The 143794-nt window shown below is 44.9% G+C and overlaps 5 protein-coding genes across 14 annotated transcripts; 2 read left to right on the top strand and 3 right to left on the bottom strand.

Moving 5' to 3' along the window:
• Positions 1-693: 693 nt before the first annotated feature.
• On the bottom strand, positions 694-11692 carry ZNF300 (zinc finger protein 300). 7 transcript variants are annotated; one of them, XM_030329125.2, is made up of 6 exons: positions 11487-11692; positions 10654-10780; positions 9948-10065; positions 4748-4874; positions 4380-4502; positions 694-3244 (listed from the first exon to the last, which is right to left on the bottom strand). In XM_030329125.2, the coding sequence occupies exons 3-6, from the start codon at positions 9960-9962 to the stop codon at positions 1695-1697; spliced, it is 1815 nt and encodes a 604-aa protein (XP_030184985.1). In that variant the 5' UTR covers positions 9963-10065; positions 10654-10780; positions 11487-11692; the 3' UTR covers positions 694-1694. The 7 variants fall into 7 exon arrangements, with proteins under 7 accessions (XP_030184985.1, XP_030185021.1, XP_030185027.1 ...); XM_030329161.1 differs by lacking the exon at positions 10654-10780 and adding an exon at positions 7129-7239; XM_030329167.1 differs by lacking the exon at positions 10654-10780 and adding an exon at positions 7169-7239.
• A 13429-nt stretch (positions 11693-25121) lies between these two features.
• On the bottom strand, positions 25122-58099 carry LOC115523258 (zinc finger protein 300-like). Of its 4 annotated transcripts, none has more exons than XM_030329074.2 (6): positions 57817-58099; positions 45260-45387; positions 44557-44653; positions 43202-43328; positions 42848-42943; positions 25122-27189 (listed from the first exon to the last, which is right to left on the bottom strand). In XM_030329074.2, the coding sequence occupies exons 3-6, from the start codon at positions 44644-44646 to the stop codon at positions 25646-25648; spliced, it is 1857 nt and encodes a 618-aa protein (XP_030184934.1). In that variant the 5' UTR covers positions 44647-44653; positions 45260-45387; positions 57817-58099; the 3' UTR covers positions 25122-25645. The 4 variants fall into 4 exon arrangements, with proteins under 4 accessions (XP_030184934.1, XP_030184925.1, XP_030184943.1 ...); XM_030329065.2 differs by lacking the exon at positions 57817-58099 and adding an exon at positions 46094-46664; XM_030329083.2 differs by lacking the exon at positions 57817-58099 and adding an exon at positions 46569-46664.
• Positions 58054-66065, top strand: LOC115521759 (zinc finger protein 182-like). Its single transcript, XM_030327230.1, has 5 exons — positions 58054-58290; positions 60301-60345; positions 61077-61203; positions 61495-61590; positions 65020-66065. Exons 1-5 carry the CDS (start codon positions 58054-58056, stop codon positions 65946-65948), a joined length of 1434 nt encoding a protein of 477 aa, XP_030183090.1. The 3' UTR covers positions 65949-66065.
• A 21676-nt stretch (positions 66066-87741) lies between these two features.
• Positions 87742-96199, top strand: GPX3 (glutathione peroxidase 3). Its single transcript, XM_030329052.1, has 5 exons — positions 87742-87894; positions 92487-92640; positions 94133-94250; positions 94705-94804; positions 95219-96199. The coding sequence occupies exons 1-5, from the start codon at positions 87808-87810 to the stop codon at positions 95438-95440; spliced, it is 681 nt and encodes a 226-aa protein (XP_030184912.1). The 5' UTR covers positions 87742-87807; the 3' UTR covers positions 95441-96199.
• Positions 96200-96835: 636 nt separating this feature from the next.
• Positions 96836-143279, bottom strand: TNIP1 (TNFAIP3 interacting protein 1). Its single transcript, XM_030329040.1, is given in 18 exon segments — positions 96836-97620; positions 99340-99430; positions 100514-100705; positions 101045-101110; positions 101599-101724; positions 102819-102950; positions 105502-105630; positions 108116-108187; positions 108190-108249; positions 108414-108479; positions 110642-110731; positions 114831-114951; positions 116575-116666; positions 120447-120638; positions 124562-124647; positions 125917-126051; positions 127207-127378; positions 143135-143279. Coding segments are annotated over 17 exon segments (1821 nt in total). The 5' UTR covers positions 127343-127378; positions 143135-143279; the 3' UTR covers positions 96836-97585.
• Between the last annotated feature and the right edge of the window lie 515 nt (positions 143280-143794).

Raw genomic sequence — 143794 nt, 5'->3', positions numbered from 1 at the left:
ATATAGAACACACTCTTCATTAAATTTCTATGTATTCCCGATATGTTCCTTTTTTTTCTTATCCTTTTAAAAATTTTATTTATTTATTTATTTATTTATTTATTTATCCTTCTCACGCCTTTGTAAGACATCAGTTGGGATGTCTTCCACGAGAAAACATCAGAGCAGCTCAACCCAAAACATGTACTCCTAAGCATTCTTTCCCTGGTATGAATTGTCAATTACATCTGATGACAGTGTTCTCAGCTCACTGCTCATAATGAGACCAAGAATTTGCGTGCACGGACTAGGAATTTCCCACATCCATGTTAGGCATCCCCTGAAGAGGTTCTCACCCAGGGGGTTCCCATCTTTTCACAACAGACAGTTCAGCCACTGAGGAAGAGGATCTGGTGGGCAGGAAATGTGAAAGAATCAAGTGGAAACTATATAAAGAACTATGTGAACATAAGTTTACAGACATTCTCCTTTGTGCCAGGAATGCTCTTCTGCAGAAACCTCTAGCAAGGTCCTCATCTAAAGCTGCTCATGCAGGAATAGACAACCAAAGCAAAGAGAGGACATATTTTAGAAATATTAAGTTCTTAAGCCTGTGAAGAGTTTTTCTCTACAAGTGTTCTTTGTTCCCAGAGAAAACAGTTGGGGCTGCAGGGCAGGAATCAGAAAATAACTGAAGAGACATTAGACGTGATCTTTATGTGTAATCACCAGTTTATAAATGTATGTAAAAAACAACAAATGCATAATAAAATGTCACTTGAACATACCAAGAATCAAGGCCACTAGGGTCAAAAACAGTAAAATGAACAGTCCTGGGAATGGGTTATCAAAAGCAGAGTGTCTGAAATACAAGTTTAGATGTAGCTTTTACATATTAGTCTTAGCATCCAACTGCATGGAAATGAAAGACAAAAAGAATAATAAATGAAAATGTACTCTTCACTATACTTTTTTTTTTTTTACTGATAGGAAATGTTCAGATGGGTGAAGCAGGCTTGCTTGAAGTTACACAATCTGCGAGTAGCTGAGCCAGTATTAGAACACAAGACCATCTGGTTCAGTACCAAAGCATTTCCACAACACCAAACTCCCAGTGAGGGAGAATAAATGGGTGATCTGGTCAAGTAGCACCAATTTCAAGATCCAGGATCCTTCCAGAGAGACAGGTCAACTTATATGATTGAGACGGGAAAACGTATAAACATCATCTGATCCACCTATCTTTCCATCTTTGTACAAGAATTTTACATGTATCTTTAGGGGTCATGCTAAGCCCCTCCTTATAATGTAGTTTCTAGGAATTTATTTATTTATTTATGTATGTATGTATGTATGTATGTATGTATTTATTTATTTATTTAACTCAAGCTTTCTTCATGTCCTTTACAGGGAATTACTGTATGGCCAAAATGATGCCAAGCTAATATTAGCTATTTCACAATGTCTGGTTATTATTAATGTGGTATAATATAGAATATGTAACTTGACAACATTCTATATACATAACTTTAAAAGTTTTACACACCATGTTGAAAATGTTCTTCATTTATGATTATTTTCCATCATCTTTGCTGAGTTGGGTATCACCACACTACAGACATCTATAAAGATGTCTCATAAATATCAAATCAATCAGGTTCCTAGTATTTATTAAGGCTTGAGCTAATACTGAAGGCTTTTCTGCGTTCAGTTCATTATGATTTTACTACTGTATGAATTCTCTGATGTACAGTGAGTTGTGACTTCTGGATGAAGGCTTTCCCACAGATAGCACATTGATAGGGTCTTTCCCCAGTATGAATTCTCTGATGTAAAACAAGGTCTGACTTCTGGGAAAACGCCTTTCCACATTCAGCACATATGTAAGGTTTTTCTCCTGTATGAATTCGCTGATGCCCTGGGAGGTGAGACTTCTGAGAGAAGGCTTTCCCACATTCACTGCATATATAAGGTTTTTCTCCTGTGTGAATTCTCTGATGTCCAATGAGATGTGATTTCTGACAGAAGGCTTTTCCACATTCACTGCATTTATAGGGCTTTTCTCCAGTATGTGTTCTCTGATGTATGATGAGCTGTGACTTCCGGGAGAAGGTCTTCCCACATTCAGTACATTCATAAGGTTTCTCCCCAGTATGAATTAACTGATGTGTAATGAGTTCCGTCTTCCTGCTGAAGGCTTCCTCACATTGAGCACATTTGTAGGGTTTCTCCCCAGTGTGAATTCTTTTATGTATAATGAGGTGGGACTTCTCACAGAAGGCTTTCCCACATTCAGTACATTCATATGGTTTCTCTCCAGTATGAGCTCTATGATGTATGATCAGCTGTGACTTCTGGGAGAAGGCCTTCCCACACTCTCTACATTCATAAGGTTTCTCTCCAGTGTGAATTCTTTGATGTATAATGAGGGGTGATTTCTGGGAGAAGGCTTTCCCACACTCACTACATTCATATGGCTTTTCCCCAGTGTGAACTCTCTGATGTATAATGAGGGAAGATTTCTGAGAGAAGGCTTTTCCACATTCAGAACATTCGTAAGGTTTCTCCCCAGTATGAGTTCTCTGATGTACGATGAGATGAAACTTCTCACTGAAGGCTTTCCCACATGCACCACAATCATATGGTTTCTTTCCAGTATGAATTCGTTGATGTACAATAAGCTGTGACTTCTTGGCAAAGGCTTTTCCACATGTAACACACACACAGGTTTTCTCCTTAGTTTCAACATTCTGATATTGCATAAGGGATTGTTTACTACTAAAAATGTTCCCACACTGATTGTTATTACAGGGCATTACTCCATTGTGAATTTTCTCAAGATTAGAATCAGATGCACCATAGCTAGATGATTTTCCACATCCCAAACTCTCATCAGGGTTTTTTCTTGAATTACTCTTATTACAACTACGTAGATCAGCATTATATTTCAAGTTCTTTTTAAATACATCATAGCTATGGGATCTTTGTCTTAAAGTATCTGGCTCTATGCACTCTTGAAATATTTTTCCAAAGGCATTATATTTATGGCCTGACTCCACAGTCACTGTTTTGTTGCTGATGACTGTTACTTGCCTGAAAAGCTTGTCTTGGTTTTCCTGACATCTCTGTAGCTGGCCATCATCTTGACAGACTTTTAAAATGGAGTACAATGAACCATCCTTTGTGACTCCTTTCAGGATATTATTACGGAAGGAAACAGACCCCAAAATACATGATTTGGGGTTGTCAAGGTTACTTTTCCTGTCTAAAAGAAAGAAAGATAAAATAAAACAATTATAAAGAATAAACAAACAAACAAAAGAACAATAAACATAATGCAGAAGAACAGAACAAATGATTAATCCAATGTAGTTGATGAACTCAGAACACAGGGACAGAGACAGGCCATCTCCTAACACAGGTCAGCATAAAGTATGATCAGATGAATGGATGGAAAAGGATATTAAAGAGAAAAATTAGACCTGAAGGAAATAGAAATGTATCTGGGTTATTATCACTCTAATTGTGGATTATTCTTCTAGAATTTTCCCATTTCTCCTGCTTTCTGAATGGAAATCCTTTTCACTTTCTGAATTCATTTATCTTATAAACCATTTGCTACATATATACTTAACTATTATCCTGTGACCATTATCCAAAGAAACAAGGTCCCTTCTGTACTCAAAATATTTTAACTCTCTTCAGTCTACTTTCCTAATTAAAAACTAACACAAACAACAGAAAAATCCAAGACCCTGCTATGGATTCAGTATCAGATTCACACCAAGAATCCAAGCTTATATTCCACTACTTCCCAAAACACCGTCTATATATACCAACAGAAACTAGCAAAGTTCTCCCAGAAAAGCCTTCATTCTCTACCTTCAAAGTTTTATTCATACACCCTCTCCCCACCACAATCTGCCTTCACCTTCCTCCTTCAGCATCACCAACACTTAGTATGTTTCAAAGCAGCTACAGCTGCACGCTCCGAAAAACACCTTCTCAAATTCTGCTGCATATTTAGACTTGCATTTTCTCCGAACTTTTAAAATGGTAACTATATTTGACAGATAATTTTGTACACAAAATTACACATGTAATTTTGTACATGTGCCTGGAGGTCTTACCATGTAAAGTACAACCTATGTTCTTGGGAGGAATTTGCCTTTCTATTGCCTTTTCATAAAAGGTGTTAAAGATATACATATATGCAGAAAGGAAGAAGATCAAGAAGAAATAGCTCCTCCTTATAAAGGTTCAGAATTATTTAATTATTTGTCAAATGCCTACTAAATTCTCAGCACAGGAACAAACAATAAGAAATCTCGATAAGGACAAAACGTCAGCCTCAGGCATCAATCAATTAAGAAAACAAAACAATCTGAGATTTCACTTCCCTTGTCTCCCATCTGCCTGATTTTCATCGGTATAGATCCAATTTGATACGTCTCTCTTGATGATCCATGGATCTTCCCCTTGTTCCAACTTAGAGATGACATCTGGTTTGGAAACTGGATATCCTATTAAGTGGAAATCACAGAGGAATTGGGATTGGGGGCACTGAAGGAAAAAAGAGAAGGTGTTGTTTCAGAAGGGCTACAATGAATCAGTCCAGTTGACTCTCAGCAAACACCATGACCTCTGTTTGGGAAGGTCTGAAGATCGTTAAGTCATCATATATCTCAGGAACCACCTAAGCACAGCACCTGATAAGGAAAGGCCCTTGGTTGGACAAGTCTGAGTGATGCAGGGAAGCCATCCTTACCCAATGAGATCACGTGGCTGAAGTTCTCCAGCATCACATCTCTATACAGGGTCCTCTGAGCAGGGTCCAGTTGCTGCCACTCCTCTTGGGTGAAATCCACAGCCACATCCTTGAATGATACCAACCCCTGTAACAGTATATTCCTGTTCAGTCTGAAGTGACCATTCTCATCATTCCTACTATAGTATATAAAACTACAACTACACCTAGTTTTGTATCATAGTATTTGGGAGAAACAGCACAAAATCTTGTCTTTACAAGAAGAGACAGATTAGGAAAACAGAAGAGGTAAATCAAAATGCCTACCTAATACAAATGGTAGTTTAATAAATCATAAGGGCAGCATTCAAATAACTGAGAGGAAAACAGATTGTTCAAAGAATAATACTGAAACAACCGGAGAGTCAACAGGAAAGGAAGAATGTTGAATCCATATGTTAAAGGTGGAATTAATTGTATGCTCTTAAAATTCATATGTTGTATGCTAACTGCTAGTTTCTCAGAATGTGACCTTGTTTGAAAACAAGGTCACTGCAGATTTAATTAGTTCTATGAGGTCATTAGGATGGACCCTAATCCAATATGACTAATATCCGTATGAAAAGGAGAAATTTGAACACAGAGACAGACACACACAGAAGAAAGATGATATGAAGAGACACGGGGAGAAGATGGTCACCTATAAGCCAAGGAGAGGGGCCTGGAAGATTGTTCTCTTACAGCCTTCAGAAGGAATCAACCCTGCTGACACTTTGAGTTTTGGCTTCTAGCCTCCAGAACTTTGAGACAATAAATTTCTGTTGTTTAATCTACCCAGTCTGTGGTCTGTTGTTAAGGTAGCCCTGGAAAACTAATACACCATATTTTATGTCTTGAGAAATGCAAAATATACATTCTAGATGAAGCAAAAAATTAAATTCTAAAAATATAGCCAAGAGCATAAAAGTAACAAAACATGGGAAGATTTTTATTAATAATTACAGAGCAGAGAAAGCTTTTGTTTTTTGGGTTTTTTTAATGTTCCTTTTTTATTTATTTTGAGAGAGTGAGAGAGACACAGAGAGAGGGAGTGAGCAGGGGAGGTGCAGAGAGAGGGGAAGAGAGAGAATCCCAAGCAGGTTCCATGCTGTCAGCACAAAGCCTGATGTGGGGCTGGAACCCACAACTGTGAGATCATGACCTGAGCCAAAACCAGGAGTTGGGCACTTAACCGACTGAGCCACCCAGGTGCCCCTAGCAGAAAAAGCCTTTTAAAATAAGAGATTAAAAAGAGAAAAAACACATATAGAGAATCACAGAATGTCAGTGTTCTTGAAGATCATAATGTAATATCCTCAATTTATAGGAAAATAATCATAGCTTCACCTCAATTAATGGTTCTCCGATATATATATAGATATATATATAGATAGATAGATATAGATATATAGATATAGATATATAGATATAGATATCTCTATATATATGCAATAACTAGTAATATAATGAAGTATACCAATTACAGTAGCAATACTGAAAAGAGACATAATGAGAAATGTACAGGAAACACTCATAAAAACATAAGATTATTGATGTGACATTAACACAAAAAAAACTTGGGTAAGTGTAGAGCCGTAAGGTATTTCTGGAGGGGAAAGGGACTATTTTAATTAGGTCACCATCATGTTCACAGTTGTCATCTACTAGAATCTGAGTGATGTTTTTCAGCTTTTCCTCCTAAATATTTCATTATTATCAAATATTGCTTTCAGAACAAAAACAGATTAAACACGGTTTCCACTATCAACACCCCCTGCTTAAAAGTATCCACTGGTTCTATCCTTTTGTATACAATCAGTCTCAATCATCTCAGTCCCACGCCAAGTCCCATATTCACACCATCAAGCTGCCAAACATTTAATTTGTCCTTAAAACAACCTTATTAACTTTCTCATTTTACATATGAGAAAACCTAGAATTACAGTAGTTCAGTAATCACTTGCCAGAGGTCAGGCACTGAAGATATGATTAACTCTCAGCTTTAAAAAGCAGGTATTCTGATTCAATAGCTCCACACTGCCTCCTTGATATTATAAACAAGGTCTTCTGTATTTTATTGTTTTAATAACACCCTTAGTCAAACTTCCAATGAAACACCCTAGATTTTCGTTTTCCTCAAATTCTCAGCCTTCCTAAAACCACTCTGCCCTCTCTACTTTTGTAAATGTTGTTTCCCATCCTTATCCTACTTCTCTCATGATCTAAAGCTCAATAATTTTTTAAGCCTATTTTCTAACTCCTTATACAGCTGGTTGCTCCCCCCTCTCTGTTTTAACAGTTCCTTGCTCCCATATCTATTATAAAATTTTTATTTGTCAATGCTGCTTTCCATGTCTGTTTACCTAATTTTTCTCTGCATTCCTCCCAGAAAAAAAACCATACCGAAATCTTCTTGAGATACTCCACAGCCAGTCAATGCATGTGACACACATTAGGTACTCAAGAAATGTTCACTAAAAAAAGGAATGAATGAAGATTACAGAAAATAAAATAAAGTTCACATTTAACTAAGAATAGTTCTGTGGATTAATCAGTTACATTCTTTTGATCTAAAGAACAGTGACATGAGAAAGAAAATAAATGTGGAATGTAGAGAAAATCCATTCTGACAGGAAGTTTAAGAGATGTAATTTTAACATTCTGATTTTGCTTTATGAATTATACTCAAATGCTTCATTATACTAAGTATGCATAAATTTTGTTAATTTTGAGAAAAATATAATGTATTATCAGTGGGAAATTGTACTCTTATCATCTACAAACAAATGTTTATGGCTTGGGTGACTGGGAGAATGGAAGAGAGAAGGTGTTAGAAGAAGAAAGGAAGAATAGATATGTGTGCAAATAATGACTTCACTTCTGGACAGTATGGAAAAAATATAAATCCCTCTTCCTAAAGGAACAGGCATACAATCAGTTAATAAGCCCCAGTAGTTGGATTTATTAAGCTAATAAAAATCCATTTTCATTCTCTAAAGCTACTCCAACAAATATAAGACTAACTAGATATGTAAAACCTTCCAGTTGCCACATTCAGAAAATTATTTTCAAATATATATAGGTATCTCAATATACCCAAAATATAATTTCAAAGTATAACTGACCTTTAAAAATTATTAGTGTGCTTTTTGGAATTGTGTCTTCTAAACTCAGTATGTATTTTACACTTAAGGCACACCTCAATTCAGGCTAACCAATTTCAAGTGCTCAGTAATCACATGTGGCTGCTCGCTCTGCACTGAACAGCACAACTCTAAAGCTACTGACATTCAAGAAAAAAAACAAAACAACCTTATCTTTTTGCAATAGAACCCCCTGTTAAGCTTTACTGTAAAATACACATGAGCACTCCTAATGCAAAAATTGATTACTATATTTGATAATAATAATGATGACAATATAATAACAATACCAACAATTAACACTTAATTTAGAACAAACCATCCCAGGTACAATTCCAGGCATGGTTTTTATTTACTTAATTCTTATAACAACCCTATGAGGTTTCTAATCCCCATTTTACAGATAAGAAAACAGTCACTGTTTGACCAGGCTGGAAAGAAATATCATGCATCCGCTAAGATAATAAAGAATTCTAGGGGCACCTGGGTGGCTCAATCGGTTGAGTGTCCAACTTTGGCTCAGGTCAAGATCTCATGGTTCATAAGTTCAAGCCCCACATCAGACTCGATGCTGTCAGTGCAGAGCCCGCTTTGTATCCTCTGTCTCCCTCTCTCTGCCCCTCCCCCGCTGTGCTCTTTCAAAAATAAATAATCATTAAAAAAAAAAAGAATTCTAGGTACTGGCATAGGAAGATATTCAAAATGTATACAAAAATCTTTACCTGGGACAATTAAAAAGCAAGTTTTGCAGCATGGAATCTTTACTGTGTAACATTATTTCTCCAAAAGAAAAACACAAGAAAGTAAGAGACACTCTTATACATTTGTACTTTCACATGTACACACTTAATTATAGTTATATTGAAAAGGTTTGGAAGATTACAAACAAATGGTTAACACTGATAGTCTTAGAAGGAGGAGAGTTAAAAGGTTTAAATTTTTATCATTGATATAGTTTGAAATTTATATACCATGTACATAGCCAATGTTGGCAGGGAGAAAAATCATTACACACTATTAAAAATGGAAGTGCATGGGGCGCCTGGGTGGCGCAGTCGGTTAAGCATCCGACTTCAGCTCAGGTCACGATCTCGCGGTCCGTGAGTTCGAGCCCCGCGTCAGGCTCTGGGCTGATGGCTCAGAGCCTGGAGCCTGCTTCATGCTGGCTCTTCATGCTGTGTCTCTCTCTGTCTCAAAAATAAATAAACATTAAAAAAAAATTAAAAAAAAAAATGGAAGTGCAGAGAAGGAACTGGCCTCAAGTTGGAAAGTGATCCTACACAATCTGAAACCACAGCAAAGGGTATGGAGTATCAGGGACCCATGCTCTACAAAGCTTTGCCAGAGAATTATAATGTAAGAACTGCCCTTTGGGAGAAAAATAGATTTTGGAAGACCATTCAAAATGCACCCATCCTGTGTTATTGCAGGTCATACGGTCTCTGTTGTACTTACCCAATGCTGCCATTGTAGCAGGAAAACAGCTACAGACAATACGTAAACAATAAAACTGTCCATAAAAATAGAGAACTGAATTTGGCCTATGGGCAATAGTTTGGTGAGCCTAGCTCTGAAGGATAAAGTTCACGGAGTCTGGCTATGACACTATAACTTCCCTCTAAAAGAGATCATTTTGTGATACAGCTACCAGAAATCTACTGTTGCACTTACCACAGGAGTGTTGCTAAGAATACTGTGTACTCCATCATCTAGACAAAGACCCAGAATGGAAATTTGTTTTAGTCTTACGTGGTAAGAAAGAATTTCTTCCCATGGGAAATTGATCTGTTTTCTCTTTAGAGGACTGTAAATCAATTAAGTGGTGACGTCTTCAAGAAAGATCAGAAAAACTGGTACATTTGTTTTTAAAAATGTTATCAGGCCAGGTTTATCTACATGTTCCCTAGAAACGCTTTCTAGGTCTTAACTTTCATTTTGGCTATCTTCTCCCTAATCCAAATTTTAGCTATCTGCACTATTCCATTTGGTTGGACAGAAAATGAAGGAAATTCTTAAAATTAAATACAAAAGCAACTCACCTGGGACTTCATCATTCTCTGCTCTCTTCTACAAGAGCAGATGTCTGAAAAAGCAAAACCGGTGCTCAGATGGGCATTTTCACAGACCAGACCGTCTGCTGCTTCCACATTCACCAATCTAGAAACAACCACTAGAATCAGCTGTATGATGACACAACCAGTGGGGATAAGGCTATTTGGTCCTTGAGAGGGTCAGGAAGCACTAGGTGAAGGAAGTCCTCTTGTGACCACACTATGAAGATACAGAACTTGGTCAGGGTGGTTTAATTGTAAAGATGTGAAGGTATATTTCACACTGACTTACTAACAGCTTATTGTTTCCCTATGAATCAGTAATTCTATTTGTAGAATATTCTTATAAGGCAATAAACATGAATGGATATGTATAAAGTAAACTGTAGATGGACTGCTCCAGCAACAAGAATGGCCATGACCAAATGGAAAACTGAGAAATGTATTCCCTTATTCCCCAGAAAGAACCAGCAGCTGAATTCCAATAATCTCCCAACAGGTCTTCTATATTTTCCCCCAACTCAGCAAACTCTCTTGCCAATCACTATTCATGGACCAAAATGTTAATTTTAAGATGTTTTCTGTTTAAACTATTATTACAGATTTTCAACAGTGCAGTCATCTACATAAAAAAATGGTGATACGTTGGAAACACTCATACAAGAGAATACACCAATGCAGGAAGGCATATTACCCCGTCAATTTTTCTCAGTCCCAGAAGGAGTCATTCAGACAAGACTGAACTGGTTCAGAGCAACTGAATGCTCCCAAGACAGGGAGGCTGTTTTACATGGGGTATTCCAGGCGTTGTCAAAACTGATCTGGAAGGAAACAATCAAGAGAAATAGTTATACTCATCTCTGGGTACCCAGCAGGTGCTCAGTAAGTGTTTCTTGAATAAAACAACATGATTTCAATTGTTAGAAAAAGGTAGGCTGAAAATCATACTTTTGATAACAATCCATCCTTTTAAATTTGTTTGGTCTTGTTTTAAAATGACCATTTTGGGGAGAGACGAGGACCAGGCTAAGGGCGCAATGGTGGACCGCGAAGGGGTCTGACCTTTAAGAACTCAATGGCTGCCTAAAACCTGTGGAAACTTTAAAGTATGTACAAGCCTTTCCCGAAAAGTAGGGCTGATCATCCCTGATCCCATTATTGCTCCCTCCAAATTTCTGAATCCTTGGGTCTAGCAATGACACACCCACAGAACTCCCCCATGACCACTACATCACTGACCACCACATGGATGGTCATTTAGTCCGCAGCCTCCTCACCAATCACTGATTCTCCAGAGTCCCATCAATCATTGACCCCAGTCAGTCCTACACGCCATTTCGGATCCCACAGACAACTCCATCACTGACACATTATTCCCCAATTACTAATCTCATACCTCACTCCAACCCTGACTCCCAAATAAACCCAACATGAATCCCACATACCTCCCCACCCGTGACTTCATAAATCTCCAATCACTGACCCTCACAGACCCCTCCCCTCCCATTATCAATCCAACAGACTCACCGCACATACCCGCCTTCTGTCTTGCGGCTCCGTTATCAGGTCTCGAAACGCCCATCACGGCTTTAACCGGGACGGCTGTCACAGCCATACTGCTGAACTCTCCCGCTTCCTGTCTGGGTGAGCAGAGCGCGGGGCTCCCGAGCCTGCGCCGAGCCGTACTGGGAGGTTTTGCCCACTCCGCATCCTCGGCGGCTTTGTTCAGGAGGCAGTATGGCCGCCCCCAGGTGCTATGTCGGAACTGGAGCCGCCATCTTGAGAATTCGGTCAGTTCCGTACACGCGGAGGAATTCGGTTCCTTCCGAGCAGGGGTTTGGGAAGTGCCACCGCCCCCTGCCCCAGGGAAGGGGGCAAGCTGACGGAGAGGAGGACTTTACGAACCAGCTAGGTGCGAGGTTTTGCAGAGAGCTTTTACAGGTTTGGGGAAGAAATTTGAGTGATACGACCCCTACTAGAAGACTGCATTTGGTGAAAGAGGAAGAATTTCGAATGTTAAAATACTCTCATGGACGGCACTCCTTAAATATGTTTGTAATGGTACAGCCTACACCGGGAGGTTCGCCTAGCTTGGAGGGGTGAGGGTAGAATGGCACAGTTCTCCGCGGAGATCCCACTGTGGGCGCGAAGTGGTGGAAGAGTTCACTGGTGGGAGGAGGAGGGGATCCACAGTAGAAATGAACTTTATACTAAAAACTGTTATAAGGGATTCTCTAGGGGAAATTAGTACTACTAATTGCTGTAAGTTGCTGAGGCTGCCTGAAGGGAAAAGGAACATTCAGAGGCAGGGAGGAGGAGGAGACGGAGGCACAAAGCGTTAACGTGGAGAAGCCGGCGAGAAGAGGGGCAGCGATCCTGCTGCTAAGGAGAGGGCTGTGTAGACAGCGGTGGGAGCCGGAAGGACCGAAAGCAGGATGCGTAGGAACAGAAGTGGGAAGCTAGGGGACACAACACGGGAGACGCGGGGGGAGATTGAGACCGAGAAAGGGGAGACTGAAAAACAAAAATGGAGAGGAAGCGGGGAGGAGGTTAGATTTCAGGAAAACATCACTTGCAAAAATAATGAACTACAAAGCACTTACCATAACCTTTAGGTACTTCAGGCTTTTATATTAAAAAAAAAAAGTGCTAATGTTTCCTGTGCTTAAATAGATATGCTTTTGAATCATCAGTTTTTGAAAGAGCCATGAGATTTTTGGCTTACGTAATTAAATGAATAGCAGTTTTACACTGAGCAGTTTTATCATGTCAAGTAAAAACAAATCGATCTAGATGAGAGATTTTATTCAGAAAGATGGTTGCAATAGGGAGAACACTTCATTCTCAGAAATCTGCAAGCATCTCAAAATCAAACCTTCCCTCCCCCCCCCCGCCCCCCCCCCCTTTTTTTTTATAGAGGGTTAAGAAGGGTTAGCAGTAACCTTCAACAGGTAGGAGTGCAAGTGGCAAAAACAGGACACAAAAATGTTTCTGGAGTTCTCAGATTCCGTGAAAAAGCTGTTAAGGGAGGATGTTATGCATATACATATTGCTTTGCTTTATGTGGTTAAACTTGGGGACCAGCCAAGTTTAGGGGCCTGTGGAAAAGAGAGGGGCCTAACTATTGATCAAGGAAGACAGTAAAATAGCAATTGCACTACTAGGTATTTATCCAAGGGACACAGGTGTGCTGTTTGGAAGGGACACATGCACCCCCATGTTTATAGCAGCACTACCAACAATAGCCGAAGTATGGACAGAGCCCAAATGTCCATTGATGGATGAATGGATAAAGATGTGGTATATATATACAATGGAGTATCACTCGGCAATCAAAAAGAATGAAATCTTGCCATTTGCGGCTATGTGGATGGAACTAGAGGGTATTATGCTAAGTGAAATTAGAGACAAATACCATATGACTTCACTTATATGAGGAATTTAAAATACAAAGCAGATGAACATAAGGGAAGGGAAGCAAAAATAATATAAAAATAGGGAGGGGGACAAAACATAAAAGATTCTTAAATATGGAGAACAAACGGGGTTGCTGGAGGGATTGTGGGAAGGGGGGTGGGCTAAATGGGTAAGGGGCATTAAGGAATCTGCTCCTGAAGTCATTGTTGCAGTATATGCTAACCTGGCTATAAATTTAAAAAGTAATTACTTAGGGGCACCTGGGTGGCTCAGTCGGTTAAGCATCTGACTCTTGGTTTTGGGTCATGTCATGATCTCACGGTTCATGGGTTCAAGCACCACATCAGGTTCTACACTGACAGTGTGGAGCCTGCTTGGAATTCTCTCTCTTCATCTCTCTCTGCTCCTCCCCTGATCTCTTTCTCTTAAAATAAATAAATAAACATTAAAAAACTTTTTTTAAAAAAAGAACAAAGTGAAAGAAATCAATCCCATAACTTCCATTCATCATTGTACTGGAAGTTCTAAATCAGTGTAAGCAAAAAGAAATAACAGATGCCCAGTTTGGAAAGGGAAAGATAAAGCAATCTTTATTTATAGATATATGATTTTCTATATAGAAAACTTGATGTATTCTGCCAACAACAACAACAACAACAACAACAACAACAACAAAAGGGCTATTCTTAGAACTAATCAGTAAGTTTAGGAAGGAAAGTTGCAGTATACTAGATCAATAAACGGTTTTATTTCCATATACTATCAACAAACGATCAGACTAAAATTTAAAATATCTACAGAATTTCTTTTAAATGTGAAAGACTTGTGGTAAGTCTGACAGAAAATGGAAACATTTATACATTGAAAACTAGAAAACAATGCAAATAGAAATGAGACTTAAATAAAAGGACTATGTCCTGTTCATGTGTCAGAGGCCTCATTATTGTAAATCTCAAACTGATTTAGAGGTTCAGTGCAATCAATTTAAATTGCAGCAAACTTTTGAGATGAAATTGACAAGATTCTTTTTTTTTTTTAAGTTTCATTTTATTTTTGCAAGACATAGAGACAGCACAAGTGGGGGAGGGGCTGAGAGAGAGGGAGACAAAGAATCCCAAGCAGGTTCCACGCTGTCAGCACGGAGCCAGATGAAGGGCTCCATCTCATAAAACCATGAGATCATGACGTGAGCTGAAACCAAGAGTCAGATGCTTAACTGAGCCACCCAGGTGACCCGAAATTGACAAGATTCTTAAAATTCATATGGAAATGTGGGGCGCCTGGGTGGCGCAGTCGGTTAAGCGTCCGACTTCAGCCAGGTCACGATCTCGCGGTCCGTGAGTTCGAGCCCCGTGTCGGGCTCTGGGCTGATGGCTCGGAGCCTGGAGCCTGTTTCCGGTTCTGTGTCTCCCTCTCTCTCTGCCCCTCCCCCATTCATGCTCTGTCTCTCTCTGTCCCAAAAATAAATAAACGAAAAAAAAAAAATTCATATGGAAATGAAAAAGTCTTAAGAATAGCCAAAAATCTTTGCAAAAAAAAATTTGTTTGAGGTCTAATACTACCTGATCTCAAGATTTATTATACACACAGCTACAATATCAAGACAATTGGTGTAAAGATAGAAAAATGGGTAAATGAAATAATAGATCAGAAATAGATACAACTGATATAATAACAACAAATTTTCAACAAAAGCATTTCAGTGGGGGAAAGAATAGTGTTTTTAACAAATAACTGGATATCTATATTTTAAATTGAACCTTAATCCATTCTTCATAACATATAAAAAAATTAACTCAAAATGGACCATAACCCTAAATATAAAATCTAAAACTATAAAACTCCTAGAAGAAAATGTAAGAGAAAACCTTTGGGACCTAGAATTAGGCAAAGAGTTCTTAGATAAGGACAATGAAAGCATGAACCCCAAAGAATAAATGAGAAATTGGACTCTGGTCTTCAAAAGACCCCACTAAGGGAATAGAAAGAGAAGCCACAGACTAGTGAGAGATGTTTTCACATCAGACATCTGTTAAACAACCAGCAGCCAAAATGTATAAAGAGTTCTAAAACCAAAATGTTAAAAACTGAGCAAAATATTTAAACAGACACTTCCCTGGTTATATTAATGGCAAAAAAGAACATACAAAGATGCCCAACATCATTAGCTATCAAGGAAATGTTAATTAAAACCACAATAGGATACTGGGGCGCCTGGGTGGCGCAGTCGGTTAAGCGCCCGACTTCAGCCAGGTCACCATCTTGCGGTCCGTGAGTTCGAGCCCCGCGTCAGGCTCTGGGCTGATGGCTCAGAGCCTGGAGCCTGTTTCCGATTCTGTGTCTCTCTCTCTCTCTGCCCCTCCCCCGTTCATGCTCTGTCTCTCTCTGTCCCAAAAAATAAATAAACGTTGAAAAAAAAATAAAAAAAAAAAAATAAAACCACAATAGGATACCACTTATGCACCTACTAAAATGACTAAAATTTAAAAACTAGTATTACCAAATGTTGGTGAGGACATAGAGAAATGAACTTTTACACACTGCTTGTAGGAATGTAAAATGGTGTAACTACTTTGGAAAATAGTTGATTTCTTTTAAACATAAACCTATAAGATCCAGCCATTCCATTTATAATTATCCAAGAGACTAAATATTAGGCACGTGGTGCATACACCATACAATATCCAGGACGCGTGCAGAGTTATACAGGAATGCTCATGCAGCTTTGTTTGTAACAAAAACTGGAAGTAACTCAAATATCTATCATAGGAAAATGAATATTCATACAATGGAATACAAATTAGCAAGAAAAAGGAAAGACCTCTTGATACATAACAAATTGGATTAAAATTCAAAACAATATGCTGAAAGGAACCAGGAAAAACAGATTTTCACTTTATTATTCCATTTATTTCAAACTGTAGGACATGCAAATGAATGTATAGTGGCAGAAAGCAGATCATTGGTTGCCTGGGTACAGGGTGGAGAGCAAGTGAATAAAGAGTCATTACCAAGGGGTAAGAAGAAGCTCTCAAGGATGGACATGTTCCTTGTCTTCATTGTGGTGACAGTTTCATTGGTATATACGTAAGACCAAAGTTACCATATTATACACTTTAACTATGTGTAGTTTATGGTATGTATTACATTTAAATAAATTTTCTTAAAAAAAAAAAAACCTCTTCACCATGTTTAAAATGCCCTACATTTATCTGCTTTTTTTTTTTTTTTTTTACATCAAATACCCCTTCTAATTCATTCCACTTTAGACATTCTGTTCTTCCCCACCTTTCACCTCAAGGCTTTTGAGAAAGCTCTTCTTACTAGTATACAGATTTATCACTACTCTCACCAATGGCCACAGCAAATAAGATTTAGATTATCTTCCCCAAATAAAAATACCTTTCTCTCCTGGTCTTTCTTCCCAGTTTACCCACACCTTATAAACTTCCTAATGTAATGAAATTTTGGAATATTATTCCACACAGGTTGTTAAACCAGTAAAACTGTTCACTCACCCTGTCATCGAGTCCTTCAACTAATATTTAGTGAATGTTATGTACTATGTACTCTTCTAGAGCTTGAGCCGTATCATTATAATAATGCAGCTAAATATTCCTGCTCCAGTCGTACTTAAATGCTAGCAAAGTGGACTGAGAGTAAATAAACAAATTATAACATGACAAAAATGCCATTAAAAAAGTGAAATGAAGCAAAGTGATGAGCAGTAACACTTGGGGGAGTGCTGTATTACATACAGAGGTCTGCTAGTCTTAGAGAAGTCTCACCTAATCAATCATCTATGAACACAGAGTCGGAATATACTGCAATTCTACAGTGATAAAATTATATAATAGTTACCAGTGTCTGCTCCTCAAGGCTACCAGAAGAAAGAAAATAACAAAAATTGGAGCAGATATAAACAACGTAGACAATAAAAACCAGTGAAAATCCATGAAACCAAGAGTTGGTTCTTTCAAAAGCACAACAAAATTGACAATTTTTTAGCTAGACTGACTTAGGAAAAAAAAGAAAAGATTCAAATAAAATCAGAAACAAAACAGAAGGCATTGTAATTGATTTTACAGAAATAAAAAAGATTTTGGGTACTCTGAACAACTGCACACCAAGAAACTGGATAATCTAAATGAAATAGACAAATTCCTACAAACCCAAAATGTACCACGACGGACTGATAAAAGAAGTGGAAAATCTGAATAAACCTGAAACTAGTAAGGAGATTAAATAAGTAATAAAAACCTCCAAAAATATAATCCTGACGACAACTGCTGCCTGGCAGTGCCTCCTCGGCACCAGAGGTGAGGAGAGATGCAGACCATACCTCAATCCTCTTAGAGATGAAGAATTTGAATCCCAAAGAAAAGCAAGATCTAGAAAGCAAAACAGTCTAGAAAATCAACGCAGGGAGTGACACTGAAGAGGCTGAAAAACAATAAGTTGTTGTACCAGAACCAGAGAACAAGAATGAAGGAAATCAGGATAAAGAAGGATAAAGAAGAAAGGGAGCCAGAAACATCTAGAGAAGATGAATATAAACAAAAGTACTTAAGAACATATAAGACTTATCCGTGTTACAGACCAGAATCAACTTCAAGTTCAACCACTCTTCTTCACTGTCTACCATGAACAGTTCACTCTATGCTTCAAGTCAACTAAACAGGACAAATACTCCTGTAGGTATAACGTCTGTTTACTCCAGAGTATTAACAAAGGAAAATGAAAGACAGGGAGAAAAAAAAAAAGGAATGAAGATGAATCACTACCTAAATCCATCATAGAATGATGGCAACAAGGAGAAATAAGATCTACAGAAGTTTAATATTGGAAATAAGCTATCAGTGAAAATGAATAAGAACAACAATCATATAGAAGAGGGATCTAATAAGAAAGAAAACTTAGATTCCATTTCTACATAAAAAGCCAGTCCCACATCAATTAGTGATCAGTGCGATGCCTTACTGGGATGCTTTGGATCACTTTTTTAAAAGAAAGAAAACTTTACAGTAGCAGGCTAGAAAAGGAGGATTCCTAACTTTAAGAACTTTTATGAACAAATTCCAGCTGAAAAGAAAAAGCTGAAAACATAGCTACATGATGCAAGTATGGAACTGACAGATCTTAAAATGCAGTTGAGGGGCGCCTGGGTGGCGCAGTCGGTTAAGCGTCCGACTTCAGCCAGGTCACGATCTCGCGGTCCGTGAGTTCGAGCCCCGCGTCGGGCTCTGGGCTGATGGCTCAGAGCCTGGAGCCTGTTTCCGATTCTGTGTCTCCCTCTCTGTCTGCCCCTCACCCGTTCATGCTCTGTCTCTCTCTGTCCCAAAAATAAATAAAAACGTCGAAAAAAAATTTAAAAAAAATGCAGTTGGAAAAAGGCATCTAGAGATTAGAAAGATTTACTGTGAAGTCTCTACTGGAAATGGAAAAAAAGGAACAAAAAGCTTTAGAAAGAATACCAGAAGTAGTAGAGCTTAAATGCTACCAGACCTAAAAGCAGACAAATAGAAACTAAAGGATGAAAATAGGGCACTGGTCAGAGTGATAGGCAAACTTTCCCAATTAAAAAGAGAAACAGCAAGTAATGGAATTACATATTATAACCTAGTGGACCATAATCAACAGTCACTTGAAATTCTTGGAGACTATCATTTTCAGATATTCTGCCACATGCCCACTTAGTATTTTTGTTTGCTTTTCTTTTCTTGTTTTGAGACCATTGTTTCACAGTAATGCAGCTGCTGAGAAGTTTGTTTTAATGACTGAGAAAACTTGGTTTACAGGTCTAGGATGTAAAGAAAGTGCTCAAGGCCAGATCTTCCTCAGATATTTAACCAGTAAGCCTTAGTTGTACGTAAACACATTCACATCAACAAACACTTTGAGCTCTCACAGAAGACAATTATTCAACATTTTTGATGAGCCACAGTTTTGAATTTTTCAATATTTAGTTTTTTTAAATTTTATACCTAGGTTTGGTTTTTTATTTTCGTTTGTAACTCTCCATGTGCTAGACTCTTCCATATTTTCACAGCTTTTGTCATTTACAGAAAGAACACTTGCTCTTCTGAGATCATTGTTATGTATTAGGTGAATACTCTGTTGTCTCTCATTTAAATTGCTTGGTGGGACATTTGCTTACACTGTGCAATATGCATTTTCTTATGTGAATGCTTTAAATTCAGTTGAGATTAGGCTCTTTTAAGCCCTATTTGCTGCCTTCATTGGTCACTTTGCTTTATTATTGTAGTACAGGATGTTAGATTCTGTAATCTTCACATTTATCTTAGTAGGTACCGAGTGATGTTGTTTATATAAACAAGTGTGTTGCTTTGATTTTTAGACCACCACATGCCATGCTTGACTATTTTATTATTTCAAGTATGTGTTAATGCAAAGTAGACCACTCCCATAATAGTGTTAAAAACAAAATTTGCTAACAAGGTAAATAAAGACTTTAAAAGGCATACAATAACGGTGCCTGGGTGGCTCAGTTGGTTAAGTATCCAACTCTTGATTTCAGCTCAGGTCATGATCTCACAGTTTGCGGGTTTGAGTCCTGCATTTGGGCTCATGCTGACAGCATGATGAGCCCAAGAGCCTGCTTGGGATTCTTTCTCTCCCTCTCTCTCTCTGCCCCTCCCCTGCTCACTCTCTCTCAAATAAATAAACTTAAAAAAAATTTTTTTAAAGGCATGCAATAGGTGGAGCCCTATGTTTACATTTTCCTACTTAAAGTGCTTTTACTTTTATTTTGTTTTTATTTCAGTGTTCAACCCCAATCACAGCTGTTTAAGATTCCTCTTCACACTGCACATACCTAAATTAAGCTATGTTGAAAACTATTGGGGAGCCAAAGTAATGCTATGAAATTATTTGCAGAATTAACCTGTGATATTCTTTTTGAATTAGTGTTTCTGTTTTTCTTTGAGTAAATACCCAGTAATAGAATTACTAGATCACTGGGGGTGTCTGGGTGGCTCAGGTGGTTGTGTGTCTGACTCGATCTGGGCTTAGGTCATGATCTCACAGCTCATGGGATCAGGTGCCATTTCAAGCGGTGCTGTCAGCAGAGAGACTGCCTGGGATTCTTTCTCCCTCACTCATGCTCACTCTTTCTCCAAATAAATAAATATTTTTAAAAAATAATTACTAGATCATGTGGTATTGCTATCTTTAATTTTTTGAGGAAATTCCATAGTGCTTTCCACAGTGGTTGCACAGTTGACATTCCCACCAACAGGGCTTGAAGATTCCCTTTTCACCACATCTTCACCAACACTTGTAACTTTTTTCTTTTCTTTTTTTTTTTGTCTTTTTAATACTAGCCAGATTTAAAAAAAAAAAAAAAAAAAGACCCAACTACCTGCTGCCTAGAAGAGACTCACTTCAGCTTTAAGAACATGGATAGGATCAAACAGGATGGAAAAAGTTATTCCAAGTAAATGGAAACCAAAAGTGATCTAGGTATACTTGTATCAGGCAAAATACAGTTTTAAGTTAAAAATTGTAGGGGCACCTGGGTGGCTCAGTCGGTTGAGCATCCGACTTCGGCTCAGGTCATCATGGTCTCACGGTCTGTGAGTTTGAGCCCCACGTCAGGCTCTGTGCTGACAGCTCAGAGCCTGGAGCCTGTTTCTGATTCTGTGTCTCCCTCTCTCTCTGCCCCTCCCCCACTCATGCTCTGTCTCTCTCTCTCTCTCTCTCTGTCAAAAATAAACATTTTAAAAAAATTGTAACAGAGACAAAAAGATCATTATGTATTGATAAAGGGACCAAATAATAAAGAATATATAACAATTATAAATATATATACACCTAACACCAGAGCACCTGAATATAGTAATCAAACACTAACAGGTCTGAAGTGAGAAGTAGACAAAATATAATCATAACAGGAGACTCTGGTACCCCATTTTCAATAATGGATTGATCACAGGGAACCTGGCTGGCTCAGTCAGAAGAGCATGTGACTCTTGATCTAGGGATTCTGAGTTCAAGTCCCGTGATGGGTGTGGAGATTGCTTAAATAAATAAATAAATAAATAAATAAATAAATAATTGATCAGGCAGACAAAATCAATAAGGAAACACTGAACTATACTTCAGATCCATTGGACCTAACTGACATACACAAAACATTGCATCCAACAGCAGCAGAATACACACTCTTCTCAAGGGCACACAAACATTCTCCAAGATAGATGATATGGTAGGTCACAAACAAATGTTAGCATATTTAAGAAGACTGCAATTATACCAAGTATGTTTTCTGACCACAATGGTATGAAACTAGAAAGTAACAAGGAAAACTGGAAACTCACAAATAAGTGGGAATTACATAACACATACCAGAAATCAATGAATCAAAGAAGAAACCAAAAGAAATCAAAAGGTAATTTTAAAAAGCCCTTGAAACAAATGAAAATGGAAACACAATATACCAAAGCCTCTTGGTTGTAGTAAAAGTAGTTTAGGTAGTTCATAGAGATAAATGCCAACCTTAAGAAACAAAGATCCCATGGGCACCTGGGTGGCTCAGTCAGTTAAACGTCTGACTCTAGGTTTCAGCTTGGGTCATGGCATTATGGTTTGTGAATTCAAGCCCTGCATCGGGCTCTGCGCTGACATTGCAGACAGAGCCTGCTTGGGATTCTCTCTCTCCCCCTCTCTCTCTGCCCCTTCCCTGCTCTCTTCCTCTCTCAAAATAAACGAATAAGCTTAAACACACACACACACACACACACACACACACACACACACACAGATCCCAAATAAACAATTAGCTTTACACCTCAAAGACATGGAAAAGAAGAACAAATTAAGACAAAAGTTAGCAGAAGGAAGGAAATAATGAAAATAAGAGCAGAAACAGAGACTAGAGAAACAATAGAAAAGATCAATGAAGCTAAAAGCTGGTTTTTTTGAAAAGATAAGCAAAATTAACACACCATTAGTTAGACACACACTATTGAATAAAACTGGTGAAAATGGACATTGTCTTTTTTCCAAAGAAAAAAAGGAGCAAAGACTCAAATAAATTTAGAAATGAAAGAGACATTACAACTGATATTAGAGAAATACAACATACCATAATATCACTTAGAACAATTATGCCAACAAATTGGATAACGAAGAAGAAATAAATTGCTAGAAACATAGAATATATGAGACTGAATCATTCATAGAAAATCTTAACAGCCAACAATGAGTAGGAGACTGAATCAGTAATCAAAAACACCTCAACAAAGAAAATCCCAGGACCAGATGGTGTCACTGGTGAATTCTACCAAACACTTAAAGAATTAACAATCCTTCTTAAACTCTTACAAAAAACTGAAGAAGGGAGTACTCACAAACTCATTTTACAAGGCTATTACTCTGACACCAAAGCCAGGTAAGGGCACTACAAGAAAAGTACAGCTCAATATTCTTGATAAATATAAATGTAAAATCCTCAACAAAATAAGAACAAACAGAATTCAGTACATTAAAAGGGTCATACATCATGATTAACTGTGATTTATACCTGGGATGCAAAGATGTTTCAATGTATACAAATTAATAAATGTGATTCATCACATTAATGGAATAAAAGATAAAAAATCATCTCAATGCATGCAGAAAAATCATTTGACAAAAATTTAATATTCTTTCACGATAAAAAATTCTCAGCCAATTAGTCAAAGAATGTACCTGCACATAAGGAAGGCAACATATGGCATGCTCACAGCTAACTTTATAATCAATGGTGCAGCAAGCTTTTCCCCTAAGATCAGGAATAATACAAGGATGCTCATTCTTGCCACTTCTTTTCAACATAGTATTGAAAATACACATATTTCGGGGCGCCTGGGTGGCGCAGTCGGTTAAGCGTCCGACTTCAGCCAGGTCACGATCTTGCGGTCCGTGAGTTCGAGCCCCGCGTCGGGCTCTGGGCTGACGGCTTAGAGCCTGGAGCCTGTTTCCGATTCTGTGTCTCCCTCTCTCTCTGCCCCTCCCCCGTTCATGCTCTGTCTCTCTCTGTCCCCAAAAAAATAAATAAACGTTGGAAAATACACATATTTCTAGACATGTTGTATTTTTCATGCCCCTGTAATTGATACCTTTAAATTTTCATTTTATATCTGTTGCATAAACTTTATTTTAAAAAATATTCTATACAGAAACCTTGCTACTTTCCATTTCTAATAATTAACATATACATTTTCATCACCTATGCATACAATTTTGTCAACAAATGTGTTTTGTTGCTTTCCAATCATTATACCAATTTTTTTTTTTGCCTGATTTCCCTGACTAGGTCTTTCAATACAATACTGAATAAAACTGGTGAAAATGGACATTGTCTTTTTTCTAGACTTTAGACAGAAAATTTTCTATACACCAGTAAATATCAAATTTTCCTATATTTTATAGCCATATATAATATATATTATGTCATGATCAGATTAATGAGGTTCCTTAGAAAGTAAAAGGCAAAATGGAAGGCCCATGAGGAGAGAGAAACTTGGGTCTTTATTTTCCTTACATAATTTCCCTGTCACTATATTATCATTTCCTTCTCACAAAACTTCTGTATGTTCTGGAGACCCTGACTTTCCCATGCCTCCCCATAAGGGCCAGGTGGGGCCAACTTCCATCAAGACCTCTCAGAGTAGATCACTCCATGCTACATGCCGAAGGTTTTATTTCCCAGATCCAATGGCCAATTATATGCAGCATCAAACACATGTTCACAATGACACAAAGAATTTTCTCACACGTTTGCACATCTTTTTGGGGTATGCCATGTTCTCTGCAGAGGTTCCCATGCAAAGTCTTACTTCTCAGAGTAAACACTGGGGCCCTGCAGAGAAAGGTCAGCTAAGCAGGACATAGGGAGGAATCAAGTAGGAATTTTATTGCAGAAATCGTATTTAGCCACACAGGTCACAACATCCCTGCCACACAGGACTTGTCCCCGCCAGGATGCTCTCCTAAAGATTCTTATGGGAGCAGAACTGGCCCCACAACAAAGAATAAAGAAACATTTTAGAGACAGCAGGTGGGATTTTTATGTTCAGATTCATACTTACCCATGTAAGCTATCCCAGGCACATCTTCCACATTCCCTATGGGTTTTTCTCTGAGGACCACTCAATTCTCAGGAAAAAGAACTGGTGCTTCAGGGAGAGGGTAAAACAGGATCTGTGGTGGTATCACACAGGGTCTTTATGTACAAACACCGTAATTTATATGCGCTTGAAAAATAAGTAAAAGTGAGGTCTCCATAACAGTATGCATTAGGCCACCAGACACAAGAGCAGTGAAATGGACAAAGAAGAGAATAGGAAATCAGGGAAATCAGACACACAGTGTCTGGAATGCAAATCAAGTTTAAATGGGGACACGTGGTTATCAGCAACCTCCTGCAAAAGAACAGAGAGGAAAGATAAAGGGGACAAATATGAGCTAAAAACATGTTCTCTGCCAGAATTTCATATATAGATGAGGGAACAGATACCATGGATGAAAAAAGGTTTCCCTGAAGTCACACAATCTGTGGGTAATGGAATAAGCATTAAAACCTATGACCATCTATGTCTTTCCATCACACCAAAGTCCTAGTGGAGAGGAGTAAAACAGAGAAACAACAAGTGTCAATTCCAAGATCCTAGGACTATCCACTGACACAGACCAACTTATATTCTTTAAATGAAAAACAAAACAAAACACAACAAAAAAACCAAAAGACCACATTTATTGGATCTTATCAATCCATCTATCTACAAGAATATATATATATATATATTTTTACATGTACCTTTAGAGGAACAATCAAATCCTTCCCTCAAGCACAGTTTCTAGGTTGTGGCATCTTTTGACTCAAGTTTTCTTCATGTGCTCTATGGGGATTTATTTCACAGCCATAATTATGCTAAGCTAACATTAATAATATTACTACTGGTCCAATTCTTATTATGTAACATAATCACAAATATGTGACTTCAAAATAGACTATAGAACTTGTAATTAATTCAGTTCACAATCTCAAAAGTCTTATTTACGTGCCATAGTGAAAATACCCATTATTTATATAACTGAGATGTTTGTATTATCTTTGATAAAAAAATAAACATATTAGAAACTTTATTTCATTTCTTAAATTTTACCAGTAAAGATGCCCCCAACTCATGAAATCTGTAAGTTTGTGTTATTTATTTATTAAGGCTTAAGCAGATACTGAAGACTTTCCTGTGCTAAGTCCATTCTTACAATTTTGCCACTGTATGAATTCTTTGATGTACAGTGAGTTGTGACTTCTGGATGAAGGCTTTCCCACACATAGCACACTGATAGGGTTTCTCCCCAGTATGAATTCTCCGATGTACAACAAGGTCTGACTTCTGGGAAAAGGCCTTTCCACATTCAGCACATATGTAAGGTTTTTCTCCTGTATGAATTCGCTGATGCCCTGGGAGGTGAGACTTCTGAGAGAAGGCTTTCCCGCATTCACTGCACACATAAGGTTTTTCTCCTGTGTGAATTCTCTGATGTCCAATGAGATGTGACTGCTGACAGAAAGCTTTTCCACATTCACTGCATTTATATGGTTTTTCTCCAGTATGTGTTCTCTGATGTATGATGAGCTGTGACTTCCGGGAGAAGGTCTTCCCACATTCAGTACATTCATAAGGTTTCTCCCCAGTATGAATTATCTGATGTATAATGAGTTCTGACTTTCTGCTGAAGGCTTCCTCACACTGAGTGCATCTATAGGGTTTCTCCCCAGTGTGAATTCTTTTATGTATAATGAGGTGGGACTTCTCACAGAAGGCTTTCCCACATTCAGTACATTCATATGGTTTCTCTCCAGTATGAGCTCTATGATGTATAATCAGCTGTGACTTCTGGGAGAACGCCTTCCCACACTGATTACATTCATAAGGTTTTTCACCAGTATGTATTCTCTGATGTATAATGAGAGGTGATTTCTGGGAGAAGGCTTTCCCACAGTCACTACATTCATATGGTTTTTCCCCAGAATGAACTCTCTGATGTATAACGAGGGATGATTTCTGAGAGAAAGCTTTTCCACATTCAGAACACTCATAAGGTTTTTCCCCAGTATGAGTTCTCTGATGTACAATGAGATGTGACTTTTCACTGAAGGCTTTCCCACATGCACCACAATCATATGGTTTCTCTCCAGTATGAATTCTTTGATGTATAATGAGTTGTGACTTTTTTAGAAAAGATTTTCCACATTCAATGCATATACAGGTCTTCTCTCCAGTTTCAACATTCACATATTGAAAAAGAGACTGTTTATTGCTGATACTCTTTCCACATTGACTATCTTCACAGTGTTTCACTCCATTATGAATGTTTTCATGCTTAGAATAGGAAGAAATAGGTATACTCCTACATCTAAAATTCTCAACAGTGTTTTTTCTTGCATAACCCCTATTACAACTGAGTAAGTTTATATTAGGTATCAAGCTCTTTTCAAATGAGTCACATTCATACAATCTTTGTCCTGAAGCATCTAGGTCTATGCAGTCATGAAATATTTTTCCTGATGACTTATATGTATAACCTGATTCTTCAACAACTGTTTTGTTTTTGATGACCATGAATTGCCTGAGAAGTCTGTCTTTATTTTCCTGATGTCTCTCCATCTGGTCATCACCCTGCCAGACCTTAAAAATGGAGTATAGTGAAGGATCCCTTGTTACACTTTCCAATACCTCCTTATGGAAGGAAACATCTCCAGGTATATCCAATTGAGGGTTGTCAAGTCTAGTCTCCCTCTCTGAAAGAATAAAGAAATAAAATCAAATAGATATAAAGATTTAGTAGAGGACAAAAGGGGTAAAAACAAATGAATGATACAGGACAGTCCAAGAGACAGAGAGCTGGGAAGGCAACAGGCCATTTAAAACATGTAAGTTTATCACATGAGAAATTAAAGATGGACTTGACTTCCAATAATGGTGGCATGAGGTAGTTGAGGAATTCTTCCCAAAAAATAAGTACAAAAACAAATAAAATGATTTTTAAAAAAACAACCAATTCATGGTACAGAAAAACTACCAAAGGCAGGTCATAAGCTGAAAAGTGCTTATTCACCAAAAACTTCTTTCTTAGATAAGAATAGGGAGCTTGTGGAATTTTTTCTCAGATTTTCCCATTTCCCCCATCCCTAGTTTACGGGCATTAAAAGATAACAAAAATCCCCATGATATATGCCTTAATGCTGTTAGTAGAGCAGCTAGAAATTTAACAGGGGAATTTGGAAGTAAGAGTCAGAGAAAGGTTGAGATAATAAACTTTCTCTGTACCCCCACCCAACCACTAAAATATTTGTGCAAAGAGACCCTAGAGAGCCCAGCGGTGGTTGAAAATTTGGAGAGACTTGCAAATTTGCTACACTTTTAAAGTGGTCTGACACATCCACAACTCAGGCAGCCAAGAGTGATGGCTTTTGATGTCTAATACAACCTCTGTCCATAACACAAGCTCACCTCTACTTTATGCAGATGAAGGGGAGTCTCTTAGAGAGCCAGGCTTAAACAAGAACTAAGCAAATGACAGTCTATGGGAGAGACAGATGTCACAGTTTAAGACCAAGCAAGTTAAATGCCTCTAAAAACAGAAACCCTTAGAAGGACCAGAAGAATCCAGACTACAACATATTATCTACAATACAGAATGTTCAACTAAAAATTGCTAGACATATAAAGAAACAGAAAACTGTGATCTAAACTAAGGAACAAAATCAGTCAATAGAAAGTGACTCTCTATAGGTACTGTATTTCATAAACAAAGATCCCAAAGAAGCTATTATAAACACATTAAACACATTAAGGGAGCGGCGCCTAGGTGGCTCAGTTGGTTAAGTATCCAACTCTTGATTTTGGCTCAGGTCATGATCTCACGGTTTGTGAAACCAAGCCTGGCACTGGGCTCCGTGCTGACAGTGTGGAGCGTGCTTGGGATTCTCTCACTTTCTGCCCTTCTCCCACTTATATGCACTCTTTTTCCTTCTCAAAATAAATCAATAAACTTAAAAAAAAAAGTTAAGGGAAAAAAGGCTAGGGAATGGGTGAATATGCAATTTTAAAAGAGAAAAAAAGTATATAAAGGTATTAGTTTGACTATAAAAAGGCAGAAAGAGGAAATTTTGAGTATTAGAACTTTTTAATACCATGACTGTGTAGTTAACTTACTCTATGACTAACATTTACTCTGTGTAAGTTAAAACATAAAAGAACCAAATGAAAATTCTAAAGCTGAAATTAAATTTCCACCAGCTGGGTCATTAGATTTGAGAAGCAGAAGGCAAAATCCGAATCCATAAACTTGAAGATACCACTAAAAATTAACTAATTCCAAGAACAAAAAGAAAAAAATATATAAAAACAAACAAAACTTCAGAAATCTATGGTGTAATATTAGGCATTCCAGTATATGCGGGATTGGAGTAGTAGGAAGAGGTAAAAGAAAGAGGCAAAAAAAAAAAATTAGAAAAATGCCTTTAAAATCATCTAATTTGATGAGAAACATTAATTTACATATCCAAGTAATTCCATAAACCACAGGTAGAATACCTAGATAACTAGTCACGTCAAAATTAAGTTGTTGAAAACTGAAGACAAAAAGAAAAATCTTGAAAGCAGCAAGAAATAAAAAGTGAATGACAAATTCAAAAATACTAAAAACAAGCAACCTGTCAATCAGGAATTCTGTATCTAGGCAAACTTTCCTTTAAACATGGCAAAATAAAGGCATCTGCAGATAAACAAAAACATTTGTTAGCAGAACCGAATGACAGAATATACTAAAGAAATTATCTCTGACAAAATAACACCAAATGATAACTCAAATCCACAAGCCCCTAGAAATTTTTTTTAAGTATGTCAGTAAATATGAGGAATTTAAATATGTCTGCCTTTTCTCTTTTGATTTTCTTTAAAATGCTTTTTAGGGGCGCCTGGGTGGCGCAGTCGGTTAAGCGTCCGACTTCAGCCAGGTCACGATCTCGCGGTCCGTGCGTTCGAGCCCCGCGTCAGGCTCTGGGCTGATGGCTCAGAGCCTGGAGCCTGTTTCCGATTCTGTGTCTCCCTCTCTCTCTGCCCCTCCCCTGTTCATGCTCTGTCTCTCTCTGTCCCAAAAATAAATAAACGTTGAAAAAAAAATTAAAAAAAAAAATAATAATAAAATGCTTTTTATTATTTATTTATTTAACTTGTTTTATTTTTTTATTTTTTTAAATTTACATCCAAATTAGTTAGCATGTAGTGGAACAATGATTTCAGGAGTAGATTCCTTAGTGCCCCTTACCCATTTAGCCCATCCCCCCTCCCACAAACCTCTCCCGTAGCCCTCAGTTTGTTCTCTGTATTTATGAGTCTCTTCTGTTTTGTCCCCTTCCCTGTTTTTATATTATTTTTGTTTCCCTTCCCTTATGTTCATCTGTTTTGTCTCTTAAAGTCCTCATATGAGTGAAGTCATATGATTTTGCTCTTTCTCTAATTTCACTTAGCATAATACCCTCCAGTTCCATCCACGTAGTTGCAAATGGCAAGATTTCATTCTTTTTGATTGTCGAGTAATACTCCATTGTGTGTGTGTGTGTGTGTGTGTGTGTGTGTGTGTATATATATATATATATATATATATATATATATATACACACCACATCTTCTTTATCCATTCATCCATTGATGGACATTTGGGCTCTTTCTATACTTTGGCTATTGTTGAGAGTGCTGCTATAAACATGGGGTGCATGTGTCCCTTCGAAACAGCACACCTGTATCCCGTGGATAAATGCCTCGTAGTGCAATTGCTGAGTCGTAGGGTAGTTCTCTTTTTAGTTTTTTGAGGAACCTCCATACTGTTTTCCAGAGTGGCTCCACCAGCTTGCACTGCCATTTAAAAAGCTTTTTAAAGCAAAAATAATAACATATTGTCCAATTTATGACAAACGTAAGTATAACATACATTATTAAAAGAACAAAGCAGCACCAAATGATCAGGGAGAATAGAGAATGGAGCTATGTTAGTGCAAAATTTCTATGTTTTGCCAGAAAAATATAGCAGCATTAACATGTAGTAGGTTATAAGAAGTTAAATATCATATTGTAACCCCTATAGCAATATTACATGTATGTAGAGACTGAACTATGAATAAAAATTCTACAGGGAAATTAAAATGGTATACTATAAAACATTCTTTTAACACAAAAGAAGACAGGAAAAGAAAAAGGACTAAAAGAGAGATTAAACAAACAGAAAACAAATAGCAAAATGGCAAACATAAATCAAAACAAATCAATAACTACATTAACTAGAAATGGAATAATATTCCAGTCAGAAACTGTCAGTCTGGATAAAACAGTTAAGAATCAACTATACATTGCTATAATAAGTTCACTTTATTATTTTTTACATATTTATTTATTTTGAGAGTGCAAGTGCATGGGGGAGGAGCAGAGAGAGAAGGAGACAGAATCCCAAGCAGGCTCCACACTGTCAGTTCAGAGTGCAAAGCAGGGCTCAATCTTACAAACTGTGAGATCATGACTTGAGCTGAAATTAATAGTCAGATGCTTAACCAACTAAGCCACCCAGGTGCCCCAAGAAATTCACTTTAAATTCAAAGACAAATAGGCTGAAAACAAAAGAATGGGGAGAAAAACATCATGCAAACTATAAGCATAAGAGAAGTGAAGTAGCTATATTAGTATTAGACAATATAGACTTCAAGATAATAAATATTATTAGAAACAAAGAAGTATATTTCAAAATTGTAAAAGGAGATTTGCAAGAAGATATAACCATTATAAACATATTTGTACCTAACCACAGATGCCCATAACACACATATTAAAACTAACAAAAATGAAAGGAAAAAAAGACAAATTAATGTCTACAGATTTCAACATCCCTCTCACAAGATGTATAAAAGAACAAACACACACACACACACACACACACACACACAAACACACACACACACAATAAGCATCAATGAACCTGACATCTATAAATACCCCATCCAACAACAAAATACACATTCATTTCAAGAATATGTGAATCAAACATCAGAATAGACTATATACTGGGCTGCAAAACAAACTGTAATAATTTTATGAGGACAGAAATCATACAGCGTATATTCTCCAACCATAATAAAATCAGAAATAAATATCAAAAAGGGATCTCAAAAATTCCCCCAAATGTTTGGAAAATAACATACTTGTAAATAACCTATGTGTCAAAAAGTCCAATAAGGAATTAAAAAATAACTTGGGAATGCAAGCTGGTGCAGCCACTCTGGAAAACAGTATGGAGGTTCTTCAAAAAACTAAAAATAGAACTACCCTACAACCCAGCAATTACACTACTAGGTATTTATCCAAGGGATACAAGTGTGCTGTTTCGAAGGGACACATGCACCCCCATGTTTATAGCAGCACTCTCAACAATAGCCAAAGTATGGAAAGAGCCCAAATGTCCATCGATGGATGAATGGATAAAGATGTGGTATATATATATATATATATACACACAATGGAGTATTACTTGGCAATCAAAAAGAACGAAATCTTGCCATTTGCAACTACGTGGATGGAACAGGAGGGTATTATGCTAAGTGAAATTAGTTAGTCAGAGAAAGACCAAAATCATATGACTTCACTCATATGAGGACTTTAAGAGACAAAACAGATGAACATAAGGGAAGGGAAACAAAAATAATATAAAAACAGGGAAGGGGACAAAACAGAAGAGACTCATAAATACGGAGAACAAACTGAGGGTTACTGGAGGGGTTGGAGGGGGGATGGGCTAAATGGGTAAGGGGCACTAAGGAATCTACTCCTGAAATCACTGTTGCACTATATGCTAACTAATTTGGATGTAAATTATTAAAAAAAAAAAGAAAGAAAGAAAGAAAGAAAGAAAGAAAGAAAGAAAGAAAGAAAGAAAGAAAGAAATTAGAAAATAACTTGAAACAGGGCGCCTGGATGGCTCAGTCGGTTAAGCGTCTGACTTCAGCTCAGGTCATGATCTCGCAGTTCGTGAGTTCAAGCCCTGCGTCGGTCTCTGCTCACAGCTCAGAGCCTGGAGCCTGCTTCAGATTCTGTGTCTTCCTCTCTTTCTGCCCCTCCCCTAATCATGCTCTGTCTCTGTCTCTCAAAAATGAATAAACGTTAAAAAAATTAAAAAAAAAAAAAGAACTTGAATGAAAATGAAAACAGTATGTCAAAATTTGTGAAACACAGTTAAAGCAGTACCTAGAGGACAAGTTATACGCAGGTGATGTTCATTTTGCATGATTCCGACATGCATGAATTTCAGTACAGTTTGGTTAAGTAATACCAGTCTGGCATCAAGACCGTTAACATTTTAATTACCACAGTATAGTACCTGCGGCTAATAGCATAAAGTACAAACTTCACTGCCAGCCTTGAGTCCACAAATCAATATGTAAATAACAGATACACATCATGCTCAGTACTCAATCATTTCACTTATTTCAAAGTCTGTTGTCAGTTATTAATTCTACATCTGTTATCCGATACATATACAGATACATATACAGAACGCAAAGTGTATAGATGTGTTTCCTCTTTGTCTCCCAGTGAAAACCCACACAGCATTTTACAAAAATGGTAACTGAAACAGGGAACTGGCCTACAAAGATGAAAATGCAACAGAGAAACAACACTAACAATACTGGATGTGGTTAGAAGATAGATGATGGTGGAAATGTTGGGATTGCCACTATTCATAAGTCTTTAGGTATGTAGACAGAAGGATTTAGTGAAGGTAAAAGTTAATTGACATAAATTCTTAGGTTGTGATGAAAAGAATAAATATATTACAGAGAAAGTGACCCTGGAAAAAAATCTTCACAGTATCTTGAACATAACTCTCAACACTGAAAACAAAAAGGGTAAAATGTTGGCGGCTGATCCAACCTTGGAAAAGAGTTTGAGAATTCAGTAAGATATAGAAAAAAGGTTCATTTCCTATCATAAGTTATACAAGGATAAGAAGGTAGACACTGCTCAAACTACTCTGTACAGGGCTGTTAAAAAAAAATAAAAGATATTTTCAATGCTGTCAATGTTTTAAATTGCAAGGTAGTAAATATTTGTTTTACTATCTCTATATAGTCATAACCAACATTGAGATCATTTTTAATGTTTTCATAAAAAGTTTTAACAAATTACAAAACAATTTTAATTTTTTCCATTGATTATGAAGACTAGTTTACAAAGTTTTGGCCTGTATGGTTAATTTTTATGGTCCTTTGCTACCACACAGGTGAGAACTACCTGTATTTAAATGCTCATATTAGAAAACAAAACAGATCTCAAATAAATAATCTAAGCTTCCACCTTAAGAAGCTAGAAAAAGAGCAAATTAAACCCAAAATAAGTAGAAGACAGGAAAAATAAAGATCAGAGTGGAAGTCAAGGAAATAGAAAATGGACAAACAACAGAGAAAAAGAAATGAAATAACAAACTGATTATTTGAAAAAATTAATAAAATTAGTATGCTTTAGTTAGCAAAGAGAAAAAAAAAAGGGAAATGGCAATGGCAAAGTAGCAATGAAAAACAGAACATCTCTAGACCAGATCCTACAGACATAAAAGAAAAATAGGGGATTCTCATGAAAAATATGATACCAATGAATTTGACAATTTGGATGAAAGACAAAAATTCCTTTAAAGACATGAATTACCAGAACCCACTCAAGAAAAAATAGATAACTCGAATACATTCACATCAAGGAAAGAAATTTGGTAAATAAAAATCTTCCCACAAAGAAAAGTCCAGACCCAGACCGGTAAATTCTATCACTGTAATATACCATAACCACGAGTATAACAGCTTCTCCAGGTCTGTGAGTTCTTCTAGCAAATCATCAAACTGCAGGGTGGTCTTCCAGATCCCCAACACAAGCAGCAAACTGAATCCAGCAATACATAAAAAGATTTATACACCATCAGCAAGTGGAAATTGTCCAGGAATGTAAAGTTGGTTTACTATCCAACAATCAATTAATTAAAATTCAGTAATATATCATAATAAAAAGATCTCAGTAAATGCAAAAAAAATTACATTTGTCAAAATCCAACACATTTTTCATTACAAAAAAACACCAAAAAATTAGGAATAGAAAAGAAATCCCTCAACCTGATAAAGGGCATGACAACCTATAGCTAATATACTTAACACTGAAAGATTGGATATCCCCCCCACAAAACATCAGGAAAAAGACAAGAATGTCCACTCCCTATTCTATTCAAAATTGTACTGGAGGTTCTAACCAGGATACTTAGGCAAGAAGAAGAAATAAAAGGCATCCAATATGTGAAGGAATATAAAACTATCTCTTTTTGTAGGTGACAAATCATTTATACAGAAAATCCTAAGAGATCAACTAAAGAACAATTAGAACTAATAATAAATGGGGCGACTGAGTGGCTCAGTCAGTTAAGCAAGTGACTCTTGATTTCAGCTCAGATCATGATCTCACAGTTTGTGAGATCCAGCCCTTGCGTCGGGCTCCACGCTGACAGCATTGAGCCAGCTTGGGATTCTCTCTCCCTCTCTCTCTGCCCCTCCCCTGTTCACTCACACTCAAAATAAAGAAATAAAAACTTACAAAAATAAAAATAAAAATAAAAAAGACCTGGGGTGCCTGGCTGGCTCAGTCAGTTAAGCATCTGACTTCAGCTCAAGTCATGATCGTGTTATGGTTCATGGGCTTGAGCCCCACATCAGGCTCTGCACTGACAGTGTGGAGCCTGCCTGGGATTCTCTCTCTGCCCCTCCCACTTGCTCTCTCTCTCTCTCTCTCTCTAAATAAATAAATAAGCTTTAAAAAAAAAAAAAGAAATAATAGGGATGCTTGGGTGCCTCAGTCAGTTGAGCATCTGACTTTGGCTCAGGTCATGATTTCACGGCTCATGAGTTCGAACCCCACGTTGAGGTCTGTGCTGACAGCTCAGAGCCTGGAGCCTGCTGCAGATTCTGAGTCTCTCTCTGCTCCTCCCCTGTTCACACACTGTCTCTGTCTGTCTGCCTCTCTCTCAAATATAAATAAAATAAAATAAGTTAAAGAAAAAGAAATAATGAGTTTATTAGTAAGCTCTCAGAATACTAGACCAATATATAAAAATAAATTACATTTCCATACACTTGCAATGGACAATCCAAAAATGAAATTAACAACACAATTCCATTTATAATAGCATCAAATAAAATAAAAGACTAAGAAACAAATTTAACAAGTATGAAATTTATACTCTGAAAACTATTGTTGAAAAAAATTAATGATCTAAGTGAAAGGAAAAAATTATATGCTCCCACTGATTAGAAGATTTAATATTGTTAAGACAGCAATACTACTCAAATTGATCTAAAAATTCAACGAATCCCTATCAGAATCTAAGAATACTTATTTGTAGAAATGGATACTCTTGGGGCGCCTGGGTGGCGCAGTCGGTTAAGCGTCCGACTTCAGCCAGGTCACGATCTCACGGTCCGTGAGTTTGAGCCCCGCGTCGGGCTCTGGGCTGATGGCTCGGAGCCTGGAGCCTGTTTCCGATTCTGTGTCTCCCTCTCTCTCTGCCCCTCCCCCGTTCATGCTCTGTCTCTCTCTGTCCCAAAAATAAATAAACGTTGAAAAAAAAAATTTTAAAAAGAAATGGATACTCTTTATTCCAAAATTCACATGAACCCTGAACAGCCAATGTTTCCAGTCTTGGAAAAGAAAAACAATATTGGAAGAATGACATTTCCCAACTTCAAAACTTACTACAAGCAACGATAGTCAAAAGACTGGCACAGAGATAGATATACAGATAGGCAGAATAGTATAGTCAGAAATAAACTCTTTCATTTATGGCTAATTGATTTTTGGCAAGAGTGCCAAGACCATTCAATGGGAAAAGAAAAATCACTTCAATAAATGGTGCTGGAACAAATTCATTCTATGAGGCCAGCATTACACTGATTCCCAAACCAGGTAAAGACACCACACACACACAAAAAGAGACCTAAAGGCCAGTATCTCTGATGAATACAGATGCAAAAATCCTCAACAAAATAGTAGCAGATTGAATTCAACAATACATTAAAACAATCGTTCACCACAATCAAGTGGGATTTATTCCCAGGATGTAAGAGTGGTTCAATATTTGCAAAAAAATCAACTGATGTGTCCCATCAAGGATAAAGCCATATGATCATTTCAATAGATGCAGAAAAAGCATTTGACAAAGTATAAAATTTATTCATAATAAAAACCCTCAACAAAGTAGGTTTAGAGAGAACATACCTCAGCATAATAAAGGCATCATATACGAAAAGCCCACAGCTAACATCATACTCAATGGGGAAAAACTGAGAGCTTTTCCTGTAAGGTCGGGAACAAGACAAGAATGTCCACTCTCACCACTTTTATTCAACAGAGTACTGGAAGTCCTAGCCCTAGTAATCAGACAAAAAGAAATAAAAGACATCCAAACTGGTAAGGAAGAAGTAAAACTTTCACTATTTGCAGGTGACATGATATACTATATACCGAAAACCCGAAAGACTCCACCAAAAAACTGCTGGAACTCATATATGAATTCAGTAAGGTCACAGGATATAACATTTATGTACATTTCTATACATTAATAATAAAGCAAAAAGAAATTAAGGAAACAATCTCATTTACAATAATACAAATACCTAGGAATAAACTGAACCAAAGAGGAGAAAAACCCATATTCTGAAAACTAGAAAACAATGATGAAAGAAATTGAAGACACAAATAGACATTCCATGTTCATTGACTGGAAGAACAAATATTGTTATTTGTAAATTGTTATATAGTAAAATGTCAATACTACCCAAAGCAATCTACACAAGTATTGCAATCCCTATCAAAATACCAACAGCATTTTTCACAGAACTAGAACAATCCTAAAATTTGTAGGGAACCACAAAAGACCCTGAACAGCCGAAGCAACCTTGAAAAAGAAAAACAGGGGGCACCCGGGTGGCTCAATAGGTTAAGTGTCCAACTTTGGCTCAGGTCATGATCTCCCAGTTTGTGGGTTCGAGCCCCGTGTCAGGCTCTTGACAGCTGGGAGCCTGGAGCCTGCTTCAGATTCTGTGTCTCCCTCTCTGTCTGCCCCTCCCCCACTCCTTCTCTCTCTCTCTCTCTCTCTCTCTCTCTCTCAAGAATAAATAAACATTAAAAAGATTTAAAAAGAGGGGCGCCTGGGTGGCGCAGTCGGTTAAGCGTCCGACTTCAGCCAGGTCACGATCTCGCGGTCCGTGAGTTGAGCCCCGCGTCAGGCTCTGGGCTGATGGCTCGGAGCCTGGAGCCTGTTTCCGATTCTGTGTCTCCCTCTCTCTCTGCCCCTCCCCCGTTCATGCTCTGTCTCTCTCTGTCCCAAAAATAAATAAAAACGTTGAAAAAAAAAATGAAAAAAAAAAAAAAGATTTAAAAAGAAAGAAAAGAAAAACTGGAGGGACCAAAATTCCAGACTTCAAGTTATATTACAAAACTGTAGTAATCAAAACAGGATGGTACTGACACAAAAACATAGATCAGTAGAACAGAATACAGAGCCCAGATATAAACCCACAATTCTATGATCAATTAATCTTCAAGAATATACAATGGGAAAAAGACAGTCTCTTCAACAAACGGTGTTGGGAAAACTGGACAGCTACATGCAAAAAAATGAAAACGGATCACTTTCTGAAACTGTACACAAAAATAAACTCAAAATGGATTAAGGACCTAAATGTGAGACCTGAAACCATAAAAATCCTAGAAGAGAGCACAGGCAGTAATTTCTCTGACATTGGCCATAACAATATGTTTTTAGATATGTCCTCTGCGGCAAGGGAAACAAAAGCAAAAATAAACTATTGGAACTACATCAAAATAAAAAGTCTGCACAGCAAAGGTAACAACCAACAAAACTAAAAGACAACCTATGGAATGGGAGAAGTTGTTTGCAAATGACTTATCTAACAAAAGGTTAGTATCCAAAATATACAAAGAACTTATACAGCTCAACACCTAAAAAATAAATAATCTAATTAAAAACTGGCAGAAGACATTTGCAACTACATGGATAGAACTGGAGGGTATTATGCTGAGCGAAATTAGTCAAAGACAAATATCATGTAACCTCACTCATGTGGAATTTAAGATACAAAATGGATGAACATAAGGGAAGGGAAGTTAAAATAATATAAAAACGTGGAGGGGGACAAAACCTAAGAGACTCTTAAATACAGGGAACAAACTGAGGGTTGCTGGAGGGGCTGTGGATGGGGGGGATGGGCTAAATGGGTAAGGGTCCTTAAGGAAGACACTTGTTGGGCTGAGTACTGGGTGTTATACATAGGGGATGAATCACTGGAATCTACTCCTGAAAACATTATTGCACTATATGCTAACTAACTTGGATGTACATTATAAATAAACAAATAAATATGGGGTGCCTGGGTGGCTCAGTTCGTTAAGCGTCCGACTTCGGCTCAGGTCATGATCGCACAGTCCGTGAGTTCAAGCCCCGCGTCAGGCTCTGTGTGGACAGCTCTGAGCCTGGAGCCTGCTTTGGATTCTGTGTCTCCCTCTCTCTACCCCTCCCCTGCTCATGCTCTGTCTCTCTCTGTCTCAAAAAAAATTTTTTTTAATTAAAAAATAAATAAATAACAATGGGCAGAAGACATGAACAGACACTTCTCCAAAGATGACATCCAGATGGCCAACAGACACATAAAAAATAAAAAGATGTTCAAAATCACTCATCAGGGAAATGCAAATCAAAACCACAATGAGATATTATTACCTCACACTTGTCAGAATGTCTAAAATCAAAAGCTCTACACTAACTAAAATTTAAATTAAAAAAAAAAGTAGGGGATGGGCTCAAGAAACAACAAATGTTGTTGAGGATGTCAAGAAAAAGAACACCCGTGCATTGCTGGTGGGAATGCAAACTGGTACACCACTGTGGGAGACAGTATGGACGTTCCTCAAAAAATTAAAAGCAGAACTACCCTATGATCCAGCAATCACACTACTGGGAATTTACCCAAATACAAAAAACACTAATTCAAAGGGATACATGCACCCCTATGTTTACTGCAGCATAATTTACAATAGCCAAATTATGGAAGCAGCCTAAGTGTCCATCAACAGATGAACAGATAAAGATGATGTGGTATATATACACAATAGAATATCATTGAGCCATAAGAAAGAATGAAATCTTGCCATCTGCAGCAACATGTATGGATGTAGAGTAAAATGCTGAACGAAATAAGCCAGTCAGAGAAACGCAAATACCATTTGATTTCACTCATGTGGAATTTAAGAAACAAATGAACAAAGGAAAAAACAAAAAAAAGACAAAACAAAACCAGACTGAACTACAGAGAACAAACTGATGATTATCAGAGGGGAGGTGTGGGGGGATGGGTGAAGTAGTTAAAAGGGATTAAGAGTACACTTATCTTGATGAGAACTGAATAATATATGGGATTTTTGAATCACTTTACGGTATACCTGAAACTAATACAACACTGTATTTAAGTTTACTAGTATTAAAAAAATAAAAATGAAAAAAACCACACATCATCATCAAAAGATAGATAGATAGACAGATAAATAAATAAATAAATAAATAAATAAATAAATAAAATGGCGCTGGAACACCTGGATTGCCACATGCAAAAGAATGAAGTTGGAACCTTACTTCATATCATGTGCAAAATTTAATTCAAAATGTATCAAAGACCTAAATGTAAGAACATTAACAGTATAAAACTTTTAGGAAAAAAACATAGGGGTAAACTTCATGACCTTGGATTTGGCAATGGATTCTTGGATATGACAGCAACAAAAGAACAACAGGAAAACTGGGCTTCATCAAAATTAAAAAATCATGTGTGTCAAAGGATACTATCAAGAGAGTGAAAACATTGGGGCACCTGGGTGGCTCAGCTGGTTAAACAAATGACTCCTGATTTCAGCTGGGGTCATGATCTCATGATTCACGAGACTGAGATCGAGCCCCACATCCAGTTCAATGTTGGCAGCTTGCAGCCTGCTTGGAATTCATTCTCTTCCTCTCTCTCTGTCCCTCCCCCTCTCGTGTTCTCTCCCTCTCAAAAAGTAAATAAATAGCTTAAAAAAAAAGAGTAAAAAGACAACCCATAGGATGGAAGTATTTGCAAATCATGTATCTGGTTAAGAGACTGAAATCAAATAAGAACTCCAGAAGCTTCCAGGTTGGGGAACACATGGGAGGCGCTAGGAGAATGGTGGTGCACCTGGAGAGGGAACGGGAGCTCTGCGCCCCTTCCACATACCTTCCTCGAGGTATCCCCTCCATCTGGGTGTTCTTGGGTTACATATCCTTTTATAGTAAACTGACAATCTAGGTAAAGCTCAGAAGAGCCTTGTGAGTTCTCCAGATTCCTCTTCCCCTGTATCAGTGACAAGTTGGACGGCAGATGGTGTTAACTTCACTCAATTGGATTCCTGAGGGACCAGTGGAGCATGCCCCCCTGCCAAACTGTGTTGGATTTGCATCACGTAAAGGAAACAAACACTGTTGTGTTAAGGCACTGGCATGTGGAGGTTAATCTGTAATACAGTATATCTAGCCTGTCCTAATTAATACTGAAATCAGTACCAGTGGACAACAAAAAAGAATCTATACAAAACACTTTATCTACATAAAGAACTTTACATAAAAATTCCATATATGTTCTATACAAGAATTTTATCTATACAAAGAATTCTTACAACTCATTAATCAAAAGACAAATAGTTCAAAATAGAAAAAGGATCCCAACACACTATTTTCCAAAGAAGATACATAATGATAAATAAGCAAATGAAAATATGCTCAGCATCATTAGTCATCAGGGACTATTTTAGTTAAACACAAAGTTGATATATGACCCAGCAATTCCATTCCTAGGTACATACTGAAGAAAAAATAAAACCTATGTCTACACAAAAACTTATGCATGAATGTTTACAGTAGCATTATTCATGTTGCCAAAAGGTGGAAACAAGCCAAATATCCAATGATTGATGAATGGATAACCAAATGTAGTATATCCATACAATGGAATATTACTCAGCCAAAAAAGGAATGAAAGACTGATACACACTATAATGTGGATGAACCTCAAAAACAGGATGCTAACTGAAAGAAGCCAGTCACAAAAGACCACATATTACATTATTTCATTTAAATGAAATATCAAGGGGCACCTGGCTGGCTCAGTTGGTTAAGCGTCCAATTCTTGGTTTTGGCTCAGGTCACAATCTCACAGTTTCGTGGGTTTGAGTCTCATGTCAGGCTCTGCACTGGTGGCACAGAGTCTGCTTAGGATTCTCCTCTCTCCCTCACTCTCTGCCTCTAACCTCCTCACACTGTTTCTGTCTCTCTCAAAATAAATAAATAAAACTTAAAAAAAGACATTTAATAAATGAAATATCAAGAGTAGGCAAATTAACAAAGACAGAAAGTAGATTAGTGGTTGCTTAGGGCTGGGAGATGGGAAATGGGTGTGATAGCTAAAGAGTACAGGATCTCTTTTGTAGGTGATAAAAATGTTTTAAAATTGGCTGTGGCAATTGTTACACATTATCTGTGAATACACTAAAAACCACTGAATTGTTAACTTTGGGTCAACTGTAAGGCATGTGAGTTATATCTTAAAGTTGTGTAAATAAAAACAGTAACAGAAAATTTCAGAGTACAGCTAATGAAACTTTGTCTGTATTCACACTGTGCATCCATACTTATATTACGTTAGTCTCCAATAAATAGCTTTTACTGAAGTCAAGTAAGCCTAGCAAATTTCTTCCAGAAAGCCATAAGGATTCCTAACTCCAAGAATTTATACACATCCATTCCTAGAGCTTGCCTTCGCCATCCTCCTGCCTAACCCACACTTCAAATATACTTCAGAGGGGCTGGTTCACGCTGGGAAAACATGCCTTCTTAAGTTATGCCACATTTCTTTAGACTATGATTTTCATTTAACTCCTAAAACATTAACTAGATTGGTCATGCAATTTTATACAGCCATGAACTTTGATTCTTATCTTTCCATGTAAAACCTATGTTCCTGAAAAGCATCTGATTTCTAGTGCCTTTGAATTTCTTCTCGAAAGGCACTAAAGACATGATTGTTGAGTGAATCAGTAAGAAACTTTTTTTCTCTTTGTGGCTCACTATTACTTAACGAGTTGTCGAATACTTACTACACGTTCAGCACAGGAGCAAGAGGGAATAGGAGATGCCAACTAGGTGGAAGCATAAGTCTCAGCCACCAGCCAATTAAAAACAAAAAACAAAGAAACTGAGATTTCACTTCCCTTGACTCCCACCTGCCAGATTTTTACCTGGATAGATCCAATCTGATACATCTCTCTTTATTATCCATGGCTCTTCTCCTTGTTCCAACTTGGAGATGACATCTGGTTTGGAAACTGGATGCCCTATTATAGAGAAATCAGAGAGGAATTGGGTTGACTGCAGTGAAGAAAAAAAAGGGTGCTATTTTAGGAGCCCCACAATGAAGCTGTCCAGCTGTCCAGCTGCCCCCAGCAGAGTAATAACCCGCTGGAGAGGAGATTGGGGAATAGAGAGCACAAAATCAGTCATTACATATGTGAGGAACCCACCCAATTTGATCAAATGAGAAGAGATAAGCACCGGATTAGATATGCTGAGATATGCGGGGAAGCCATCCTTACCCAATGAGATCACGTGGCTGAAGTTCTCCAGCATCACATCTCTATACAGGGTCCTCTGAGCAGGGTCCAGTTGCTGCCACTCCTCCTTAGTGAAAGCTACAGCCACATCCTCAAATGACAATGGACCCTATAATAGCATGCTCCTGTTCAATCTGAAGTGATCATTCCCATTTTTACCACAGCATGCAAAACTATGTGCCCAGTTCTATGTCATGCCTATTCAGAAAAATGATGTAAAATTTTGTCTTTAGCAAAAAGAGTCACATATCAGAAGAACAGAAGAGCAAAAGAGACTTACTCACAAATGGGAATTCAATAAAGGCAGCATTTTAAATAAGTAAATTGTTCAATAAATGGTACTGGAAAAAGTGGATAGTCATTCAGTTAAATAAGAAAGTTGAGACTTTATGTTTTAAAAACAAGAAACAGTTTCCAGATGGGGAAAAAAAAATCTAAGCATTGCAAATTATTAATACTGGCTATCCCAGGAGAAAGGGAATTTTAAAATCCTTTTCACTTTATCTTATTTATTTATTTATTTATTTATTTATTTATGCATTTCTTAAATGTTTTTACCAAGTAGGGATAATTCAGGCTAGGACAAAAAAATAGTAAAATGATTTTATAAATTGAAAAAAATAGGGCAAGAACTGGCATTCAGTTGGGGAGTAGCTTCACAAACCCTGAGACCACAGCAAAGGCTATAGAAAATCAGAGACCCCTGTGCTCCAAATGTTTACCACAGAATTTTAAGTACAGAACTGCCTATTTGAGAGAAATAATCATATTAGAGAAATAGATACTCATCATTCCATCTTATCTAGGTTTTATCTCTGGATAAACTGTACCTTAGTTCTCCCAAAGAATAATGCTTATGGAGTTCAGCTTTAACATTGTAACTGTCCTCTAAAAAAATATTTAAAGACACAACCACAAAAAATCTACTGATACATTTATGCAGAAGTATAGGTCAGGACATCATCTATAGGAGACCCCCGCCCCCCAAAGAAATTTCTTTTTTTCCTGATTTGTGGAGAATGCCAAATCACATATATGATGTTCTCTACCTTTCCACTGTGGCTGCTAGAAAAGATCAAACAAATGTGCACTTTACTTTACACATTTATGTAAAATAGACATAATGTAAATATAAGTGTATTATATTTATATAGAACTTATACATAACAAATATATATGTGAACTCTAATAGTGGTTTTATGTGGTTCTACTTATTACATAGCAACTCATTCCAAGTCTTTGTTCTCTCTACATTTTCCCTAATTCTAATCTCTAGCTTTCTACACTTTTCCATTTGATTATATGGAAACCAACAACAAAATAAGCAAGCAACTCACGTGAGACTTGGTCATTTTCTGCTTCTCTTCCAAAAGAGCAGAGGTCTGAAGAATCAGGACTGAGAGACAGACTAAGTCTCCAGGGGCCATTTACCATCTAGAAACAACCACCAACAGAAGTCAGATGAAAAACAGGTCGCCCCATAGAAGGTCATCTGATCCTTACAGAAGGATCTGTATGCACCATGTGAAAAAAGTCCTCTTGTGATTATAATATGATCACACAGAAAATGTACAAGGTGATTTTTAATTGGATAAACGAAGTTATTTCTGTTGATATACAAACACCTTAATGTTCCCCTTTGAATCAGCAATTCTATTTGCAATTCTATCTGTTAAGACTCTATCATAAGACAATAATCATGTCTACACATATATGTAAGATTTAACTGCAGATGGAGCAGTTCCCTGACAATAAGAATAAGAATGACCAAGTAGAAAACTAAGGAATGCACCCATATTCCCTAGATGTAAGCAGCCAGCAAAATCCTAAGAGCTCTTTTATATTTTCCCCTAACCCAGCAAATTATCTTGCCAAGTCAATATTCAAAGATTAAAACTGTTGATTTTGCTGATTTTAACATGTTTTTTGCTTAAGATTTTATTGTTGATTTCCAATAGTGCAGTTATCCACATAAGAAAATCGTGACCGGTTAGAACCATTGATAAACAGGAATACAGTACAGTGCAGAAAGATACTTACCTGGTGAATTCTTCTCAGTCCCAGGATGGATCATCCAGAGAAGGCTGTACTCATTCACAGGAAGTGAGTGCTCCCATGATAGGCAGACTGTTTCATATGGGGTTATCCCAGGCTTTGTCAAAATGAACCTAGAAGGAAACAATCAAATAGTCAGGCTCCTCTCTGGACACTGAGCTCTGAAACAAGTAAATAACAGGTGTTTAATAAATGTTTGCTGAACAGAATGTAGAACAAATTCAATAAATAGGAAGAAACAGGGCTGAAATCACACCTCATGTAAGAAAAAGAAAAGGCAGCTCTCACATTTCAGAGCTGGTCTGGCACTCAAACTCTCCTATTTAATATAATTACACAGAGTATCAACATCAGACAAGGCCACTCAGTGACCAAGATGGAATAAAACAAAAACAAGCCCTCTCTGAAGTCATGTCTGAACACAGACAAAACATCCACATTGTCCAATCCACAAAACACCCTCTCTCCTGGTTAACATGAGTGACTGCTACTTCCTCACCTATTACAGCTTTAACTTTAGGTTAGTCTTTCCTCTCTCCAGATGTACTGAAATTCCCAAACAATGAATTACCCCACTTCCTTACAACATCCAATTCAGAGCAAGGTCCACTCCCTTAGGCCCTCCTCGAAATCACCTAACACAAATCCTGTAAGTTCTTTCTAACACGCTCTTTCTGAGAAGCCCCCGCTTTCCCCATGGTGTAACTAGATGCTAGAGCGATAAACCCAATCTGTTCAACTACAGGGTGTTCCTGGAGGTCTTTGGCTAGAGAGAATCGACAATAATAATGTTATTGCTTTAGATTTGTTTGGTCTTACATTCAAAGGATGTTTTCTTCTGTGAGCTTTTGAGCGATGGAGGGAGATGGTGATTTGAGAAAACATCTGAGGAGGGGCTTCAAGGTGGGGGCCACCTCGGACTTCACATAAATTGTAAAGTTTTCTCACTAAACCAGGACGGACCTTTATCAGCCACTGGCTGAATTAATGACTCCTACAAATCACTGAATCAAGCAGGGGCAGAAATCACAAATCCCAAAGAGCACTTCCAACAAACCCCCAACACAAGACTAGCCATATAGGTTCACAAATCACTGGTCATATGGATACTCCAACAGCGCACAGACCTGCCATCCCTGACCCACAGATCAGACAGCTCTCCTTATTACTGACCTCTACATGTACCCAACACTCATCCCACAGACTTCCCATCAGACTCCATAGACCTCCAATTGCTGACCGCCCCTCCAATATCAACCCCAAACTTCCTCATGACTCAATCCATAAACCCCACTTCTACTCCCAGCTCGATTATCAGGTCCGGAAACGTCCGTCACAGTTTAACCCGGGACAGCTGTCATGGATTAACGTGATTAACACCCGCTTCCTGCCTGGGTGACCACAGCGCAGGGCTCTCAAGCATGCGCCGAGCTATTCTGCGCGGTTTTGCCCACTCCGCATTCTCTGCGGCTTTGTTCAGGAGGCAAGATGTCCGCCCCCATGCGCTGTGTCTCACTGCGGAAGCCGCCATCTTGAGAACCCGGACAATTCCGTACATGAGGAGGAACTTGGGTTTATTCCCAGCCTGAGTTTGGACCGTGTCTTTGCGGCGGCGAGGGGAACGGGTAAAATGACCGAAAGGAAGATTATATAAACCCGTGTGGGGCAAAGTTTTGCCGAGAGCTTTTAAAGGATCGGGAAGAAGGTGCAGTAGTGCAGTCCTTTATTTGAAGACTAACTGGGGAAAGAGGAATTTGGAACGGTGGAATCCTTTTGCAGGGATTCTACTTCAAAGTGCTGGTAAATGGTACAGCCCTATACAGGGGGATTCGCCCTATACAAGGGGATTCCACTGTAGGACAGAGGGGCAAAAGTGATGGAAGGGCTCATGGGGGGGGGGGGGGGAGAGGGGTCATAAAACCGTTAATTATGCTAAAAAAAAACAATGCTAAGGAATCGCGTTGGGGAAATTCCTACTACCGTAGTATGTTGCAGGGAATGTCTGATGAAAAAAAGGAAAAGTGAGACAATGATGAGACTGAGGCACAAAATAAAGGAGAATCTGAGGAACAGAGAATGGAGACTAAGGCACAAAACGCGGGGGGCGGGGGGTGTAGGTATTGAGACTGAAAGGCTGAGGTCTGAGACGAGGGGAGAATGCAGAAGAGGGGGAGACTGAAAGGGATAAAAAGGACACTGAGTGAGTGGAAGGGGGAAGACCGAGGTAGGGTGGCTAACCCCCTAGGTTTGTCTGGAATTTCCCAGGAAATCCATCCTCAGGACTTCAAACGTCTCAGTTTGAGGAGATGGGTGGGGAAAGTTGGGGGAAAGTGCAACACCTATAAGGTGACCTAAAAACTAAGGCAATGAGCAACAACGTTTTTATTTTTATTTTTAAAATATAATTTGTCAAGTTAGCTAACATACAGTGTATACAGTGTGCTCTTGGCTTCGGGAGTAGATTCCCATGATTCATTGCTTACATACAACACCTAGTGCTCATCCCAACAAGTGCCCTCCTCAATGCCCATCACCCATTTTCCCCTTCCCCTTGCCCCCCCCCCATCAACCCTCAGTTTGTTCTCTGTATTTAAGAGTCTCTTATGGTTTGCCTATAAGAGTTTGCCTATAGTTTGAAACTATTTTTTCCCCTTCCCTTCCCCCATGGTCCTCTGTTAAGTTTCTACTTATCAAGATAGTATGGTATTGGCACAAAAACAGACACACAGACCAATGGAATAGAATGGAGAACCCAGAATTGGACCTACAAATGTATGGCCAACTAATCTTTGACAAAGCAGGAAAGAATATCCAATGGAAAGAAGTCTCTTTAGCAAATGGTGCTGGGAGAACTGGACAGCAACACGAAGAAGAATGAAACTGGACCCCACCATTCACAAAAATAAACTAAAATGGATGAAAGACCTAAATGTGAGACAGGAAACCATCAAAATCCTATAGGAGAAAACAGGCAACAACCTCTTTGACCTCAGCCACAGCAACTTCTTGCTCTACAAATCTCCAAAGGCAAGGGAAATACAAGCAAAAATGAACTACTGGGACCTCATCAAGATAAAAAACTTTTGCCCTGCAAAGGAAATAATCAACAAAACTAAAAGGCAACGGATGGAATGGGAGAAGATATTTGCAAATGACACATCGGATAAAGGGTTAGTATCCAAAATCTATAAAGAACTTACCAACCTCAACACCTAAAAAACAAATAATCCAATGAAGAAATGGGCAAAAGACATGAATAGACACTTTTCCAAAGACGACATCCAGATGGCCAACAGACACATGAAAATATGCATAACACGTTTTTAAAGTCAAGTGGATAAGGATATAGATTTTGTACCTTTCCCAGTCAGCATTGCTATTTTTCCCCTTGGCTTCTGATGTTGGCAACCATGATTTGCGATTTACAATAATGGATTATCCATTGTTGTGTCACTCAGGAGTGATACGTTTTAAGTGTATAACTTAAATGCATGGCAATCATAAGTGTTAACAGTCTTTTGCTTTGTCTGTGGATTAACCATCGTGCTTTGTACACAATGCTTGTTTAATTTTTAAATTGTAAATATTGTGACCATGTTTTCTAAGAGTTCAGAAAATGAAAATGAAAACAACTGTAATACCAATGACATTGCCCAAAAAAAGCCTCTTATTTTGAGGACAGATGTAAAGACACACCCATACCTGGATTAGGGAGGTAAAAAACTAAAATAGAGCAAATTGCACAATATGCAAAAGAGAATTCAGGCTTGGGCATGGTGGTGAAGGGGGTGCAAAAGCACCATGAAACGAGTCAAGGATGACAGGCAAATACTTCTAAATAAATAAACGGGTTTTTGCCTCCCCAAAAGACACCAACACTGAGTTGAAAATAGTAATTTCCCAGTTATATTAGACAGCATAAATAGATATTACTGTATAGTTCTAATCACTTATATATGAAACGGAATAAAATTACATTTCCAAACTCAAATGTTGCAACTAAAATGTCCTGTGGACAAAAGGAGAAATTTTGGTAACAGATGTGTTAGCCCCTTACAGTGTAGAGCCAATCCTGCTTTGTATTATTATTATCATTATTACTATTTTTATGTTTACTTATTTTTGAGAGAGAGAGCACAAGCAGGGGAGGAACAGAGAGAGGGGGGACAAAGAATCCAAAGGAGGCTCTGTGCTGCCAGTGCAAAGCTCCACACGGGTTCGAACCCATGAACTGTTAGATCATGATCTGAGCCGGTCAGTCGCTCAACCGACTGAGCCACCCAGGCGCCCCTTGTATTATTTTTTATTTATTTTATTATTTTATCTTATTAAGAGAGAGAAAGAGTGTAAGGGAGACTGGCAGAGGGGGAGAGAGTGAATCTTAAGCAGGCTCCACACTTAGCATGGAGCCTGATGTGGGGCTCGATTCCACATCCCTGGGATCATGACATGAGCCGAAATCAAGAGTTGGGCACTCAACCAATTGAGCTGCCCAGATGCCCCAATCCTGCTTTCAGTGGTATATCAGGAAATACATCAAATCATGACAGAAAACAAATCCCCTAGCTCTTCACACTTGGATTGAAAAATGGAGGTCAAACTGTCTTTTTCATTTATAAAGATTTTCATGAAACTAAAGAAAATAATATTGTTGATATCTTGTCCAATTGTAAACTAGACTTTTTTCAACTAGAAAAATGTTCAGTAGACACTGCAAGTGTAAATCTGCGGTTAAATTCACTCTATAAACTTATCAAAGTAAATGAAAACATCTTACCTGCTAAGATAGCATATAGTTATAGATAACATATAGTTAGAGCATGTTTCTTCCCTATCCATTAATCCATTTACATTTAAAATGACCACTGTTCTGCCATTTTGCTAGTTGTTTCTATGTGTCATATTTTTTGTGTGTGCCTCAATTCCCTCAATACTGCCTTCTTTGTGTTTGATTTTTTTTTTTACAGTGTACCATTTTGAATCCCTGTTTAGTTCTTTTTTTGAAAATGTTTTAGTTATTCTCTTATTGGTTGCTATGGAAATTACAATTAACATCCTGAATGTACAATAATCTACTTTGAATCGTTACCAATGTAGCTCTAACAGCATACAAAACATTGATCCTTTACAACTCTGTCCTCCTGTTACTTTCACCTTTCTGTTGTTATTGTAGACAAAATAGACATGAAGTCAGAAATTGTTACAAGAGAAAAAAGGTCATTATATATTGATAAAAGAGTCAATTCATCAAAAATATTAACAATTATGAACATTTATACACTGAACAAGGACCAAAAATATTGAAGCAAATATTGACATTATTAAAGGGAGAAATGGACAGTTTTATAATAGCAGTGGGAGACTTCAACACCCCATTTCAAATAATGGATTGAACATAGAAACACAAAATGAATAAGGATATAAATAACCTGATTAACACTTAAACTAGACCTAAGAGACATACAGGACACTATACCCAGTAACAGCTAAACACTTATTTTTTTCAGGTTCACACGGAACATTCTTCAGGATGTACCACATCTTAGGCTACAAAACAAGTATCAATAAATTTTAAAACACTGAAATCATATATACTATGTTCTCCAACCACAAGGTAATGAAATTGGAAACTAATGAGAAGAAAAACTGGAAAGTTCACAAATATGTAGAAATTAAACAGGATACTATTAGATAACCAGTGGGTAAAAGAAAAAAAAATGCAAGGGAAATCTAAAAGTATTTGGGGGTGCCTGGGTGGCTCCGTGGGTTAAGTGTCCGACTTCAGTTCAGGTGATGATCTCACAGTTCATGGGTTCAAGCCCCACATTGGGCTCTGTGCTGAACACTTGCTCAGAGCCTGGAGCCTGCTTCAGATTCTGTGTCTCCTTCTTTCTCTGTCCCTCCTCTGCTCATGCTCTGTCTCACTCTGTCTCTCAAAAATAAATAAATGTAAAAAAAAAATTGCTTTAAATACTTGGAAACAGGGGTGCCTGGGTAGCTCAGTAGGTTAAGCGTACAAACTCTTGATTTCGGTTCAGGTCATGATCTCATGGTTTGTGAATTTGAGCCCTACATGGGGCCCCGTGCTAACAGGATTGAGCCTGTTTAGGATTCTTTCTCCCTCCCTCTCTCTTGGTCCCTCCCCTGATTGTGCACATGCTCTCTCTCAAAATAAATAAATAAACATTATAAAAAAAAAAAAAAAGGAAGTAACATTAAATAATACGGAATCAACCAGTGAGAAAATATTTTCCTCATGTTTGTATCCCTATCCTTCTGGTTAAATCAAGGAAAAAGTATCAATACTCATGTTTGTAACATCTAACACTTCCTCTTCTTTTTTAAACCTAGGCTTCTAGTTCAGAGCCTTTGGCAAACTACAGTAGCTACTTAACTAAAAGTAAGTAAAATCCCATCTTGGGATTCTCTCTTTCTCCCTTTGCCCCTCCCCACCACCCTCAAACAGAGACAAATGAAACAAAACAAAACAAACGACAACACACCAAGCTTATTGGATACAGTGAAGGCAGGACATGGATGGAAATTTAGAGCTGTAAATGCCTACAGTAAAAAAAGAAGCAATATCACAAGCAATTGCCTAACTTTACACCTTAAGTAACTAGAAAGACATGAAAACTAAAACAGAAGGAGGAAGGAGATAATAAAGATTTGAGTGGAAATAAACAAAATAGAGAAGAACAATAGAAATGATCAACAGAACCAGTAGTTGGTTCTTTGAAAGATCAAAATAAATAAGTAAACTTAAAAAAAAAAAGATCAAACACAGAACAAGGATGCCTCCTTTCACCACTTTATTCAACATTGTGCTGAAATTATGGCCATAGTAATTAGCCAAGGGAAAAAAATAATAAGGGGCATCCAAATTGGAAAGGAAGATGAAAACTGTATCTATTCACAGGCAACATAATCTTAGGAAAATCCAAAAACCTCTCCCTCCTGCCTCACACACAAATTATTGAAGCTAATAAATTCAGTAAGGTTGCAGGATACAAGGCCAACATAAAAGTGATATTTCTACACAATATCAATGAACAATTCGAAAAGGACATTAAGCAAACAATTCCATTTATAATAGTATCCAAAGGAATAGACTACCAACAAATAAATTAAACCAAATAAGTACAATACTTCTACATTGAAAACTACAAAAACATTGCTGAAAAGAATTAAAGATCTAAGCAAAAGGAAAGGTAGTATGCAATCACTGATTCGGAAAACTTGATATTATTAAGATGCAATATTCCCCAAAGGCATCCAGAGATTCAACGAAATTCCTATCAAAACCCAACAGCTTCTTTTGCAGAAATAGAAAAGGTTATCCTTAAATGCACATGGAATTGCAAGAGACCCAGAATAGCCAAAACAACCTTGGAAACAGAACAAAGTTGGAGGGCTTATACTTTTTTACTTCAAAAATCACTACAAAACCATGGTTATCAAAACAATGTGGTACTAGCATATGGGTAGACATATATAGGTCAATAGAATAGAATGAAGAGTCCAGAAATATACCCAGACACCTATGTCCAAGTGGTTTTTGACATGGGTGGCAAGACCATTCAATGAGAAAAGGACTGTTCTTTCAAGAAATAGCCCTAGGAAAATTAGATAGGCACATGCAAAGGAATAAAATTGGACCCTTACCTTCCATCATATCAAAATAGCCAACAATCACATGAAAAATTCTTGACATTATTAGTCATCAGGGAACTGCAAATCAAAACCAAAATGAGATACCACTTTATACCCACTAGGATGGCTAGCATCAAAAAGTCAGATAATAACAAATGTTAGTAATGATGTGGTGAAATCAGAACCCTCATACACTGCTGGTGGGAATGTAAAATGGTGTAGCCACTTTGGAAAAAACTTGGCACTAAACAGAGAATTACTATACGACCCAGCAATTCCACTGCCAGGAATCTACACGCAAGAATTGAAAGTGGTATATCCACACCAAAATGTATACACTATTTACATAATTATTTACAAAAGTCAAAAGGTACAAACAAGCCAAATGCCGATCAAATGGTGAATGGATAAAGAAAATGTGGTCTGTACATACAATAGAATATTATTTGTCCATAAAGAATGAACTGATACATGCTACAATACGGGGAACCTTGAAAATATTACATTAAGTGAAAGAAGGCAGTCATAAAAGACTACATAGTACATGATTCAATTTATATGAAAATATAAATAGAACAGGCATATCTACAGAGCCTGAAAGTACCAGGCTTAGGTATTTAGGGCTGGGAGGTGGTGAATAGTGGGGCAATAGCTAAAGGGTACTGAGTTTCTTTTTGCAGTGATAACAATGTTCTGAAATTGATTGTGGTGATGGCTGCACATATCTGTGACTATACTAAAAGCCACTAAATTATATACTTTAAATGGGTGAATTATATCTCAATACAGGTATTCTTTTTTTTTTTTAATTTTTTTTAACGTTTATTTATTTTTGAGACAGAGAGAGACAAAGCATGAATGGGGGGAGGGTCAGAGAGAGAGGGAGACACCGAATCAGAAGCAGGCTCCAGGTTCTGAGCTGTCAGCACTGAGCCCAACGTGGGCTCGAACTCACAGACCACGAGATCACGACCTGAGCCAAAGTCAGACACTTAACTGACTGAGCCACCCAGGCGCCCCCAGATATTCTTTTTTTAAAAAGCTGAAATTCTTAAAGTAGTCAGAGGAAAACACGTATTTCCTTTAAGGACTAAGATTGTCAATTGACTTTTCAACAGAAACTATGAAAGCCAGAAAACAATGCAGTCCTGGAACATGTATATAATTCCAAACTCTTCCTTAGCAAAAGGAATAAGTAAAACTACATCTACTCCATATAGTACTACTCCTACTCCCGTAAGTAGAAGTACTTTTACAATTGTTTTTTACCATAAAAATTTTTAATATTTCCCATAATTTAGTCTTCTATTTTTTCCTTATAGTAACATGTTAAAGAGTTTCCCCACCCAAAGATTTAGTACAGACAGCCTTATATTTAAATGTTTATAAATTTTACACTTTCGTTTTTATGCAGTATTTCATACAGATTAAGGACATTTACTATAGAGCAAAGGTTGTCAAATGTTTTTTAGTAAAAGGCCAAATAGTAAACAATTTAGGTTTTGCAGGCCATATGGCCTCTATCACAAATCAACTCCACTGTTGTAGAGTAACAGCAGCCATAGAAAATAGTAAATAAATAAATGTTACTATGTCCCAATAAAACTTTATTTATATACACTAAAATTAGAATTTCATATAGTGTTCATGTATTATGAAATACTATTTTATGTTAACCATTTTTGAAATTTTCTCTATGTTCTGATATTTTGACATTCTGGGGTGGAGGTCACTGCTGACTGGGGAAACTGCCCCTTTCAGAAATAGTTAATTCCTATTGTGATAAACAGCTTACCTGACAGCACTCCTCCCATATGCAAACCAGCCAATCCCAAGTTCATACCCCCAACCACCTCCTTTATCTAACAGTCACACACCAACCTAATATGCCCTGAATCAATCCAGGTAACAATTAAGGCCAATCCCTATACCCCCAAGCCCACCAGAATTATTCAAACCAGCCAATCGTGAATGGTTTATTCTGCTCTGCCTGTCCTTTCTCATGTAAATGCCAATAAAGGCTATGGTCTAGAGTGCACTTGTGATGAGCACTGGGTGATATATAGAAATACTGAATCACTATATTGTACCCTGAAACTAATATAACACTGTATGTTAACTATGCTACAATTTTTTTAAAGCCCTCATATCTTTAAAAAAAAAAAAAAAAAAGGCTATGATCTATGCCTTTACTCCTGCCTCCTGACTGACACTGGTGCTTCTCCCTGTGGTCCTATGTGACATTGTAATTTATAAGAAAAAACATATTTGGTCATTCAGATGACCAAGATGTATTTCTCATACACACTGGGTCATTGTCCATGGTTCCTGGCTCTCAGCTTCCAAAACTTGGAATTTCCTGAGTGATAAGAGCAATGGGAGCATCTTCTGTTATCCTATTCGGTCTCTTGCTCTCAGTATCTGAAATTGCTTTAGAGTCGTAAGTTGAGATGGGTGTCCTATTATTCACAATAGCCCTTTTCCACCACAACTGGGTGACTGGGTTACCATGTTACTGAGGTGACTTGTGGAAAGCACCTAAAGGTGGAGGCTGGTTGCCAGGGCAACCAACCGAGAGTACAGAGGTGGAACTTTCAGTCTGGCCTCCTGATTTTCAGGGATGGGATAGAGGCTAGAGGTTGAATCAATCAATAACCAATAGCCAGTGACTTAGTCAATCATGCCTATGTAACGATGCCTCCATAAATACCCGAAAGGATAGGGTTTGAAGAGCTTCCAAGTTGGTGAACATGTGGAGGGAGATGTGGGGAGAGTGGCTTGTTTAGAGAGCATGGAAGCTCCACCCCCTTTCCCTATACCTTGTCCTACATATGTCTTCTATTTAGTTGTTCCTGGGTCATATACTTTTCTAATAAATCAGTAATCTAGTAAGTAATATGTTTCTTTGAGTTCTATGAGCTGTTCTAGCAAATTAATTGAACCCAGGAAGGAAGGGGTGGTCAGAACCTCTGACTTATAGCCAGGCAGTCAGAAGTACAACTAACAACCTGGGCTTGTGACTGGCATCTGTAGGAGGAGGCCTGGGAACCTCCAATCTGTAGCACAGAATAACCTGGGCTTGGGACTAGGGTCTGAAATGGGGTTGGGAGCAGTCTTGTAGGACTGAACCCTTAACCTGTGGGATCTCATGCTATTTCCCAGTAGATGTGGCAGAAATCGTAGGACACCTGGCTCATGTCAGAGATTTGATTATTGTTGGTGTAGGGAACCCCTCAGTAGAATTGGGACCCAGTCTGCCTCCCATTTCTAGGGGAACTTTGAGTAAATTAAATTTTTCTTTCAATGACATTGACCTCTCTGTGTCATCAGTCACTTTTATAAACTAACACCTAAACACATCTCTATTAATTTTTTTCCAGTCATTTACAAATGTAAAAAACACTCTATGGTCACAGAGAGTACAAAAACAGGCAGTTGGCTGATGTAGCCTGAGTGGCAGTTTACCAACCCATGGTCTACAGCCATTCTGCCTTGCTCTCCCACTAACTAGCTGTGTGTCCCCTAGTTAAGTGGGTTAATCTGGGTGTCTCAATTTCCCTCAAGTGTAAAATGAAGTTAATAGAATCTAGTTCACAGAGTTGTCATAGGAGTATTAAATTAGTTAATACATTTAAAGTACCTAGAATAACACACTGGCCATAATCTCAGTGACTTCGGACACCAATGAGCTGGAACTGGGCCACAATTCACAGGTTAAATTCACAAATCACAGTCCTCCATAAGACTGCCTTCACTTCCGTCACCAGCTGTAAGCTCAGGACTTCTCAGGCCACCCTCACCTCTGGCTAGTGGGCTAAAAATTCAGGGGTTCCCAGTGCCCTTTTTGATACTTTGGTGATTCACTTCAATGACTCACAGAACTCAGGAAAGCACTATACTTAATGATTATAGTTTTATTATAGCATTAGGATAGGAATGAGAACTAGCCAAAGGGAGAGACTAATAGTGTAAGATCTGAAAGGGTTACAAAAGTGAAACTTTTGTATGATCTCTGAGTCAGAGATACCTACAATACTGCCAACCAGGGAAGTTCACCTGAGCTCCCCGTCCAGAGTTTTTATCCAGGTTTCATTACCTACGCGGCCTTCAGGCTAAACTCAATCTCCAACCCTGCCTTATACCCCTGAGAGATTCTCCAAATGATATCTTCTGGTTTAAAACCCCAACTCTCTAATCACATGGTCTTTGTGGAGTGGCCAGCCCCCACCCTGAGTCATCTTCTCAGTGTCAACTCTCCAGGGACCCACCATGAGTCATTCTAGGTAGGATGAATTATCAGGGCCCACCAGGGGCATTTCCATTACTGGGGAAATTCCACAGATCTAGAGGCTACCTCTCAATAATAGAGGACAAAATCTTCATTCTGCCAGCCATATTCTTTACTGCAAGTGTTTAGAGCTTACTTGCCAGAAACTTGGAATGAAAGCCAAAATCTTTATTACACAATAGTAAATGCTGTATAAGTTTTTGTTGTAACTTTTAAGCCATATGGAAACTGGCACAACATGGAAGGTGATTATCCAAAATTATTTTTCCCAAAAAACCAGTTTCCCTAGAACTATGGGTACCTATCAGGGCATTGATTAATGTCGCACTAGATCAGCATGAAGCATCTTTATATATAACATCCAAGTGCCCTGTGGAGGAAACCTGTCTGTAGATTTTTTCAAGTTTTTCTTTTTAATGTTATACAGACTAGTTAGCTATTGGTCTTCAAGTCTGTGTAATCAAAATTAATTTGTGTGTTCTCAGAAAATATGCCAGCTGGTCACAGAATACTAATTTAAACCATTGCTAGCTTTCATTTACAGGCATTTTAGTGAAATCTCTGAAATGTATCTCCCCTTTCGTCAAAACATTATACTCACGGGTCCATTCAGAAAAGCAGAAGGGCTGACCACAAAAATATGAAAGGCTTCAGGCTCAAACTCAAATTCCAGAGTTAAGTCCTGCAGGCTCAGGCCTGGGAAAATTCTTGAAACGTTGTAGGTCTGGCTAGCTATCGCTAGGCTCTGGCTCAGTACGTCGAGCGACCCTCTATGGGTTCTCTTTGGAGGAGGGGTTTGGAGCCTGGAGTGGGGACTGCAGTGCCGGAATCCGCTGCAATGCGCCCCGACGCCCCACGCGTGCCCTGCCTCTCGCCGCGCATGTGCAGCGCCGCCGCTGAGGCATTCTGGGAGATGTATTTTGCCGTCGAAGGGAACGGGCTCCTGCGAGACCCGCGCGCGCGCGCGAGACGTCCTCTTCTGCGCATGTGTGCCTTCCCTGTCCTCACAGCGCTGCCCTCGGGCGGGAGTGAGGCTCTGATCCTTGCACCTGGTTGGTCTTGGTCCGGGCTGAAGGTGCGCGGAGGAAGCGGGCGCGGATTTGGGGAAGTGGAGTGGGTGAAGAACAATAGGACTTTGGGGGTAGGCGTGGACCGGGGTGTGTCAAAAAGCTGCAGTGACCATCCTTAACCTGGGTCCGTGAGTCTGGGGCGGGCGGGGTCCGGGTCTGCATTCTTGCTGGTGTCGCGCTGCAGGTGTCGCGCTGCAGATGTCGCTGCCGCAGCGCGTCCAGCGGTGCCAGTGCGCGCAAGTGGCACCGGGGTCAGGAGCGCCCTCCGGGGTGTGCAAAGAGAACCAAGTTTTACTGAAGGTCTGAAATGTTCCAGGTGGAGTACTACCTTACTACCTGCTTTTCCAAAGGCATCTAACTTTTAACCCTACAGCAACCCTCTAAGTCAGGTTTTCAACCATTGGCTGCAACGCAGTAGTGGTGGTGAAATCTGTTTAGTGAGCCAAGACTAGTATTTTATTTGCCAGTACTTTTAGGTCGTATAAAATTTACGTAGAATGATTTGCACATAATTTACAGAGTAGAAAGTTTGTAGATGCACCCGTATGATTACCACCCCCATCAAAATACAGAACATTTTAATCCCCCAGAAATGCAACCCCCCCACCTGCTTAAGAACCAGTTTTTTTCAATTTCTATCTCTATAGGCTAATTTTGCTTTGTAGAACATCATATAAATGGAATCCTACAGCATGTACTCTTATATGCAAGCATTAAAAATAAATACTGTAAAGTAGCACATATGTATTCCCTTGTGATAAGGATTGTTTTATGAAATGTATTATATATAACTGTATTTTTAAGATGACTATTGGGCATCTATTAGCCAGACACTATTGTTAGTCCTAGGGGTGCAATACTGAATCAAGCAGACAAAAATCCCTGCCTTCATGAAATTTTAGTTTTAGTAAGTACAGATAGTCAATTAACAGTAAGCATAATTATGTAGTATATTAGATAGTAAATTATGTATTTGAACTTATACACAAAGAAAAAGTAGATCAGGGTAAGGGAGATGGGGGGATTAAGTTTAAATTAGGTAGACAGCGAAGGCCTCCTTGGTGATTTTTGAGCAAAGATGAAGAAATAGAAGGTTGTGCTGGGTAGAAGGAACAGCCAGCATGGACACACACACACACACACACACACACACACACACATTAACATTAGGTTGTTTTGTAAAATATGTTTCTTACCTTAATCAAAATATGTTTCTTACCTAATCACTGATACAACATAGATATTATTTCTGATTTTACTGAGGCTCAGAAAGGTAAAGCTGAGTAACTTGCCCAAAGTCAAATAGCCAGCAGGTAAATTCAAGCCCAAATGTTTTCCTCTAAATCTCCTACCCTTTATAGAGGTCTCCCAACCTAAAACATAGGATTTAACTGACCTCTGCTCCTGCTTGGCTTGGAGCACAGGAATCTGCACCTCAGCTCCCCTGGGAAAGATTCCAGAAAGACTGTTGCGTGAATCTCACCATGTGGACATTTTATTTCCAGGGTCTGTTGGTGTCTCTTCCCCAGTTCCTAGGTCCCAGTGAGAATCTGTTGCTGGTACATTCTACCTTCAGACTCCAACCTGTCTGTGCTCCTACAGCCCTAGTTAGAATCCACAGAAGGCATGACTAAACAGTCACAGAAGGATGTGCACCAGTTGCCATTACATATTGATAAATATTTGGCAACATCATTTTTGATGACTGTAAATTACTTTATCTTTGGAGTATATATCTGTTTTACCAGTTCCTTAATGTCTTCCAACTTTTCAATATGTTAAAAATGCTACAACAGATATCCTTGCAGCAGATATCCTAAATCTCAGTGCAAATCTGTGTTTTTTCTCACAGTGAGTTCTAGAGGGCCCCAGGGGACAATCTCCCACAGGGTGGCTTCCTCAACCCAGCTGTTGCGGCATCTGCATATGGGTTTGTTACACTGGTGATTCTGGGATCTTCAAGTCATACCTGGTCTCTCATGGCTCCATCCCTTCCCTTCCCTCTGTCCTCATAGATCTCTGTCTTCACCCAGAGGCTGCAGAAAATGACCAAGTCGCAGGTGAGTTAGGTTGTCCCATTATATAGGAACAGGAGTGAGGGACTGTAAAAATGACCATGTGAGCTAAAATCGTGCAAAGCAATCTTAATAATTAGCAGGATTTTTTACATTGGTTACGGTTCTGTGACCTTTAAAAATTTTGGTCCAAACATTAAATCCTCTTACTGTTGGTTATACAAGTATAGGGAAATGAAAAATAGTAAAAACAAATATTTAGCACATTATAATTTGAAACATTGAGAATTAAAATATTTGTTGAAAAAACACTTATCGCGAGCATTTTGAACAGTGCCTTTTCTCTTTGTGTAACTTGGTAGCAAGTGAGCATTTTTTCTGTGCCTTGGCAAATTGGATCAGATTCCAATATTTGATCTTTTGGATCTAGGACATTCAGTTCTGGACATGTATGGGGCGCTCACTAAATGTTTGCTTAGTGACTTAATGAATGAATGGCCTAATAAATAACGAACCCGTAAGTATAAACTACTCTAGATATGATTTTTTTGTCACCCATGAAGTGGAACACAAAACTAGACAAATGGGCATCAAAGGACTGTGCTAGAGAAACAGAATGAGACCAAATTAGTATAATACAACCCAAAATGAAATGGGGCTAAATTTCAGGAAGGATAATCAAGTAATGAACATGCTTAAAACCATTTGCCATGCTTTTTGTTTCTACTTTGTGCAATACCGATGACTTTAGTTGGAATAGGAATGTGTTGTTACAGGGACCGGTATCATTCAAGGACGTGGTTGTTAATTTCACCCAGGAGGAGTGGCAGTATCTGGACCTTCCCCAGAGGGATCTATACAAGGATGTGATGCTGGAGAACTATATCAATCTCATCTCAGTGGGTGAGGACCATTTCCCAGTGTTGACTGACATGTGTCTGGTTAATTACTTTTCCTTTCTCAGTTGTTCCAAATTGTCAGTCCTTGGAAGTACTTTTACAAGTATGGCTCTGAGTCTTAGTAGATTTAGCATTGACAGTCTCTGGGAGGTACGACTACAAGTTTGTTTAAAGACCTCTCTTTTTCAGATACAAATGGGCACCTTCATCGGGCAGTTCCTGATGAAGTTCAGAGTTCAAAGGACCTGAAGCCCAGGTAGCTAGGTCCAAATCCCATATCGTTTTCCATTGACAGGCTATCAAACTACTAAGCCATCTGTGATCCACAAGTTGGAGCAAGGTGAAGAACCATGGATGGTAGAGAGAGAAATCCCAAATTGGAGCTATGCAGGTGAGTTAGGTAAAGAGCTCTGTGGATGGAAGTGAATGAAATTACGATCACAGTTGATCTGGGGCTCCTGGGTGGCTCTGTCCGTTAAGCGCCTGACTTTGGCTCAGGTCATGATCTCGTGGTCCGTGAGTTCAAGCCCCATTTCAGGCTCTGTGCTGATAGCTCAGAGCCTGGAGCCTGCTTTGGATTCTGTGTCGCCCTCTCTTTGCCCTTCCCCTTGTCTCTCTCTCAAAAATAAATAAACATTAAAAAAAAATCACAGTTGATCTAATGGTTACCAGAGGGGAGGTGGTGAGAGGATGGGTGAAATAGATGAAGGGGATTTAGAGTATATTTATCATGGGGCACCTGGGTGGCTCCATCAGTTAAGCGTCCGACTTCAGCTCAGGTCATGATCTCACGGCCTGTGAGTTCGAGCCCCACATCAGGCTCTGTGCTGACAGCTCAGAGCCTGGAGCCTGCTTTAGATTCTGTGTCTCCCTCTCTATCTGCCCCTCCCACCGCTCATGTTGTGTCTCTGTCTCTCTCTCAAAAATAAGTAAACATTAAAAAAAAATTTTTAAAGAGTATATTTATCACGATGAGCACTGAGTAATATATGGAACTGTTGAATCACTATATTTTACACCTGAAACTAATATAACACTATATGTTAACTATACTGGAATTTAAAAGAAGTTTTAGAAAAAGATCACAGTTGATCAATAAGGGTTAGCATCTTTGAAAAATATGCTTCAGGACTCTCTTCTTAAAGGACTTAGACCTTTTGAAATAACTGGGATGGCCAACATAAGTTCCTTATTCACCTGAACACTATTTCCATATATCACCTTCCCACAGTAATGCTTTTCTTTGCATGGCTGTTAAAGAGTGATGTTTTCCTTGCCAGGTATATTCTGCCTGTGATTCTCACCAACTTCATTTAAGATGTAGAGAAGATTTTTTCTTTTTTTTTTTTTTTCAATTTTGACAAAGTATACATAACGCAGAATTTAACTATTTTTAAGCATACAGTTCAGTGCCATTAAGTGTATGCCCACTGATGTGCCACCATCACCACCATCCATCTCCAGAGCTCTTTCATCATCACGAGTTGAAACTCTGTACCCCATTAAACAATAACTCCCCATTCTACCTCCCCTGCTTGCCCCTGGGAACCACTATTCTCCTTTCTTTGCTATGAATCTTACTATTCTGGGTACCCCATCTAAGTGGAATCATACAATATTTGTCCTTGTATATCTGATTTATTTTACTTAGCGTAATACCTTCAGAGTTCATCCGTGTTACAGCATGTGATAGAATTTTGTTCCTTCTTATGGCTGAATAATATTCTACCATGTGTATATACCACATTTTGTTTATCCATTCATTTACAGTGAACATTTGAATTGTTTCCACCTTTAGGCTACTGTGAATTATGCTTCTATGAACATTGGTGTACAAATAACCTGTTTGAGCCCCTGCTTTCAGTTCTTTTAGGTATATACCCAGAAGTGAATTTGCTGGATCATGTGGTGATTCTGTGTTTACATTTTTAAGGAATTGCTATGATGTTTTCCACAGCTACCACACAATTTTACATTCTCACCAGCAGTGCCCAAAGTTTCCAGTTTTTCCACATTCCTCACCAATGCCTGTTATTTTTTGTTTTGTTTTGTTTTTATCATAGCAATCCTAATGGATATGAAGTAGTATCTTATTATGGTTTCAACTTGCATTGAATGACTAGTGACATTGAGCATGAGTGTATTTTGGCCATCTGTATATCTTCATTGGACAGATGTCTAGTTTAGCTTCTGGGGACCTAGTGTTGGATAAAGAATGGAAATCCACTCACTTTCTTTAAAGACTGATGGCTTATAGGTTGGGAACGGGGTTAAGAAGTTAAGTAGAATTGTTGGATTCTGAGCCAAGGAATGACTTTATTGCTCTGATGTAGGTAGCATAAGTTTCACAGTAGTCAAGTATTGCCTGAGGTTTATAAGATGGATGAAAATGAAGATAGATAGGATTTTAGATGCTGAATGAGAAATCTGCTGCTTACAGTCTCCATAGTAATAGAATCCAGAAATTTGGAAAGCATGTTACAAAGCAGAAAGTGGCAAGCACATAGTTGTCTCAGGATCAATAATAATACACATAATGATCTCTGAGAAAATGTATTATGTACGAGGCAGTATTCTGAGTACTTTACATCTATTGACTCATTAATCCTCACAACAACACTACAAGGTAGGTGCTATTACTTTCCTTTTTTATGGGAAGGGAAATTGAGACCCAGAGAGATCAAGGAACTTGACCTGTGCCATATGTCTAATTAGTGAGGGAGGGAGCTAGGATTGAAACCCTGGTAATCTGGATTTACTGCCTGTGTGCTTAACTGCAGTTCCTCTTCCATATGTGGTAGGTAGAGATGAAGGTGGGGAGAGTATTTAAAAGTCAGGATTGGGGTACCTGGGTAGCTCAGTGGGTTAAGCATCTGACTTCAGTTTAGGTCATGATCTCACAGTTCATGAGTTGAGCCCCACGTTGGGCTCTCTGCTGTCAGCACAAAGCCTGCTACAGATCTTCTCTTCCTCTCTCTCTCTTTGCCCCTTCCCTGCTCACAGTCTCAAAAATAATTAAAAAAAAATTTGGAACATCAGGATTAATGCAGTATCTATGAACTATTATAGAATAAGATGATACACTGAGCAGCAAGAATCCAGTGGTTAATCTGTCTTGAGGCAGGTAGTATTTTGCTTACCCTGTGGCCTCTCTCTCTCTTGCTGGACATATGAATTCCTGGGCCCTCACACCCATACAAGAATGAATTACTGTTATATGGCTTTTTGAAGCACTGGCTACAAAGGTGTTCCTGCTTGCAAGTGGTTGGTGGTTTTGTCAAATCAATTTCATGTTGATGGACGAATAGACAAGAGCTCAGAGACATTGGAAACAAAGAGACAAGTGGAGATTACACTAGAGCAATCTGACAATGAGCTGATGAGCACCAGCTCAGATCTCTCTGTTCCTCAGCCAGTCTTTCCTTCATTTCCTCTAATCACCATCTCATTCTAGTTATTTTCATTCACCAAATGGGCTCTTCCTATTGACCCTGTCACAGCTTTGATCCCTTTTACTGCTCTTTGGGATTAGTTTCATTTTTCTCCCCAATTTGCAAAGTCCTAGTTGCATATAGCCAGATACATATGTGTTCTTGGTCATATTCTCTATTTCCATTTCTACTAATAATAGTTTTTTTTAAGTTGTGGTTTTCTTGCAAAGCTCAGGGGTGTGGATTCCATTTAGCCTTGGTATTTCTTTTAGATAGAGATACTAGGCCTGAGAGTAAAGATTCAGTCTCACAATAGGGTGAAAGGTTAGGAGCCATGATACATTAGCAGAAATATCCACACACATATAGTTAGTTATGCTTCCTTATAGAAGAAACCTGGCAACTTGACGGCCACATGGAACAACACCAAGAGAACCAAGAAACACTTTTGAAGCATGCTGCGTTCATTGACCAGGAAGCTGGGACTGACGAGAAAGGTAACCAGTGTAATGCACTTGGAAATATATTTCATCTGAGCACAGACTTCATTTCTTCAAAACAGAGACTCCAAAAATATGACCCCTACGGTAGGAGTTTGAATTTTTTCAGCTTATTTAGTGGTAATAGAAGATACTCAAAAAAGACTGAATGTAGTGAATGTGGGAAAGCCTTCTTCCAGAAGTCAGACCTTATTATGCATAAGAGAACTCATACAGGAGAAAAGCCCTTTGTATGTACAGAGTGTGGGAAAGCCTTCAGCAAGAAATCCAATCTTGTTATACATCTCAGGATCCATACTCAAGAGAAACCTTATGAATGTACTGAATGTAGAAAAGCTTTCACCCATAAGTCACACCTCATTGAACATCAAAGAATTCACACTGGGGAGAAACCCTATGAATGTGATGAGTGTGGGAAAGCGTTTTTCCAAAAATCACACCTCAGTATTCATCAGAGAACTCATACTGGAGAGAAACCCTATGGGTGTGACAAATGTGGGAGAGCCTTCAGCATGAAGTCGCACCTCTTTGTACATCAGAGAATACACACAGGAGAGAAACCTTACGTATGTACCAGGTGTGAAAGGGCTTTCAGTGAAGTGTCCTGCCTTATGAGACATCAGAAAATCCATACTGGGGAGAAACCTTATGAATGTAATGAGTGTAAAAAAGCCTTTTCTGAGAAGTCTGACCTCCTCATACATCACAGAACTCACACAGGAGAAAAGCCCTATGAATGCAGTCAGTGTGGAAAAGCCTTCAGACATAGCCTGACCCTCTGTCGACATAAAAGGACTCATAAAGAAAAAATTCCTTGAAAGAGAAACTAATGTGGGAATATCTTCAACTAAAAGCTTCAGTAGAAATCAAATCTTGGAGTGCTGGAGTGGCTCGGTCTGTTAAGCATCTGACTTTGGCCTAGGTCATGATCTTGCTGTTCCGGAGTTCAAGCCCCATGTCTGGCTCTGTGCTGACAGCTCAGGGCCTGGAGCCTGTTTCAGACTCTGTGTCTCCCTCTCTCTCTCTGCCCCTCCCCCCTCTCTTTCTTTCTCTTAAAAAGAAAGAAACATTTAAAAAAAAAATCAAATCTTATTATGTATCAAGAAGTCAAGCCTCTTAATTCAACATATTTTAAAAGTGTGTAATTATGTTTTCATAGAAGTGATATTCCAGATGTGATCCCAAAGTATTTCTAGAAGATATAGAAAGTATATCTCCTTGTCAGGGGCACCTGGGTGGCTCAGTCGGTTAAGCGTCCGACTTCGGCTCAGGTCATGAGTTCATGGTTTGTGAGTTCGAGCCCCACGTTGGGCTCTGTGCTGACAGCTCGGAGCCTGGAGCCTGCTTCAGACTCTGTGTCTCCGGCTCTCTCTGCCCCTCCCCCACTTGTGCTCTGTCTCTCTCTATCAACAATAAATAAAATGTAAAAAAAAAAAAAAGTATATCTCCTTGTTAAAGGATAAATGCTCAATGTGGACCACAAAGACTTTTGAAATATTAGTAAGTGGACTAGTCAGAACAAAATTAGAAAACCATATATGGACAATCTACAAAATATGAAAGCCTTAGATTCCTGATTGTATATAAACCTTATACTGGAATTGTATATGTGAAGTTAACATAATTATGAATACGGAATAAGTATTATATGTACAATGCCATCTACCAAGATCTTTTATGTTGAATAATACTATTTTTCTTCTATTTAAAAGAAAATATGTCATTCAAGAAGAATTTAAAACTAATATTATATGTCAACTGTACTTCAATTAAAATAAACTTTTCTTTCCTGTTGAATACTGGTATGTGTATAAAAGACTTCTGTTAATTTTTGATCAGCAGTAGAGTATGAAAAGGTGTTATTATTATACATATTTATATATGACATAGATACATGAAAGTGGGCAAAAGAAAGTAGTCATGGCTTCTTACAACATTCACTATGATTTAAATAGTGGTTTTTGGTGACTAAACCACCCCCTTCTTCCATATTGTTATTGTGTTCCCTAATTAAAGCCTTAATGCCCAGTACCTCAGAATATCACTATTTTTGGAAATAGGGCCTCTAATGAGTGAGTAAGTTAAGATGAAGCCATTAGAGTAGGCCCTACTCATATGGGACCAGTGTCCTCATAAGAAAAGGAGATTAGGACACCAGGGATGTACGTGCTCAGAGGAAAGACCGTGGGAAGAGGCAGCAGGAAGATGACCTCAGAGGAAGCCAACCCTGCTGGCACCTTGATCTTGGACTCCCAGCCTCCAGAAGTGTGAGAAAATAAATTTCAGTTTCTTAAGCTACCCAGTTTATGGATTTTGTTATGGCAGCACAGCAGACTAATACACACACTACTGCTCCTTTTCACTGGGACACTTCATAAAACTGAGTGTCCAAGTCATAAGTACTCTAGGGGCACCTGGGTGGCTCAGTCAGTTGAGCATCCGACTTTGGCTCAGGTAATGATTTTGTGGTCTGTGAGTTCAAGCCCCATGTCAGGCTCTGTGCTGACAGCTCAGAGTCTGGAGCCTGCTTCAGGTCTGTGTCTCCATCTCTCTCTTTCTCTGCCCTTTCTCTTTCTCTGCCCTCTCTCTTTCTCTGCCCTCTCTCTTTCTCTGCCCCTCCCCCATCCTCTCAAAAATAATAAATAAACAAAAAAATTACTCAGGGCATCTGGGTGGCTCAGTCAGTTAAGCATCCGATTTTGGCTCAGCGGTTTGTGAGTTCGAGCCCCACATCGGGCTCTGTGCTGACAGCTCAGAGCCTGGAGCCTGCTTTGGATTCTGTGTCTCCCTCTCTCTGACCCTCCCCCACTTACACTTGCTCTCTCTCTCTCTCTCTCTCTCTCTCTCTCAAGAATAAATATTTTTTAAAAATTGTAAGTACTCTATAACCTACCAGTATGATTCGGAGTATGTTGTATTGTGTACCATTTCTGTATATTTCACCTCGTGATAGAATAGTAAGAAATACTTTAATAAGGATTTTATAATTCAGAAATGTAGAGACTTTTTTCAGAAAGAATAATTCATTTTTACAAATAAAATCCATTCTGTGGTGGGCAGTAGATATGCTATAAATTTCTATGTGAATATCGGTGGCATTAGAAGTCAACTTGTTCCTAATTTATTAATTAGAGACGGAGCTTCATTCTTCTGAAGTGAGTTTTAGTAGAGGTTTAGGAATACAGAAAAAAAATGTGAGGTAGTGTGAGAGCTCTCATTCGGGAGCCAGCTAGATCTAGATTGTGGATTTGCTTTGAGTCTTACGGTCTCTTCTGTGAATTAGAATAGTGCTGTGATTTCTTGGGTTATTGCAAGGATTACACAATGTAATACATGTATGGTGCTCATAAGATGTTAGCTGTGTTTAGATTTTTCAAGTGTATAATTGGAGTTCCCATTGTAATTAGACAAGGGAAACAATTCACTGTGATCAGGGCTTTGATGGAAGGAGATAGAACTGTGGAATGTGCATGCATCATTCTTTTTCATTCTTAGAAGCAAGCGTATGGGCCTGGAACCACCACCCTGCATTGTTCTGTATTAAGTCATTTTGTTTAGAGGTTGCTTCTACAAGTGTACTACTAATGTCACAAAAACTAAAATAGGTGACATTGGCCTAGTTCTCTGGGAGTGAGAAAACTGATGTCAAAGCCTGGAAGGATGGTGACAAACTGGCAAAACATACGGTAACATTGTCTCCTCTACATAAGCCTACTGTGCTGACAGCTCTAGAAGATATTAGAAAACAGAATGTTAGTAATATTTGCTGGTTGATACTTGCTGCCTTTGGCAAGCTATGATAAGAAAGAGAGAAACTCAGGCAAAATCAATGATTGACAAGCCAAAATGAAAGCAAATAGAGTCCAGACATTTGGGGTCTTACAGAGTTCAAGAAAAACCAACTATTCTAGACTTCATATAAGAACAGAATGTTTTAAAAGACTTTAAACATCAACAACCTGATAAACCTTTTCAGTGAAATAAAGGGACTCAGAAAAAAGATCCTGTTAAGAGGCTGAAATCTCATTCAGGTCTGAGATCTTCAAAGTTACAGCCTCATCTGCCACCCCAGCTCTATGGTACAGAAGCTCATCTTTAGTCAGCTGCAGCTAAGAAGATGGGCTTCCATGCCCAACCTAGCTCCTGCTTCTACATAGAGGCTCAGCCCACGGCAAGGAAGGCCAAGTATACCGGGGCTCTGACCCCACCCCCCATGCTCTAGCCTGTAGGGCAGATGTTCTGTCCAGGGCCACGACGAAAACACGGCAAACTCTCATTCTACCAGGCCCCACTTAGAAGGCAAAGGTTCTATCCCAGAAGGAGTGAATCAGAAAGACCTTGGGTCTCCATTCCTCCCCCTAAATCCCACCTGTAGGGTTGAGTTTTCATGTCAAGAGGAGAAGTCCTGGAGTTTCCTCAGCTCCACTTGTAGGACACACGTCACTCCAGGAAAAACAGGCTGTCCCTTCCACCTCCCCTATTGCTCCAATGCAATAGATTAGACACCTGTCCAGAGGGAAGGCAAGAAGGGAAGGCTGGAAGCTCCACAGAAGGAGCTGACTTTGGTCCATAGTGTGGAGGAATGCATGACTTAGGCATTGTTGAAAATAGAGATACTAGTTGTAAGCAATTCCAGTTCTAACAGTTCTATAAAACAAGTAATAACAAATGAAACAGCAGGCCATCCAGGAGTTTAACGGAAAGAACCACAGAAATAGCTTAAAAAGGGCCTTGTAAGATAATAGTTACAATAGTCCCTGTCCAGAAGGCTGGGTGCATGTCTAGGTATCACACACACATCAAGGACCAGCCAGAGCAGGCATGTGAAAGGCACTAGTCACTGACTAAACATGGGGAAGACTTGAAGGAGTCCCCCAAGTCATACGCAGATCCATTAACAAAGAGTAGAAGCCTTACTGGCTCAAGAGGCTTAATTAAGCACAACCTCTGACTGGCTAAACATTAAGTTTTTTGAGCCAGAGTGACTTCTGGGAAAGCACATAGGAGAACTGAGCAGTGATGTCAGAGGCTACACACTGTAGGGGAAAATAGACTCCACAAAATTAGCCCAGGGAAGCCATTAAGCAAACCAACACAATTAACAAAACAGAGCAACATCAATAAGCCCTGAGAGGGGTGCATCATAATCCAAAGTGGCTACACAGTATTATCTCAAAAGCTATGAGCGATACAAAGAAACAGTACTATAACCCTATACAGGAAAAACAGTGACAATAGAAACTACTTTGAGGAGGCCCAGATTTTGAACTTATATGGCAAAGATTCCAAAGAAGATACTATATTTTCAAAAAGCTAAAGGAAATTATGACAGTAACTCATCAAATAGAAAATATCAATAGATAAAAATTATTTGAAAAAGCCAGGTAGAAATTCTGGTGTTGAAAGGTACAGTCCCTGAAATGAAGATTCACTATAAGGGCTCAAAAGTAAATTTAAGTCGGCAGGAGAATCAGGAAAATTGAAGATAGGTCATTAGTATACAATCTGAAAAAAGAAAGGGAAAAACAAAGAATGAAGAAACTGAGCTTTCTTGTCAGACATAGAAAAATCTTGGAAGTTGTCAATCCCATTTTTACAACAAGAAAAACAATCTGAACAAACTGGAAATCAACAACTCTTCTTGGATCTTGTAGAGAATTGAAGTCACAGGACAGACCACTACTATGAAAACTAGAGAGAAAGGCAGATACTCAGAGGTTGTAGGGAGATGATGGCTAAAGGGTATAGAATGTCTTTCTGAGGTGGTAGCTACACGTGTCTGTGAATATCCTGAAACCACTGAATTGTACACTTTGAATGGGTGAATTGTATGATATACAAACTATATCTCCATAAATCTGTTTTTGAAAATTGAATTGTTGGGGGGCACCTGGGTGGCTCAGTCAGCTAAGCGTCCGACTTCATTCAGCTCAGGTCATGATCTCCTTGCTCATGAGTTCAAGCCCCGCATCAGGCTCTGTGCTGACAGATCAGAGCCTAGAGCCTGTCTCAGATTCTGTGTCTCCCTCTTTCTCTCCCCCTCCCCTGCTCAAGTTCTCTCTCTCTCACTTTCCAAAATAAAGAATCATTTAAAAAAATGAATTGTTGGATCTCTAACATAAAGAGATATATTTTACAGTTCAAAAGAGGGGAGAAGAAAGAAATTATAGGGGAATAGGGAGGTATTTGTGTGTGTCCTCTTGGTTTGGTCAAAAGACAAAATTATGTAAAGCAACAATTATAACACTGTATTGTTGGGTTTCAACCTATAGAAACATGTGACAACAATAGCACGAAGTAGGGGGAGTGGAGCAAATTTTCTATGTATCATTGGGATTAAATTAATATTAATCTGAAGGATATTATGATAAATTAAGAAACACTCTCTAAGCCCTAGAGTAACCACTGAGGAAATAACAAATAGTTTAAAAATCAGTAGAAACTCTGCCCTCAAGAATGGAGAGCATATGGGGCGCCTGGGTGGCTCAGTCGGTTAAGCGTCCGACTTCGGCTCAGGTCATGATCTTGTGGTCTGTCTGTGGGTTCGAGCCCTGCATCAGGCTCTGTGTTGACAGCTCAGAGCCTGGAACCTGCTTCGGATTCTGTGTCTCCCTCTCTGTCCCTCCCTGATCGTGCTCTGTCTCTCTCTCTCTCAAAAATAAATAAAGATTAAAATAATAATAATAATAATAATAATAATAAAAGAATGGAGAGCATAACTTCTCAGTCCTTAAGTGTGTGCTGTGCAGTGGCTTCCAAACTGGATAGTGTAGAAAGAGAGGGGGAAAGAGTAACTTTGCAGTGGAGGAGTATGACAAACGCTGCCTCAGACACATCAATGTTGATATCAACACTGGTAAGTCATGTTGATACCACATCCCTTGCTATGATGTGAAATGGCGCTTGGCTTCTGTCATCTTCCTAAAATGCATAACTGCAGTCCAAGCATGAGAAAAATATCAGAAAAGTCTCAATAGAAGGACATTCCACAAAGTTCCTGACCAGTCCTTCTCGGGACTATCAAGGTTGTAAAAATAAGGAAAGTCACAGAAACTGCCTCCACCAAGAGGAGCCTAAGGAGACATGATGACTAATACAGTGTCCTAGAGGGTATTCTGGAACAGAAAAAGGACATCAGATAAAAGCTAAAGAAATCTGAATAAAGCATGGGCTTTGGTTAATAATAATGTATCAACATCGGTTCATTTATTGTACCATAGAATACAAATGTACCATAGGATATAATAAGTTGGTTTTTTTTTTTTTTTAATCTGAGAGAGAGCGAGAGCAGTAGGAAGAGGGGCAGAGAGAGAGATCATGGAGCCCAGCGCAGGGCTCCATCCCACAACTCTGGGATTGTGACGGGAGCCAAAACCAACTCAGATGCTCAGCCAACTGAGCCACCCAGATGCCCCATAATGTAATATGTTAATAAAAGGGAAACTACTTCGGATAATGGGATCAACAGTATATAAAATCTTGACTATCAATCTACATACTGCAGAATGCACAAATGGTATCCTGCAGAAAAGGAATCATCCGCTAGAAGTTCTCGAGAAAGCCCTGGGACGTGGAACAGAATTTAGAACGACAAGGTCAGGGTAGGAGGTTTCCGGCCCCCTTCCTTTTTTACTAGAAATTACTTGGGAAGCATTCTGACAGCTCCCCATCCACAAGATGTGATGAAAAAAGACAGAGTTGGCAAGATTGGGAAGACCTAAGTGTGAAGATTTGAGTGCGGCATACCTGGAGAAGAAGTTGGCATGGAGAATGGCATGGAGTGTGAGTCATGCTCTGAAGAGAGGATGTCCAAAGGGTGGGATGATGTGTCTAGGTGAGATGCATGAGAGAGCAAGGTTTTGTACAATGTGTTTCTGTGAGGTTAGATGGAATTCACCATGTGAATGGAGGGAGTGCAGGGGAAATGTGGCAAGGTGGGTACTGTGAGTCTGGGATTCAAGTGAGAGCGATTTTAGAAACATTTTGAAGCTGAGGGTCTTACCCTTCCTTCACCTCACAGAACAGCACATTCCCCTGGGTTAGACAAACGCTGAGGAGAGACCCAGGCCTCCGTCTCTTTGTTTCCCCAGGTGGCCAGTTTTCCTTCTGGGCCTGGTTGGCTGCAGGACAGATTCTGCTGGGTCTTCTCCTCTTCCAGGGAGCTCTACATAAATGTTCATAGCAGCATTATTCCTAATAGCCGAAAAGTAGAAAGAGCCTGACTGTCCACAAACTGATGGATGATAAATCAAATCTGGCATATCCACATGATGGAATATTGTTTGGCCATGAAAAGAATTAAGTACTGATACATACCACAACATGGATGAACCTTGAAAACATTATGCCAAGTGGGACAAGGACCACACATTGCAATATTTCACTTATATGAAATGTCTCAATTAGGCAAATTCAGGGTCAAAGTATATTGGTGGTTGTCTAGAGGTGGGAAGGTTGGGGAGATACAGAGAGTAACTGCTAATGGGTTTGGGGGGGAGTTTGGTGAAAATATTCTAAAAATGATTATGGTGATAGTTGCACCACAATAAAACCGTATAAATATATACATTATAGGGGTGCCTGCATGGCTCAGTTGGTTGAGAATCCGACTCTTGATATCAGCTCAGGTCATGATCTCGTAGTCATGAGATAGGGTTCTGCATTGGGCTCCGTGCTGAGTGTGGAGCCTGTCTGAGATTCATTCTCTCTCTCTCTCTCTGCCTCCTCCCCTGTTCACACACTCACATGCTCTCTCTCTCTCTCTCTCTCTCTCTCAAAATAAATAATTTTTTAATGTATATGTTTTATATGGGTGAATTGTATGTATGTGAATCATATCTCAAGCTGTTCTATAAAAACGAAACCCAGATCTGGTGCTGGGTATGCTTGTTGCCACTGGAGTGTCACGGCTTCTAGGCCCTGTCAGCTGAGAGAGGAAAGAACTATATGTGTTTATACTGACTCCTGTATGTGCACAGGAATATCTCTGTGAATATCTCTCTGTGAATAGAGAGAATATCTGTGAATATCTCTCTCTGTATCGATCTGTGTCTACAGTAAGCCAAACATGATTTCACACTGTCTCTAGCTCTAATCCACTCGCACGTAGATCATCTTAGCCTTCCCTACATGCTTATCTGTAACCTGTCACTGCAACAGTGGGAAACCTGGCTCCCCCACCTGACACTCATTTATTTAATTGTTCAATTCCGGTATACATGTGTAGTGGTTCAGCATTATTATCCTGTACCCCGTGGAAAACAACTTTAGCAACTAGGTACAGTGTTTATGTTTATTGGCCTCTACTCTTACTCTTCTACTCATTTCCCAAGTCCATCAGGCCAACACCTTTTCCCCTCACCCCTACAGTGAGGTTACTTCATACATGTGTAACACAGTTAGATTCTCAGTTAGTCAAAGTCTAAACTCCATTGTGAAATCCTCCTACTGCTCAAATTATGTTGTTAATTGATTACATTCAAGTTTATGGTTTGTGCCTTAAAGTGCTATGGGTTTTGACAATTTCACAGTATACCCATCATTTTAATGTCACATAAAAGTTTCACACCCTGAAAATCCCCTGTGCTTCACCTATTCAACTCCCCTGACCCCTCTAAATTTCTGAGAACCATTGCTATTTGTATTGCCTGTATAGTTGCCTTTTCCAGAGTCCTATAAATGGAATCCTACGGTAAGTAGCCTTTGCAGCTTGGCTTCTGTCACTTAGCAATATGCATTTAATATGCATTCATGTTTTTGTGTGGCCTGATAACACATTTCTTTTGTTGCCGGATAATATTCCATTGCATGGATGTACCAGCTATTTTTAGTAGATTTTTTTATTTAGAGCAATTTTAGGTTCACAGAAAAATTGAGCACAAAGTACAGAGAGTCCCCACACAGTGCATAGCCTTACCTACTATTACTATCCTACACCGTGGCACATTTGTTACAATGGATGAACTTAGAGGAAACATCATAATCATTCAAAATCTATAGTGTTCACTCTTGATGCCCTGCACTGTGTAGGTTTTTACAAATGTAACATGACATGTATCCACCATTATAATATCATACAGAATAGTTTCATTGCCCTAAAAAATCCTTTGTTATGTGCCAATTCACCTTTCCCTCCCCTTAACCCCTGACAAACACCCATCTTTTTCTTCTTTCTTTCTTTCTTTCTTTCTTTCTTTCTTTCTATTTATTTATTTGTTTGTTTATTTTCAATTTACATCCAAGTTAGCATATAGTGCAACAATGATTTCAGGAGTAGATTCCTTAGTGCCCCTTACCCATGTAGCTCATCCCCCCTCCCAGAATCCCTCCAATAACCCTCTGTTTGTTCTCCATACTTAAGAGTCTCTTATGTTTTTGTTCCCCTTCCTGTTTTTATATTATTTTTGCTTTCCTTCCCTTATGTTCATCTGTTTTGTGTCTTAAAATCCTCATATGAGTGAAGTCATATGATTTTTGTCTCTCTCTGACTAATTTTGCTTAGCATGATACCCTCTAGTTCCATCCACGTAGTTACAAATGGCAAGATCTCATTCTTTTTGATTGCTGAGTAATACTCCATTGTGTATATATACCACATCTTCTTTATCCATTCATCCCTCTATGGAAATTTGGGGTCTTTTCATACTTTGGCTATTGTTGATAGAAACACTGACTGATCTTTTTACTGCATCCAGAGTTTTGGCTTTTCCAGAATGTCATATAATTGGAATCATACAGTATATAGCCTTTTCAGGTTGGCCTCTTTCACTTGGTATATGCATTTAAAGTTCCTCTGTGTCTTTTCATGGCTTAATACCTCATTTCTTTTTAGTGCTGAATGACATTCCATTGTCTGGAAGTACCAGTTCTCTTCTATTCCTACTATCCCTACTATTCACTCCTATTATAGTGTATTTATTATATGCAGGTGCTGAATTTTGTTGAATGCATTTTCGGCATCTATACATATGATCACATGGTCTTTGTGATTCGGCCTGTTAATAAGATGCACGTGCACACAGGGGAGGGGCACAGAGAGAGGGAGAGAGAGAATTCCAAGCAGGCTCCATGGCTTTGAGTGCAGAGCTCAACTCTGGGCTCTATCTCATGAACAATGAGATCATTACCTGAGCCAAAATCAAAAGTCAGATGCTTAACCTACTGAGCCACCCAGGCATCCCGAAATATTTTTTTAAATATATGATTCATAGTACTCCCTGATTCAGATTGGCTTGTCACAACAGGTACTAATGGGTATCTGTTTTTACTGACAAGTTTCCCAACAATTAAAGGAGCTCTATTTTTCTAATAGCAAAAATATATGCTCATTGTGAGAAATCAGACATCCAACTGTAAAGAAGAAAATGAAAAGAAGCTGAATTCCACCACCCAGTAAACACTATTTAGACATTTAATGGATTATCCCTTCATATGTATAGAGATATTTAGAAAAATTGGGGCATTGCTTATATGTTTATAACTAGAGTTTTAGCAGTATACCATAGACATCTATCTAATTATATTAAAATGGCTTGATAATATTCTTCTGTATGGATGTAGCACAATATATTTAGCCAAACTCCTATTTGGAGGCCTGGTTTGTTTTCAGTTTTTCAGTAATCTAAACAATGCTGAGATAAACCTCTGGTTTCTGGATTAGGAGTTTAATATGCAGTTTGAATTTTATCCACAAGGGGGAAGCAGACCACCATGAGTGGACAAGCTAAGTTTTAAAAGCAAACAACTAGAAAATTCTTTGGCATACATAAGCTCCTCCCAAGCTTGTGAGGTAGATATTAATATTTTCCCCCATTTTCTAGGTAAGGAAACTAGGTAGGGGGAGAGTAAGTGATGTAAGTGTACAGATTCTCACCACCCAGTGAGTGCTGTGGTGGGATTCAAAACTGCCTTCTGATTCCATAGAGCTGGCTCGCTTCATTCCCCTGCACTTCCAAAGCTGACAGCAATAAAGGATTCTCCCTACATTCAATTCAGTTCTACGCACTGTGCTGGGACACCATGAGAAATATATAGGAGAAGCCCTGCCCTTTAAGGGGTCGTTATCAGGTGTGAGGACAGACTTCTACATAAATAACTGAAAGACTAAATGTCCACCAGAATGGAGAGAGCCCAGGAAGGCAAGAACGTTACTTCGCAGTAAGGCGTAGCTTTATAAAAGAGGCATGGTAACAGTAAGAGCTAAGGTTTAGTTACCATTTCCTCTGTAAGAGGCACCATGCTAAGTGCTTTATGTGCACTCGTTAGAAATTCCCCATAGACTTGGAAGGGATTATATCTTTTTCACAGGAAAGAAAATTGATGGTCAGAGAGTTAAGAAACTGGCTGTTTGTGAGAGAACACTGGAAATCGCATCCTTCATATCAGTTTGACAGGACCCGATAGGGATGGTGGACTTTCAGCAGACAGAGCTCTGAAAGAGAATTCTAGGAGAGGAAACATGGAAATGAAGTCTTAGAGTCCAGAAATACAAGTACATTTGCAAACGCAAGGGGGTCGGTGTGCCTGGAGGTTGAAAGAGGAGGAATCAGAAGAGATCAAAACTAGAAAGAGAAAGCTGAGTCAGATTGGAGAAGTCTGGGAAGAGTGAGCCAAGGAGATCCTACTGGATTTCGTATTCAGGGGGGAACCAACCAAAGAGAATGACATGACCCACGCTTTATAAAGATTAAATTGTTGGATTGCATAAGAAGACTAGTTAGGAGACTGTTAAAATAATCCTGGCCAAAGATAACCAGAGAAGGAATGAGGACCAAAAGACATTATTGAGATAAAATCCACAGGATGTGACATCTCACTAGACGTTGGAGGGAGAGAGAAGAACAGTATGATTAAAGTTTCCATGTCTGGGCAACAGGGAGAGGGTGAATATATATTCCAGAAGAGGGGCTGCAGGGAGGGAAGAAGAGATGAGGTCACTTTTCTTATGTGAGATTGAGGGAGCTCTGGTGGAGATGCTCCCTGGGAAGCTCAAAATAGGAAGCTGGTGCTTTAGATATGGTACCTGAGAATCACAAGATGTGGCCCCAGGAACCAGCTAGGGAGAATTTATACTTAAGATTCCGCAGGGGATGTTCTTACCCCAATAACCTGTAATTCCACTGCCAGATTTCTGTCACAGAAAAATAAAATCGCATGTGCACAAGGTGGATGAAGGATGTTCAGGCAGCATTGTCTGCGTCAGTGAAAGGATGGGCGAGGGGAGGAGCTAGCAAATAAACCATAAAACACCCACATTGTGCAGTGGTTAATAATTAATTAGATTAAAAATGCTAGCATGGACAGATTTCCCAAACATATAGTGGATGGGGAAAGCAAATTGTAGCACAATAATAATGTGTCATAATACTTATGGGAAAAAAAAGGTAAACCAAAAAAAAAAAAAAAGCTGTCACATATATATTTTAAGCAATGCATGTGTAGGCAGAGAGAAAAGTCTGGAAGAATAAACCTACTGCTAATTATGCTAGAGAAGAGTTGTGACAAAAATGGAAAGCAGAAAGGGTGGAATGGAATTGTCACCTTAGTTATCAAGTTTTAATTTTATAAGAATGTAATCATGTATTACTTATATGAATAAAAATTCTCGAACTGTTCAAAAATATATAGATCCAGTGGGACTAAGAGAGAAAGGAAAAGACAGGGACAGATTCTAAGACTCAAGGGAGGGCAATATTATTGGGAACACTGAGAGAAGTTTCTGAAAGTGCAAGTGGAGGGGGAGGGGATCCTCCACACTCACCAATTCCGGAGCAGAGGCCAGCAGGATGAGCCCTGTGAGTTCGGCTAGTTTTCAACACCTTTCAATTACGGCCACAAGTTCCTGTGTCCTTGAAAGGTCACCACGTCCTACCACTTGCCTTGGAACTAGATGGTGTTTGTGCTGTTCTTTCTGAATTGTAAATATCCTCAGACTTTTTATCCAGTTCTTGTGTTTGGACATACCTTCCCTTTCCCAGAAATTCCACAGGGTTCTTGGTATTCTCATTCCAGTTCTTCAAACTGTCTATGAAACCTACTTCCTCTTATTCCAGCCCCAGCACATACCAGCCACATCTTTTTCCCCATTCAAAAATATTCCCATTCCAGGCTACTTGCTGTGGGAGACTTTTAATGGAATTTCTCAAGGGACACTCGGCATAGGTGTAGCTAACACTGAGTGAGCACGTGGAGGTGCCAGGCACAGTGCTAACCTTCATAGAAGTATCTCGTTTAATCCTTCCAACAACCTAGTAGATAAGTACTATTATAACCCTTATTTCAGTTGAGACCTGCTGTGTGGTGGTAATCATGTGGTGGGTGGGTGAGTAAGTGAGAGAGAGAGTGAGAGAGAGAGAGAGAGAGAGTGTGTGTGTGTGTGTGTGCGTGCGCGCGCGCGTGTGTGTGTGTGTGTGTGTGTGTGTGTGTCACTGTGTGAATTTGTCCTAAGGGATTGAATAGCAGGTGTGGTGATTGGGGAGGCATGAGGGACTGGACTGGGAACAAATTCTCAAATGCTCAGGGGGGTGCAGTTTGCCAAGTGCCTTTATAGCCATTATTTCATTTGATTTCACCACAGTGCTCTAATGATGGTGGTCATTAGGGAAAATAATGAGCTGAGTCAAGCTTAATTCCCTTAAAGTGGCAACTATTGGGTCAAGGGTTCTTAGGGCCCATTAACCCACCGTGCAGCCTGGAGCAAATCTACAAGGGGGTGGATGTAGACAGATTGTGTGCTCTCTGTGGCTTCTTTTGACCCCGCTCTTAAAGGATCATTGACTTTCTAACCGCCACTCCTCCTAGTCTGGAAACTCTTGGCCAGGCGCCCCCTGCTCTCCAAGCCCGCCCATCCCAGAAGATAAAGCTAAGTGGCAGAGGAGCCAGTTTCCTGGGGTTAATAAACAGGCTGTTTATAGCCTAGAGCAGTCACGGGGCAGGAACAGGCAGGCTAGGAGGTCATGCTCTTTCTGACTGTTGAGGTTTCTCATAAACATGCCCCCGTCAATCTTCTGGGATTCAAGAACAACTCTGGGCCCATTGCCCTCTCCTCCCTTCCTTCTTTCTCCCTGTGATGGCTCTCTTCCTCTTTCCTTTCTCCTCTCCTATCCCCTTCCATCACCCTTTCTTCCATAATGAAAAGAGGATCCATTTTCACATTAGACACACTTGATAACTTTGGGTAGGCGATTCATCCCTCTGAGTCTCAGTTTCCTCCCTTGTACAATGGGGGTCATAATGGGGCCCTCCTCAAAGAATATACATGGGAGAAGGTGCCCAGCACTGTGTTTAGCACACACAATGGGTATTTAAAATCTGTTTGCCCTTCCCTTTTCCCCCTCCGCCCAACCCATCTCCCTAATCCTGGCCCCCACCCATGTTGTTTACATTCTTCTTGGGAGGAGAATAGAATAGACCATAAATAGGTAGATAAAAATAAATGAATGAGATCACTTAAAATTGTGAAAAGAAATAAAAGAATAACAAAACAAAGTGATGTGAGGAAGGAGGCTTTTTCTGTCTGCTGTCTTCAGGATAAAGTCCAAGGTCATCAAAGCCCATCTCCATCTGCCCTTGTTTACCTCTCCAGCCTTACCTTGAGTCACTTTTCTCCTTGAACTCTCTGCTTTAGCCATGAGGAACACGGAGTATAAAAGCTGGAAGAGGTTAGTCAGTCTTCGATCCAGTGGTTCCTTCAACCCCACTCTTTCCCATGTCTCACCCATGAAGGAGTCCTCCTGCTCCTGCCCAGATTACTAGTTACTTCCACCTGGAAGCCAGCCATGCAGCCACTCATCTGAGTTAGGTTTCCCTTTCTGTGCTGCCACTTTCCCCTGTGAGAGTGTCCATCACCCTGCACAGCTGGTTTGTCTTCACCTCGCCACCAGACTGTAAGCCTCTTGTGGGCAAGAATCTCTTGTTCACTCTGAGTCCTCAGCAGTAAGCATAGTGCATAGCACATAGTAAGTGCTTAACAAACACCTGTTGTTTACTAATGTGCTTGTGGAATACTTAGTTTAGTAAGTTTAAGAGCTCGGTAAGACGAGGAAAAGGCACTGACAAGGCATGGCTCTGGAGACAAAGAATGAATTGGAAGGGGGAGAAAAAACCTCCTCAGTTCTTAGAGTTCTTGCTCTAGTTTCTTCCTGTTCCAACGATCTATCAGCGCCCCCTAAAAGGCTTACTGAGCAAGCAAGGCTGAAAGCGTGGACCCCATTTAACACCTTCCGGGGGGAAGGTCACACCCTAGAGGGGTGGCTCTGCTTTGGCTGAAGTTACCCAGCCAGCTGGTGGTAGAGTGTGTCTTAATAAGGTTAGGGCCCAGAGGTGCGGGGCTCAACCTCTTCATCTTGCAGGGGATGTGGATGGCAGTGGTGATATGCAGACTCTGAACTAAGTGCCTCGCTCATTTCAAATCAAAATAACCATTTGAGGGTGATGGTACCCACAAAGAAAGAGACAATATGATTTACCCACAGTCCACCCTCACCCTATAACCCACCCCTGACTGGGCAGACTCTCCTGGGCACCACCACATTTATCTTCATGGACTCCTCCCCTGGGGTCAGTTCATGAGAAATGGCACATCACAGACTGCCTGGGATGGACAAAGCCCCAGAATTCTGTTTTCCTCATTTCAGAGTTGGAGGGATTGCAAGGTTCAGAGAGAAGGGACTAGTCTATGGGACATACTAAGATAGGATCAGGACTCCAGACTCTCACTCCAAAACCTTCTCAAGTATACCTCACAAGCCCCCTTGGCATGAACCTTCTGAGTTGGGGAAGGGGTAGGAATGATACAGACCTGACCTGGCCTTTTCGTGGCTGTGGTCATGTTGGGAGAAGAGGGAGGGAGGGGCAGTGAAAAGCTACCCACCTCATCTTGTTTGCTCTAGAGTTTATTAGTTCCTTCTAGTCCCCATTGGTTTTGTGCATTGTTAGTTAACCCACAGGAAGTAGGATATGGGTTGTTCACTGTTAAGTGACTATTTATGAAGGTTGTTATTCTTCTCCAACACTATAGTCTCCTAGCCCAACAATAACCTAGAAAGGATGGAGGTGGGTGGTGTGAGGCTAGCAGAGACATAGGTAGGGCTCACTACTACTAAGAAATGGGAAAAAGAGTTTGGGGTTCTAGAAAGATATAAGGAATCCCAGAGAATGGAAGGGCCATTTTGACTGAAAACTTGGAACTGTATCCAGCCTGGTGTGACTCTTAGAGATGCCTGAATTTGCTGTGGGGCCCTAGACAAATCACTCAGCCTCTCAGAGATTCAGCTCTCAGATGAGGGCCAATTGAATGAGATAGTCTGTAGGGGCTCATTATCTTTTTACAAGTCTCCCTCCAACTAAGCAGGCTTTGGAGTGAGAGGGAATCATTGACTCCCATGTCAGGAAAGCTCAACAAACCTGGTATTTGCCAGGCCAGGTCCTGGTAAAGTTTAATTGGGAGATCTGCAGAAAAGAGTTAACGTAGCAGGACTGCTATGCTTAGAAAAATCTGCTTGCACAGTTGGCCCTTGGGTTGGCATTTGGGAACTTCAGTTTCAGTTTTTCAGGAGGATTTCCACTATTCCCAGAACTGATAAGAGTAGGTCACCGTGCCCAAACTGTTTATATAAACAATGTGGTTTATGCTGAGCACCTGCCTTCCTTATGGAAGTCTGGAATTTTGGCACATGCTAAACAGATGATGCCTACATGGCCAGCCCCCAGTAAAAGCCGTGGGCACTTAGTCTCTAATGAGCCTCCCTGGCAGACAACATATTACATGTGTTGCCACTGTTCATTTAGAGGAATTAAGCACATACTGTGACTCAGCTGGGAGAGGACTCTTGGAAGCCTGTGCCTGGTTTCCTCCAGACTTTGTCCCATGCACATTTTTCCTTTGCTGATTTTGCTTTGTGACTTTTCACTATAATAAGTCATAGCATGAGTATGACTATATGCTGAGTTCCGTGAATCCTCCTCCTGAATCACTGAACCTGGATGTGATCTTGGGGACTTCAGACAGGAGATAAGCCTGGATTGCTTTTCTTTCTATTTCCTTTCCCTTCCCTTCCCTTCCCTTCCCTTCCCTTCCCTTCCCTTCCCTTCCCTTCCCTTCCCTTCCCTTCCCTCCCCTCCCCTCCCCTCCCCTCCCCTCCCCTCCCCTCCCCTCCCCTCTTTCTTTCTTTCTTAGAGAGAGAGAGAGAGAGAGGGCACAAGTGAGCGAGGGGCAGAGAAAGAGAGGGAGAGAGAGAGAAGTGGGGCTCACCCGAAGCTGGGCTCGAGCTCACCCAGATGCGGGACTTGTCCTCAAGGACCATGAGATCATGACCTGAGCTGAAGTCAAATGTTTAACCAACTGAGCCACCCAGGCGCCCCAGGAGATAAGCCTGGATTTCACAGACAACCATAATCCTTTACCAATCTCATGATTATATAGCCTAAACCAGGACTGTCCAATAGACATATAACATCTCTAATATGTAATTTTACGTAATTTTAAATTTTCAATCAGTCATATTTTAAAATGTAAAAAGAAACAAGTGAAATAAATGTCAAGAATACATTTTCTTTAACCTAATCTATAAAATATTAATATTTTAACATGTAACGATACAAACATTTATTAGGGTATTTTACATTCTCTTTTTCATACTAAGTCTTTTTTTTTTTTTTTTCAACGTTTATTTTTGGGACAGAGAGAGACAGAGCATGAACGGGGGAGGGGCAGAGAGAGAGGGAGACACAGAATCGGAAACAGGCTCCAGGCTCTGAGCCATCAGCCCAGAGCCCGATGCGGGGCTCGAACTCCCGGACCGCGAGATCGTGACCTGAGCCAAAGTTGGACGCTCAACCGACTGCGCCACCCAGGCGCCCCTCATACTAAGTCTTCTAAAACCAGTGTGTATTTTATACGCGTAGCACATCTCAATTTGGACTAGCCACCTTCCAGGCACTCACTAGCCACACCTGGCTGGTGGCTGCCATGTTGGACAACACAGCCTTAGAGATTAAAGGCAAGAGCTCTGGAGACAAAATACCTGGGTCAGAATCCTGGTTCTACCACCTATCAAACTGCATGACCTTAAGCAAAGCTACTTAACCTCTCTATGTATTAGTTTCTTCATCTGCAAAATGGGCATAATGATGTTACCTACTTCATGAGGTTGCAGGGATTTTTCAAAAAGCTAACACATCTAAGGCAATATCTGGTACATACAGGATGCTGGGGGCTGGCTGTGACTCTTACTGTCCAACAATAAGATCAACTCGTCCAACTTCTTACTCCATAGATGAGGAAACCAATGCCCAGAGTTTGAAAGGCCCACGTTTCAAAAGTAGGGGCTCTAGCTACAGCTACATCTCTTGAAGAACTCCCTGTCTCTAGGCTGACGCTGAGATTGGATCAGCTAGTCATTTAGGCAACCGGCAGCAACAGGGCCACACCTGGGTTCTGCAATCCCTTCTGGATTGCAAAAGAGGGCGACCGTTTGAAATTGGCACTGAGGTGATGGGAGCTGGGCCTCCCTTCTGCTGCCCCCATCTGGACCCATCAGTTGGGCTGGCTGACCCCATCACCAAGTCCAGTGCTTACTCAGCAGTGATAGGGCTGGCTTCCATTGTTTTGGCTTTTTATAGCCCCTCTTGTTTATTAACTCATGTTCTATCTTCCTCAGAGACAGAGAGCATCAGTACTTTTTAAAAACCTCCTTTAAGTCATCTGTGGTCCCTGTCTACCCACCAAATAGTAAGCTCCCTATTTATGTCTCCAAAAAGGATGGAGAAGAGGCACTGGGTGCCCATTTGTCTGGAACTCTGGAGAGCACATTCTCAGGCTGGAAACACAACTGGCTTTTGATTCCTCTACGGCATCTGTTTCCACCCTTCCTCTCCTGAAACTCAATGCAAATCATTTACTCTCCTGTGATAACTCAGTAACTCACATGTCTCGAATCTTACTAGCAGCTAGAATCACACCAGTTTTGTCTGCTCAAACTGTTAGCACGTGTTGACCTGAAGTTCCACTTATTCTATATGCTAAGTAGCATTTTATGTAACATTCATTTATTTAATATTTACTGAGCATCTACCATGTAGGAAGCCCTGTGCAAAGTTGTGGGAATGAAGCTGTTGTGGACCTTGTGACTTAGTGTAGAAAGTAAACAAGAAATGATGATAAAGGACAACAAAGGGTTGATATAGAAAGTATCAGATGCTCTAGGAACAATACTAAAACAAGGGGACCTGAACAAAAGTGGAGACCTGAAAAATGGTAGGAGAGAACCAGTTAAGGAGAGAATGTGGAGTGCTCCAGGCAGGGGGGACAGCCTAGACAAAACCTGGAGGCAAGAGAGAATGGCACATTGGAAGAACTGAAAAAAGGTCCGGCACAGCCGGGGTAGAATGAGAGGAGTGCGGCTGGATTTTGAGGACATTGTCTGAAGTGCTAAGGAATTTGGACTTCAACCTGAGAGCAAGAGGAAACAGCCCAGTGGAGAATAACATCTTTCAAAACATAGGGTTCTGGGAACAAATCAACCAAATGAGCTAAAAATGTAGGCGGTGAGAAGGCGGGGGCGTACTCTTTTCATGTTCGTCTTCTTGGTGGGAAGTCTCAGCCCTCTTTGGAAAGCAGTGTGCAGGCTATCCTCAGTGCCAGGCCGTGCTCGCCTGACCCCCAGCCCACTGTCCGTGAAGCTAGTACTCCTGAGTTTGGTGCAGCACAGGCCTTCCTCAGACCCTTAGAACTGTAGAGCCACAAAGACCATCCATATGAGACACTGTCAAAGACTCTGAGGCCCAGAGAAGGAAAGTAATCTGTGTGCGGCCCCACAGTAAGCCTCAGGCCTCTGGCTTCTTCTTCTTTCCCCCGAAGAAAGTGAACACCAGGTCTGGGACTAGGATGAGGCAAGTCAGGCACACAGAGTACAAACTTTAAGGAGACACTCACTCTCAGGTGCCAGCTATGCGTTTGCAAGACCCTAGGTGCCCACTTGCCTCATCCTCGTCCTGGCTCTGTCGGACACACCTGGAGGGCTGAGACTGTAACTTCCAGAAAACTCTCTGACATCTCTCGTGGTGTTAACATGATGCTAGGCACATATTTTCAGGGTCATTAGATGCCTACTAATGATAATGAACGATGGGTTTCTGACAAACTGCTAGGTATCCAGACATTTTTGTATCTTTGGGTAAATATGACCTTCAAAAGACAACAGAACAAAGTGGAGAGTGCCTGAGACTGGAGTGTAGAGATCTTGATTCTGGTTCCCTCTCTGCCACCGATTTACTATGGGAACTTGGACAAATTGTTCTCCATCTCTAGGCTTCAGTGAAAGGAGGCGGCTGAATAACATTTATTGAGCACTAACAACATTTAATGACTCTGTGTCAGTCATTGTTCAGATGCCCCTGCGCTTTAACTCATTGAAAGACTTCCTGGCCTTCAAGGTTCCCTTTCCTTCAACAGACTGTGATCTGAAGTAAGAAAGGCTTTACAGAGAATATGGGACTTGAGACAGAACTTCCAGATTCCCATGCAGACAGTATCTTCCATTATAGTAAAGGCATGCTATCTCAAGGCACTTCTCCACTAGAAGACAGAGAATCATCTGCCTCAGAATCATGTTTGGAACATGTCTGAAGGCAGATTCTTGGCCTCTGCCCCTGGAGATTCTAATACAGTGATTCCAGTGGGGCCTGGGAAGGTGTTATAAGCTTCCCAGGGGACTCTGGTAGTTGGGCAGATTTGGGAATGCACTGATCCCAACGCATTCCCCTATCTACGAGCAGGATCATACAAGACAGCCCAGACCTAGAGCTGCCTGACTTCATCAGCAGTTCTCCCCAAGCAGAGAAATGAATTATTTGATTGATTAATGCAACAAATATTAAGCACCTGTGTTCTGGGCCCTGTTCCAGGTGGTGGTTTTGGTCTCTGCTCTCCGGGAACTTCTGTTCTAGGTCTGTCACTTATTTTAGAACCAGAAGGTCTTCAGGAGGTCAACAACTAGTCCCATCATTACACAGTTGGGTAAACCAAGACCCAGAGGGGGAAAGCAACGCATTCAAGACTACACAGTGAGCAAACGTACTTTTCTGCTCCCACATCAGTTGAGGTACCCCAGTGTACCTCACGCAAAATCCGTGGGCACCCACCGTTTGCTTCTTAAGCACTGAACCTGCACGGAGCAAATGTTCCTGAAGGCTCACGTCAGATCTTGCAGACATTTTTAATCCTCAACATCCCTTCAACTGGAATGGAGGAAAGAGGAGAGAGGGCACACCACGAGTGTTTTAAAACCTAGGGCTAAGAAATGCTTCCTAGGATTGAGCCTTGCATTCGTTCCTCGGTGCTATTTAAAGCCCTTTCCCCTGGCTGTGCTGGAGGATATTGTGCCTGCCTCCTCCTGCACTTTAGAGCCGAAAGAAGAGGGGGCCGCCCCATGGGTTCACCAGGACCAGCTCCCATCTCTGCCCAGACTTGCTTATGTCACTGTCGCCCGGGGAGGAGAAGGAGTGCCCGCCCCCGAAGTGCCAGTCGCCCTGCGATTGGCTACAGGGACTCCGGCCCGGCCGCGGATTGGTCATCGCTGAGGGCTTGAAAGGTGGCTGGGAGCGTCGGACACCTCAGACGGCGGTGGCCCGGGATCAGACCGCGTCTCAGGCGAGCCCGAGACGCGCCCCCAGCCCGCCATGGCCCGCCTGTTGCGGGCGTCCTGTCTTCTCTCCCTGCTCTTGGCTGGCTTCGTCCCGCCGAGCCGGGGGCAGGAGAAGTCCAAGGTGAGTGAGCCTCCGGGGTGGGGACCTGGCGGGACGAGCAGAGCCCCCAGGTGTCCATTTCTCGGTGGCGAGGCACCCCTCTTCCCAGGCTCCCCTCCAGAAGGGCAACACCTGGTGCGAGGACCCTTAACTCCGGTTCCTCCCTCTCCGCCGCCGGGACCCCCACCCGGAGCGCGGGTCTTCACAGCTCCATCTATGGGTGATCTGGGTGCCCCCGGTGGGCAGAATGTATAGGGAGGAGGGGCATTCTCGCCGAGTTGACCCCTTCTGCCCCACAGCTGCCTCAGAGTCGCCTTGCTACATGCATGACACGACTGTCTTCAGCTACTCCCCTCCAGTCGGGCCTGAAGGGGGCGGGGGCGCAGAGACCCGGGGTCTGGGTTGGCTGCGGAGGTTCCCGGAAGGGAAGGAGCTGGGTAGTTCCCGTCTCAAAGAACTGTGGTGGGGGCTCTTCTAGCTCAAGAATTAACGCAGGTAGAAATGCCCACTTGGATTCCAGGGCGTCGGTAGAAGGCGTAGAGATCTGTGACACCACTCAGCACTCTGGCTAGATCTTCAATCCTTTCTGGGCCTCAGTTTCTCCATCGGTGGGGACGGGTGTGGGGGTGGTCAGGGGCACAATGAAGCTGATGGTTTCAGAGAGGATGCTTGGAGAAGCTGCAAAATCTACCTTGAAGGTCTGGGCAGAGTTCTGGGGCAGCCTCACTACCCACACCCACTGCCCATAGTGGCCTGAGCAAAGCCTTAGGTAGGGTGGGGATGCTGAGGCCAGGAGTGGGGTGAACCAGTGTCCTTATGTCTTTGGACAGCGTATGCCAAGGTGGGCCCAGTAGATCTCTTCCAGGGTGGGAAGCTGAAACCAGGCAAAGGGATAGACCCAAACAGAGAGATTTCTGTCTCCACCCTCCCAACACACATCACACACACACACACACACACACACACACACACACCCCACATGCTTGTGTAAGCTCAAGAGAAGCTTTGAGCTTCTGTGTTTCTAAAATCTTCTGGGTTTTTATTTTAATATCCGAGGAGTTCATAATTCTATTTCCAAAGTTCTATTCACTATTCAGTTAGCCCTTTCCAAGCACAGGGTTCCTTCTGTATGTTTCTATCCCCCTGTCCTGTCCTCAGCTAAATCCTATTGAGTCTGTTTCTCTTTGGAGTAAGCATAGAAATTGGATGGCCATGAAGCCACCTCTTCCATGCCTCCTCCTTTGTATCCAGCCCTGTTCATTATCCCCAACTCATTTTCTAGGGCAGAGATGGGACTGAGTTTTAAGATGGTGGTGTGGGGTAGAGGTAGGGGTAGGCAGCCCAGCGCCATGGAGTCAGTCCTTTACCCTGTTTGGGGAGAGCCAGAGAAGAGAAGATTGGGCCCTGACTCAAGAAGGCCAGGGGTAAGAATGTGGATCCCGTGAATAACTCATCATAGCCATGTGTTGTCTGGGGAGGAATTGATGGATTCAGAGAGAACAGGATGGGTATGGTCTAGAGAAGTCTTAGGGTGAGGTATGATCCTATCAGATACAAACCAGCTAGGACCTGTTGGCTAACAGGCTGGGTATGTGCATCTCTCCACCCAGGCCCTTAGAGAGTCGAAATGTCATAGCGCTGGATTCTAAGACTCAACCACCTACCTTACCCCCCAATTCCAGGGCCAAGGGATAGGATGGGGGGCCTGTGAGGAATGGGATAGACAGTAGGTGACAGTCTCAAAGGGTTGGCTGCCTCCTCCCAGTTCAAAGGAAGGAGCTTGGATAACAAAAGGAATCCTCCTTTCCTTGCTGTGTCCCCTCTCCAGTCCAGCTTAAAGCCACCCAGGCTCTCTGTACTTGCTGTGCAGAAGGACTTTGCAGAAGCTGAAGAAGGGTAACAGCTGCTGACGTGCATAGGATCCTAGTAACCGCTGGTTTCTAGGTGACTAAAGCAGGCAGAGAGAATCATGGAACCACAGGCTGACAGAACTGAAGAGCCCTTAAGACAGCACTGAATCTGAGCCTGACAGGCGAGGAGCCAGAGCCCCACAGAAGGGAAAGGAGTGGTTACAGGAGTCCTGGCCAGGCCCAGAACTCAGGTCTCCTGCCCCCAGGCCAGGTCTCCTTTCATACCATCACATCGATAGGAGTGGTAGATGAAGAGGAGAAAGATCCAAGACCAGCAGCCCAAGCCAGCCGGGGTCCTGGCTGAGACCCCCTCCAGCTCCCAAGTCACCAGCACTCTCCTGTCTCATCCAACCGTGGCAGGCCTGAGGCACTTGAGCTGCCTCTCCCCACCATCTCCTTTGGCCTCCCTGTTTAAGGTGCAGGGCTCTGGCATTCCTGGGCCCAGAGGAGGGAAGGAGGCTCACAGCTCGCGTAAGGACTGGGTAGCAGTGCTCAATGGTGAGTACAGGCCATGGCTTCCGCCACCATAGGCCACCCTCTGACCCCCATCAGTCTGAATCCACAACCCCGGCCTCACTGTCCCCACTAGAAAGCTCGGAGGCTTTGTCATCATCCCTTCTCCTGGAGACACCTTGCACAGTGCATCATCTTCTTTACACTGGCTGGGGAACATCAAAGGCCTCTTCACAATAATGTAGGGACATCAGGGCCCTTCACCCTAGCCTCAGGCAGAATAACCAGTATCCATCCCTCGACGTGGGGATTTCTCTCCAAGAGGTCTTCCAGACTTCTTTGATCTGCCTATAGATTCTTACAGCCATTTTGGGAGGTGGGTGGTAATATCCTCCCCTGTCAGCTGACTGGGGCTTGGAGAGTAAAATTGGCTCACTTGCCCCGGGGCCCCAGAGCCAGCCATGTCTAAAACCTAGTGAGAAGAGGTTCCCCTTGCCCCACCCCCAGCCCGAAGCTGTGCCCAGAAGCTGATCCTCCCATTGTTTACAAGCTTCCATTATTTAGACAACCTCTTGGCTTTTGTTCTCTCCATTTCCCAGAATTTGTTTTTGGATTAGGGTGGAGTTTTGGAAGAGCTGGAGAGGCTGGAGAGACGTGTAGGGAGGCCTTTCCTTCTGGCTGCTAGACCTCTGTGGTCAGCTGGGCTATGTTTGTTGTGTCCTGTTTGTCTGTATTTTGTGGTGGAACCGACCCAACTGGGGCCAAGGAGGCCCAAGGGCTAGAGGAATGTTGAGCTTAGTTCTCAGGCCTGCCTCCAGCACCCACCAGAAATCACAGGGCATGGAATATCAGCCTCATGGAAAGCAGGGAATTTGCATCGAAGCCAAGAAGAGAGTTTGCAGCTCTCAGGGATTGGCTTGTTGGAGGGAGCCCTGCCTCATCTGGCTCAGCAGGCCTGCGGCATCTTCCAGACAGAGGGTGGCTTTTCTGTACTGTCCTGGGGCCACACCCTGCTAAGCCAGATGACTCCCTTTGCCCAACTGGGCCCAGGTACCTCGCCTACAGGAAGTCTTCTTGGTTGATGGGGAGGAGAGGGTGTGGATTTGCTTCTGTAACTCCAACCACCTGTCTCTGTCTCTCCTGGTCTATAATGGTGGTTTGCATTTGATTTGTTTTATTGTCTTGCGACCCCTCTCCTACGACATTAGGGCCAGAGATTTCCTGCTACAGTGGTGGCAACATTTTCCTTTCCCATCACGACCAGCGCCTCTGCTGATTGTGTTATTGATGCCGAGTCACCCTTTCGAGAGCAGGCCCAGATTTTCGTAGTCTGTACCAGAGCCAGGGCGGGCACAGAGAAGGGTCTGATGCAATGTCGTGCTGGTTGGCAGGGATCCCACTCCTCCTCTCCTGATAGTGACGCTGACAAGTCAGCAGGGTTGAGCAAAGCTGGTCCAGTTCGAGGTTCTCATCTTATGAAAGAGGAAACTGAGACCCAGCCCAGAGAAAGGGCTAGCACCAGACCACACAAAGTGTTAGTGGCAGAGCTGGACGAGGACCCCAGGTCCCCCACCTCAGAGTCCATTGTTGGCTACTTGTTCTGGAGGTTGACTGGGGGTAGGGCAGCAAAGAGGAAGGCATAACAGTCGTCTCAGCTGCACACTCGCAGGGAACGTCTCATGCGTGCCAGGCTTTCCCCTTGCCGTGGTGCCAAATCCTCTCAGCAGGCCCTTCCCCTTCCTGGTTCCTCCTGCTTCCCTGTTTTATAGCAACAGCCTCGGCTTTCCAGCCCTCCGGATTTGGAACCTCCGAATCACCCCTTTCTACACTGCCACTTCCTCCTTTCTGTCCAGTCCCTCTTCCACAATGCTGTCATTCAGGCCCACATCATCACTTGCCTGGCTGGTTGCACTGGCCATGCCAGGAGTCTCCATCAGCACCCAGAAATGCAACCTCCAGCACCAGCATGGTCTCCCTCCAAGCCTGGCAAATGTTCACAAATTGGCATGTGAAGTGGAAGTAATGGTCACCGTAAATCATTCTCCGGGTTTCCATATGCTCACCAGACGATTAAGCGCTTTCGTAATCATCCCTTTGCATAAGGAATTAGAGCTCGGTTCTGGTCCACTCTGGAGTGGTCTTGGGAAAGTCACTCCCCCTTACTGGTATCTTTTATTGTCTTGAAAACGGAGATGCCAGGTTCCCTTCCAGCTCTAACTGCTCCCGGGTGCCGGTCTTCCTGTGTTTCAGACGGACTGCCACGCTGGCGGGAGCGGCACTATCTATGAGTACGGAGCCCTGACCATCGATGGGGAGGAGTACATCCCTTTTAAGCAGTATGCTGGCAAATACATCCTGTTTGTCAACGTGGCCAGCTACTGAGGCCTAACAGGCCAGTACGTTGGTAAGAGCCCACTTTCCCTCCCTGCTCTGGGGCTGTTTCTGCCAGTTGGGCACATTTCAATCACAGGAGCGTTTTTGATGCAAGGGGAGAGGGGTGACTGATCACGAAATGCCAAACCGTGTATTCCAGTTCTACTGTGTTCCATGGGTTTTTTTATTTTTTTATTTTTTTAATGTTTTTATTTACTTTTGAGAGCCAGAGAGAGACAGAGCACGAGTGGGGAAGGGGCAGAGAGAAAGGGAAACACAGAACCCGAAGCAGGCCGCAAGCTCTGAGCTGTCAGCACAGAGTCTGATGCGGGGCTCAAACTCACGAACCGTGAGATCATGACCTGAGCTGCAGTCGGACACTTAACCGATGGAGCCACCGAGGCGCCCCTGTGTTCCGTGTTTTTGTGAAGATTATGTAAGCCCAAGGTCTGATCACCTTCAGACGTGTTCTAGAACATTCCCAGTTATCCTTCCTCCCTGGGTACCTCAACTGCCCCGAAAGCAGCGAGATGGAAGAGATTTGTTTTGTACCTGGAGTGTCCTTTCACTGGAGTAAGAAATGGTAGCTTTATCCTGAATTTCCCATCTGCCCTGGTGCCTCTCTTGGCCCCTATCTGGAAAGCAGACAGTTGGGCTGAGGCCCCCAGTTGTGTGTCAGTGGCTGTATGAGGTGTTTCACCGAGATTTCATGATCCTCGTATCCTCCCTCCTTTCTTCTCAGCTGGGGCTAAGAGTCAACAACCTGGGGGAACAGGCAGGCCAAAGGCATCTGACGTTACCAAAAGGAAAATGCTCTGGGGCTGAGCACAGTCTGCTGATGGGGCTGGGGGAAGCAAGGGCAACCTGACCCTGAATGTCTGCCTGCCAGTCTCAGGCAAATTCCTGGACGTGGAATGATGCAGGCTGGATGGCCCAGTGGGCACTGGGTGCTCTGGCTAGAATGCTTCTGTGTAGCTCTTGGAAGAGAGCAGAGTGTTTGTGCAAGAGATGGGCTGGGTGCTGGCAACTGCACGAGAGGCCAGGTGCACCAGGTGCATCGAGGGGACTAGGGTGCTGGGCCAGGGCCTCCCTTTGATTCTCAAGCTGGGGAAGTATGGGAGGGTGGTGATGGCCCCGCCCATCTCCCACCCCCTCCCCAGGAAATCCTGTCTTCTGCCTGGGGATGTATGGCTCTTGGTCTAGGCAACTCAATCCCGACAGTCTGGCAGGAGCCCTCGGCTTACTGGCCCAGTGGCAGTGGGCAGGTGACTGACTACTGATTTGAGGAAGAGTATTGCTCTCGCTTCTCCCCAGACCTCCAACCCAACCAGACTGGAGTCAGGAGGATGGGACTCGCATCCCAGTGGTGCCACACTCCCTGGGCGATCTTGGGCAAGGCCCTTCGCCTGTCAGGCCTCAATGATTTCAGCTATCCAATGGGAGAGCAGGAGGAGTGGTACGGATGACGCGGGGCTCTTTGATACAGAGTACCTTCACCTCTGCCCTCTTTTTCCCTGGCCCAGAACTGAATGCACTACAGGAAGAGCTTGCACCATTTGGTCTGGTCATTCTGGGCTTCCCCTGCAACCAATTTGGAAAACAGGAACCAGGAGAAAACTCGGAAATCCTACCCAGCCTCAAGTGAGTGCTTGCTTCGTGTCCCGAGAAAGCTCCTCTGAGAAAGCACAGCCCCGCCCTGTGCCTCCGCCTAAGCACCGGGCATCTCTTGCATTGGCCCCTACTCATGACAGATACTTAGCCACCAAGAACGATGCTCCCCTTCCAGGAACCCCATTCATTGAAATGAACGAAAGAGGGGTCAGGGACAGGGATGACTGCATGTGAGTGCACGATGGGATGGCAGGGGTGGGTGGGGGAAGAGTGTAGGCAGGGGCAGGGTTACTGAGAAGGTACCAAACTGGAAAAAGAAGCTTGCAGACCCACACTATGCCTATGCCCATTCAATATCAGCTCCAGCTGCCTGGTGTGGAATAAAATCCAGATTCCCAACACCCCCTCCCTGTTCAGTCCCTTCCTTGTCATTTCTGGGCCTGTGCCCATCTCCTTGGGACCCACATAAGAATATTCTTTGTAGGCATGTCCGACCAGGTGGGGGCTTCGTCCCCAATTTCCAACTCTTTGAGAAAGGGGATGTGAACGGGGAGAAAGAGCAGAAGTTCTACACGTTCCTGAAGGTGAGTATACGGTCACCTCTGCGGGCGTCTCTTGGCCCGGCTGACACCGGCTCTGAACAGGGCTGCAGCCACTCCTGTTCCCGCCCATGCAGAGACAAGGCCTGGGCCACCCTCCCCTGCTTCTGGGTTCTGGGGGAGTTTCTTGGCATCTATCATTGCAACCATAAGACTCTGCAGGCACTAGGCTCTCAACAGCCCGTTTTGTAGATAAGGCCCAAGCAGGGCCCCACAAGTGATTGGCTAAGAGTCTCACAACCTGCTAAAGCCACTGCTGGTCTCAGGACCCCACTTTCATCTCCCAAACTGGTATTCTTTTCGCAGTGCCAGGCTGTTCCCCTACCTGCCAGGAAGGCCCAGGGTGGGAGGGGGGAAGGGCCCCACGCAGGGTTGACACCAGTCTCACCCCTGCTGCAGAACTCCTGCCCACCCACCTCGGAGCTCCTGGGCTCACCTAACCGCCTCTTCTGGGAACCCATGAAGGTCCATGACATCCGCTGGAACTTTGAGAAGTTCCTGGTGGGGCCAGATGGCGTGCCCCTCATGCGCTGGTACCACCGGACCACGGTCAGCACCGTCAAGATGGACATCCTGGCCTACATGAGGCGGCAGGCGGCCCTGACAGTCAACGGGAAGTAAATCAGGCCTGCCCCACCCTGTGTCCACCATGCAGGGGCTGGGGAGGGACTCTGTTCAGGAAGGAACCCATTTCTCTAACCACAACACACTCCCGCCACAGACCCCTTACTAATATACAAGGCCCCGACCTGACCCAAACGTGCGCGTACGATTGTCGTCTGTACTGCTGCGCATGTGGGTGTCTGCACACGTGCCTCCAGGTGTGTGTGACCGTGCGTGTGCATGGGTACAGCCAACGCTGTCTACCTGCGCAAATATGGGGGACGTGAACCGTTTGTGTGCCCACAGCTGTGTGTTATGGAGAGTGCTGGAGAACTCCCCTTTCTCTCCAGTTCTCTGTTCCAGTGAGAGCCATTCACTTTCAGTGGAGCCCAAGTTAAAACCAGATCCAGATCCAACTGTTCTGCTCTGACCCGGACCTCAACCTTGGGGCCGGCATCTCCCACTGCCTCCAAATCTCACCACTGAAGTGCCCAGAAGTTTCTGGGTCTACCACACTGCCCAATCTTCCCCCCTCTCCATCATGCAGCCTCGCTCCTTCCTGAGGGGCCCCTCCCAAGCCCCCTCCCCCACCCCACAGTGCTCCCTGAGAGCAGCCGAGGCAGACGTGAGAGGAAGGGCCACGTCCCGTGTCAGGGATGGCGTCTCCATGAAGGAGGGGCCCGAAGCCCTTGTGGGCGGACCTCCCCTGAGCCTGTCTGAAGGGCCAGCCCTTAGTGCATTCAGGCTGAGGCCCCTGGGCAGGGATGCCACCCCTGCTTTTCTGCAGGATGTGCCCTCTCCCCTCATCCTGGCTCTCGGTATTAGACTCACCCCTGTGTTCCCAGTAAAGGCCTTTCTGCAGCAGCTGAGCTTACTGTGGTGCTTCCACCATGGGGCCACCCTAGCTGGGGAGGGTGGGAGGGAGCAGAAGGACGGAAAAAGAATTGGAGGGAGTGCTTTGGGCGCCTGCTGTTTGGTTTCTACCTAGGCCCAGCCCACTCTGCTTCTCTAACTCGGCATTTGGAGTTTATAAATCCAGTTCATATCCGCTCTCGTTCCCTCCCACATTTCTCCAGGCAGCTGGAGCTGAGATGAAGTGTTCCATTTGACAGGCGAGGAAACTGAGGCTCACAGAAGGGCCAGCCTCGCCCAGGGTCTTCTGGTAGGTGAGGGGCAGGACTGGAATACAAACCCAGGTCACCTCTCAGCCCAGATTCTGTCCACTGCCCCTGGCTGCCCACCCTCGAGGAGGCGCAGAGCAGGGCCCGGGGGATATCTGCCGAGAGTCGGGGCGGTGCTCTCGGGACTAGGGGCCATGGGGCACAGAGGGAAGAGGCCGGGAAAGCAGCACTCTCACTGACTGGGAGGAGAACATTAGCCCGGACGTAAAAAAAAACACAAGTCACAGAATACTGATCTTCAACTTGGATTTATGTCCAAGGTTCGTGCAAACAGCTGCCCAGGGACAGCCAGCCACCCTGTTCTGGGCCTCTGACACCACAAGCCTCCAGCTGCAGGGCCGGGGCTCTGGTAGCTTCACGGTGGGCCCCTCAGCGCATGTGACTGGCGTGGCCTTCATCCCAGGCTGTCATGGCACCAGCAAGGCTGGTGGGTGGAGGTGGAGGGCCCTGCAACGGAACACCCCGTCATTCTCTTCTGTGTCCGGGGGCAAACCTGCCCTTCCTGCAGCTCCTCAGAGGGGAAGGGATGGGCATGGGGCAGGTCCTGCTGCTACAGAGCTTGAAGCGAAAATCAAACACACACATGAACTGAACGTGGTCCCCAGAGGGGCTGGAACCACTTCTGGGGAAGTTTTGAAAGGAAGGGGTCTCAGCTGGACCCCACTCTTGAGACTGACGTCCCCCAGCGCTTCTGCAAAGCATGGCAGGTCAGAGTCAGATGAGGCCTCTCTCCACTTGGTGGCAGGGTGGCGAGTTTCTCCTGGCCACTCCACAGGAGGGGCCCCAGATGGAAGCCTTCTGGGTGGAGCCTCTCCAGTCTGTGAACAGTTCAGGTCGGGCTGGGGCACAAGCTGGTGGCCCATCAGCCTCCCATCCGGCCGGGGCGCTGGCTGCATACAGAACGTGGCCTCTAGTTTTTCAGTAATCTGAGATCAGGTGGCTCTGGCAAGACGAAGGTGGAGCCAAGTGACATAATCTGGTCTCACTGAGGCCCCTCACGGTCATTTTTCGTAGACTCTAAATAAAGAAAAATGTTGAGGACTTTAAAAGATGATACGATACAGTAGGTTCCAAAGGCCTACAGAAACCAGTAAGTAACGATGAACGTAACACCTAGAGTTAAGTGTTGCCGAGTGCCAGGCCCCGGGCTAGTACCTTAGGTACATTTGTCACTCAATCCTTGTCCAGCCCTATGAAGCAGGCAGATTATCGGCCCTTTACGGAGGAGGGAATAGGCACACAGAGAGATTTTTAAAAATTTGCCTGAAGTTCCAGATCTAGGAAGTGTTTGAGCTTAGCCAGTCTGGCTCCACATCCCAGAGTTAGAGAAGTTCTGGGGGAGGAGACAGCCCTGCCCACTTGCCCCTCGTCACAGCAGCCTCTGACGGGCTCCACACAACCTCTAGGGCTCTGTGGGGAACCATGAGAAAACGGCGGACCGGCGCAATGCCTCCTGCCACCCACTACGTCTTCCAAACCACGCTGCCTCCACGTCCCCCTGCAGCCCCTGTGAGGGGCACCTTCTGCGAGGGGCACTCTATCTCCTGGCACAGCTGGCTCTATCGCTGCACGGCCACAACCCTTAGAAAACACCTCTTTGTGCTGGGAAGGACTCAGCTTCCCTGACGCTCGCCCCCACAGGCAAGATGGTGCCTTCTGCCCCACGCAGCCTTGCAGAAAGCAAAGGCTGTCACTAAGGGCCTGCAGTCCTCCTGTGACTAGTGAACAAACCGCCAGTCCCCAACTGTTTACGGCCAACACCGTGACCTGACGGAGCTTTTCAAAATGCTGGGGGCGCCTGGGTGGCTCAGTCGGTTGAGCGTCCAACTCTTCATTTCGGCTTGGGTCCCGATCCCAGAGTCAAGGGATCAAGCCCTGCATCAGGCTTCGCACTGAGCACGGAGCCTTCTTGAGATTCTCTCTCTCTCCCTCTGCCCCTCTCCCCCTCTAGCTCTCTAACATAAATTAAAAACAAAACAAAATGCAAATCGAATCTGTCATGCCACTGTGCTTTAAACATGTCCAAGGAATCCACATCTCCTTTAGAATAAAGACCAGCCCCCTGCCACGGTCTGCAAGCCCCTGCACGGCCTGGACTCCCCTCCCTCCCTGACCTCACCTCGCCTCGCCCGTCGCTCCTTCTCCACCTTGTTCTTGGCTCCTGCAGTCTTCTCTTGGTCCTCCAGTCTGCTTCCTTCCTCCCTCCCTCCCTCCCACCAAGGCCTATGTATTTGTCATTTCTCTGCAAGAACGTTCTCTTCACCGAGTTAACGCCATGCATTCTGAGAGTCTCGACTCAAACATCACTGTCCCCGGGCCAGGTCAGGCTCCCCCGGTATCTACCCTTCTTCCTTCAGGGCACCTGAGTGCAACTGAAGGCCCATTTGTGTGATTTTTTTTTTTTTTTTTTTTTTTGGCGTGCATTTTATTCCTTTCTGCCTCCCTCCCTAGACAGTGAGCTCCATAGGGGCAGAGACCGTATCTGTTTCTCCTCACTCAGCACCCAGCACCCAGCACAGCACCCGGCGATTAGACACCACACTCAGATGAATGAATGACTTCAGTCCCCTCAGCCTGCAGTCACCTCCCATTCTCGCAACACTGTTTTGCACAGTGAGGCCTCTCTTCCACCAAGATCAGAAGGTGGTGAGATCAGCCCCAAACTGGGGCACACCTGCCATGTGAGAAGTTATCTCCCCGAGGGGACGATGAGACCCAGTACTAGCTCCCACTCACCTGGTTCCGCAGGCCTGGCTGTGGGCGAGTCCATCACTTGGGAGCTCTGATTGCGCATCCCTCCACAGGGCGGCCGCCAGGTGTATTCTGGCTACAACAGGACCGGTGCTTAGTAATCGGTGACCACGTTCAGAAATTACAGTAGCAGCTACCATGCCAGCATGGCGCTAAATACACATTAATCTAGTGCAACTGAATCCTTAACAACAACCCAGGTTGCCACGTCCATTTTACAGGTAAGGTAAACCTGAGGCTCAGAGGGGTTAAAGAAACTTGTTGAAGGTCGTCCAGCTAAGAAAGTGGCCAAGGGGCACCTGACTGGCTCGGCTGGTTAAGCGTCTGACTCCTGATTTCAGGCCATGATCTCCCGGGCGTGAGATCCAGCCCAGTGCCTCTCTCTGCCTCTCCCCACACCACCCCCGCTCTCTCTCTTAAAATAAAAATAAATAAACTAAAAAAAAAACAAAACAAAACAAAAACTCCCTTAAAAAAAAAAAAAAGAAAACAAAGTGGCCAAGCTTCGGAATTAGGTCTTCTATATAAGCCCAGAGCCAATCTCTTAAGTCCCACACTCTACTCCAGTGTTTCAAGAAGCTGGGTAAGGACAGGGCCTAGCAGGAGAAGCTGGAAGAAATGCCAGGCAGGAGGCAATGTCATCGTCCAGGTGGGAGCAGGGATGCCTGAGCAGGACTGTGGCAGAAGGATGCAGAGGATGGGATAGGGGACAGCAGCTCTTTGGAGAAAGAATAAGCAAGGAAAAGGAAATAAAGAAGGGCGGGGAGGGAGCGGGGAGGAAGGGAAGGGAAACTGAAAAGGAGAAAAGAGAAGGAAAAGCAAAGGAGAGAATGCATGGTGAGGACCCGGTACCTGGTTACATGCAGAAGTTCTAAGAAAAAGTCAAACTCAAATCTGACACCCCTGGCCTGCTTGGTTGGAGGCAGCCCTCCTTCCTGTCCTGACCTCTGAGCCTTTTCTGTTCAAAACGGTGACCTTGAGCAGCTTTGGGCTGGAGAGTCCTGCCAGGCTTGGACATCTGCCTGTACACCACAGTGTTGTTCGGCAAAGAGCCAACCCAGCATGCAGTTTCAGACCCCCTCACTTGATCCTGCCCTCTGGAAAGTGTGTGGGGAGGCCTGTGTGTGTATCCTGGAGCAAAGGAGGGGCACAGACTCACCAGATGGAAGAGGCGTGAGTTGGGGAGTGGGGGCGGGTGCTCCATGGCCATGGGGGGCGGGGGGTAGCGGATCTGGGACCAGTCCTCAAAGCCGTGGTGTGGGACCATGGCTGGCATGGGTGCGTAGGCGTACGGATAGGCCCCGCAGAGGTGTTCTGGGTGGGGATCCATGTGGTAACGGTCCGCTGAGGCCTGCAAGAAATGCTGCTGTCTGACTCTAGCCCATGATAGGCTGCACAGGCCACCCCCAGCGATACCCGTCTCCTCCCTTTCCCTATTCAGAATCTTAGTTTGCTGAAGGCTGGTAGATGGGCACTGATGGCTGGTACATGGACACAGAATAACAACAATGATGACATCTAACGTGTCCCGAGCACTCACTCTGTACCAAGTGCTGTTCCTAGTGCTCTACCTGCATTACCTCATTAATTAGTTGGACCCCTGAGCAAACACTGCCTCTCCCCTCAGACTGTAGGTCCCTGAAGAAGGTAGGATGAGGTAAGTGCTGCTTCCTCCCTCAAGCCTCCTCACCTTTGCCTTCCTCTTCTGCTGTTTGAGGGCTTCTTTTGTCTTCTCCTCATCTTTGAATGCTTTGAGCTGAGAGAAGGAGGGAGGGAGAGGAGACTTGGCACAGGCACTTCCTGGCCAGGCCGGGACCGGGGGCCTACGCAGCCACCACTCTCGGCTACCCGCCTGGCTCGGCCCCAGGGCAGTGTCTGGGGGGGGGGGGAGGGGAAGGCCCCCGTGGGGCAGAGCAGAACCCAGGCTGGTGGCTGCAGGTGAGGCCCGCCCTCCGTGGGTCTGAACACAGGTCAGGAGAGCCCCCACGGGCCTCCTGTTGCTATGCTTCCCTGTCAGTGTCCTTCACTTCCGTTCTGTGACAGAGGTGGCTCCGACTGTGGAGGCCAGAGTTAGAGGTCAGGGAGGGGAAGGGACTTGCTGAGGTACACAGAAATAGGGTGGCAGAGCTGGGAGAAGAACCAGTGAGTGTCCCGACCTCCAGTGTCACCGGGGACCCTCCACACCCCCCTCCCTGCCCACCGAGGACAGGCCAGCTGCCCCTCCCTCCGTCCAGCCGTTCCCACCTGGGCATTGGACAGGGTGACCTGGGCCTGTAGTTTCTCCACCTGCTTCTTCAGCTCTTCCTTCTCCTCATTCATGCGTTCTCGATCACTGCGCTCCCTCTGGAAGTCTTCCTCGAAGATCTTCACCTGCAGGGGAATAGAGGGGAGGGGGTGGAGTGGGGGGGTGAGAGTGAGGAGGAGGGGCTCAGTCTGCTCTGGCCTCCTGCTGCTTTCACCCCATCTCACAGTAGCTGTGAGGAGGGGAACGAGCGCACCTCGGGCTTCCCAGCCCTCACTTCAATCAGAGAAACTCTGGGTCCCTCTATTTCATATTCCGGGCTTCAACACAGGCTTTATTTAAACAAGGTGCCCGTGGCCTAAAAAAAAAGGAGGGGGGTCACAAGCCCCCAACCAGTCCAACCCTGCTAAGGCACGGCCACAGGCCCAGAGCGTGGGTGCAAGACCAGACTTTGTCTCCCGGCTCCGAGAGCAGAGGACCCGCAGGGCTCTCCCAAGGCTTTGGGGGTGCGCTGGCACAGAAGGGGCTGGGGTGGCTCCCTGCCTCTGCGTCTGCAGTTTCACATCCCACTGCAGACCAGTGAGACGACGTCCGGGTTAGAGATGGTTTAGAAACCTCCAAATCATGGCATCCAATAGAAACATGTGGGAGAGCTCCAGCCTTTCCAATTTCCTTTCAGTCCTTCTGTGCCCCGCAGGGAGAAAGTCTGTGTTTACGCTAGCATGTCTTCAACACCTTTCTAGTACTTACTAATTTCCCTTCCCTTCCCTCGAAGAGGACTCAAGTTCAGAGGCTTCATCAGGCAAGGGTATCCAGCTGGAGTTTAATAACACTGCTTGGCTTTTACTGCATTTATTGCTTACAGCTACTTTCTACCGGTGGCAAATAATAAAGTATTTTCCATTTGTAGTATTGTTACAAAGTTCCTTTCCAAATAAGTTTACTGAAAGTAACATATTTAAAATTTATTTTTAAAATGCTAGGTAAATAATAGCACAGCTGGGGTACAGAGATGGTTAAATCAAAAACACGGCAGAGGAATGACTTAGGGATACAGTGCTGGAAAGGATAAACCAAGAACCAGACAGGGGTCCTGGCCAACAGCCAGAATGTGGACTACTAATTACAGCTTCCACAGGATTTCAAGCCCCTCCTGGGTCCTCAGGAATGCTCCAGCCCCCCACTCAGCACCTCCTACCTGACCTCCACCTCTTGGGCTCACCTGCTGTTTCAGCAATTCGTTCTGCGTGACCAGCTCCTGTTTCCTTAGGAGGCCACCAGCTCCTTCTGGGCTCCCAAACGCAGCTGGTGGAGAGGAGGGGGAGGCCTGGATGCTCAGTGCTTCCTCCAGGGCCTGGGATCGGGAAGAGAGGAGATGGACCCATCAGCAGGAGCCCTGGCAGTCAGGCCCCGTCGGAGAGGTCACCTTAGTGACCCCCTTCCTGATAAGAATGACAATAATAATGACCACCTCCAGTACCATTTAGTAAATGCTACCCTATCCATTTACACGATACACACATCATTTCACTGGATCCTCTCCACAGTCCTGTGAAAAAAAGACTATGATCATCACTCCCATTGGACAGATGTGAAAACTGAGGTTCAGAAACATGAAGGGATCTGTCCAAAGTCACACAGCTTTTAAGCACGCTAAACGGGGGTCCTCATGTAGAAGGGAGACTCTGTCCTTCCCTGGGCAGGTGCAGCTCAATTCTAGTACCCAGACCTAGACAGAATATTCAGTTCTTCGGGGAAGCTTCCGTGTCCTCAACAACTGCCCTGCCCTCAGATTTTTAGCTTCCCAAATCCCTGGCTACCACACCAAACTTTCTGTCCCCAACTCTTCTGTGGTCAGACTGGATTTTAATTTTGACTTATTTAATATTTTGCCTTTCTAAGCCTGAAAATGGGCTGAAACATCACCAAAGAAGATTTTGAAAATTAAAAAAAAAAAAAAAGCACCCTTATTCTACCACACTCACAAAATACTTTCCTTTTTGTAAACAGTGTGCTCCCACCTTCTTAAAAAGGTCTCTATTAACTGATTTTCTCCTTCAGCTTGGTTAACATGTTACTTGAGAACTCTGGACCCCTGCTCAACACCGACCACCCTCCTCACCACCTGCACTTTAGCCCCCGGGACATCAGGGCTTCCGCTCGCCATGCATTAGCAGTGCCCACAGTGCCTCCCTAGACAGTGGGGAGATAAAGAAGACCTTCTCCAACTTGGACTTGGGCCCCCACGCAGTCTCCTTGTCTCTCCCAGAAACCTGAGGAAACCGCTGAGCCAGAGTAAGCCCAGGACGCTGCAAGGGGAAGTTATGGCTCTACTTGATCCTCCTACTTACTCCATCTGCCTATATTTTATTTATTTATTTAATTTTTCAATGTTTATTTTGAAAGAGAGAGGAAGAGAAAGGGAGGGAGAGGGAGCGGGGAGAGAGAATGAGCAGGGGAGGGGCAGAGAGAGAGGGAGACACAGAATCGGAAGCAGGCTCCAGGCTCTGAGCTGTCAGCACAGAGCCTGATGTGGGGCTCGAACTCACAGGCCGTGAGATCATGACCTGAGCTGAAGTTGGGCACTTAATGGACTGAGCCACCCAGGCGCCCCTCCATCTGCCTATATTTTAGATGAGAAGACTGAGGTCCAGGGACAGGGAGAGACTTGCCTGAGGTCCCAAGCAAAGCACGTCACTTGCCTTGCATCAGTCACCCACACCTAGGTCTCTGTCCCCAGCGATGCCAGGGAAACTTGGAAAGCAGTGATCCTGCCTGAGTCATCTCTGTGATCTGCCACTCTGTACAACACTGTGCCCGAATGTAGACCCCCAAATCCCCCAGCTCAGGACAGGTCATTCTTTCCACTGAGAACAGGTCCCAAGGTTCTCCAGACTTGACATAATCAATGCTTATCAAATTCCAAAACCAAATAGAAAGGGTTACCCTAACAGGGCTAGGGCCCAGCGAATGCCAAACTCATGCCGAGCCCGTGTGAACAAGGTCAGGTGGCAGGAGGGAAAGGAGGACAGCCAGGCAAGGAGGAAAAGATGAACCAGAGACAATTCCTCCAGGCCTTCGGGGAACTCGTCTCCTTGGAAGAGGAGGCCTTCAAAGCTTCCTCTTGTCAGTGCACCTGTGCTGGAAGGTGGGCGGGGCTGGAAGGAGTCCAGCCAGGGTTCAGATGGCAAAACTGAGACTCAGAGAGGCTGAAGTGGCTGAGCTGGGATCAGAATCAGCCCCCAGACCCAGCCTGTTCCCTGCCCACTCACCTTGGCCCAAAGCAGCAGGCCTCGGCTTTAAAACCCAGCCTCTGCCCAGGCACCCCATCTCTCTGGGTCCCAATTCTCGAGGGCAGGAACCCTCGGGCCGTGCTCAGCTACTCCTTTGAGCAGCTGTGTCCTGACCTTGCACTTGGTGCCAGGCACGGTGCCAGGCGCTGGGGGCACATACACTGGTGAAGGCGAGCACCTCCCCCCACTGGGAGACAGATCATTAAACAGGAAATCACAAGAAGATGCAAGAAGGAGAATGAAAGAAGGTTCTGGTGCTTTAGGAGCATACAACAGGAGGACCTGAATGAGACTCCAGGGAGGCCTTGCAGAGGAAAGTGGTGTTAAAACCGAGACTGAACGATGAGCGTTGAGCGGGATGGGGCCCTGTGAGGAAAGGGCTCGTCCAAAGGCCTTGAGGTTGGAGCGGGCACATGCACATCTCAGGGCTGGCCACTCGGCACGTGGGGAGGGAAAGACAGAGACAGCGGGCGCCGCGAGGCTGCATGGAGGCCCTCAGCAATGGCTCACCGATCCACAAGTCACCCCTCCTGACTTGAGGGTCGGGGTACCGGCGGTGGAGGGGATGTTTGCAGCTGGGCTCAGGAAGCCCTGCCTACTCCAGGCGCCCACCTTGTTGAGCCGCTGGATCTCCTTTTCCTGGTACTCCCGCTGCCTGGTGAGTGGGCTCAGCTGATCCTGCAGGTACTTGACCTTCTGGCGCAGCTCCTTGGCCTCCGCTGTCAGCTGCTCCTTGTCGGTCTGCAGGGAACACAGGGTTGGTGAGCAGGGAACCCCTCTGGGAGCCTGACCCGCTGCGCTTCCTGCCCCACCCTCACTCAGCCATGCCTCCTCTCTGCCGCTCCCCCAGCAGCCCCCGCAACGCTCGTGTGAAGGCACCATGCAAGGCATCAGAGCCGTGATGCCATAAGGTCCTGTCCTCAAGGAAAAGGCAGTTCGGGTGGGTTCTGACACCAGCTTCTCTACCAATGGGCTGAGACCTTGGCCACAGTCACAGTACTCTCTGGTCTATGCTCACTTATCTGCCACGGGTAGGGGGTTCTTTTCTTTCTCTTTTTTTTTTTTAATGTTTATTTATTTAAAGAGTGGGGTTGAAAACGTGAGCGGCACTGACAGCCGAGAGCCCGGTGAGGGGCTTGAACTCCCAAGCCGTGAGACAATGACCTGAGCTGAAGTCAGAGGCTTGACTGAGCCACCCAGGCACGCCGGGGAGGGGTGCTCTTAACGTGAGTCACAGATGGGCGTCAGGAGGTCTGTGAGCCCCAAAACGGGCTGCAGAATTTTGTCTGTCCAATTCTCTAGGGAGAAAAGCCATAGCGTCCACGAGATTCGCACAGGAGTCTTCTGTGATACACAGAAAGTGATAAACCACTGAGAATCTCTAAAGGACCTTTTAGTTCTTATGGTCTCTAAGCCTAGAGGAGACAAGACCCTTAAAGAAATAAATGCAGCATAAAAGGCAGAGTGTTCCTCCACAGAGAAACAAAGCACTGTGAGGTTAAAAGAAAGAGCATCACAGCTGAGAAGAAACCAGGGAAGGCTTCAAGGTGGAAGCCCTGCCCCCACACCCATTATGGAACAGGCAGGGCTCCTTCACTGCAGAGGGCCACAGCTGGATTGGCCTTTAGAGAGCACCAAATCTTAGCCCTTTCACGTGATGGGAAACGAATGTCCAGAGAAGGGAGGGGACTCACCGAAGGCCACACACAGCGAGCTGGGGCCAGAACCCAGGTCTCCTAATTCCAGTGCTCCCTCTGCCTTCGCAAGTCAAAGGAAGTGTTTCAAATAGGGGAGGTCAGCCAGAGATTGGGGAGGGCAGCCTTGGGCAGACCTCGGGGGAGGTGTTCTGGATTCCTACGTAAGAGGCTCCAGGATTAGCATGGTCTCTATCACCACGTGTCCTTATCACAGGGCCATGCTTTGTCTTAGGACACCCCACCTGCCCCCTGCTAATGGGGGACTGTCCCATGCCAGGGATTTATTTTGCCTCCTGATGGGAGCTAGGGGAAGGGACCAAAGAGCCAGGGGTCTGGCTGCCAGTCACCGACGTGACTGCACTTGGAGAAAAGACGGGCAGCATCCTTCCTAACACAGACCTTCAAGGCAAGGGGTGGTCACTGAGGCAGGATGACCCCTCAGATAAAGCCCCTGGGTGTCACATGCTGACGGAGGGAACTCTGAAATGCAATTCGTGTTGAAAACGTCCATTTTTAAGCCAGGCAAAGCAGCGTGTGCCCAGTCCCCACGAACGGGAAGACACCGTAATACAGATACTATCTTCTGAGAGTCTGGGGGTCAAATGGCCTTTCCTCTAAGCTGTCCCAGGATCCTGGAGTGCCTTGGCTGCTTGTCAGTCGCACACTGACAGGCCAGATACTATTTCTCCTGGTCTCCCTTTCCGCCCTCTCCCTGATCCTTCTAACTCCTCCTGTGGTACTTTAACACACTTCTACTTATTTGCTTCTGTGATGAGCTGTTTAGTGTTTCTTTCCCACCAAGGGCAGGACTGGGCTGTTCACCGCTGAGCCTCTGTGCCCAGCACAATGCCAGGCGCACACTGTTGAGTAGTCGCTCGATGCGTGAAGAAAGGAAGCCCCTGCCTAATGTTTTAGCTGCCCCACCCCCAAACAGCCATCACTACTCTAAACAGTCAGCAGCGGCCCAGCCCCGTCAAGTGTTCCAGAGCAGCCTGTGTCTCTTGTATTGCGCTTCCCTGTACAGTTCCCTGGTCTGTGAGATTTTAAGTGAACAAAAAGCTCTTCTGCGCGCAGGCGCCTGGGTGGCTCGGTCTGCTAAGCGGCAGACTTCGGCTCGGGTCATGACCTCATGGTTCATGGGTTCGAGCCCCGTATTGGGCTCCTTTGCTGGCGGTGCAGACCCTGCTTGGGATTCTCTCTCTCCCTCTCCCTCGCTCTCTGCCCCTCCCCCACATTCTCTCAAAATAAATAAACTCTTTAAAAAAAAGCTCTTCTGCATGTAAGCAAGAAAATACGGAAAGCAACAGGTAATCCGATCTCCTCAGTTTTCAGATGGGAAACGGGGCACAGGGGAGGAAAGTGCTTCTGCCTGTGGCCACATAGCCCTGAGCACTAGAGGCAGAGACGGAGCCCCCAGGTCTCCCAACTCCAGCCCTCCGCCCCGCCCGTTCACTTCACAGAATTCTCGGCTAATGAGGCGGGACAGCGGCCTCCCAAGCTGGAGCTGCAGGGACCGGCAGTCGACTTGCCTCCTCCATTTCAATCTTGGACTTGGCCAGGAGGAGCTTCCGGTCAAAGTCACGCTGCTTTCTGCTCCCGCTCCAGCCTCCAGGTCAGTCACCTGCTTCTGTAGGTCCGCCAGCTTCTGGCGCAGCTCGGTGATCTGGGTTCAAAGGCGAGAGGGGGGACAGTGCGTGAGGGAAGGGGTGAACCTCCAAGGTTCAAAGCTCCTGAGAAGGAAGCAGCAGACAGAAGACCGGGGATGCTCCGACAGCACAGCCAGGAGCCTGGGGTTCACAGCCCTGGGTTCCCATAACCCCCCAGTACCTTCTGCTCGTACTGCTGCTTCATGGACCGGAAATGCTGGTCCCACTGCTTGTTCACTTCGAGCAGCTGTGGGGAGAGACTGGGGTTAGCAAGAGATAGGCAGCGAAGGTACAAAGAGGGACAACTGCATGCAGACCAGCAGTGTGTGAGGGAGGACGGTGGCCACGGACGCTGCCTCAAACCCTCTCTTCTTGGAAATTCAGTGTTCCCTAAGGAGGAACTTTGCAAGACTAACAGCAAAGGAGCATTATGTAATTTGGGGGTACAATTACGGAACACATGTGCAACCTGGGACTACGTACTCAAGCATCACGTTCTCGTTTTCCTTCACCTGGCATCTCTCTCTGAAAATGAAACCTAAAGATGCCCTGGCACAAGTGTGCAAGTGCGTAAGCACGAGGCTGGCTGCCTCAGCAATGTCTGTCTCACAGCAAACTCTAGAGGACCACCTACGCAGAGGAGGTGGGTTAAGAAAAGTCTAGCACAGATGGGGGGGGGGGGGGGGGGAGGGTCGGTGATGGGCATTAAGGAGGGCACCTTTTGGCATGAGCACTGGGTGTTGTATGGAAACCAATTTGACAATAAATTTCATATATTAAAAAAAAAAAGAAAAGAAAAGTCTAGCACAACTAAAAACAAGGTGCTGTGCAGCTGGTAAGAAAATCAGGCCCCTAATACACTGCCTCGTTTCTAAGACGACCCTAAATTATTTGCCACACACGACAGAACAACTCCTCAGGGAAGGAAAACAATCCTACATCATTAAATACAAAAACAATGGGAAAAGGTAACCAATTTCAGACACAGTAACATATGATAAAGAGTACTCAGAATTGAAGAAATGTATGTTTTACACAAAAATAAATACCCTCAAAGATACAGTTAATTTTAAAGGAGAAAGGAAAAACAGCAATCTGCGATGCAGTATATAGGATATAATTTTTCTGCTTAAAAAAAAAAATTTTTTTTAACGTTTATTTATTATTGAGAGACAGAGAGAGACAGAGCGTGAGCCGGGAGGGGCAGAAAGGGAGGGAGACACAGAATCTGAGTCAGGCTCCAGGCTCTGAGCTGTCAGCACCGAGCCCGCGGTGCGGGGCTGGAACTCACAAACAGCGAGATCATAACCTGAGCCAAAGTCGGAGGCTTGACCGACTGAGCCACCCAGGCACCCTAATTTTTCTGCTTTTTAAAAAATTTCTCATGTTATTTATTTTTGAGAGAGCGAGAAAGAGACAGAAACAGAGTGCAAGCAGGGGAGGGGGCAGAGAGAGAGGGGGACACAGAATCTGAAGCAGGCTCCAGGCTCTGAGCTGTCCGCACAGAGCCCGACACGGGGCTCGAACTCACGGAACGCGAGATCATGACCTGAGCCGAAGTTGGACGCTTAACCGACTGAGCCACCCAGGCGCCCCATTTCCCGTTTATTTTTTAAAAACAGATTATAAATTGATAAGTACAGAATAGAACTTAGGACTGTGCCACTGGGGGCATCTCTAGGTGGTGGGGTTCTCAGTATTTTTCGAATGAGTGTCACATTACTTTTGTAATCAGAGCAAATACCTTACAGCGACAGAAAAGAAAACTAAAATTGCTAGGCACATAGAAAAGACTAATGGAGGCCTGCCTTTCAAATGTGCTGGAGGCCCAGGGAGGGCAGCAAGGCCCAGGAATCTGGAGAAGAAACCCGGGCTGTGTGGAGTGGAGAGGCTAAAAGAACAGACAGGAATTTGGCTCCGCCTCCAGCCTGGAAATACCAGCCTGGGGTCGGGGGATGGAGGAGGAACATGCATGGGACACAAGGGCATAGCCTCAATTTTGGAGACTTCCTTCCAGCTGGTTCGAAGCAGTGCTATAAAGCGTCGCTCCTCTCCTTCTGTGACAGTCCCCTCCCTGAACCAGCTACAAGGGTGACAGAGGAACCCGTGCTCCCCCTTCCTGATGCCTGCAACTTCCCTACCTTATCACAACCCTCCTTTCACCATCCGGGGCTTACCAGGGAAAGCCTGCTACACTGTCCCCACCCGCCAACAATTTTAGGCCATGCCCCAAATGCCACGTCTGCAGAGTGACCCCTGCGGCCAGGGGAACTCATCAAGAAACACGAGCCCAGGACAGGGCACCATGGTGATCTGAGACCAGACAGGGGCCAGGGAGGGCCTTTGCTCCGACAGTCCGGGGAGGGAAGGAGGGTCTCCCTTGGCCACCCCACCCCTCTAGCCACCTACCTCTGTGCGCTGCTGCTCCAGCATTTTCACCTTCTTCTCGGCTGCACCCAAGGCCCCGACCTCTGGGATCTTACCTGCTGTCACACAAGCTGGGGAGAAACACGGAGGGGCCTTCAGCAAGCCTCAGAGAACAATTCTGTCACTCACTCAGCGCTCCTTAAAGGCCTCTACCCAGGGACGCAGCCCTGGGTCTCCCACATTTCTAATCCCCCTCACTGCCAGGACACCGCTACATATCCCAGCCATGACTACGCCTGCTTGGGAAAGTCTGCTGAGATTCATTATTCCTCCTCCCCTCCTCCCCTGCCCTCCTGCCCTCTGCTCCCCTGCCATGGCCACTTCTTCCCTGCTCAGACTCTATCTCTAAGACACTGCCGCCTTCCCTCCCCTCTTCTTCCCCAACACACATCAACCAAACATCTTCTGACCTGGAAGGCAAGAGTTATAGATTTTTAAACATTTTACAAACTGTCTGCTTAAAGACCTTTTTTAGAAAGATACAGAAATAAAGACGTATGTGTATGTGTGATTAGTACCTGTGCGTGTGTTTCCTAGCTCTGTCCTCTGAGAAAGCCTAAAGCCATGACATGACACTCCAGTGGCAACGAGCACACCAGGGCCCAGATCTTGGTTTCTAAATGCCATTCTCTAACAAAGAGAAATAGGGTTCCTTAGAGAAGTGGTTCATTCCCGGGGCAGGGAAAATATAAGGAGAGCTTGGGGTTATCTTGTGCCAGAAAGTAAGAAAGTGCTCGATAATAATTACATGAAGAAGGGCGTGTCTAACGGCAAAAGAGACAACTCGAAAGAGCTTCCTGTGGCCAAAGCTGGAGCGACTTGAACAAAAATATACATCGCGACAGAACTGGATCATAGCCCAAGAATAAAATAAATGCCCTGAGTCCATACTGGTAGAAAGGAACAGCTGAATAAACAGATAAGTGGGGGAGAAGGGGCAACTCTTCCTTACAGAAGAATTCCAATTGCTGAGTATAGAGGGAATGAGAGAAATTCAAAATCTCCGTGAGAACACTATTGTCTAATGATCGTGGCAGGTGAGATCCACAATGGATACGAAAATTAGTGAGAAGTGTAAAAAGAAACAGGACATTTGCACAGACTAAAGTTTCTCCTCAAAAATAAGTCTTTGTTGGGTCACCTGGTGGCTCAGTCGGTTAAGTGTCCATCTTTTGATTTTGGCTCAGGTCATGATCTCACAGTTTCATGGGTTCCAGCCCATGTCAGGCTCTGTGCTGATTCTGCAGAGCCTGCTTGGGATTTTCTCTTTCTCTCAATCTCTCTCTCTCTCTCTCTCTCTCTCTCTGCCCCACCCTGGCTCGTGCTCTCTCTCTCTCTCTCTCTCAAAATAAATAAAAACTTAAAAAAATTATTTAAAAAAAGGATTTATTAACTACAAAGGGAAATTAGCCCCTTTATTAGGAAAACCAACACACGCCCCCTCAGCCAAGCAATCAGTGTTGACAGTAGTAAGATACACTGACATCATGTATCCTTGACATGATGCACCACGAAGGGCATGGTGTCACTCCCGGGGAACCTTGCGCAAATCCACATCTCAATCCGATCACAAGAAAACATCAGTTAAACCCATACTGAGGCACATGTTACAGAATAACTGGCCAGCACAAGTCAGAAGCGCGAAACACAAGGTGCAGCTGGGAACTGTCACAACTGGAGGAAACTAAGGACTGTGACACCCAAGTGCGGCGTGGGATCCTGGACTCCCAGCGCCAGCACAGAAAGTAAGAAAGAAGATATGAGCGAGAAACTGGTGAAATCTGAACAAAGTCTGTAGTTTAGTTAATAGTGCTGTTGTTTTTGAGTTTTGGTCATTGAACCGTGGTATGTAACTTGATAGGAGATACGGGGGATCGTCCGGACTACTTTGCAATTGGTTTTTTGTAAATCTAAAGTTCTCTAGAAGTTAAAAAAAATTTTGTTTTAAACAGGAAATGTGGAGGTGAAAAGAATGAGCTTAGGAGTCCAGCAGTGGAGTATTGGGTCTACCTCCAAGGCCCTGCATGAGGCCAAGACCCACACCCTCTCTGGGCCTTGGTACAAGGGAGATCAAGCCAGATGGGCTCTGCAGGCACCAATCTCTGACACCCATGGGCTTGTCAGCATTTGTCCTGGGGTCGCTGCCCACATTCTCTCTATCCCCTGCCTTCCAAGGCTCGTGGGGACAGGGACGGTCCCTGAATGCAGGACTAGTGAGGCTCAGGTGCCCCCTGCAGGCGATTGCCTGCCAGCACACCCACAGACCCGGGAGGAAGGGCAGTGGGCTGGGGGAGCCCTCCAAGGACCGTCACCTTTAAGAAAGGCAAAGGATGGGCCTGCCCCTGAAAGCCTGCTGTGTCCTCACAGGACAAGGAGGAAGAGGGGACAGGGTCTCCTGGGGGGCACACAATCAACCTCCACAAAGAAGAGAACGAGTCGGGGGCGCCTGGGTGGCTCAGTCTGTTAGGCGTCCCGACTCAGTTTCGGCTCAGGTCATGATCTCATGGTTGGTGAGTTCTCAGGCTTGGAGCTGCTGGTGTGGAGCCTGTTTGGGATTCTCTCTCTCCTTCTCTCTCTGCCCCTCTCTCAAAATAAATAAATAAACTTTAAAAAAAAAAGAAGAAGAAGAAGAGAAGAATCAGCCCACCTGGCTGCTGGCACCCAAAGCTACCATTAAGCAACAGCTAGTGTCACTGTTTACCATGTGCCCAGCGCCACCTACTTTACAGGTATCACCCTGACCCTCCCGCCATCCTCCGAGGTGGGTGTCACAGCCTCCATTTTTACAGAAGAAGAAACTGAGGCCAGATGGTTGGTTTTATGTCACTCAGTCACGGTGGCCGTGCTGGCACGAGGTGGAGCCAGCTCCAGGGCACGGGCTCCACGCGGCCCATAACGCACGCCTCCCATGGCGGCCTTCGTCCCCGGCAGGGTGGTAAGAAGGGCTGGGCCTCTGGGGGTCAAGTTAGATGAGCCAACATTAAAGGGCTTGGGAAAGCGAAGAGGCCTCCCCAGTGAATCCCCACACCGTGGTGGCTCAGGGAACCACGGGGGATCAGGGGGCTCCACAAGTCACTTCCGCAAGGGGACGGCCAAGGCAGGCTCTGCCCTGAGGGCTAAATGGAGGAAGGAGGGGCTCCCTGGGCTGGAATCAGAAGGCCATTTATCAGCGCATTTCCCTGAGGCAACCCGAGGCACCCCTCTGTCTGCCTAATAGCAGGTGATGCAGGGATCTTGATGACAGGAAGTCACATGACCTCTCCACCACCTCCTACCACCACTGTGTCATGCAGTAATAGTCCCGGCCCTGCCTAGCATACATGTAGAGTGGAGATCCAAACAGGATGATGGATTTGCAAGCCCCAGGTAAATGCTACATTGCCACATAGTAGTGAGGAATTAAGTTATAGGATAATTACTCCCTTACATAGGTGTGGTTTGTTAAAAATGTCAAATCCTGCCACGCAGCCATTAAACCCTAGTAAAAAGGGGACACGTGTCAGTAAAAAGTGGGACTCAGCGCCCACCAAGGAAAGTACACACTGGGCAAGGGAAGAGATTCAGCTTCTGCTCGGGAACTGGCGGTGAGGCACAGCTGAGAGCCGCGGTGGGAAGGGGGCGCCGGGCATGGCAATGTCAGCTAACCCCCACTTCTGTCCAGGTCAGAGGCTCTAGGAAGGAATCCCAGGAGCTTAACAGGGTCCCCGGATGGGCTTCTAACACCAACACCCTAATTCTGCCAGGAATATCTGAGATGTTACATGACTTTGAGACCACCCACAAGAGACCTTCACAAACTGGAACGTGTTTAGGGAATGTGCCCAAACTGAGCGAAGGACTCAGTACCACCTTCTATGAGCCGTGGCGGAAGGAAATGAAACTACGCATCCTGGAGAGAAGGCTGGTGGGGCCACGAGGCCACGGTCATGGCCGGCAGCCCGTGTGTCCCAGGGAATGGGATGTTCCGTGTGGCTAAAGGCAGAAGGAAGGCTAAGAAGTGGAAACTCCGGGACAGGTGGACTGTCAGGCCCAGCTAAGGAAAAGCCATCTAACGGGAACCCTGTAACAGTAGAACGGGCTACGGCAGGAAGTGGTGAGCTCACTGCAGGGGGCAACGGAGGCTAGACAGTGGCGATCCCAGATGCTGTGGAAGGAGTCTGTGACCACGTACCTGCTGCTGTCCGGCCACCCCCTTCTTGCCTGCGCCTTCCATCTTTGGGAAGCCCGGCTGCCCACAGGTATCCTCTTTGCCGCAGCTCATCAACAACCTCTTGAGCTCCATGTTTTCCTCCCTGGGTTGGAGGCAAACAGAGAGGTCATGTTGCCGGCCCTGTGTTAAGAAGCCTGGGGTTCTCAGACCTACTACTCATCACCTACTACTACAGCTGAGTTCTGGGGAAGAAGGGAGGACCCTGAAACCTGCCCTTGGATAGAACAAAAGAAGGCATCCCTAAGCCACTTTGCTGGCAATGTGGGCTTCTCTGGAAGTCTCTGATCGTCAATCAACAGCAGGGTTTCCCAACTGAGGGAGGTCTGCAAACAGGAGAACTCCAGGATGTGTCCAAACCTGCATCAAATAACTCTGACCGCACTCTAGTGAGGAAGTTACACCCTTTCCAATCATCTTCAAACTTCTTGTGTAGAGCATGGAATAGTCTCAGCTGGTGCCGACAGGTCTTGAGCACTCCTCCAGGACTTGCCAGTCTCCCTTGTTCACAGGACAAGGGCAGGCTTCAGGCTCAGAGCTTTCAGTGGGTGGCGGCACTCTGCTAGGACTTACTAACACCCAACACCCTTCCGTGTTCGTTGCATTTATTGTTAGGGTTGTCTTCTATTTATTAAAGGTAATGGTGTTTTCCATGAACTCCAGCGCAACTTTTATCATCATTTTAAGCAAAAACATTATTCAAATTGAAGCAAATTCTTAAATCAATAAGGTAGGTGATATAGGACATAATAAACGTGGTGATATGGATTCAGGTATGACTGAAGTACGAAAAATATTTCTTTACGTTCTATTTGCTGGCTAAGTTTCCACGTAATAACAGAAGAAAAAAAAAAAGAGAGAGAGAGAGAAGTAAAGTGGCTTTCCCAAGGTCACACAGTAGGGACTTGCACTCTTGCTTTCTAGTCACGAGTCATTCCTCCGACCTGGGGTTTCGGATCCATGGATGGAGTCATTATGGCTCTAAAACTCCCAACTGTTTGGCCATCCAGAAGTAAATAAATATATGCTGCCTCAAAACGGCACAACGGCTCAGTGGTTATATATAACTCTCTCTGGGCCTCAGTCTCCCTCTGCACCATGAGGGGTCTGACCTGCATAACCTCAAAGGGCCCTTCACACTTGGACAATCAAGAGCAGTGTTTCTCAACTGTAGTCCTGGGTATACCTACACCGTAATCACAGAAGCCCTTGGGAAAATGCCTAGGTCGGCTTCACATCCACTGAATCAGAATCTCAGCTGAGGAGGGAGGGGTGAGAGAGTGAAGCTGTAATGCCTTCCCTGACCCTCAGTGATCCTGAGGCACGGTGAAGTCTGAGACCAGGAGGCAAATGAGGGACCCCTGACTGTTGGCAGGAAAACAGCAGGACGTGGCGGTGGCCAGCAGAGGGCAGCAAAGTCCTGAGTCCTCTCCCCACAGCAGACTGGCGGTTGCTAACAACAAGCTGAGGGGCAAGTTCCCAAGGAAGGAGTACGATTTGTACAGACCCTCTTCTGAAGCTCTCAAGGCATTTTATAAAGGTACTAAAAGGGCCAGAGAGAAAACACCAAGGTACCCAAGGAAAAGGACCAAGAGACCTGACATCCAAAGCCTCAGAGCCCTCAGCCTTCAGCCCAGAAATCGGCGCCATGTACTATCCCTCTCTTCCTGCCCACCTGAGTCCTCACTCCGGAGGAGTCTGGACTTACCGCAGCCTCTCGGCAGCCTGATCCCGCTGCTCCAGGCCCTTGTCCAGCTTGGCCTTCAGGGCATTCTCCTTCCGAAGCTGCTCACACAGGGTCTGCAAGGCAGAGAGGTAGATGGGGGCAAGGTGAGGGAAGGGTTGGACCCTAAATGCAGCTTGATGATGGAGGACAGAGCCATGCCAGGTCCCAACACGTTACCCCCTTTGCATGGCCTCACCCAATCTGTCTCAGGACAGCTGAGAACCCAGGTGCTAGGCCCATGCAGGCTCCTCTATGCATCCTCTCCCTCCGGAGCCAGCCATGGGGATGCCTGACCAAGAAGCGGCCACAGGGCCTTCTGGTCTTCCTGAGCAGAGAGCTCCATCCTCTCCTCCTGCACTGCTGTTCCTACAGCGGAGAACACTCCTGCCCCACAGCCTTCTCCCCGGATCCCTTCTACTCCTGCTTCAGGTCTTAGTCTGAACATCACTTCCTCAGAGAAGTCCTCCCCGACTCCCAATCTCGGGTGAGTTAGGTCACCTCCATTATTATCCTTGGTCACCCTTGGTGCTTGTGACAATTATGGCCAAAGAACCACTCGTGTCATTGTTTCCTTAACGTCCACCCCCGACTCTGCCCGCGAGTCTGTGGGCTCCCGGAGGGCTGGGACCCCCTCCCAGGACCCCAGCCCAGCTCAGCACTTAGCACGGTCAACACTAAACTCTGCTAAAGGAATGCACGACTGAATGACTGAATGGCCAAGTGAACAAATGAACAGGGGAAGGGCTGAGTCCTAGGAGGCCCATGAGCTCAGTCAATCTGGAGAATGTAAGAGGCTTCCAGTGCTGTCCAATGGTAAGTTGGAAAACAGGGCATTCAGCCAAGACCTCAGCAATTTCTCAGGTGTGGCTCGGGCTTGCTTCACTGCTGAGACACAGTTCCCTCCTCTCCGGATGTGGACAACTATTCCTTCCCTGCCTCCTTTACAGGGCTGCTCTGAGGACAAACAAGACCGCCAGGGTGCAAGTGCCCTGTGACCTGCCAGTCATGTGCTGATATATGAGGCCTCCTGTTCGAAGCAGTGCGAGGGTGGGGGGAGGGGCATGGAAGATGGGCAGCCGGACTCAGGGCCCCGCAGACGGGGAGGGGAGGGAAGTGCCGACCGGTGACGTGATACCCCATGTTGGTACAAAGTTACCCACTTTCAGCAAATACTCAGTGAGCACCTAGTACATGCCACGTCCATGGCTAGGTGCTCCTGCACTCGCTGCCTCCTCGGGGCCTCGCCGCTTCCCCAAAGCTACGTAAGTCACCTGGCTCTGTTTTAAAAGTGAGTCATCGCAGGTGAAATAATTTGCATGAGGTTGCACAGCTGCTGAGAATCGCCGCTGGGACTGTGCTCCACGTGGCATACCCTCAACTGGTGTCTCCCCGCTGTGCGGAGGGTGCTGGGGGGGCGGGGACCAGTGGTATTCACTGCATTCCACCTGCTCCCTTCCATGTCCTTGTCCCGGGCTGTCTGTGACCATGTGATTACTCGTGGCCAATGAAAGTGAGTGGCAGCGCCCCGTGTCCACTTCTAGGCTGGCTCAGGCCCAATTCTTTGGTCTCTCCTGTGACTGTGGCTGCCTTATACACCAGAGCGCACGAGATGGTGGGGGCTCTGTCAGCCTGGGCCTCTGAGTAAACCGAGGAGCAGAAACTAGCCCCTGCCACATGGAATCGGAGGGAAACTGTATGTCAGCCGAGGAGATTTCAGAGCTGTTTTGTTTCCACAGCAAAACCTAGCCCTTTCTGCCTAACACAGGGGAGACCTGGGAAGGCTGCATGGAGGAGACAGCCTGGAAACGGAAGCTGGTAGGACATGAGGGATCCGAGGCCGAGAGAACGGAAAACCACGGTGACTTGTTCCAATGTCCAGCAGACGCCTTGCACCATACCTGGCTGTGACAATGTTTGTCGAGCGAACCAAGAAACAAATCAATGAATAACTGAGGAGGAACTGGATCAATGTGGCTCCACCCACAGGCTAGGCAAATACCCAGGATGCCCTGGCCAGAAACAAAACATCCTGCTGCTGGTCACTAAGGGAAGGCCAGGACAAGGATTCACGTGCTGTCTACCCTTCCAGTCCAGAGGGCAGTTTCCTCCCAGTCCCTGAGCACAAAACAGCTCATAGAGAGAGGCGGTCACAAAGGTCGTCCGCTGCCATCAAAGGGAGCCAACAGAGCTTTCCTGTGAGGTCCTGTGATTCACTCACTCACTCAAAAATGCACATGTAGCACCTGTTAAGTGCTGAACGCCGGGATACCTGACGAATATGGCAGACAAGGTACCTGCCCCCCACCCCTTGTGAGACTTACATGCTAACAGGGAAAAAAAGCAAACACAAAGTAAATAAGCCACGTAATAAGATGAAATTATTACAAACTATGATAAGAGCTAAGAAGGAAACACATACAGGAGCTCGCTATATAAAAAACGCCAAAGGCTGGCAGGACCCCCTTTGACGAGGCCTGGTATCACTCCCCATTTCAAAGCCAAAATGGTGGCACTCAGAGTGATCTTACTCCATGAACAGCCCCAGGTTTACCTCCCCGGAGCTCAGCTTTGACACCCCGAAACCCCTGCCATCAGAAGGGTGTCTCCCTCAGCCTGGCGCCCCCAGACCCTCACAGCATGTTCTGGTCACTCCCTTCAACATGTCCCTCCCTCAAGGTGGGATGGGAGTCCTGCCCTCTCCCCGGAGTCCTCTGCCCCTCATATCTCTCCTCACACCTGTCTCCAGACTGGATGCCCCTCCTGCTCTTGTCAACCCAGCCCTTCCCAAGGTCACACACAGTAGACGTCCCCCCCACCCCTCAACTTCCATCAACTGGAATATCTTGAATGTCTGCTGACATGAATTAGACCACAGACCAGTGACTGACCAGTGGCTGGCATGGTCTAGGAAGGAGGAAGGAGACTTCAAGTTATGCCTTGTCACTAAGGTGGCAGGCGCTCTGATCCTCATCAAGCCCCAGTTTTGCCATCTGTGAATCGTTCCCTATCCAAGGTCCCTGAGGCTAAGATCCCCTGCCCAGTACGGATGATCAATCACCATGAAATTCCAACAGTGACCACTTGCTATGTTTGAGGCTGCTCTGGGTGCTTCATTAATACAGCCATCCCACGAGGAAGGCATTCCCCACTCCATGGTACTGATAGGGACAGTGCGGCACAGAGAGGGCAAGTGACCTGTCCACGGTCATACAGCAAAAAAGAAGTCACTACTGGAACCAAGGACCATTCTATTCCAAGGCCTAGAGCCCTAGGAAGGAAAGCTGACTTCACTCCCACGGCACAGGGAAGGTTGGGAAAGAAAGACTCCCCAGTGGGGAGGCAGGTTCGGATGATGGTTAAGAGCATGGGATTTAGAAAAGAACAGATTAAGGTTTGAATCAACCGTATCACCCACTAACTGGGTGACCTTAGGCAAAATAATCACCTCTCCAGGGCTGCACCCCCACCTGTGAAGTGGGGGTAATGATGTTACCACCATAGAGGGCAGGGGCAGTAACACATACAGGCTGGCCTCTGTTCCTTCCCCCTACCCCACATGTGAAGACCAGAGGCAGGGCTGCTGCTGACCTGCCCACATCACGCCCCGAGGTATCCCCCAACCATGAAATTTGCATTGCCCACCCACATTTTCCAATTTCCTTCCTCTTCCTCCTGCCTTCCCACAACTTCCTCACTTTGCTCACTACCCTGAACAGTAAGCCCAGAGTCAGCCCCCAACATTGCCCTTAGACATGCCCGTGATACCCCTGGATCCCTGAGAAGAGCTGGAGGAGGGGGGGGAGGGGGGAGGCACACCTGCCATCCCCGGCAGCCCTCCCACCTGCTGGCCTCACCTGGAGGATGGAGGTGCGCTGCTCGTTCTTGTGCACCTTGGACGCCAGCCGGTTGAACTCGAGGGCCATGCGACCCAGGTGGGTGAAGAGCTGGCTGTGGTCCGGCTCCTCGGCACACACGCTCAGGGTGGTCTCCAGGCGCTGCAGGTGCAGCATCAGGTTGGTGTCCTCGTGGGGCAGGGGGCCCAACTCCTGGCGGGAGGGAAGGGACACTGACCACTCTTCACCGGGGGCTGAGTAGGCACCGCCGACCATTCTCCCTCTGCTTCCCCGTGCCTCATGACTCAGTTTCCCCTCTGATCCCAGCTAGCCCAGGGAAATTCTCTAGTTACACAGGTTCCCTGTCTGGGGCTGACTCACGGGCAGGACCTGGGGCTCCCAGGCCACAGGCGGGCTTACCAGCAGCACAGTCACCTTCCTCCCACACTCCGGGCCTCGCTGAGCACCTGTGGGTAAACCACTTGTCCACCAGGTCTCAGAATCCTCACCTCCTAAGTGCACACACACTCCCTCCTTCCCTTCTATCTCATAGGGTTCTTATGAAGGTGAACTGACTTATGAAAGCTACAAGCCCAGGAAAGTGGTGTCGCTCCATGTCACTGCTTCTTCGGCTTGGGGACTCCTGACCAGGAAGCCATGCAGGGACCAAAACTGTCCCACTTCTATGTCTATGTGTGTCTTCTGGGGAATGGTCCAAGCATTCATCAACTTCTCAGAGGACCCAAGAGTCAAAACAGGTTAAGAACCATTGCTCTAGATAGTGCAAAGAACCCCAATCTAGTAGAGTGTGTAAGAAATGAAACACACTGTGGGCACGACAGTCGAATCTCAATAACCAATCAGTCTCTTTCTCTCTCTTAAGCCCCTCTCCTCTGTCTAGAACTTTCTTACCACAGATAGTGCCTCAGTTACACCAATACCGTGCCCAAGGATCCTTATCAGCACCTTACAGCTCACTCCATCGAGCCCAGCTCCCCTGCCGGGTATCTGAGTCCCCACCTTCCACTGCCCGAGCCTCCGTGTACCAGGCTTCGGTCCACAGTGTCCTCCCTGCTCATCCTTCCTGGCCCTGCCCACATTTCCGCTCCTCTAGCAGCCTTCCCTAAACGTTCATGGAAGTCACGGACATCAGAGCTACAGGGGAACCTCAGGGCTCAGGCTGGGAAATCATGGGATGGGGAAAGGAACTCGCCCAAAGTTGCCCAGCAAGTCAGTGGCAGAGCCAGGACTGAACTTTGGCTTCCTGGCTCTCGATCCAGTGCTCTGCCACACTGAACTCCTTTGTCTCTGCATTGTACAGCGCTAGAAATGCCCTACAGCCACAGCGTGGTGCTCAGTGAATGCCTACATAATATTGTTAGCACCTTATTCTAACAGGAGATAATGTTGCTTCTTCAATTCTGCATTCATTTCCCCCACTGCCTCTTCCCACAAAGGATTTGAGGTGGTGAATGCTGCTCTATTTAAGGCTCATGAATGGCTTCATCCCTCCGGTTTCTCCAACCAGTCTGTAAGCTCCCAGGCTGGCTTGGCTTGGCTTGGCACGGAATAGGCACATGGTGGGACTAAGGAGGAACTTATTAACAAGATGAAAGTACTGGTCCAAGGTCACAGATTGAACTACTCTCTGAGCAGCGGGGTCTTACCTCCTGAGCCAGCATCTCAGAGCCTTCAGGCATAGGGCAAGACAGGGGGCAAAAGTTCCCAGGAGACAATATACAGAGACTTTCTACTACTCAGACCTGCCAGATACAGTGAGGAGCCACTTGTCACTGAAGGCATGCCAGCGTAAGCTGGATGACCACTTGATGGGGACCTTGCACTGGGGACTGACAGACACAACATGGACTAAAGAGCAACATCTGTCCCCTAGGCCTTGGTGAGTTGAGGAAACAGGACATCAAGGTGAAGAGTTAGGCCACTTACTGTCTTATTACCACCACCAAAAACAAATCTCAAAGTGGAGAGGGAGGGCGAAGGAGGAAAGGACAGGGCTTTAAGACTTTTGAAGAATATTCCAGACCTTTTGCCATGGTTCTCCAAGAAGTCTGCCATTTTAAGAGAGAGCAGGGAGGACATAGGTGGAATAAAAGCAGCATGCAGGGTAAGGTATAGAAAGAGTATGCTGGGTAGACACCCCAGAGTTAGAGGAGTGTGTGTGTGTGTGTGTGTGTGTGTGTGTGTGTACATGTATGCCCTGAGGGGAAGCCTGGGAGGAACAGACGGCCTGCACAAAAGGATAAATCACCTGCCTTAAGCTGCTCTGGGCTTCTCCGACCCCTTCTACTCCAGCCAGGCTAGGAGCCCACAGGCCCCAAAGCTGAGTCATAGTGTGTAGAGGCACCCCCCGACAAGGCAGAGACCAGCAGGGCTGGCAACGTGCCCAGGCTTTCTCAATGGTCGGGTGTCTGTATAGCCCAAGTCGGGGAAGTCACCAGCCAGGAATTTGCATATGTGAGCGAGAAGCACCCCTTGCCCTGGCCCCTCGTGTATCCCCAGGTAACTCCAGGGTGCCCAAGGGATCTCAGTGGATCCTGTGCCTCTCCGCCAGGGCTGGGTGACTGAAACAGAGAGACATGGGACGTGCTGGGGACCTGCCATCCACTCACCATTGTTTCTGGCTTGGCCACCACTCGCCGGTGGAGAATTCTGCTCCTCGGCGGGGACCACTTCAAATTCAGACGAGGTGCCCTGTGCAGAAAGGGAGTTAGGGACTGCCCGAGAGAAAGACACCTCACCCCTCCGCTGGGGCCTCGAGACTGAGAGCAGCAATTCAGCTGGGCAGCCCCTCCATGCAGAGGCTGAGCTCACAGGGTGGAGCCACGTGACTTCATGTGAGACCACAGAGAAGGATTCTCAACAGGTCTGCCCACACCCCACTGTGTGATCTGAGGTCACTTTCCCGAGGCGAGTTTCCTCATCTGTAAAACAGGGATGTTAGACTAGTGACCTTGAACGGCTAGCACTTTACAATTGCAGTCTCTTTCGAAGGCCGTGCACTTTTAAAATGTTCTCACAGACTCCATTATTGCTCAAAGCAACCCACAGAGGGCTCAGAGGGTTATATCTGACAGATGAGGAAACGGGAGAGCATACGGTTAGTTAATGCAAAAGCAGGGACTGAACCCAAGGACTGCAAGTCCAACACTCTTCCTATAGCATCAGAGCGGTCTCCCAGGCCCAGGTGTCTCTAGTTGGTCGCCCAGAGAACACAGATAGCATTTAGTATGGCCACCACCAAGGCGGTCCTGTGCCAGCCTTGCCAACCCAGTCCCAGAGATCCCAGAGGAGTGGTCTGATCTGCAGTAAGTCCCAAGGATGCATCAACAAAATTGGAGAGACTTTTACAGGATTCGCCCGAATCCTTGGGTGGCCAAGGACTTCGGGACTTCTCACACCTCTCGGCCATGCTGAGTAGAATGTACCGGTTGTGCAACCAGTGGATAGGCTGATAGTTCCTCTCAACCAGGAACTGACTCTGGGATTGCTACCAAACCTGGTCTCTAAAGCCTGTTCCAGACTTGCCTCATCTCAGGAACAGGCAGATACGTGGAAGGATCTGTACTCAGCTTCAGCTGAGCCTCGTGGTCTCTAAGAACCCCGCTCTGGATCTCAGCTCTGCTCTAGAAAGTCTCCCTTTCACCTCCATTTCCTCAGAAACACTCTTCTCTCTCTGGACCCCATCCGTGGGATGAAGACACTGAACAATATGACCACGTGGCTCCCTTCCAGGCCTGGGATACCAAGAAAAACTTCTCAAGGCAAATATGGAGAAGACACCTTCTGAGCCCCCTGTGACAATCTGAGTTCCCTGTCACATCTGTCTGTTTTCCCAGCACTGTACCTGGCTGACACATGCTTGGCATTATACAACTCAGTAAATGAGAGGAATGCCCTGTGCATACCAGAGTCTTCCTGATAAGTTTTCACCATGGCCTTCGTTTGAAATGGGGAAATCAAGCCCCCAGAGAGACAGAGATCAACTTGCCCAATATCACCTAGCAAGTCAGAACCCAAGTTCCTTGACTTTAATCCTCTCTCGTCAAGTTCTTGTATCTGCCAATGAGCACCTGAGGTGCAGGCAACTTTCAGCCATGACTCCAAATGTAACTTACACTGGATGGAGGTTTTTGGACCGGCTCTGCCTTGTTGCTGGGGTGTGCAGGGTCAGCAGGGGCTGCTGGGACATCTGCCTCCTTTCCTGGAGAATTGAGAACACATGGATAAGCAGCAGGAAAAGGGGGAAAGCCCAGATACCATGCCCTCGTGGACAGCCCCAGCCAGAAGAGTTCTACCCAAGTCTGGGAAAATGAGAGGTGGTCCTGCCAGGGCCAGGTAGCCTGGGAAAACGACTGGAATGATGGGGACAGAACCTGGGCAGAGAGACTATCTTCTTTGGACTTGCTGGGAAAATCCCAAGGTGGCCACTGCTCCTCGCTACCCGGGACCTGCCTCAGTGATACCAAGGGAGACACTTTACAATTAACAAAGTACTTTTATATTTGTCATCTCAGCCAATTCTCATGACAGCTCTGTATCTGCATTTTGAAGGAAGGAAACTGAGGCCTGGAAAGGTCACCAGATGGCCCACAGTCACGCAATCAGCAGCTGCACCTCTCACTCAGGGCGTGGGCCTGGCACCTAGCTGGGACTCAGAAATCACTGCTGAACAGACAAGACTGGAAATGCCCTCTGACGGCAGCACAGTGGACTCTGGGATCATCACTCTCCTCCATTTGTCCATTCAGCAAATGTAACCACAGCCGATGGAAGGCTCGCATACTGGCCTAGGCCAAGACTGTAGGTAGGCGGCAGCACAAGGCACTTGAGCCCCATGTGTGGGGGCCTTATCTTCCCTTGCCCCGGACCTTGCCCCGTACTCAGAGACATGCTGAGGGATGCGTGGTGACCACACCAGGACCACAACCCTCCCTCACAGGTGACGTGTTCCTTTAACAGGCAGTGTGTGCCTTACATTTGAGGTACACTGCAGCAAGCTAACAGGAAATCCAGATTCTTCCGTGGGCCCCAGAGGTAAATGGAAAAAGTGGGGCCAGACCAGAGAGCTTTTGGTTCATGTGCCAAGTCTGAGTGACCCGAAGTAGCTGTCTGGAACGCTAGGCCTGGCACGCGGGAGCTGCTCGTTAAATATCTGCTGACTAAATACGCTGATAGAGATCCTGAGGCCACATCTCGGGTGCAGTGCGTTGTTGTGATCCATCGCTAATGTCTGCCAGGGCCTCAGGAGTGCTGAGTCACCAGCCATTTTTACACAGAATTATTTTCAAGTCCCTTCCAAGTCTGACCTTCTCAGGGATGCTGTAGACAAAACATGACTAGGAGGATGGTCTGGGGCCCAAGGATAAATGGAGGAGATGTGGGTTTCTGAATGAGGAGGGAGACCACTGTTAAGGGTCTAAAGACTTCGGAGTCTGTTGAACGCCCGAAAACAACCCCGGCCCCCCGGTACCTGTGAGCTCAGCCAAGTGGTCAAAGGAGGCCAAAGAGGGAGATGGTGGTGGCAGCAGCTCGCTGTCCTTGACCAGCTCCTCGGCCTTCTGCCGCAGCCTGGATGCTTCCATCTGGGACTCTTCCAAAAGCTCCCCTGGGGAGATGATGGGCACAGGAGGAGCAAAGGAGTTACTCAGCTCAGTGCACCGGTTCTCCCGGCCCCATGCCCCTAAGCCTGCTTTTGCGTGGCTTCTGATGCTGCGGGTCCTGGGCTGCATTCCCACTGTTGCTTTGTGGGCCGAATGTGACACACCTCATTCCAGCCCCTAGGCATAAATGGGCCAGGTAAAGAAGGGGCCTCACAATCAGGGAGAATGGAGTAGAGGGGATCTAGAACAAACTCTTGACCTCCTGGCACCATCCGTCCTCCTGCCCCACTCCGGCCATTCCTGGCCAGGGGCTCTCAGACTGCCCATCATGGTACCTGCGGCTACCCACAGCCTACACCACCCTGGTCAGGGGCTGCCTGAAGGGAGGAGGTCCTTGATAATACCACCACCCCTCTCGGCCTCGGTTTTCCTTCTCCTACAAGTGGAATGGGAAACTCCACTCCCCTTCCCTAAGCTGCCATTCCAAGCAGAGATCTGCCAAGCAAGGATTCAGCATTTAGAAAATCAGGCACATGAGCTCACCCCCAAAGCCTCAGGCCAGAGAAGATGGCAGCAAAGCAAAGGAAGAGTTTTAGGGGCGTAGAGGAAAGAGACTCCTCTGGACAGGGTATCAATGAATCCTTCACATGACTGGTTCAGTCACGTGGAGGTAAGCGGACTTGCTCCAGGCAATGGGGACAGCTCGGGCAAAAGCCAGGAAAGGAGAAATCAAGGGACCTATTCCCGCTTTGCTTCAAGCCAAGCTCAGCTCCCTGCTCCAACACTTGGGGACCATGCCCTCGTTGCCCCAGTGACGCCAGCTCTCCTATTTCTGGTGCTTCTGGAAGACGAGGCCATTCTGTTTCCATGTCCCCAAACTGGGCCTTCTAGCTCCTCCCCCACCTCCATGCCTCCTCCTTCTAGGTCCCTCAGGTATTCTGAGTCCTGTCATCAGAAGGAGCTGGGGTGCTGGGGTGCTGGGGAATCAGGGCTGGGAATGCTGCCATCATGCTACAGAAGTGCACAAAGACACAGCTGTGGGACAGGAGCCAATGCCAGGCCAGGAGGGACAGTGGGATGACTTGGGTGGGGGCATATGCCAGCTGGCATTGCAGGCTGCAGGGAGGAGGCTTGCAGGGAGAGCGCAGGGTCTGTTTTACCTAACATCTTTATCCCTTGCATTTTTTCCTTCAGTCGGGAATTCTCCTCCACTAGGCGCTCAAAAGCTGCGGAAGCCTCTCCTGGAGGCACGCCGCCCCCAGGGTCGTAGATCCGGTATGGTCCTCTCCCTTCCATGAGGGTGGCTCCACCCCTGCCGTGGTGCCCACTTGGCTGTAAGGACAACAGCAGTATATCAGGGGGCAGGCCAGGCCACTGAGGCATCCTAGTCAATCAATGCCCCCAGAAGGCAGTCCCATAACCCAGAAAAGAACACAGCACTTGAGGCTGGTCTGGTCACAGCATAGCAGAGCAAGACAGTCACCTCCTTTGATCTGGATGCTGTGTCTCTATTAAGAGACACCCAAGAGTGGCATCAGTTTCTTTGGGCAGCCTCACTGTGCAGCTGGTTCATTTGGAACAGTAATCCACCATGGAGTACAAGAAAGAGCAAGGGACTTGGGAGTCAAAAAGCCTGAGCTCACGTCCTGTTGGTAGGGTCCAGAAGGACAGGGACCTTGCATTATGGCAGTCCCAGCGCCCAGCTCGGCAGAGCTATAAAGTGAATGTCCAGTGAACACTTAATGACTGAACAAATGGTCTAGCCATTAACTCACTGTGGGATTGTGGGTAGTCCCCTCCCCTCTCTGAGGGGAAATGAGAGTCTTCCACTAAATCAGTGATCTTTATGGTAAAACAAATGGGCCCTCAGGGATAAGCAAGTCAATCCAATCCAAAGTTTCACTCATATGTACGTTATCTTTTCTAAAAGAAAGAAGAAGGAGAAACCCTGACTAATATTTAATACACTCAATTGACACTGTCACCCTCTTCCTTCAGTCTCATATCATGTATGGTCTGTCCCTTGCAGTTCTAGTGAACAGATAAATTTTCCATCAAACAACTATCTACTTGTGCAGCAAGGGTTTTGCATCAATCTGTTCAAGTAAGTTCATCTGCTTTATTTTATTGGAAACTGCCCTGCAAAGTGATTGGAGAAGCCTAGTTCTGGAACTTAGCAGAGAAACTTCTTTCTTCCTTCCAGTCATTCATTCATTCATTCATTCATTCAGCAATTATTAATTGAGCATCTACTCTGTGCTGGGTACCAGTCTGGGCACTGGGCAATTATCAGCAAATAAAACAGACAAACAAATCCCTCAGAGAGCTCACATTCTAGTGGTCAAGACAGACAGACAGCTCGATGATAGGTAGATAAACATGGTATTAGGGGTGATTAAAACATCTATGGACAACAATTAAGCAGGGAAGTATGAGGCAGGGAACTTACTTTTAAGTGGAGTTGTCAGGAAAGGCCTCACAGAGAAGGAGGCATTTGAGCAAAGACCCGAAGAAGGTGAGGGAACTAGCCATGCAGGTTACCTGAGGGAAGAATATTCTAGGCAGAAAGAATAGTTAAGGGCAAAGGCCCGAGGCTGAGAAGGGGACCCAGCTTCCAGCCCTGCAAAGGGCTTGCCACCCAGAAAGAGTTCCAAAGGGCAGGCTCCACTGGAGACCTCAGAAGGACTTGGGGCCCCAAAACCTCCTTCCCATCATCACCCCCAGGGCAGGAATCCTCAAAGGCCCTTTGAGCACCCACACAGGGCTCACTGAAAGAAAAGGGTGAACAAGTGCTAATAATGACAGCCCCATTCATTAATCATCTACTCGCCAGGCACTGCATTCACCGCTTCGGGTACATTATCTCAGTAAGCTGTGCACCAGCCCTAAGATACCAGCTAAATTATCCTCATTGCATAAGGGAGGCTCTGTGAGGTTAAGTACCGCAGCCAGGATTACGTGGCCAGCACATGAGAGCCAAGATGCAAACCCAGCCTTGCCTAGGAAAGTGAGTTAAATTAACCCCCTGCTACACTGGCATACAAACTCCCATTTAAGACTCAGCCCCAAGGGCCAGAGAGCGAGTTCCAGCCTGTGGGGTAACACCTGCGGAGCTATCAGGTACCCTCTGGGCTGTTTCCCCTGCCTTGCAGCACAAGAAGTAATAAGCATTTTGACCAGAGGGTCCATATCACCACAGAATGGCATGGGCCAGAAAGAAAAAGAGAGTTCTGGTGAGTGGGACCCCTCCCCCAAAGACTGACAAACAGATGATGAACATGTAATTCGAGAGGCACCCACGCCCTGCTGGGCCCCACAGACGCAAAGGACGGCTGCCCACACACACCGACACAAAAGTCATCACTGAGTTTAGTGGGGACTTGTTTCAACGTGAAAGGTCAAGGTTATACAGCAGAGCATTAAAGCACCGACGCGTTCCCCGAACTACGAGACGGCATGGGAAGGCACGTAGCACAGTGACTGGTGTTTAGCAGGTGCTCAAAAATGTTGGTAGACATGGTGGGGGAGTCCTTCTCCTCTGCACTCCCCACTCTCCTCACGTGCCTCTCCGGCCAAATACTTACCACCCTGTATATAACGTATGTGACTGGTGTAAGCATTTGTGCATTTGACTGAGAACTTTCCGGAGGCTGTCACCAGCCTAGGTCTGTCACCTGGAAGGTGGGCCATGATTGAGAGCTGAATAGAGTTCACATATGGGAGGACTGAAGGCTTGGAAGAGGCTTGTAGCCACTTCTGGTGGTAATGGCCCCATGTGTCCTGGTCCTGCTCACCACTCTACACTCACCCTAAACGGAACTCGCGGCTGACATCCATGATGACTTGGGTATGTTTTTTGTTACCTCCGCGTCCGGCTTGCCCAGTAGACCAGGAGCTCTATGAGAGCAGGGTCAAATCCACCTTGTCTACCAGCGTATCTTCAGAGTGGTCCACAACAGAGCCTCAGTAAGTGTCTAATCAGAGCAGAGAGAGCCTGTGACTGCCTCTCCTCCTGAGAAGCCAACTGAAAACATCCCAAGAGCCTGGCTGTGACCCGCCACCGACCAGCGGCACCGGATGGCCACATGCTTCTTTTTTTTTTTTTTTTTAATGTTATTTATTGTGAGAGAGACAGAGACAAAATGCGAGTGGGTTAGGGGCAGACAGACGAGGGAGACACAGCTCCGAAGCAGGCTCCAGGCTCTGAGGCTGTCAGCACAGAGCCCGACACAGGGCTTGAACTCACAAGCTGTGAGATCATGACCTGAGCCGAAGTCGGTATGCTTAACTGACTGAACCACCAGGCACCCCAAGATGGCCACATACTTCTGAGACCAGGGCCGGCACAACCATGCCTCCTTTAAAGGAGCCCGGATGTCAGGCCAAGTGACAGAGCGGATATGGGATACAGGAACTGAAACCTTCATCTTCCGTGTCCTCCAAACTTCATGACACTCAGTGTTGGGGAGCCGACACAGAAGGGGTTCAGGGAAGCCAAGGAAGGGGCAAGCAGGCTATTCTCCCGACTCCAGCCTCGCAGGCAGCGCCCTGGGGCAGGGCAAGCGACAGGCTGCGGGGCAGGAGGCCAACGGAGCCCACACACAACAAGCCCGATGTGAGAAAACCCTCTCTGGAGGTGAGGGGAGCCACCAGGGGAGGGCCTGGACTTCTGGAGGGAAGAAACGCAGTAAGAGAAATGGGGAATTTCCACATCCTGCTGACCCTCACGCCCAGATGGTCAGCGGCAGTTCCAGGGTGACTGCCGGGCAGATGGGAACTCTCTTCCTGTCACTGTGGTTTCTGTAACCTTTCCTGAAGAGGGGAATCTTCCCAGGAGACGGAGCTGGAAGGGATCTCCAGGCGACTGGCATGACCCAGGGTCCTCTGAGGGAGGGGCTGCACCTCTCTCCTGTCTCCCACAGGCAGCTGCCTAGTCTTCCCTGTCACAGACGGCACAGTGTGTGTGGAGGGGCAAGGGGGGGCGGGCCCCAGCCCCTGCGAGGGGCAGCACCGAGGCCAGCGCCGAAGCTTCCTGGACATCGGCTCACCTGACTCTCCCTCACAGTATGAGGACAGCGAGTCAGGGCCCAGAACGTGAAGACCAAGGTCCTCAGCAAGATGGAGCTGGAACCAGAAGGTCCTTGCTCTCGATCTCGAGTCTGCCCCGCTGCCCTCGCCCTCCGTTTCCCGCTCCCGAGCTAAGATCCCACTGCAAAGCAGAGACCCCGCCCCATGTTCTTATAGGACCTGGTAGAATCCACGTCCATCTGGGCCTGGTGCCAGCAGCTAAAGAAGAGCAATGCCACACCAGCAGTGCCACACCAACCCCCGCCTTCTGAACACAGAAAGAGCCAGGAACGAAGTGGCAACCGCTCAGGCCTCTGTCCTAAGCAAGAGCTCAGCTGAGGGGTGCCCTGGGGTCCCAACAGCCGGCCCCAACAGCCTGGGGGGTCCCATCTGGGGCAGAAAGGGGCCCAGACAGATGGGAGGCCAGGCGGCAACCACAGAGTGTGAGGATGGAAAAGATGCTGTTGAACCTGAAGCAGCCCCAAAGAGGAGGACATGGTGTGACAAGGTGACAGAAGAAGAGCCAAGTGGGTGTGGTGGGTAGGGGGGGGGGGGCAGAAGTGTGGGCTCAAATCACAGCCTCCATCCGAGAAGAAAAGAACTGAAAGAGGTTGGACTTGGAATTGAACTTGCATTCCGCTCCCGTACCCAAGTGTTCTGGCCCATCTGAGACTGTCTTGTGATGAGCCGTGGGCTGGTTCCAGGAGGGGGCTCCCAGGCCCTCCAATGACACGAGCTTGCATACCTGTAACGTGTGCAGAACACCTAGCAGTGCCCACACTTTGTTTTTCCATCTGATTGTCACAACAGCCGTGGGAAGATGACAGGGCTGATGTCTGTTTGCCAGATGAGGAAACTGGGCCCCTGGGGAACTTTAATAAGCTCAAGCTAAGGCTGCTGGGCACTGGCTGCACGCTGCGGGAAGTGAAGTTCTCCCTGCCCCCCAGGGAAAAGCCTGAGTGGATTCTCTGGTACCTGGAGTCAGGAGGTCCCAGGTAGCCACGGCCACATCACCAGGCGGAGGCAGGGGCTGCCAGTGATGCCAGTGGGAAGTGGCAACAGAGGGCCGAAGGGAAGGGGGTCTCTAGGAAGGAGGCACAGGACAGAAAGTCAGAAGGTGCTAGCATCTACTCTGCTGTCCACTTTCATGGCCATAGGCAAGCCTGCCACACTCTCTGCACGCCGGGTCCTCGTGTGCACAGGGAGGAGCCTGGACTAGAGAGAAACATGGTGATGTCGTAGGGCGGGCCTAAGGATCAACCAAGACCCAAGCCCCGGGAGCCAGCAGCAAGGCAAGGAAAGAGAGGGGGCCCAACACACCTGAGGTAGCACAGCCGTGGAGTCAGGAAGAAAGGTCCCGATACAGGGCGTGGGCGATGCAGTGAGGCCACAGCGTGTAACACTGAAAGGGGTGCTCGAGTGCAAGCACGGGACCCGGAGCAGGACCTCCCTCAGGTGCGGCACCAGGGGGCGTCACCTGTGCTGACCCCTCCCCAGTCCCAGCTCTGTCTACCCCTGCAGGCGGTGTGCCCCTTCTGAGCCTCAGCTGCCTCTGTTGCACAACAGGAATAACAAGAGAAACCCACCTGCCTGTCAGATTAAAGAAATTAATCGCAAACATAGGTGTACAGTTGGAAGTGATTCTCACTTTCTACTTCATACTTCCCGGTTACTTGATTTACTCAACAAGAAACATTCATTTTTATAATAAAATTTCCAAAGTAATTATGATGTGTGTATAGCACCTAGTTAAGTGGCCTGGCACGCAGTGGGTTCTTAGTAAAAGGTTGGGGCAGCCCCATAACTCCAGCCCACTGATTTAGGGCCAAGTCTCCCCCAACTCCCATATACTCCCCCCTTTTAACGGAGTGTTTTACGTTCCTCTGCCGGCTCGGTAAGCTAGGTCGTGACACCCCTGATTTCTGGTAACTGCAAAAAAAAATCGTTGAGCACGGACACTGGTACAACCACAGCTAACGGAGACGCAGCTCTGAAAAGCCGAAGGTACCACACTCACCAAAGACTGCGAAGCATCTAAGCCTCCTTTCCTCACTGTAAAATGGGAATATCCTCCAACGCTCCCCCCCACCACACCCCACCACCGGGATGAGAGGAAGTATGAAAGCACCTTGCAAAGTGAAGCAAACGTCTCTTGTGTTCGTACTTTATGATGATCTCCAATCCTCCCCACCCATTTCACAATCATCAGGAAACTATGGACCCAGGGCCATCCATCAAAGAGCAAGCTGTGCCCTCTTGAGGACCATCAGCACGGACACAGCACCTACTTTAGAGGGGCGTGTACTTGGGAGCACGCCCTGGCATCCTTGTCAGTGAGGACTTATGCACTCTTGGCAACAATTCGGTATCAAGAGGCTGAATGTAAAAACAAGGAACTGGGCCCAGAAGTCATGGGATCGAGGCAACGTCCACCAGAGCAAACATCTTCCCCTCGCTGGGCTTCAGTTTCCTAAAAGGGGGGGCCCTGTATCTGCCAACACTAGCAAATAACACAGGGGATTGACTAGACAATCTTTAAGGCCCCTTCTAGTTCCGACATTCCAGAACTTACAATTTATCGTCGCCCTTTCTGTAACCGTCTGACCTTGAGAAGGCTGCTCTCCTCAGCTCCAATCCCTCCTAATTCCCAAGTGGATTCCCCCTGAACCAAGAGTCTTCCCACAAGTGCTATCAGAGTGCCTCTGCCGCCCCCCCAAGAGCAGTCAGAGAGCCCCAAATGATGTCTGCAGCCCTTCGCCGGGTCCTCCCCGCCTCCCTAGCATGCACCCAGGCTCCAGTCCAGCTTGAGGACTGTGTCCCTCAAACACAGCACACATCTCCTCTGTGTCCTTCTTCCTCCCGTCCCCTGTGCTGCCTCACCCACAGAGGGAGCCCCACTGCTCCACTCAGCCTCCAAGATGCAGGCTCCCCATCATGAGCCTGGGACAAGACCGTGGACCAGAACCATCAGCTGGCTGGCACCACTGCAAAAGGAGGAGAAGGAGCATCTGACGCAAGCTGGTAGAGGACCTGGCAGTTAAGTGCTACCATATGCCAGGCACGGGGCTGTATCATTATGCACATTGCTTCATTTTGTCCTCACCATAGAGATGAAAACTGTCCCTGTTTTCCAGCAAGGAAACCAATCTTCTCAGCTAGATAGTGTTACCTCTATTTTTCAGGTAAGGAAGCCGACTCAGAGAGGTTAAGTCATTTGCCTAAAAACACACAGCTGGTGAGTGGCAGAACAAATAATCCACGGCTCAATCTGTCGGACCTCCAACACTGGGTGCCCTTTCCACTGGCCCGCACCGCCTGAGAGACAAGGGGCTGAGGCACAGTGGGAGGAAACCAGTCCTGCCGTCTGGCTATCTGGAACATGCTCCCGTTCCAGCACCTGCCTCCATGCATCTCTAATTTGTATACAACCAGGCCCCAGTCTGCCCTTGATCACCTGCAGTCACCAGGGCTTAGAATCTCAGGCTGGAAGTAAGCTCAGGGGAAATTCATTCCTGTACTTATCCAGTCCCCAGGGGAGCCAAGGGACTCCAGATGACCAGCTTAGGGACCCAACTTCCTCCCTAAGGACCCTCCCCTGGGTAACCAACACTGGCTGTGGTTAGACTACTCCCAGTTTGACTTCTACCAGCCCTCACTTTACCCTCTGGGGTCCTCTAGAATAAGGAACAAGATGCCCCTCTTCTCCAGTTCAGCCCTGCAGAGATTTGGAACCTACAGCATTCTCTTGAAGCTGATTAGACCCCGTTCCCTGTGCTGTTCCTTGAGGGACTGGCTTCTAGACCCCTCCCCCTATCCACCTCCCTCAACCCTCTACCACTACCCTATCCGTAGCTGGTCCTGAAATTGGACACAACACTCCAGGTGTGGTTTACCTGACCAAACAGAAGAACTTTCACCTCCACCTTTTTAGGTATTGTGTTTCTCTTGATACAGCCTTGTGTACATTTGTTTTTCTTATAGCTGGGTCACCCACAGCGTGGAATGTTGTTTCTCAATGACGTCAACACCTGCTTGTACGCCTGATCAGCTGAGAACAAAGTTCTCATAGGAAAGTAACGCTTGAAGTTTCAATCATCTACAGGACCAGAGGTAACTGACTATATCAGTAATCCTCTAAGAATCCAGAAATTTTTGCGTCACTGCCCCCAGAGCTGAACAAAAATGTGCACTGCCACATGCTTGTAACTGCAAAATGTCCTAAACGCCCCCCAGGGAGGCACTGGTTTTATAAACCCTGGTGCATTCACTCACTGGAATACTATGCAGTCATCAAAGAACAGGGCAGACTGACGTGCAATGACTTCAAAACATGTCCATAAAATATCGTTAGGGATAAAAAGCAAGTATAATAACAATACTATTTTGTAGTTCTTTTTAAAATTTATTTATTTTTTTTAGTAATTCCTACAACCCAGTGTGGGGCTCCAACTTACGAACCTGAGATCAAGAGGTTGTATGTTCTTCTGGCTGAGCCAGCCAGGCACTCCAGGATACTACATTTAAAAAAAACCCCACATACAACTGCATGTGTGTCTATATGTACGTACATGTACGTGTAGATACACAGACACATACACGTCTATATACATACATGTGTGTAAAATCTTAAATCACATAGAAAAAGGTTTGGAAAGATGCACACCAAGCTGCTCTAGCAGCTCTAGAGAGGGACTTGGGATAGGGACTAGAAACAAGAGAAACTTTTATTTTACCTATAAAACTGAAACTCTTTTCAAGGGAAATCTAGTCCTGTTCTATTTTAAAAATACAGTCGGGGGGCACCTGGGTGGCTCAGTAGGTTGAGCATCTGACTCTTGATTTCGACTCAGGTCATGATCCTAGGATCATGGGATTGAGCCCCACGTCGGGCTCTGTGCTGAGTGTGGAGCCTGCTTAGGATTTTCTGTCTCTCTTTCTCTTTCTCCACCCCCCCCCCCAACCATGTGCACGTGCACACTCTCTCTATACATAAAAAAATAAAAATACAGTGGGGATAGGGGGAGGGAAAAAGAAGGAGAAAGAAGACATCTTTCTTTTTTTTAATTTTTTAAAAATGTTTATTCATTTTTGAAGGAGAGAGAGACAAAGCGTCAGCAGGGGAGGGGCAGAGAGAGAGGGAGACACAGAATCCAAAGCAGGCTCCAGACTACGAGCTGTCAGCACAGAGCCTGATGCGGGGCTCAAACTCACAAGCTGTGAGATCGTGACCTGAGCTGAAGTCGGAAGCTTAACTGACTGAGCCACCCAGGTGCCCTGAAAGAAGACATCTTTCATTTTTTACTTTATGCCTTTGTATTGCTTTGGTTCTGGGGAATTTTCCTCTGATGAGAACGTCATTGTAACTTTTTTAAAGGGATATCTTAAAATAAGTTTTAAAAATTTAAGTGTCTTGGGGCACCTGGGTGGCTCAGTCAGTTGAGCGTCCAACTTCGGCACAGGTCATGGTCTCACGGTTCGTGAGTTTTGAACTTCATATCGGCTCTCTGCTGTCAGCACAGCGACAACTTCGGATCTTCTATACCACCACCACCAACCCCCCCCCCCCACCCGCCACCTCGGCCTGTCTCCCTCTCTCTCTCTCAAAAATATATAAACATCAAAAAAATTTTTTAAGTTCTGACAAGGTCATGACAATAGGGAAGGCCCATTCTTCGGGCACCAAATGAGGCCTGGAGGGCTGCGGGCAGGGGTGAGAGCTCATTATGTACCTGCTTCATATGGACAGACAAGGTTATAGGGATTTGATCACAAGAAAATTCCAGGAGCAAGTTTTCTAGTCAGGGAAGTCAGTGAATGGAGAGTTGGCAACTGTAGAGGCGAGTTTCAACCTGGAAACTACTGGAAAGGATCTGGCTTTGGGAAGGCCAGGGCTGGCCTTGAGATGACAAAGGCGGGAAGAGAAGCAACAGACTTTGGATAACCACCCTCAACTGGGAACAGTACAAAGCTCCCCGCCCACCGCCTGTGGGTCCTCACAGCAGGAACACCTGCTTTGCTGGAGAGGAAGCAGAGTCCAGACAGGTGCAGAGCTTGGCTCAAGGCCACACGACTGCCAAAGGACAAAGCAGAACCCACACCTGATCATCTATCACTGGTTCCACCCTGTACTCCTTGCTACCGAAAGCTTCCTAAGAGGGGTTGAGAGAGCAGCCCCAGCAACCCCAGCCCATGTTCCTTCCATCCCGTGCGTGCCTCCTCTCAGCTCCTGCGATCCACAGGTACACACACTCCGTGCCTAGAAGCCAGCTTCCATCCCAGCGGCTGGGACATCACTTGGCCCAGAAGGAGTGCCTCAACTATCAGCCATGGGGACAAAGGGCACCAGGTCCACCCTTAGACAAAAGGGACTTGGCTGGCCTTCTGTCTCCCAGTCCCCCAATATGCCCAAAGCTGGTTAGCCAATGAAGGCTTTCTCCAACTTTGTAACTACCCCTCCAAGGGGGAAGGGGACAACCTGTAGGAATTTCCCTTCTTGGGGACGTCTGGGTGGCTCAGTCAGTTTAAATGTCCGACTTTGACTCAGGTTATGATCTCACGGCTTGTAGGTTCGAGCCCCGTGTTGGGCTCTGTGCTGACAGCTCAGAGCCTGGAGGCTGCTTCCGATTCTGTGTCTCTCTCTGTCTCTGCCCCTCCCTTGCGTGCGTGCTCTCTCTCTCTCTCTAAAAAAAAAAAAAAAAAAAAAAAAAAAAAAAAAAGAATTTCCCTTCTCTACATATGGTGGAAGGAGGGCTCAAACCCTGGCTCAGTTCCTTGCCAGGTGACCCTGAACATACTACCCTTGTTCCTCCCCGTGGAAATGCTGGGAGGACCAACTAGGAACCACAGAGCTCCTTGCAGACCTTAAAGTACAACCCCAGCAGAAGCCACAGTGACTAGGAAGGGGACAGCTGGACAGGGGTGAGACCACTCAGATAAGAGCCAAAGATATTTTGTTCTAGAAGCAAAGGCTGGAAACTACCTAATGAAGAAGAAAATGAATACACTGGGGCAAGTTCATACCAGGGAATACAATACAGCCGTGAAAATGAATGAACTACAGCCAGAGACACAAACATGAATGGATCTCACGAACACAATATTAGGCAAAACACAATATCAGGCAAAACAATGCATACGGACAGTATGATAACATTTGAATAGCATTTTTAAACATATGAAATTACTACATATTGTTTAAGGATGTATATATGTATAATAAAACTATAGAGAAACATAAGACAATAAACCCTCAATCAGAACACTCGCTACTTCCATAAAGGGGATGATCAAGGAGAAATTTCAGGTGTACAGGATCTGGATCTCTTAAGCCGGATGGGTGGGTGCCTGGTGTGTGCATGTTACCTTCTATGTCTGAAAGATCCCTTCATATTCTCTAAATGTCAGTGTTGCCATGCTTAGACCTCTGTTCTTCTTTCCAGGGGTTGGGGGATGGGGGAACACGTGCAGAGGCAGAAGTGGGGATGGAGGGACCAGCGTTCCTCAGACCACTGATGAAGCTGGCCACGAGGAAGGCACAGGATGGTGGCCTGTCAGTCGGTGGAAAGTGGAGCGAGTACTCTCCAGTGTGGGTGGAGACCAAACCAAAGGCCCTTGACTCATGGGACACCCCCCACGCCCGCCCTAAAAATACCAGCTCTGGCCTCTAAGTATGACTCCTTGGTGACACAACTCCTACAGCACCCCCACCCTCCCCCCCCCACACACACACATATCTCCCAGGCCACCCGGTTTGTCCACCCTGTAGGTGTTCAAGAACACAGGGAACAGCTTCAGGGTGAGGTCTCTAGGGAGAGAGGAGCTCAGCCCTGCCTGGGGACAAAGAGCCAGCTGTTCCTCAGGCCAGTCATCTGTTCCTTTCAGAAGAGTGACTGTCCTGGGCCAGTCATGGGGAAAAAACATCAAAAACTTCCTGCAACTAACTGGCCATCGTGGCTGCCAAGGTCTATCTCTGGAGGTTGGGGAGCTCTGCTCCGCAGAACCAACGGAGCTGCTCCCTGCTTCCCTGAGCCTCCCTTTTGGGAACTCTCCAGAGGGTCCCAGACACCCTCCTTTCAAAGACAGACACGGAAAAGAGATGCAGGCACTTCAGGTAGGCAGGGGTGCAGCAAGGAGGCGTGGGCAGGGTGGACCCAGAAAGGTCCGGCCCAGCAGGAAGAGCCAGAGAGAGGGCAGGCAGCCCGGTCACTGGGGTACAGAGTTTTTAGGGCTGAAAGAGAACATTCTAAGACACCAGCAAGTGGACTGCCTTCATTTTGCAGTAACACCAAAGCCAACAGAGGAAGAAGACCTGCCCAAGGCTGCCCAGGATGGTGGGGACACAGAGGGGAGGCAGATCTAGGCTTTCTGGGGCTCGCTGGGCACCCTCTTCCCACGCGGAACCATGCCTGCCCTCCCTCAAAGTGGTTGGGTGGGCAATGAGGGAAAAGAAGGTGAGACAGGGGGAACCTGCACCCGGGGCAGGGGGTGCCCACAAAATCAAACCATCCATAACATGGGAAGAGGCTGCCTACAGGCAGCACCTCTCCCTGACCCTGGGGATGGGGTCAAGCTGAGGCTGAAGGACCACCTGCTGGGGTGCGAGGTGCTGTTGAGGGACTTCAGGCCAGATGTCTGCTGTGCACGCGTGTAAGTGTCCACTATTCCAAACAGGGATGGAAAGGCATCCGACACAGAGCAGAGGACGACCCATCCAGACAGGACACAGCATGGTCCACAGGTGGCAGAGGGGTTAAGGCCGGTTATCCCCAAACATGGAGTATCGGACCCTCTCCATCACTGTCCTACTGAAATCCCTTCAACATCCTCATGACGATCATCACTAACAAGGTCAGCGGCTAGCACTGACTGATCACTTACCCCACATCGGCCCTGCGCTGTCCCATGAATTTGCAGCACGGGAGAAGACAGCGCTGACCTCAGAGAGCCTTACAGATGAGGAGGCAGGGGCTGCACCCTCTCAGGTGTGCCAAACTCTGAAGCACACGCTCTCCACCAGGGGTTCCCACCGTGCGCCACACCAGGCATGGGCATGACCCGCTGCCTCGGCCCCTTGGGGTACAGGGACCAGTATGAGTTTAACAAGCCACCCAGGTGCTCCACATGCATGCTTACAGTTTGCCAGCCCCGCTGCTCTAATCACTTCCCAAGGCTGCCAACAAGGGAGAAACCACCACTTCTCTGCCTGGTAGTCAAGACCTTCAGGGTTTTTCCTGGGCCAGCTTGTCAGCTCCCCCAACCCAGCAAAGCCTTACCCCCAATCCTCTACCCAGTCTACAAGTTCCAGAGGGGCTCAGGCCCCACTCTGCTCTCATCGTCTTCCTAGAGTCTGGCCTTGAAGTCACCTCCCTCCGGAAGCCTCCTGACCACCTGGTGCCCCCAAACTGTCCTGCACTCCAGTGAGACTTATGCCAGGCACTTGGGGGCAACATGCTCAGAGCACATTTCTCTGCATTCCACTGCCAGTTCCTGGATGGCCAAGCTAGTTCCTTATGTACCCAAGCATCACGTTCCTCTGCAAGCACTGGGCACAAGGGTGGTCAGGAAAAGCATGCTGGCTATCAGAGAAAGAGAAAAAAAATCCCTTGGGGAGCACGTTCTGGTTCTCCAACTGACGCTGCCACTACCCTTCGGGGACAAGTGTGTTCCCATCTCCCCGCCTGGGTGAAATGCACCATTATTCTAGTTTCTTTTATTCTACGCATCCATTGAACAAACCCAGCAGAGCCTTACCCCAGACACTCGTGTACCAAGAATGCACATGCACTAAAGTGGTTCCTGCTCTCATCCTTCTCTCCCAGGAAAAGAGAAAGACAACAGACAAGTAAACACTAAAAATTATTATATTCTAGACACTAAGCTCTGTACATATACTTTCTCAGTCGCAAATAAACAAGATTATTTCAGAGCATGATGAATGTATAAAAACATAATAGTAATATGACAGAAAGTGAAAAAAGGGGCTACTTTGCATAGAATGATCAGGGAAGGCCCCTTTAAAGAGGTGACATTTGAGCTGAGACTTGGCAGATAAGGAAGAACCAGCCACGTAAAGAAATGGGGAAAGGTGTTCCAGGCAGAAGGAACAGCACATACAAAGACCTCGAGTCAAGAACAAGCTTGGTGTGTTGGAGGGAAGACAAGCAGGCTGCAGGGGCTAAATTGCAGTGCAAGCAGAAGTAATACCAAGCAGCACTCAGAGACAGAGGCAGACAGACAGCCTCTACAAATGTGAGGGGCTCAAATGAGGTCGGCCCCATCCAGCCCAGGACATCTGGACCCCAACTCACCGGCAACATTAGGGTTAAGGGTATGAGTCAGACCCCTTAGCTTCCTGGGGCCCCAAAAGACCTGGTGTGGGCATAGGGGCAGGCACCACCCCTCAGCATGAGAGCCTCACGGGTACCCACAGGACACCCCGGGGTGGTGGAAAACAGGGTCACAGAAGTATGTAGAATACAGGACACTCACAACTGCAGCTTCCAGGGGGACATGATCAAGTGCTTCCATGAAGTGCCAGTTCCTGATTACACTATTTTCCCAGGACACAGAGAGGACAGACACCTTGGTCAGTGGAAAGAGAACAGGGCGATGCTGTTCAAGGCTTACTGGTCTTGGCCAAATCTTAACCTTTTGGGGTCTCGATTCCTCATTTGAAAACTGAGGCTACTATTAGGCACTAGAGCTGATAGCAGTTAGAGCCGTTGAAAAGATTAAATGAGATACTGAAGGTGAAGCACTGTGCCCAGCACACGGTAAGTGTTCATAAATGTACACTGTCATCGTTACTGCCATTGGGTTTTCACTGTCTCAGTTCTCTCTACTGTAAAATAAGGAGATTAATCACGAGATTCCTGTGAGCTTGTACTAATAAATGTTCTAGCCTCTTAATGCAATATCCGTTGTCAGGAATACAAAAAAAAAAAAAAGAATCCTCTTTCCTGACTTCTCATAAGATGCTGAATTCCCCTCTACCACACCCTGCTGTTTGGAAAATAGATGTTGATTAAATTCTATTTTAATGATACTGTGAAATCAACATGATGCACTGGGAATCCACAGATTTCTCTGTACTGTCATTCTGCAAGGAAGTAGGGATGGATGTTGCTGATTCTTCTGTATCTGGCCCCCCAACCAAAACACAATCTCTCATTCAGTCGCACAAAACTCCCACCCACTTCCATACACACAATTAATGAATGTATAACGCAACCACTTCCATATACACCATCACACACACACACACACACACACACACACACACACACACACAAATGTCCTACAGTGGAAAACTCACCCACGCGTAGAAACACATCCAAAATCACTCCCAGAAACTCACTACATCTACCCTGCAAATGCACACAAATGTTGCTTCCAACAGTGTGCAAAATTCGTTCAAAAGAAACTGAATAGCAGAGACTCTGAAGCCAAAGGCCCGGGTTCAACTCCTGACTTTGCAACTCCCTAGCTGTGTGACCCCAATCTCTAAGTGCCTCGATTCCCTAAACTGTAAAATGGGGATAATAATAATACTGATTTTAGGGGAAAATGTGACAATTACATGAGTTTAAAACATGTTAAAGGTTTAAATCAGCACTTGGAAAGCGCCCAATAACTTCGCCCAATAACTTCTTTTCCTCTTCCTTATATGTGCACACTGCTCCCAAGCTGGTCTCGCACACTGTAAAGAGACCCACGCCAGCCCACTGTCCCCTAACCGGCGGCTTTGCACGCTCCGCACATTCGCCTGTACGCTGTTCCCAGACAGCGTTCACCCACGCAGTGCGCAGGCGCGCCCACCGCCCTCCGAGCCCTGCAGGGATTCGCCACGGTCCGACCCCCGCCACCCGGGCCTCACGCGCCGGGGCCCAGAAGCCGAGGAGCCCAGGCCACCAGACCGGGCCTGACCTCCCCCTTCCTCCGTGCCGGGTCACTGCCGAGGCTCTGAACGGCCGGGTCCCGGACTCCCTTCCGCCCCACCCTCGCTCCGCCCGGCCGGCTTACCTGAGGGTGGGGGTCTTGGGACACAGCGCCCCGCTCTCCGCGCCCAGCCCCGGGTCCAGGAACAGGTTATGGGCCGCGGCCAGAATCTGGCCCTCAGAACTCCGCGGGCTCCCGGCCGGGGCGGAGGACCGCGCCGGGGACGAGGAAGTGTCGGGGGCTGGGCCACCCTACCCCTGGGAAAGTCCCCGGAGATCGACAGGCCGCTCGCCCAATCGCGCTACGCCGCCGGGGCGGGCCCGCGGGCGCGGGGGTGGGACGAAACGAGGTAAACAGCGGCCGCCCTGGGAGGTCCGGGGCGGAGAGCAGCCGAGCGGCCGCCGGTGCCCACTCCCGCAGGCCCGCCCTCGGGCTGTGACCTCCCGAGCCTGGGCAGCCCCTCGCGGCAGTCCCCGCGCCGGAAGCCCCGGAGCCCGGGATGAGGCCGGAATTTCAGAGCGGAGAACAACCGCAGAGACCACCCCACCGCTTCCTTGCTGCGGAGGGGCACACGGACCCGAGCGGAGAGGGGACTTGCCAAAAGGCACGTAAGCATCTGGAGCTGAGCCAGAGCTGGAGCTCAGGGCCCCAGAATTGGGTCCAGGGCGCTCCTGGACAACTTCATAGAGCTCCCACAAATTCGAGGACCCCTAAAGAAGATTGTTTGCATACTTACTGCTCCAG

The sequence above is a fragment of the Lynx canadensis genome, chromosome A1 (genome assembly GCF_007474595.2).
Source record: "Lynx canadensis isolate LIC74 chromosome A1, mLynCan4.pri.v2, whole genome shotgun sequence".
NCBI lineage: Eukaryota > Metazoa > Chordata > Mammalia > Carnivora > Felidae > Lynx > Lynx canadensis.
Note: the sequence above shows the minus strand (reverse complement) of the source record. Positions and strands in the feature narration are given on the sequence as shown.

What these genes read in the sequence shown, in the direction of transcription:
- LOC115521759 (XM_030327230.1), top strand. Translation starts at nt 58,054, where the DNA reads ATGCGCCCCGACGCCCCACGCGTGCCCTGCCTCTCGCCGCGCATGTGC. An exon ending in TATCAATCTCATCTCAGTGG is followed by an intron (nt 61,204 to 61,494) that starts GTGAGGACCATT and finishes TTCCATTGACAG; the next exon opens with GCTATCAAACTACTAAGCCA. An exon ending in CCCAAATTGGAGCTATGCAG is followed by an intron (nt 61,591 to 65,019) that starts GTGAGTTAGGTA and finishes GCTTCCTTATAG; the next exon opens with AAGAAACCTGGCAACTTGAC.
- LOC115523258 (XM_030329074.2), bottom strand. Translation starts at nt 44,646, where the DNA reads ATGGCCCCTGGAGACTTAGTCTGTCTCTCAGTCCTGATTCTTCAGACC. An exon ending in CAGCCACGTGATCTCATTGG is followed by an intron (nt 42,944 to 43,201) that starts GTAAGGATGGCT and finishes TCTCTATAATAG; the next exon opens with GGCATCCAGTTTCCAAACCA. An exon ending in ATCAGATTGGATCTATCCAG is followed by an intron (nt 27,190 to 42,847) that starts GTAAAAATCTGG and finishes TTATTCTTTCAG; the next exon opens with AGAGGGAGACTAGACTTGAC.
- ZNF300 (XM_030329125.2), bottom strand. An exon ending in CAGCCACGTGATCTCATTGG is followed by an intron (nt 4,503 to 4,747) that starts GTAAGGATGGCT and finishes TCCACTTAATAG; the next exon opens with GATATCCAGTTTCCAAACCA. An exon ending in TCAGGCAGATGGGAGACAAG is followed by an intron (nt 3,245 to 4,379) that starts GGAAGTGAAATC and finishes TCTTTCTTTTAG; the next exon opens with ACAGGAAAAGTAACCTTGAC.